The 139,123-nt window shown below is 54.5% G+C and overlaps 3 protein-coding genes across 8 annotated transcripts; 1 reads left to right on the forward strand and 2 right to left on the reverse strand.

Annotated features, from left to right (window-relative positions):
* Positions 1-2,596: 2,596 nt before the first annotated feature.
* On the reverse strand, positions 2,597-45,347 carry ABLIM3 (actin binding LIM protein family member 3). 4 transcript variants are annotated; one of them, XM_088063506.1, is made up of 23 exons: positions 45,048-45,346; positions 20,943-21,080; positions 18,610-18,793; positions 18,354-18,466; positions 16,351-16,477; positions 16,168-16,261; positions 13,218-13,305; positions 12,698-12,756; positions 12,383-12,454; positions 11,860-12,015; positions 10,924-10,953; positions 10,362-10,491; positions 9,421-9,519; positions 7,527-7,577; positions 6,227-6,361; positions 5,919-5,983; positions 5,500-5,647; positions 4,836-4,865; positions 4,399-4,457; positions 3,872-3,932; positions 3,677-3,684; positions 3,113-3,193; positions 2,597-2,767 (listed from the first exon to the last, which is right to left on the reverse strand). In XM_088063506.1, the coding sequence occupies exons 1-23, from the start codon at positions 45,058-45,060 to the stop codon at positions 2,654-2,656; spliced, it is 2,055 nt and encodes a 684-aa protein (XP_087919632.1). In that variant the 5' UTR covers positions 45,061-45,346; the 3' UTR covers positions 2,597-2,653. The 4 variants fall into 4 exon arrangements, with proteins under 4 accessions (XP_087919632.1, XP_087919629.1, XP_087919630.1 ...); XM_088063503.1 differs by lacking the exons at positions 2,597-2,767; positions 3,113-3,193 and having other exon boundaries at positions 3,481-3,684; positions 6,227-6,346; positions 45,048-45,347; XM_088063504.1 differs by lacking the exons at positions 2,597-2,767; positions 3,113-3,193; positions 9,421-9,519 and having other exon boundaries at positions 3,482-3,684; positions 6,227-6,346.
* Positions 45,348-54,015: 8,668 nt separating this feature from the next.
* Positions 54,016-73,804, forward strand: SH3TC2 (SH3 domain and tetratricopeptide repeats 2). Of its 3 annotated transcripts, XM_014253022.2 has the most exons (19): positions 54,016-54,155; positions 55,862-56,245; positions 57,839-57,970; positions 59,370-59,468; positions 59,851-59,978; positions 60,354-60,459; positions 60,729-60,872; positions 60,973-61,174; positions 61,607-61,680; positions 62,409-62,604; positions 63,610-63,746; positions 64,132-64,173; positions 64,438-66,138; positions 66,233-66,413; positions 67,771-67,921; positions 68,379-68,501; positions 68,965-69,115; positions 69,957-70,153; positions 70,373-73,804. In XM_014253022.2, exons 2-19 carry the CDS (start codon positions 56,008-56,010, stop codon positions 70,562-70,564), a joined length of 4,194 nt encoding a protein of 1,397 aa, XP_014108497.2. In that variant the 5' UTR covers positions 54,016-54,155; positions 55,862-56,007; the 3' UTR covers positions 70,565-73,804. The 3 variants fall into 3 exon arrangements, with proteins under 3 accessions (XP_014108497.2, XP_087919828.1, XP_087919829.1); XM_088063703.1 differs by lacking the exons at positions 54,016-54,155; positions 55,862-56,245; positions 57,839-57,970 and adding an exon at positions 57,981-58,051; XM_088063702.1 differs by lacking the exons at positions 54,016-54,155; positions 55,862-56,245; positions 68,379-68,501 and having other exon boundaries at positions 57,670-57,970.
* An 18,282-nt stretch (positions 73,805-92,086) lies between these two features.
* Positions 92,087-116,883, reverse strand: ADRB2 (adrenoceptor beta 2). Its single transcript, XM_005523783.3, has 2 exons — positions 115,557-116,883; positions 92,087-95,125 (listed from the first exon to the last, which is right to left on the reverse strand). The coding sequence occupies exons 1-2, from the start codon at positions 116,728-116,730 to the stop codon at positions 95,091-95,093; spliced, it is 1,209 nt and encodes a 402-aa protein (XP_005523840.1). The 5' UTR covers positions 116,731-116,883; the 3' UTR covers positions 92,087-95,090.
* Between the last annotated feature and the right edge of the window lie 22,240 nt (positions 116,884-139,123).

Here is a 139,123-nt window from a genome sequence, read left to right on the forward strand (position 1 = left end):
CATCCCCCGGCACCCTGCAAACCCCATCCTGCATCCTCCGGCACCCTGCAAACCCCATCCTGCATCCTCCGGCACCCCGCAAACCCCATCCTGCATCCCCCGGCACCCTGCAAACCCCATCCTGCATCCCCCGGCACCCCTGCAACCCCATCCTGAATCCCCACCCCTGCATCCCCCATCCTGCATCCCCTGGCACCCAGAGACCCCCTTGTGACGGGTGAGGGTCTTGAGTGCATCACCTCCACCTGCCTGGGTTGGGCAACTTCGGTTTAGGGAGAAAATCCCGAATTCCCCCACCCAGCAGCAAGGACAGCACCCCCTGACCCCTCTCTCCTTGTTTTCCCCTCCCCAAGATCCCCTCCATGTCGTCTCCCTCCCGGTGTCCCTCCTGTGCCCGGTGTCTCCCTGGTGTTGTCCCTCCTCCAGGGAGACCTGGGCTTGGGACATCTGTGGGACATCTGTGGGACATTTGTGGGACATTTGTGGGACATTTGTGGGACATTTGTGGGACAGTGTCCCAGGTGTGGCAGCAGGGACAGAGGCTCCTGGCACTCCCAGGACAAGGTGGGCTCCAGCTGAGCCCTGTGGGGACAGCAGCTTGGGACAGAAATGTGATGAGGTTTCACGCATACCCAATTATTATCACGTGAAATATCAGATGGGAATTAGCAACTGGCCTGGAGAAATTCCCCCTCTTGGGGCAATTTCAGCCCAGGACCCCCTCATGCCCAGCTCCCGCATGGTTTGGTGTTTGGTTTTTGGTGGTTTTGGCTCTGGATTGAGCCCCAGTTTTCTTCCACAGCTTGGGGTCACCTTTGGGGCTGTGCTTGGGGCAGGAATCTCAGTCCAGGGCTGCCCACACTGCCAGGCTGCTTTGGGAATTGCAGATTCCAGGGCAGGTGGTGATGCCTGGGGTGTCCCTGCAGCCCTCCCCAGGGCAGTGGGACACCAGCAGGGACCCTTGGAGTGTCTGCTGCCTCAGCATGGAGCTGGAGAGGCTGCCCTGGCTCTGAAAAAAAAACAAAAACCAAGCCCTGCCTCAGTTTCCCCACCTTTGCAAGTCCTTGTGGAGAAGAGTTGCTGTCCATAAAATGCTTTGGAAATGATGCTGCTGATGTGTTATTATTAATAACGTCCCCCAGGCTTTATCACTGGAACTGCTGCCGGAGAGAGAAGATTTCTACAGCCACAAACAGTTGAGTTTGATTTAGAGAGCTCCATTTTGTACGAGGAAAGTAATTATAAATCAACTTGGCTCATTTACTGCTGCACTAAAGCAGACGAGCAATTCCCAGGGCGATGTTGCCATCTCCACCTCAATCCCCAGCCCTTTCCTTGCTGGCACAAAGCTCCAGAGCTGCTGCTGGTGGGAGAACTCCTGCCCTGAGCCCCTGGAACTCTGGCAAACCCCTGCAAGGGGAACCTGCTGGTGGATTTTTGGGCAGCAAAGTGAGCAGCTCTGGGTGGCAGGGAGGGCACTGACCCACTCCGTGGGGACAGAGGGACAGGAGGGTTTCAGAGGGGACCAGAATGTGGCCCATGGCACAGTGAAGGTAAAACCTGCTCTGTCCCCTCACAGGAACTCTGCTGACCCAGCTCCTGCTGTACCCCACATTTCCTGGCCTGGTTTTGGGACTGTTCAATCCTGGTTGTGCCTGAAAATCCTGCAGGATGAGCAAATAGGAGAGCAGAGCAGCACAGACACCAGGGAAGATGTTTGTGTGGAAACAACCTTATTTGTTTTATGAAAAAAATAAGCCAAAACCAAGTTATCCCATAGAGTTTGGGATAGAAATACGTAGAGTTTGCAGTGGAGGGAATTGCCTTCATTCCCAGAGGGAATCATCAGGGACTCAGGCAGCTGTGATGGGGAATTCAGGAAAATCCAGGAGACGTCCAGCAGGTCGTGGGACCTGCATTTCCCACCCCTCTCCTCTGGCCTTCCCCCAGCTCCCAGCTGGAATATCCTGGAATACTCAGCCCTGGACAAACCTGAAGAGTGGCAAGAAACTGCACAAGGCAGGAGGTGGCTTTGGCTGTTCCACTTGGGAAGGGCTGGGTTTGGGGATGGAAAGTGGCCATTCTGGCACCTTGGGAGGAGAAACTGGCTCTGGAGCAAGCCAGGCTTTGCAGGGAAAGCCACCAGCCCAGGAGGGACTGGGACTCAGGGGATCAGCTTGGCCCCCTGGGGTCCCCACAGCTCCTATCCCCTGCCCCAAGCTCTGCATCTCAGATCCTGAAGTGCCCCCAGTCCTGGCCGTGTCAAGGCAGGGAAGGATTTAAGGATCCCGGAGTGAGATCCCACTTTCCTGCCCTTGTGCCCAGGGCCTTTTCCACCTCTACTCCACAGCCCAGCTGAGCAGAAGGGGATGGGACACCCCCATCCCAAACCCCTTCTCTCTGCAGCAGGAAAATCCTCCCCTCGTGTCCCTGAGGGGCAGCAGAGTCTGGGAGAAGCCAGGCATGGATACAGAAATCAGGTTGGAAAAGGAAACACAGAGCATCAAACGATCTGCAAGACTCCAATTCACTCTCAGGGGTGCAGAGAGGGCCCCTGTGCCCTGTACAGCCCCGAGAATCATACAGAGCTGCAATATAGAGATCTCTCTATGTATATATTTATATGTATGTATATATTTATAGTGCACTGCATTTAAAACAGCCGGGCCTGCTTCTTCAGCTCGTTCCTCTTCCACAGCGCCAGGCGGTCAAACTCGGCCATGGTCATCCCGAAGATCTGGTAGAATTCCTCCTGGGACAGGTGTCTCTGGGGAGAAATGGGAGGCTGGGCCAGAGCTGGGCACCTTCCATGGCTGAGCAGAGGGGCTGAGGGCATCCCCTGCCCGCTGGGACAATGGGGTGACAGGAGCCCCCTCGGGAAAGGGGAGCACTGCCTCCCTGCTGCCCCTGCCAAAGGCACAGGGGACAGCTCTGCCCGGCCAGGGGGGCAGCAGGAGCACTGGGACAGTGCCCTGACCCTCGTGTGCTCCTGAGCAGATGTGGGGATGCTCCTCACACAGCCACGAGCCCCACACGCTGCATGCCGGGGTCACCCCGTGGCATCGGGTCCCTCTGTGCCCTGATAGTCCTCAGTGAAAAAAGCTCTTCTCACCTCTAACCGAGTCCTGTCCACATCTTTGGGCAGCTGGTTCCTCCCCCTGGTCTTCACCAGGAGCAGCTCGTAGGGGTAGATCTGCACGGGGACAGGGACACGTGGGGCAGCCATGAGACACTCGGGGCACACTTGGGAATGAGGGCAAGGGTTTGGGTGGCACAGCTGACTCTAGGGCTTGGATGGGACAAGGAGAGGTGGGAATTGCTCTCAGGGTGGCTCTGATCCACCCAGAACCTCCACGGTGGCTCTGGAATAACCTGCTCACTCTGCAAAACCAGGAATGACCCAGGCATGAGCATGAGCAGGAAACCAGCAGCACAAACCCCTGCTCTGTCCCTCACCCGGGGACAATTCTGCTCAGCAAGCATTGTCCCAAGCACCTGGGACCTGGCAGGAGGGGAAGGACTCTGCTCTGAGCCCCACAGTCCTGGGATGGGGCTGTCAGGTGGAGGATGGAGGGGAACAAAGTTCTTCCCTCTGGAGAGCCTGGGGACACATGGACACATCCCTGGGACTCCCACCTCTGCCTGGTGGCCGCTCCTTGCAGCAGAAGGGTCTTACCTTGTACTCTGTGGGGAGAGAAAAAAGCCAGCCTGAGCCACCCCGACCCCTCTGCTGTCACCACCCTCCCCCCAGTGCTGCCCATATCCCCCCATTCTCCCTCCAGCCCCCCTGCCTGTCTGCAGGGGGGGTTGGCAGCCCCCCAGCATCTCCCCCAGGGCACCTGCAGGGTCCCCAGCCCCGTGCCCCCCTCACCTCGCATCCCCCAGTTGACGGCGTTGGTGCTGTCGTAGTGGAAAAGCTCCGCGCTGGGAGGCTGCAGGAGGGGTGGACAGAGGGGGCAGTGAGAGGGAGGCTCCCCCAGGCACCCCAGGTGACACCTCTCACGTCCCCAAGGGAGGACACCGAGGTTCCCCACCCAGGATAAGAGTTCACATGGAGACAGGAGCAGAACTCCTGATCCCAAACAATCCTGAGCCCAGGATATAAAGCAAAGCTCTTCTGCTGGAACGCAGCACCAGCATCCCTCTGGAAATCACCCCATGGGAGTTACAGGGCAGGCACTGCCTGGACAGGGCACTTTGGATCCCAACAAGGGTCATTTTGGATTGGCACAGGACAGCAGTGGCAGCAGGGGTGCAGAGAAGGGGAAAAGAGAACATCCCAGAGATGGAAAGGGAGCTCTGGGGGCTTGGAGCAGCCTGGGAGAAATGGGAATGCCTGGGAGAAATGGGAATGCTTGGGAGGATGGGAAATGCCTGGCAGCAGCAGGAGGCACTCACCCTGTGCAGCCCATTCCTCCTGTAGGCAGGAAGGGAGGCCGACTTAGAAATGAGGGGATCTGCAAAGAATCCACCAAGGGGCATCAGGGAAGAAGCAGGAATGAGCCTCACACCCCCCAGGACAGCCCCCACCGGGCCACCCTCTGCCTCTGTGCTCCCAGCTCTGCCTCCTTCCAGCTCCAGCTCATTTCCAGGCTGCCTTCCTCCCGTGCTGATGTTCCTCTCCCCAAAATCCCTTTCCTGTGGCAGCCCAACCACCTCATCCTTCAGAGCAACACATTCTCCTCTCTCAGCTTCCCCGACTTGTCCTCCCTGCCCTGCTTCAGCTCTATCCTAACCCAGGCTTGCCAGGGCTCCCTCTTTGCTTCCCTTGTTCCCTCCCTGGTCCCAGCACCTCCTCCAGCTCGGGCTGGGCAGGGCTCAGGTCAGGCACTCACCGCTGTCGGCCAGGTAGTGGCTTCGGGGAGCTGCAAGGAGAGCAGAGCCGGCTGTCAGGGAGGGCCAAGCACCCCATGCCATGCAGAGCTGCCCATTCCCAGCCCCACAGATCCTCCCTGGGGCTCCCAGGAGCTCCCACGGGGCTGAGGGGCTCCCTGAGCATCCCCAAACAGCTCCGTGAGGGCAGATGTGAGGAAGGAGAGCATGGACTGGACAGGGCCATCTGTGCTGCCAGGCTCTGCAGTGTTCCCCCCTGTGCCCCAAGGGCAGGGCTGGGTGCCCTGGGGGCTCTGTGACAGGAGCAGCACAAACGAGGCAGCCGTGGGGTGCCAGGAACTCCCAGAGGTGCCAGTCCAGGACAGGTCACAGCAACCCTGGCTGTGATCTTGGCTGTGCTGCCACATCCCCAAGGGATCCTTCAGCCGTCCCACGAGGCACTCCCAGGCTGCCCAGACACCACTGGGCAATGCCCCACCCCAGCTGGGGCACAGGGAATGGATGGAGCCTTCCAGAGAGGAAAAGACCCTCCTGAGCCCGGCTCCATGGCCAGCACCTCTCATCATCCCTTTCCTCATCCCTTTCTTCCCTCTCCACCCCTCAGACTTCCCGAGGGGCTGGGACAGAGGGACAGGGGGACAGGGGGACGGGCAGGGACAGCCTTACAGCCATTGAGGGAGCCCTCGTAGCCCGCTGTGTGCAGCGCCTCTCTGCTGCTGGCCGAGCTGCGAGGGGGTGTCCAGGGGTCTGCGTAGGAGTTGGACCGAGCCTTCATCTCCTCCCTCAGGATCAGCCTCCCGATGCCACTCTGGATCTGGCAGCAGGAAAAAGCCACTTTGCACTCTTCCTTTCCCTGCCCAGCCCTCTCTGGCACATCGTGGAAGGGCTCAGCATCCCCTGGAACCTCCTGAGGATGAGGTGCTGGGGCAGGGGTGTCTCGACCCCTCCTTGAGAGCCCATGTGGGGGTGGCCAGGAGGGGACAGATGGCAGGAGCAGGGATGGTGGTGGCACCTCGGGTGGCAGAGCTGGGCTGAGCTGGGGATGGTTTGGTGCTGGCTCTGTGCCCGGCGGGGCTGGCACTCACCTTGTGCATGCCCCGGTCGTACCCGTCCTCCTCACCCCCTGACGAGAACCTCCGGGCCCGGGGAGCTGCAAGGAGACACCAGGGGTCAGGTGGGGACAGAAGTGGGGGCAGGCAGGGAGGAGGATGTCCCCAACCACATGGGGACAGTTGGCTCCCAGAGACTCCTTGGGTTTTGGGGTCACCATGGCAGGTATCTCAGCCCAACCCCACTTTTCTGTCCAGACCCAGCTCAAAACGAGGTTTCCTCCCAGAAAATTTGGAGTCAGGAATGTGTTTCCCTTTCTCCCAGCCCAAGGGGAATTTGTTACCTTTGGGAGAGCCTTGGAAGGACCAGTATTCCGACTCGGAGTGGTAGTAGGGATCGGGGGAGTAGGCAGGGCTGTACTTGGAGGACTGCGCGATGTCCTCGCTGGTTTTGCTTTTCGTGGCTGCAGAGGGGTTGTCTGCAAAAGGAGCGGGCAGAGCCAAGGTGAGGATCTGCAGAGATCCACCCCAAATGAAGGCAAATCCTCTTCCCTCCCCAGGGATTTGTGTCTGGGACAGCACGGAGCAGAGCTGGGAATAATCAGTTTTCCCACTGCTGACACCTCCTCAGGGGTGCTGAGGCAGACGGTGGGGACAGTGACAAGCAGGGGATGTCACTGATGGGGCTGGGAAGGACCCAAATGGCTGAGAGCCCACGGTGCCACAAGTTCTGGCTCCTGCACCGTGCTCATCCCAGTGCCAGCAGTGCCACCGAGCTCCCCGCGCTGCCCTGTCCCCAGGAGGTGAGAGAGGGACGGAGGAAGGCTCAGAGCCAGCAGGGACGGGGCTCTCCGGGTTCTGCCAGGGAAAGGTGGGGGGAGCAGAGGGCTCTGGCAGGGCTTGGTCCTCATGGCAGGGACACACAGAGTGCTCAGGCTGGGGCCAGAGCCTCAACAGCACACGGGGGAGCCCAGGGGGGAGCTCTGCTGCACCAGAGGCCAGGGGAGGCGCAGGGGAAGGAGCAGCAGGGACAGGAGGTGGCAGAGCCATCCCACCACCTCTGGGTACCCAGCAGGTACTTACAGCAGCAGGAGCAGGCAGCAGCAGGCGGTGGGAATTGGGCAGGAGGGAGGGGAGAGCCCGGGGAGAGAGAGGAGACACAGTTACTGCTCAGGGGGAGCTGCTGTCCCTCCGGGAGCAGAAGCAAGAGGGGACAGTGCAAGGCAGTTCCGCTGAGAGCCACCAAACAAACACTGAAAGCCACCAAACAAACACTGACACACCGTCCCCAAGCTGCAACACCCCGAAGTTTCACGCTAGAACCGCCACCCCAGGGTGGGCTGGGATTTTTCTCCAGGGCTGCATGTGAAACTGCAAATTGCTTTTTTCATCCCTTGTCCGAGGCTGCTCTGACTCCCCTGCTCCCGGTTCCACAGCTATCCCTGGTGTCACTGCCAGCCTTTGCTCCTTCTCTCACAACAGGGACAGGGTCCCAAGTCACACTTGTCCCCACTGCACCCACCCTGCTGCCCAGAGCATCCCGCCAAAGCCCAGCACCCAAACCTTGATGCCAGCCCCATCTCCCGGGCAGCCCCTGAACTCCCCGGGGTGACACGGGGACAGGGACACAGCAGCCACACCTACCGTGGCGCTTATAGATGGGAGGCTTCCTGTAGATGTTGCTCTCGCCAGCAGCTGGTGGGAGAAGAGAGAGAGAAAGGGAAGAAGGGGGAAAGGGAGGTCAGTGTGGGCGTGCTGCGAGCGCACAGGACACGGCTCCTGCAGGAGCCCCAGGCCACGTTTCCATCACACAAGCGCCTCCGGGCTCTCGGGTGGCCCGGCAGGGCTCCGGGCCGGCGGCACGGGCACAGGAGCACGGTCCTGGCTGCCCAGGCCGTGACAGGACATGCAGTGAGCGCCCACAGCATGCACGGGGCGACGGGCACAGCCTGCCAGGCGGGCACAGCCTGACCGCCGGGCACAGCCTGACCGCCGGGCACAGCCTGACAGCCTGGCACAGCCTGCCACAGCCGGGCACAGCCTGCCACAGCCGGGCACAGCCTGACCGCCGGGCACAGCCTGACCGCCGGGCACAGCCTGACAGCCTGGCACAGCCTGCCACAGCCGGGCACAGCCTGACAGCCTGGCACAGCCTGCCACAGCCGGGCACAGCCTGACAGCCTGGCACAGCCTGACCGCCGGGCACAGCCTGACCGCCGGGAACAGCCTGACCGCCGGGCACAGCCTGACCGCCGGGCACAGCCTGACAGCCTGGCACAGCCTGCCACAGCCGGGCACAGCCTGCCACAGCCGGGCACAGCCTGACCGCCGGGCACAGCCTGCCACAGCCGGGCACAGCCTGACCGCCGGGCACAGCCTGACAGCCTGGCACAGCCTGACCGCCGGGCACAGCCTGACCGCCGGGCACAGCCTGACCGCCGGGCACAGCCTGACAGCCTGGCACAGCCTGACCGCCGGGAACAGCCTGCCACAGCCGGGCACAGCCTGACCGCCGGGCACAGCCTGACCGCCGGGCACAGCCTGCCACAGCCGGGCACAGCCTGCCACAGCCAGGCACAGCCTGCCACAGCCGGGCACAGCCTGCCAGGCGGGCACCAGGCCCTTCTCGGGCTGCCGGCACCTGCGAGAGCCGCCTGCGAGCTACCTGCGGAGAGCCAAGAGCAGCCAAAGCCTCTTTCCGCAGCAGAGAGAGAAAAGAGCGAGTCGGGAGGGAAAAGCGAGCTGGAGCAGGCGGAGCAGGGAGGGGGCCATCCATAAACCACCGAGCGGCAGCGGGAGGGCAGGGCAGGGCTGGGATGGGATGGGAGAGGAGCTGGGGGAGCCTCCGGGCGTCCTCCGAGCATCAGCGATGCTCCGGGCGAGGGTGCCACGCTTTTGGGGGCACGGGGAGATGCCAAGAGCCGAGTGGACGGTGCGGGGTTGTGACCCCGGCGAGGGGTGATGGGCAGCTCTGCCTGCTTCCCAACCCACTCTCCCGTCCTGCCCGCTCCGTCCCCGTCCCCGTGGGCTCTGCGTGGCCGGGAGCGGGTGGTGGCCCTTACCTGGTGGCCCCTGCAATCCCTGCAGAAGGGGAGCAGGCATCTGGCAAGCCCAGAAGACTCTGGGGGGAGGGAGCGGCGGGCCCTAGGGGGGTATAAAATAGTCATCTGTAGCGGATGGGTGTGGAAACTCCTCTGGCACACCCGCTCCGGCTGCTGATCCTGGGGACAGGCTCTCACCAGGGGACTCATCCTCGTGTGGAGAGTGGAGGGAGGGAAGGGAAGAGGAAGAAGAGGGATGTTGCAAGGATCAAGCAGACTCCGGGCGCCTCTGGGAGCTCCGGGTGGTGACAAGGGGGACAAGGAGGAGGGTTCAAGCCGTAGGTCCTGTTTATGGATGGCCTCTACCAGGGGTAGATCCTGCTGCCAGCTGGCTCTAGGCAGGCGGCGGAGCGAGGCATGCAACACAGCGGGGACGGCACATGCGGGCATGCCACGGACACGGCGCTCCCCGGGCAGCGGGGGGCTCCGGAGCCTACCTGGGATGTGGAAATGCTTGGGCGCTTGGTATGAGGTTGGAGTGGAGGACCTCACATCTAACTGGCTATAGTAGGGGGAGCTGCGCCCGCTCTCGGTGCCTACGCGGGGCCGAGCAGAAGCAGCCGTGAGTGACCGAGAGAGAGAACAAGAGGCAGAAGAAAATGGGTGTTAAATGCAGCGGTGTTAGAACGGCAGGGGCTGTGTGAGGGGCGGGGGGTGACGGGGACGTGCGCAGGGCTGCGCTCCGGGAGAGGCAGTGATGGAGCGGGGGGAGATTTCCAGCATCTCCGGAGCGGCCGGGATGCGGAGGAACCTCCGGGCAGCCCTGCCGGGACAGCCCAGCGTGCTCAGAGCAGGCGGTGATGAGCCCTTGGCGGTGCAGCGGGGCTCTCAGTGAGCTCAGAGCGTTCCAGTCCTTCCTCCACAGCTGCAGAGCACAGGAGACAGCCCAGGCGCTGCTCCCCTGCCATGGCACTGGCCCTGCTCCCCTGCCATGGCACTGGCCCTGCTCCCCTGCCATGGCACTGGCCCTGCTCCCCTGCCATGGCACTGGCCCTGCTCCCCTGCCATGGCACTGGCCCTGCTCCCCTGCCATGCTCCGGGGTGTGCTGCATGCCCGCGTGCGAGGAGCTCCCTGCGCACCCCTGCCACAGCCACCAGCGCAGCTCAGGGGTCTTCACCAGAGCTGGAGGTCACCTGCCTCCCACCCCATCCTCTGGGAGCCTCAGCTCGTGCCTGAGTCCCCCTCGGCCTCTGCTTGCAGCTCGCAAGAGTTTGGAGAGGCAGAGGACGTGCAGAGCTGGGCACTGCGCCCACCGTGGGCCACCCCAGGCCTCCTGCTGCTTGCCAGGTGAGGAACGACAGAAATCCCAGAGATATTTTTGTGATCCTCTCTCCACTTGAGCTCAGCTCAGGCTGGGGTTGCAGCTGAAATCCTCACCTGAGCGGTAGAAATGGTGTGGGGACCTGGGGATGGTGGGGGACATGCCCTGGCGGCTGTAGGTGGGGGAGTCGATGTAGCCAGGGCTGGAGGCTCTTCTCTGCCGCGTGTCAAAGCTCTCGTAGATGTCCTGGGGGCGAGGAAGGCGTGGAGAGAGCGGGGTTAGAGCTGGCAGGAGGTGTCCCTCGGATGGGGGTCCCCTGCCTGGGGCAGCCCGGGAGGTGCTCTGCGTGTGACACTGGCCAGGGGCTGTGTCCCCTGGGGCTGGAGGGGTCCCCGGCCCGCCCTGCCTCCCCCCTGCCAAGGCACAGGTTTGGGACCAGGTGACAGTGTCCGGGCAGAAGTTTTGTGCCTGGAGGTCATCCCCAGTTACTGGTGTCTCCCTCCACGGGGCAGAAGCTGCACCCTGGGGCCATTCCGCTCTCTCTGGGCACTGAAGGACACACATCCCATCTCCCCACACCCTGGGGCAGCCCGGAGGGACCATCAGCAGAGCCCCTGGCAGAGGGACAGCCTGTGGCAGCAGGAGGTGACAGACCCCCAGTGCCCACAGGGACATTACCTGTGAGTATGGGGAGAGGGTCCCCAGGGACTGGAGGCAGCAGGAGGCAAAGTGAGGAGGAAAAAAGAGACAGAGAGAGAGACAGCACAGGGTTAAGAGGAGCAGTGACAGACTGGGGTCCCACAGCAGCTCGTTCTCAGCAGTGAGGGGCACTGGTGGCACAGCCAGAGCTGAACTGGGGCAGGACGCTGGGCAGGAAGCCCCTGGCCAGGAGAGGAACTGGCAGGAGGGATCAGCAGAGCTGTCACCTCTCAGAGACCTCTGTGGAGAGGGGAGGCACAGAGGTCACGCTGCCTGCACCATCCTGGACGGGCTGTGCGACACCAGGCTTGTGCCAAACCCTGGGGATAGGGATGTAAGAGATGCTGCTGCCAAATCCTCTCCCAGCACCGCTTCAGGTGCCCCAGCTGTGTGAGCTGCTCTCCTTCCATGGGCTCCCTGAGCTCAGCCAGCAGCCCCAGCTGGCCAGGCAGGACAGTCCAGTGTCTCAGCATCCCCCCATCACAGCCCTGCAGAAATGCCCTGCCCCAGCCCCTTCCCTGGCTGCAGGGCCAGCACCCAGCAGGGCAGCCCTGCTCCAGAGGTGCTCCAGAGGTGCTCCAGAGGTGCTCCAGAGGTGCTGTGCTGGCTGGGCTGCAGGACTGTCTGCCAGGAGCCAGGCTCAGGGCTGTGAGGGGTGAATTCCCTGCCCATCACTCCTCTCACACAGCGCTGTCTGTCCCTGCACGTGTCCTGGGCTCACTGGTACCTTTCTGACTCTACAGCAGCAGCACTTTACCTCCATCACAGACCTTCCCCACACCTCTGGGAGAGGTCCTGCCCCACTCCTGCCTCCCTGCACTATTCCCACTGGCATGAACAAAGCCCCAGACAGTTCTCCCCCAAACTGGGGCCCACTGCTGCACATCCCAGCAGGGGATTTCTGGATTTCAATACCTCCCCATAGCTATATCTCTCCAGCGTCTCATCCGACGTGTATCTGTGATAGGGCTCGTAGGAAATGAGGTCAGGACGCTGCACTTCATAGATGGCTTTAATCTTGGGAAGAGCTGCCAGGTCTTTGTAATTAAGGATCTCATTATCCACTTTGGCCTAGGGAGAGGGAGAGACAGAGACAGAGAGACGGAAAGGAAGAGGAGGAGAGAAGGGAAGGCAGGCTGGAGCGCACAGTGTGGAGCCAGCACAGGGCAGACGGAGCTCACTGTCACCCCAGCAGCAGGGACAGGTAAGAGGAGAGGCCTGAGAGGCAGCAGAGGGAGGGCAGAGGAGCTGGGAGGGCAGGACTGTGCCCCTCGGAGCGCTCCTGAGCCGTGCCATGGCACTGGTGGCACGGTGCTGCTGGGACAAGGGCACTGGTCCATTCCAGCCCCAAATTCTGGGCTTGTCCCACTGAAGAGCAGCACTGGAAGCTGCTGTCACTGCCCCTGGGGCCCTGGGTGAGGGGCAGGGCTGGACTTACGCAGATGACACGGTTTGGGGAGCCGATGCTGGAGCCAGGGGGGGAGATGGAGGTTTCTGACGTTCTTCTGTGCTGTGGAGGCACAAAGGGGGAGGGCAGGTGAGAGCACGGCAAGGAGGGACCCCTGAGCAGGCAAACTCTTGGTTTGGGGGCTGAATTTCACTTCCACAGCCTCAGCCACGGCCACCCATCATCCTCTGGGCAGCCTCAGGAAGCCACTCCAGGTGTGGGCAGTGCCAAAGCAGTTCAGGGACTCGAGGACAATGGAACGTGGGAGGTGCCACCTCTCAGGACACCCCTCACCCTGCTGCCTACCTTCAGCTTCTTCTCTGCTCTGGCTGCCTGCTTGCAGATGGGATGCCACACTTCAGAGCCTGCAAGGCAGCAAAGGGACAGCATTTCAGCCCCACACACGGGCTGAAACCCCCCTGCCATGTCCCTGCCACCTCCAGCAGTGCCAGGGGAACTGCAGGGCAGTGGGGACTGGGTGACCCTGAGAAGGGATGGAACAGCTCCAGAGCACTGAGGACAGGGGCCAAACCTCAGCTGGGACAGCAAACTCGGGATTTGGGCTGGCCCAACCAGCTCCTGCTGGTTAAACTGGGGTGACACTTGGGGCACCACAACAGCTCCATCCTTTGGGCTGCAGTGAGCAGAGCTTGGCCCAGGTGTGCAGGGAGACAAGAAGTTCCCAGCGGCGTGGCAGGGAAGGTTCCATGGAGACTTTTGCACACAGGACTCGGAGAGCAGCGCAGACAGGGACCTCTGGCACTGCTGCACACACAGAGCCACAAGGACCCAACCCCAAACTCCCCCCAGCTGGTCCCAGCCCTACCTGTCAGGTACATCTCCTCTCCCTCTGTGAACATCTGGTGGCAGCGCACACATCTGGCACAGGTGGGGTGGTAGTGCTTCCCTCCTGCCTGCACGGGCGAGCAGAGAGGAGCCCCTGAGCACGGCAGGACAGGGTCACCTGTCCCCATCCCTGAGGGACCCTGCCAGCCCTCTCTGCTGCAGACAGGTGAACAAACTGACTGGGGTGGCCTTGGGAACCTCCACATCCCATGGAGAAAAGCAGAGAGCGCTTCATCCCTGTTTGCAACCGGCTACGAGTTCTCTCTCCTTCTGCTCTCCTTGAAACGCCCAGCACCAAACAGAGCCAGGAGGTCCCAAAGCCCTGGGAATGGTGTCCCTACAAAGCTGACACTCTGGGAATGGCCAGCACCATCTCCAGGCTCTTTCCCCACAGATTTGAAGAAAAACAGCAAATTTGATGTCACAGCAGGGAAGCAGCAAAGGGAGAAGGACCCCAAAGACCTCCCTGTCCATCACTGCCAGTTCCTCTCCCTAAAGGAACTTTCCTCCTTCTCTGCTCCAATTTCAGTGCTCTGCCCCAGCTGAGAGGAAGCTGGGCTGCTCCTTTGGCTCTTTTGACAGGGCTAACAGCCGAAATTGGGAGCTCCAAGTGTCTGTCAGCAGTTCAGGTGTGGGCTGGGAGCCGGGAGCCAGCTCAGGGCAGGAGGAATCTGAGATGTTACAGCTCAACCCTAAAGAACTTTTTGCTCCTGTAATAAACTGAGAGAAGGAGAATAACTGAAGGTGGCACAGGGAAGATGAGGCTTTTGCTTATGAAGAAGAGGGTTGTGATAGAGGGGGCTGGAAACAGGAGGATAAATGGGAAATTTGCTGCAGGGGTAACAGAACCTGCCCGTGGGCTGCCCGTAAAATCAGCCTGGAACTCAGTGTCTGTGGGGTGCAGATGGCAGTCAGTCCCTCCAGTTTATGCCAAAATGAGTGGAAGGTTTTAGGACAGGCAGGAGGATGAGTTTGGAGGGTTTGGACCATTCTTCCTTTCCTTACAGTGCAGGGAGGGACATCCTGTGCCAACCCAAATTGTTCCATGTGGAGGGAGGCTGGCTGCTCCCCCAGGAATGTCCCAGCCCATTCCCAACTTTCATTTCATCACACACCTTCTCCAAAAGCCACCCAATATCTCAACACCCAGAACTCCTCCAAACCATGCACAAGCCTTGTTCCTTTTATTCTGGTTGTTATTCCAGCTGTTACAAGGCTGGTGGAGCTGGGAGGGAAGGGACCTGCTCCTTATCACTTGGGTCCCTTAAAGACTCATTAATCATCCAAGCCTGGCTGGGCAGCCTGGAGCAGTTGGGAATGCCTGGAGGCTGCCAGGAGAACACCAGGAGGCTCCTGAATGCCTAAAATTATTTAAAGGCGCCCTTTCCATTTCACACTTGGACAGAGAGGACAATTCAAGCCCCTGGATTCACAGATGGTTCAGCACTGGGAGCAGGCACATCCCAGGGAGGGTGAGCAGCTCAGGCTTCCATCCCTGGAGGTGTCCCAGGCCAGGCTGGATGGGGCTTGGAGCAACCTGGGACAGTGGAAGGTGTGGTGGAATGAGATGATCTTTCAGGTTTTTTCCAACCCAACCCATTCCATGATTTCACAGCAGGAATCCCAGGTCCCCTCTGGCTCCTCTCCTGCCCCTCTGACACCGGGTAACAGCACCCTGCCACACCCAGGGGTGCCTGGGGATGTTCTGTCCTGGCACACAGCTCCTGGGGGCTGGCACTGCCCAGGGCAGCAGGGATTTGATGTCAGGGCTTTGTCCTGCTCCGTTCAGATTTGCTGACCCGCTGAGCTCGTGCTGGGCAGCCGGCCTGGGGCAGCTGCTGCAGTGCTGAGCTCATGCTCCCAGCAGGGCTGGGGCTGCTGCTGGAACCTGGAGTCAGCAGAAAGCCTTCCCAGGCACACACAGCCCCCCCAGGCTGGGCAGAGGTGCTGGGAGGCTTCTGGAAATTTGTTCCAGCTTCAGGAGAGGTTCCTTGGGCAGGCTGGAGCTCCCAGGCAGGAACAGGGAGAGTGAGCCCTTCTTGGGGGCTGTGAGTGAAACAGGCTGGAGACATCCTGGGACAACTCTCAGCAGGCTGGAGACTCACACAGCCACTGCCACCCCAGCCCACAGCACCTGCAGAGCCCTGGTACCTCTGGTTTTTCCTGTCACTGCAACCTGGGGCTGGCAGAGGTGTGGGAGCCCTTTCCTCCTGCTCAGCCATGTGGAAAGGGAAATCTCAGGAGTGACAGAGCACAATTCCAGCACTGCTGCCTCTCTGTGCCATCACAGGGTCTAAAAATCACACCAGGCTTCCTTCTCTGTGCCTCCTGAGCCTTTAAATTACCCTTAGACTGGAAAGCATGAGAGGACACATCACTTCCAGATGGGAAGGACCCTTCTGATGGACCCCTCTGTCCTTCCCCAAAGCCATCCCTCCCCAGCTGTGCAGCCCCACCACTGCCCAAAACACGTCCCAAAACCACCTGCATCCGCAGGGGGATCCCTGGGGAATCCCTGCATCCCTCCCTGGCTCTGCCACAGCAGCTCCTGTGCCCAGCAAAGCCTCCCCCAGCGAAGGGGACCCCCTGCTCCGGTGTCAGGGGGTGTTCCAGGGGGAGCAGAGCCCAGGGAAAGCTGCTGCAGCCCCTCGGGATGTGTTTCCAAGGCTACAGGCAGGCTGCCGGCACAGGGATGTGTGTGGGGACACCCAGAGCCCAGCAGCTGCTTGGGGCTGATGTTCCCACACCTCCAGACCGCTGTGACTCTGGTTGGTTCCCGAGCTCCAGTATCCAAGGTCCGGCGGTGTTTCCACCTCTCCCACCCTCTCCAGAAGGCGGTCAGGCTGTGACAGAGCTGCTGCAGGACGAGCCACGGCCCCCAGATTTGGAAGGTGGCACCTCCCCAGGGCACGTCCCTGTCACGGACTCACCTCCAGCACACGGCCACTGATGTAGCGGTCACAGGTCTCGCACTTGATGCCGAACTGGGCGTGGTAGTCGGACTCGCAGTACGGGATGCCATCCCTTGGGAGAGGGACAGAGGGGGTGAGTGGCAGGAGAGCCCCTCGCCACCCGCCCAGCCCCGGGGCCAGCCCGGGAGTGCCGGCACTCACTTGCTGATGTACTCGCCGGTCAGGATGATCCCGCACGTTTGGCACTTGAAGCAGCTGACGTGCCACTGCTTCTCCAGGGCCAGCAGCGACTGGCCCTGCTTGATCTCCTCCTTGCAGCCGGCGCAGTCTGGGGGGACAGGAGGGGACGTGGGGCACGGCAGGGACAGCCACAGCTGCTGTGTCACCCGGCACTCCCCTCACACCCAGAGGAAAACCCTGTCCCGGAGGACTTTTCCAGGGATGATGCTGACACAAACACCCTGCTCCCGAGGCAGCCTCGTGGGGATCGTTTCATGATGGGAATCTGTCACCTCTGCTTGTCCCCAGCACAGGAGGAAAGCTGGGACCCCTGAGGTGGCACCCAGCCGCAGCACAGAGCTGCATCTCCCTTGGGGTGAGCCAGGCCAGTTGGACACCAGGAAAAATTCCTATCTCAAAGAATGATTGGGCACTGGAATCTGCCCAGGGAGGTGGTGGAGTCACCGTCCCTGGATGCGTTTAACGAAGCCTGGACATGGTTTAGTTGACGAGGAGGTGTCGGGTCACGGGTTGGACACGATGATCTCAAAGGTCTTTTCCAGGCTGGTTCATTCCGCGATGCTGTGATGGGCTGTGGGAGGGCCACGCTGCCCTGGCAGGTGCCCAAGGGTGGGAAGTGTCCGGCAGAGGAAGGGCTGTGCTGTCCGGCAGCCGCGTCCGGCCCCGCTGCGCTATTTCCCCTTCCTCCCCTGCTCCCCCGGCTCCAGCACGGCTGCGAGCAGGAAGCACACGGTCCTCGGACCCCTGACCTTGACTCCTCCTTGTCCTCTCCTCCCCTGGGCAGCAGGTCTGCCTGGAGAGGGGCTTCTTTAACCCCCTCCCTGCCGCGGGGGAAGCAGGGGCAGACAGCCCATCCCAAATCCCGCCTAACGGGGGGAGGATTTCTGAGCCCTGCAAAAAAAGCAGGATCCGCTCCCTCCTTCAGGTCCTGCTGGTTTGGGGTTGTTTGCAGGGCTGGGGCTGCAGGGAGAGGCTCGGCATCCTCCTCCTAGGGATGCTTTCCCTATGGAATGCACCAGCAGCGCGCACAGCTCCCCTGTCACCCTGCTGATGGCAGTGCCAGGGCCACCGGGGCGGTGAGGGACGCGTGCGGGTGGGGCAGGCTCATTCTCATTCTCATTCTCATTCTCATTCTCATTCTCATTCTCATTCTCATTCTCATTCTCATTCTCATGCTCATTCTCATTCTGTCTGCAGCTGCCATGAATAAGGCATGGTGTCCTCAGGTAACCCCGCTCCAGGGCCGGAGGAGCGCCGGGAAGGGATGGGGAGGGAGAGGAAGGTGGGAGGGAGGCAGAGCTTGGCTCTGGGCAGCTCCAGGAGCCCATGGAGGAAGATGGGGGAATTCCTGTCCTTGGGCTCAGTCCAACCCTGACACCATTGAGGGCTGAAGGGGGGCTCACAGGGGGTTCATCAGCACCAACCCTGCCACCAGCAGTGTCCCCATGGTGACTGGGTGACAAGGACCATGGCGACACCCAGGACTCTGCGTCAGGCACTGACCTCCATGGCAGGAAGGGAAGGTCCTCCCAACCTGGGCTCAAAAGCAAGGCCAAACCCACCCAAAAGAGCTTGTCCATCGCTCCAGCTGACTTTGAGGGGCTCCCAGGGCACGGGGATTAGCAGAAAACAACCTTTCAGTGCTGTGACTGTCCCAGGAGTATCCCCAGGGCAGCCACTGGACACAAGGCAACTGACTGCGAGCAAAGCCAGCCCCAGAACCTGCCCATGAGCTCAGACAGCACCTGCAAGGGTGGTGGCACCTGCCCAGGTCACAGACAGGCCAGGGGAGTTTCCAGAAGCAGCGGTGAGCTGCAGCCCTGGCTGGAGCCTCAGGACTGCCCCATCCCTCCTCCTAAACCTCCGTGGCTCTGCAGGGCTGCTCAGTGGCCCCAAAGCCTGTCCTGCCACCCTCTCCAAGGTCCCTCTCTTTGTACCCAGCACAGCACGGCGCTCAAACTTACGGCTGGGCCCGTGGATCTTGATGGGCTTGGTGCTGAGGAGGGAGTGGGAGCAGTTTTGGCAGACGCAGTCCTTGCCGCTGAACGTCACCTTGTCTCCGATGGGGAACGGCTTCCTGCGGCCAAGGAGAGGTGGGGAGGGGTCAGCTGCTCATCCCCCTCCACACAGTGCCCTCCTCCTCTCCCGGGGCCAGCAGGGAGCTCCAGGAAAAGGCATCTCCAAGGGGGACACCGACCCTTGGTGACAGCTTCCACTCACCTGCAGGTGCTGCAGACGAAGCACTTGGGGTGGTAGGTCCTGCCCAGGGCAGAGATGACCTCGCCGGTGATGAAGTCCCCACAGCTGTCACAGCGGGTCCCGTAGAGCTGCTGGTAGTCGTGGGTGCAGATGTACTCCTGGTTCTTGAAGAAGAAGCCCGACTGGGCCAGGTCGCAGCCGCACACTGGGGAGAAGGACATGCGGCCATCGCGGCAGGTCCGGGATGCCTGGGCCAGCTCTGCCGCCTCTCCAGCTTCCTGCAGGAATCTCCGAGGGTTTCCCGTGCCAGCCGAGCTCCGGGGCCTCCCCCGGCACCACAAGATGTCAGTGTTGGGCTGTGGGATGGGGCGGCTCCCGCAGGGAATCCCATTGCCGGGAGGGAACCCCTGCACTGCAGCGCTCCTGCAGCACGCACCGACAGCTCGGGCATCCCCTCCTGGAGCTGCTGCACCTGCCCGGGGCTCAGCCCCTCCGCTTGGCACCCCGGTGGTGTCAGGAAGATGGGGACAGGGGTGGCAAAGAGCTGGGAGCGCCCTAGGGACAGCTGGGGTGAGATCTCATCCCTGCCCTGGGACACGGCTGCCTCTGATGGTCTCCACGCCCCGGACACGGAGCCGTGCCCTGACAGGAACAGCTCCCGGGAGCACTGGGCTTGGAGCTCTCCCTGCTTGTTTTTCCAGAGGTGTCCAGCCCAGCCTCGCTCCCTTCCCTGCTGTGGGAAGTGTGGGTGGTGCACAGCCCATCACAGTAATCCAGGCAGACGTGGCCAGCCCTGGCCTCAGCATCATCTCCCTCCCTCCCACGCTTCTCCAGCCAGAGGGACCTGGAGAGCAGCAGATCCCGGCCGTGGATGCTCCTGTGGGATCCCCTGCCCTGCGAGGTGACAGCGTGCAGAGGGGATACAGAGCGACCTGCTGCCACAGCCCACCGTGGTCTCTGCTTTGTCCTTCAGCCCCCTCTGTGCTGTCCCTGCAGCTGTGGGCCAGCCCCAGTGACAGGGGACAGCTGCACCCGCTGCTGCAGGGCCCTTGTGGGCAGAGATGCAGCTCCTGTCCTGTGAGCATCCCTTGGCCGAGCTGGGGGTACCCAGCAGGGGCAATTTGGGTCTCCCAAAAATCCTGTCAGCAACCAGGGCCAGGCCAGCAGCTCGGGGACAGCATCAGGAAGCAAATCCAAGATAAAATGAGTCTGCTGTGTGCCCTGTGCTGTGGGAACAGCACATCCCATGGCTTCACTCCTGTGCCAGCTCCCGGGGACACGTCAGGGACAGGCAGCGGGGCTGGAGCCAGCCAGAGGTGGCAGGAGGTGAGAGCTGCGAGGGAAGGTGAGACAGGAGGATTTCCTCTCATTATTTATTCCCTTTCACTTGGAAATCGGGCAGTGAGCGCTGCCAGGCTCTCCCTGCTGGCTCCCGGGCCCTTTGAAGCTGGCGGCTGTCTGAGCTCTTTGTCTGCACGCTCGGCTCCTGCTGGATCCTCCACGGCTGAGCTGGGAAAGGGCAGGAGGCTCAGCACGGGGCCCTGCAGGTGCAGCTCAGCCCCGAGGGCATCCCGGGACAGATCCCCCTTCCAAAAATCCTGGGGCTGCCCACCCCATAGGGGACAGGGCTGCAGCAGGGTGGGGACAACCCGGGAAGTGTCACCTCCAGCCAAACCCTCTGTTCCCTGGCAAGGAGCAAAGTGTGACCAGGGGCTGGGGATTATGCTTAGCACGGGGAGCTTGGAAGACCAGAGGCCTTTAAAAAGCCCTGGAATGGGGAATTTTACAGCCTGCAGAAGCTGGTTGAGAGCAGCTGCTCCAATAAAGAAGCTGAGGAGCCCTTCAGCAGCAGCTCTGCACCATGAGCTTTACAGCCCTGCAGCCCTCCTCTGGTGCTCCAGGAACATCCAAACAACCTCTCTGCTCCACTCCTGCCAGCCCCGGGGGCCACCAAGTCCCAGCTGCATCCCATGGGCAGGTGGCAGGGATGTGTCACCCAGCCCCAGCTCCAGAAGGAGCTGCTCTGGGCATGTCCCCACCTCTCTGCTCTCAGCCAGGCTGGCAGTGCCTCGTCCTCCTTCTCCTCCCCCTGCTTCGGGAGCAGCTGGAGGGCACAGTGACCCCCCCAGACACAGATGGGCACGTTTGGGACCTGCAGGCTGCTCCAGGGTAGTGACACTGGACACCCCTTCACTGGCTCTGGCATCACTCAGGGGCTCTGCCCTGAGCTCCACCACATCCCCCTGCAGCTGCCACTCCAGCAGTGTGACCACAGCTCACAGGGCCAGCCTTTTGCTTTGCCCCCAGGGCTGTGGGACAGCCAACCATCAGCTTTTTGGGGATCCTTATCCTACCTTGGCAGGTGAAGCAGCGGATGTGGAAGTGGTTGCTCTGCACACGCACGACCTCGCCCTTGCAGGTGTCCCCGCAGCGATAGCACTGGATGGCAGAGGAGCTGCTCCCAGGGGTGTAGGGGTTTTGCTGATAGGGAACTGCTGGCAGAAAGGAGGGAGAGCAAAAGGAGAGAGGGGAAGGGTCTGTTAGGATTTGGTGTCACTGCACCGAGCTCAGTCTGGTGGCTGTGGTGGCCATGGGACATCAGGCCAGCACTAAGGGCAAGGGACAGCACCTGAGGCTCTGAGATGGGAGCCCAGCCCTCTCTGGATCTGGGATTTCCCTGCCCCACAAAAGAGGCTCACGGGTCTGCAGTCCCAAACTCTGCACAGGTCAGCCTGTCCCTGCACGGACAAGCAGGTCACAGCATCATCCCAGAGCTGCCCAGATGCTCTCCTGTCCCAAAAATGGGACACTGCAAGGAGCAGTGCTGTGCTCAGCCCTGGGGGCTGCTCACCCTCTCCCACACAGCCCAGCAAGCTCTGGCTTGGCAGCAGCACGGGAAGGAACTGCTGTTTTTTTGGAGCTTCCACTTGTTTGCTTAGGAGCTTGAGGAAGAAGTCATTTGTCAAGGAGCTTTCAAACATCACAGCAATGGAGCACTCAGCCCTGCTGGGACTGTCACCTCCTCAGCAAGGAGCGGCAGCCCAGTCCCACGGCTCCTTCCGGAGCGTGGAGCCTCTCAAAGGAGCCAGGGGCTGCAGGGGAGGGCAAAAAGAGCTGGATTTCTCCTGCTGGGATTCACCTCCATTCCTCACCCCCTCTGGGAGCATCACCCAGGGTAAAGCCCTCCTGCTCCCTGTGAATCCCTCCACTGTCTCAAGGCAATTCCCAAACACGAGGAGAGAACAGAGCAGCTCCTGCTTTCCCTGGAGCACCTGGGAGTGCCTGGGCTGTGCAGGAGCTCCAGCCAGGCTGACAACACACCACCACTGCAGGATATATTTGCTGTAAGATTTCTGAAAGGGAGTCACAATCTGGGCAGCTCGAGCAGCAAAACGGAGGATTTCAGTGGGCCAGAGCTTTTCTGACCTGGTGCTGAACTGCATTCCCAGGAACAAGAGAAGCAGCTGATTGAAAGGCAGCCTGTGAAGTCCCTCCAGAGCAGGGAAGAAGGGGCACAGGACAGAGGAGATCACTCATCAGAGGCTCCTCGCTCACCGAGGGGCAGATCAAGTGACAGGGAACAGAAACAGCCCATTATCAGCTTCAAAAGCCAAGCAGGAGAAGTCAAAATGACATTGAGACTGTGTCACAGTAAAATCCCATTCCCTGTGCCAAGTGCCCAGAGACACAGAGCTGCTTCCCTCCGGGAAATGGGCTGAACCTCCTGGAGCCGCTGGGAATGGGCTGCGAGGGAAGCTCTGAGTGCAGAGCTCAGACTCCAGCCTTGACTTCCAAGAACTTCCAAGAGCTGCTGGGACTTCCCCTCCCCGCAAGCCAAGAGCTCTCAGAGGTATCTGAGGCACTAAGGGATGCCAAGTGCCAGCAGAGGAGTGACAAAATGGGAGTCAGGCCTGGAGCTAGCCCAGCAGAGACTAATTAGTCTCGACCTAAATTCCTCTGAGGTCCCAAACAAAAGGAAGGGAACCCCCACCCAAGGGACACCTGCCCTGGGAGCAGGAGTCCAGCACCTCCTGTGATGGTTACTGGTGGTGATGGGTGCCCAGGAGCTCTGCAGCTGCCTGAGGGGACCAAGAGGATTTCCTAGGGCTGGAATAAATCAGGGATCTTCTCTGCAGGGGTCTCCAGCAGAGCAAGAGTTACAGAGCTGAAACTTCCTCCCACGCACCCACTGCTCACACCCTGGCCCAGAATGAAGCCAAGCCCTGGGACACAGCCATGGAAATCCACAGAGCTGGGAGAGAAAAGCAGGACAGAGGCAAGGGGGAAAGCCAGGGATTCACCCACACTTAAACATTCACAATAAAGAAAGGGGGAGGATAAAAATAATAATAATCTATGTCGGAACACGCAGGCATCACTTAGTGCGGGCTCCTGGTCTCCAGGGAAAACTTCCTGGTGTCCATAGCAACACATCACCAAGCCCTTGCCTTGGTCTGATGGGAGGAAGGCAGAGGAAAAAGAGCTGATGATGGGAAAGATGCTTTTAGCTGTGCTCCAGCACGGGCAGAGCTGGATCTGAGGCAGTCACTGCTGGCTCAGGGCAGCCTCACCCTCCCTCTGTGTTCAGCGCTACCCAAAGCTCCCTGATTTGTGCTTAACCTCCAGGCCGGGCTGGAATTTTGGCCGGGAACATTGCAGCATTGTGTGCCTGTGTTCCAGGCAGCAGCTGCCCGCCTGGTGGCCCCGTGCAGGAAGTATTACACATCCCACAGCCCCGAGCACAGGGCCAGCTGAGCGGGGCAAAGCTCATTACACCCAAATAATCCACTAATAATGTAAGTAGCATTAGTGGCCTCGCAGGCTGGGCTGCAGCAGGCGTGGAGAGGGGGTGGGAGCTGCCCAAGGAATGCCATAATCTGCCCCCAGCTTGCTCCTGTTTTGCTCAGAGCTGGTTTGGGCCAACAATTCATGCATTTGTGCTCCACTCTCAGTGCAAAACACGCCCAGGGCCAGGCTCCTGTGGGGCTGTGCCCGTGTCCTGGTGGGTCCCTGATGGGCTGTGGGTGCAGGCAGGCAGGGAACTGCCATGGGGCTGCGTGGGCACTCGACAGATTTCCCACTGATCCGGATTAAGGTGGCACCTCCGGTCAGGGATTGCTGCCCCGGGGTCAGGCAGCGGTGGCCGTGCACAGCCAGAGTGTGACCTGGCCAGGGGGACAGTCTCCAAACACCCCCAAACAGCCCCCAGGGCTGTGCAGAGCAGCTCTGTCCCCCAGGAGGGTGCAAGGACCCTGCCCAAGGGCTGCTCCAAGCCCACAATCTGCAATTCCCCCTGTGCATCCCTGGGCAATCCCCCTCCTTCGGTTCGGGAGGGTCAGCGACCTTGTTTGTTTTCCTGTGCTCTTCCTGCACAGCCCTTCACCAGCAGCAGCAGGGTGGGGAAATCCAAACCTCTGGAACACTTTGAGCACTTCAGGAGTGGAAGGATAACAGGGGATGATTTCCATCTGCCTTGGATGGTTTGCTGCTCACCACCAGCACAAATAACAGGCCACAACCCCCACGGGGGCCCAGAACAAGCTCCAGCAGCAGCTTGGCTTCCAGGCAGCCCCAGACCCCACAGCCCCACATACCCGAGCAACAGCAAACCAGGAACAGCTTTCCATAAGCACCCAGAGGCATTTTTAAAGATCCATCCTTCCTTCCTTCCTGGGACCAGAGCAGGTGATGCCCTTTTCCCACCCATTTCCCCCTCCCAGCCCATTGGCCCTCCAGGAAGGTCTGTCAGGGAGAAGCTGCTCCGGGTGGGGTTTGGATCATTATCCACGTTTGTGACACAGCATCTCCACAGGAAGATGGGCATGCCTGGCTTAATTAACTGCCAGTAATTAATATTTACACAATGCTGGGAGAGCCACAGGTGAAGGGGACTGTGGAAAAGCGAAGCCTTCACCCTGAAATGAATAAGGAGAGGCAGTGCCACCGTGGGAAATTGAGTTTGGGGGGTGCCAGGGGTGATGCAGGGACTGACAGCTGGCACCTACAGCAAGGGGGGTGCCAGCATGGGATCCAGCCCCTGGAACATGTAGGGAGATGTGGGTGCCACCATGGGATGGATCCAGCCCCTGGAATGCTGGATGTCAGGTGGATGCTGGGGGAGCAGTGCAGATGATGCTGGCAGGAATCTTCACACCTCCATGGGGCTGAACTCCCCACTGCTTCCCACCACTTCCCACCGCTTCCCACTGCTCCCCACCGCTTCCCACCGCTTCCCACCACTTCCCACCGCTTCCCACTGCTTCCCACCGCTTCCCACCACTTCCCACCGCTTCCCACTGCTCCCCACTGCTTCCCACCACTTCCCACCACTTCCCACTGCTCCCCACTGCTTCCCACCACTTCCCACTGCTTTCCACTGCTCCCCACCGCTTCCCACCACTTCCCACCACTTCCCACCACTTCCCACCGCTTCCCACTGCTTCCCACCGCTTCCCACCACTTCCCACTGCTTCCCACCACTTCCCACCGCTTCCCACTGCTTCCCACCGCTTCCCACCACTTCCCACCACTTCCCACCGCTTCCCACCACTGGCTGGCAGCCAGCAGTTCCCCACCCTATCCCCTGCAGGGTCCCTGAGGCTGGAAATCCTCAGAACCCTGGCTGGGGTGGGATGCAGCTGCAGTGGGGAGGGAGGAGAGCTGGGCATTCCTGGTGGGCATTCCCATTGGGCATTCCTGGTGGGCACGGCTGGCAGAGCCCAGGAAGGGCCGATTCCCAGCTCGGGGGCTCGGGAAGAGGAAGCCCAGGCTTGAGGCTGAAGGCTGAGGCAGTGACTGGCCAGGAAGGAATTCTGCTGGAAGCACTGGAGGCTGAGGGAGAGGCTGGGATGGGATGGGGCCGGGCTGGGGGCACAGAGCGAGGTGAAGGAAACCTCTGCTGGGATATGGGGACAAGGAGGGGGCTCTCCAGGAGCCTGCACCCCAAAGCCCACTGCAGCAGGGATCCAGGGTGACCTGGCTGGCTCCAAGGGGTGGTGAGGGTGAGGGGGAGGATTTCCCCTCCAGGCTGTGTCCCAGGGGTGGCCGGGGAGGAAGGGTGGGAACTCCAGGGCCACGGGATATGGGTTTCTCATCAGCAGCATGGCCAAAGGCTCCTGCCTGCTGTCCTGCAGCGGCCAGGGCTTGGCTGCAGCCGTGAAAACGCCTTGGGAAGGAAGGGGAGGATGGGCTGGGAGCCAGATGATGCTGGTCCTTCAGCAGGCTCTCCTGTGCTCAGCCTGTGGGGCTGCCTTGACCCCGGCATGGGGAATGTGCCTGATCCAGACACGGAGTCAGAACTAACGAGGCTGGAAAAGATCTTGGAGCCCATTGAGCCCACCCCAGGTCCCTGCTGAGGAGGGGACACTGGGGGTGCCAGTGGAGAGGTGGGGATCCACCTAAAGGATCAGCCAAATCACCCCCAAAATAAAGGGCAGGACCAGCAGTTGGGATGCTCAGCTCTGCTGGTGAATCTGGCCCCTGCATGGCCATCTCAGTGCTCAGGCCACTGCTTCCCACGGAGCTCCTGCAGATAAAATCCGTTTCCATCAAGGAGAAAATGCCAGATTTACCTTTGGACAAAAGATTTTCTCTCCTGATCCTTCCCCTCAGTAAAATCCAGAACCATCACGTTGTTCCTTATTTAATATTTACATTTTTAAGCTCGGGCAGGCTGAGGGCTCCTGATGGGCTGGGGACAGGTACCAGGGATCTGCTGTGAGATGTCTGCACTGAATCCATGAGGACTGGGCTGGGGACAGGTACCAGGGATCTGCTGTGAGATGTCTGCACTGAATCCATGAGGACTGGGCTGGGACAGGCACTGGCAGTGTGGGACAGTGGGCACAGTTCACCCAGAGCAGGCACTGGGCTGTTCCCAAAGCTGCCACTCAGCTCAGAGTGTATTCCAGGTGGGATTCTGCACCCCCTCCAGTCCATGCCAGCCTCTCCTGCTTCCCATCTGTGCCTTACAGCTCAAATCCCCCCAGTGCCACAGCTCCTAATCCAGCCCTGGGCATCCCTAATTAGATCAGGACCAATTACTGCCCCCACCTGCCTCACACTGTCCCCTTGCTGCCACTCCCTGCGTGGGACACAGGGCACAGACCAGCCGTGGGTGCCATGGGGATGGCACCAGGGGGCTGCAGTGGCACATGCCACCGTGGCAGAGGGCACGGAGCTGGGGGTGGCACCAGGGAGGGAACACTCTTCAGCAGTGAGTGTGGCTGGATGTCACAGGTGCCCCATGAGGTGCCAAAAGCACCATGAGGGCATGGCAGGACATGGTGCCAGGGTGGCAGCTGGGTCACATAGGGACACACTGCAAAAAGAGAGAGGAGGGAGGTCAAAAACACCCAGAGGAGACAAAGGAGGGAAGGAGATAAGGAGAAAAATCAAGAGGATGGAAGGAAAACAAAACAAAAAAAACCCAAGCCCCAAACCCCCCAAAACAACAACCAAAAAAACAAAAGAAAAATAAGGGAAAAAAAGCCAGAGCCCTGCCTGCACAGCAGAATTTGCTTCTGGCTGCGTTTGTGGAAATTATTCTCCAAAATGAGTGTGGAGGAAGCCGTGATTGTCTTCCCTTGCTGACCTGGCCGGGGGCAGCTGCCCGTGCCTGCCTGCAGGATGTTTACTTCCCACACAGGCAGTGCTGGAATGTGCCAGGGAAACCCAGAAACCCCTCAGGGGCTCAGCAGCTTTCACCCCCAGCCCCATTCCAGCAGCAGCCTTGGGTGTCCTAATGAGGGATCTGGGATCAGCCTGGTTTGCTGGAAACACCGACTGCTGCTGGGATTTTCCCAGGTTCCCAAGAAAAAGAGGAAAAAGTTTTTTCCTAAATCTCTCTGGTGGGAGATCTGATGAGCTGAGTGCAGACAACAGAAAGGCACAACAGAGCTCCTGAGCCTGCCCAGGCTGACAGCTACGCCCTGGGCTGTGCAGAGCCAGGGAACATGCTGTATCCTGAGAATTCCACTGGATCCCACCCTGGCAGCGGCCAGGGAGCACCACAGAACCTCCTGGGCCATCCTCACACACAGGGCTGCAATGGCACCCCCAGGCAAGAGAGGAGGCTGAGCATCCCCTTCAGCATTCCCTGAGCATTCCAAGGCCTGAGCACACTCTCCATGGAGAAATTCCTGCTGTTGTCCAACCTGGAACAGCCTGTCTCATCCTGTCGCTATCTGGGAGAACTGACACCTTCTCTGTCCTGGAAGGACCCTGCCAGGGTGGCTGTGTGGGGACTGGAGGAGGATGAGGAGACAATTCCAGGTGTGGCAATCTGGGGGTCACAGAGCTCGGAAAGGGGCTGGAGCAGGGGAGGAGACCCTGGATCATTGGAAATTCCAGTGCACAATTCCCAAGGGATCTGTGTACCCTGCACAAGCCTTCCTCCCATCCCCAGCTGGATCAGCTTTTTCCTGGTTAACACTTGTACAGCTTGTCATGGCAACAGGATCCCCTGGAACTGCAGCTGCAGCCAGGGCTCCTGCTTTCACACATTTGTCTCTCTGCAGACACCACGGGAGCCCCTCCCAGCAGAGCTCTGGGCTCCACAGCCCCAAACTGGGAGTGACTGGGAACCCCAAACTGGGAGAAACTGAGACCCCAGAAATTGGGAGTGACTGAGACCCCCCAAACTGGGAGTGACTGGGACCCCCGCAAGAGGCTGCTGCCTGTCTGCCCATGCCAGGTCCCTCATCTGGGATAGAACTGGGATTTGGGAAAAAATACTCCTGGCTGCTGCTCAGCTCTGCTCCCGACACCGTGTTTGCACCAGGAACTGCTCTCCACAAGGATTATCCACAGAATTCCAGAGTTATTTCAGTTGGAAAAGCCCTCCCAGCCCATCAAGTCCAGGCTGTGCCCCATCCTCATCCTGACCCCAGCCCAGAGCACTGAGTGCCACCTCCAGCCCTTCCTTGGCCACCTCCCAGGATGGGCACCCCAAACCTCCCTGGGCAGCCCCTTCCAAGGCCTGAGCTCCCTTTCCATGGGGAAATTCCCCCTGCATTCCCAGCAGGCCTGGTATTTCTAGAGTGTGGGGCTGGAGATGCAGAGCCCGACAGGAACAGCGATAAATCTCCAAAAGGCTCCACTCAGATTTCCCAGGAACTGCTAAATTCCCCTCCCTATTATCCCCAACAATATCTTAGCAGTTCTTGGTGTCTTGGGGAGAGGATGAGAAAGGATGGATTGCATTTTAATTAATAATTGCTGAAATGCATGGCTGCCCAGCGCAGGAGCCGTGTTGAGCCTGGAGCAGGAGCTGTGCCCAACAGAGGGGACAGCACAGCTGTCCCCAGGTGCCACAGGGCTGGTGGCAGCTCCTGTGCTAGGGTGGGACCCCAGAAGAGCTCTGAGCAGCCCCCTCTGCCCCTTTCCCAGGCAGGAGCCTGGACCCCGCAGCTCTGCAAACCCCTCTTTTGAAATCTCTGTGAGGACTTGAGCTGAAGCCCTGCTCTGACACAGGTCAGGCTCAGGGAGCGGGGCAGTGATGGTGGAGCTGCCCTGGTGGGGACAGGTGACACCAGGTGTGGCACAAACCCAAGCCTTTCACACACAAAGCGTGGCAGGAGCCACGAATGCCTTCCTGCCCTCACCTCCCGCACGTTCCCTGCCTGCTGCAGTTGTTTGCAGTGGCTCCAGCAGCTCCTGCAGCCCCAGCAGATGTGCAGCACGCCCTGAGATCGGCATTTTGGGCTGCAGGGAGGTTCACTGGAGGCAGCTGAGGAGGGAGCCCCGCTGAGAGGCTGGAGATGGGATTTCCTCCTCACATCTGGTACAGCTTAAAAACCCTGGCCTGAGCTGTTGTGGATGCAGACAGACAGGGCAGGAGTGAGGGGGTGTCAGGGGAATGATGTGCCCAGGCACTAAAGTGCGGTTGGGCTGGGAAGAGGGACACAGCACCCCAGGACAGGGATCTGGGTGAGCACAGATCCCACAGTTACACATGGCTGTGCTTGGTGGCCCTCCGTGGGTCCCAGGGGCAGCAGGACCAGATGAGGCCACAGGCTGGAGGACACCACACCACAGCCAGTGTCTGGCCAAGGATTGGGAGCAGCTTCCCTGTGCCCTGCTGGACCTACCACACACAGGAGACATGGTCCCAGCCCCAAATCTCCTGTGCTGCAGAGCAACAACATCTGAAAGGCATCCCCACATCCCCTCCTGCACTGTGCTCAGCCCACGGCCAGGCTGGGACTTGGAGCAGCCTGGGATAGGGGAAGGTGTCCCTGTGCATGGCAGGGGGTGGAACAAGATGGTTTCTAATGTCCCTTCCTACCCAACCCATTCAGGGATTCTGTGACATCCCTACTGCATCCCACCATAAAAATGTGGGGCCAAACCTGAGCTGCCACTGCCTGCAGGAGCTCTGGGCCACACCAGCCTCCCTCCTGCTGCCCTGGCAGGGTGGGCTCGAGGGGCACAGCCCCCTTGGCAGACAGACACTGGACAAAATCCATCTCCTCCCCTGGATTTGGTTCCCGAGGCCTGACAAGTGTGAGGAGCCCCAGCCAGCTCACCCAGCCAGAGCAGGAGGGGTGGCCTTGAGTGAGGCTTGGAGCCAGCCCCAGCCCACAGGATGCTATTTGCAGCTCCAGCTGGGCTGGACAGGCTTTGGGGGCTCCATGCAAGGGGCTACGCTCGGGTCCTAAAGTTGAGGGACGTGTGGAGTAGAAGAATCTAAACTCGAGGTTCTGGCCAAAAGCTGAAAAGCCTGAGCTCATCATTTTGCTGAGGCCAGATTTCCTGCTGAACAGAGGCTGTGTTTAGTGCTGGGAGACAGTCCTGGCTGTGTGGGAGTGCAGGGAGCCCGGGGGGACTGTCCCCTGCTTGCCAAAACCCACCCACCTGCACCCCCAGCCAGGCTGGGGCAGCCTGGGTGAGCTGGAGCACAAGGGACCCATCCCAGCTGAAAAAACCCCTAAAAACCCCAAAGAAAAAGCAGCAAAGGGGTTCTCTGAGGAAGAGAAAGGGCAAAGGAGCTGTCAGATGGTGGCATCTCCTGCTGGGTGCCGTGGAGGCAGTGCCAGGGTGGCCGGGACAGGAGGTGACACAATGGAAACATTCAGGCTCGCTGCTCACATGAACAGCCGGAGACAGGCAGGACAGAAAGGAGCTTATTCCTGGCTGCTGCAGGAGGGATTTGCTGTTTGCTGCTGCTGTGTTTTGTGTTTGCAGCTTCCCGTATGGAAATGCTTTTTCCCTTTAACCTCCACCCACCAGCCCGGTAGATTTCGGTGCCGTTTCCCAAACATATGGTGCATCCATCAGAGACATAAAGGCTGCTATATTTAAAATATTACAAAAGAAAAGCCAGGAGCTGACATTTTTAAACTAGGGCAGCGTCTGAGAGGGAGAAACGTGGGGATTTAGGATTTTCTCTGCCAGATCAGGGAAGCAGCCCCGTCGGATGAGGCAGAGCCAGGTTGGCACCTCGCCACCTTGCAGCAGACTGTTGCTTCCAGAGTCTGGGAGCGCTTTTAGGAGAGGATCCTCCTGCTCTGTCCCTGCCTGCTTCCAAGGAGCCTGGATCCAGCACATCCCTGCCCTGCTGGCCGGGTTTGGTGTCCAGCTGAGCCTTGGACGAGGCAGAGTGCACTGAGCTCAATTCCTGCCTGCTTTCTCCTGTTGATTCCCTGGGGGGCTGAGAACCTCCTGAATTCCCCCACGAATCACTCTGAGCCTGCAGCATCATTTATCTGGCCACAAGCACTGTGAGGGAGACAAACTCTTGCCTGTTTTATAAACCCTGAGGCTCCTCCACGTCTTTTCTCCAGGCTGGAGCCGCTTTCTCCCATTCTGCAGAGCGCAGAGCACTCCCTTGTTTTATTTTAAACCCTATTCCTGTCGGTATTGTAAGTCCAACCTGGGAGACTGCGTCACAGCCAGGGAATGAGGGGTGTTGGATTTGCTATTTTTAACTCTTTCTACTCCAGGGAGCCAGCTGAAATCGAATCCCCATCCAGAGGCACTGTATGGATATTAATGCAACAAAATGGGAATTTGGGCTGGGGGTGACAGCTGGCAAAGCAAGCCCTGGCGTCACCGAGGGGACAGTGTCCCCAGAAATAGGCTGCAGGGCAGGGATATTTGTTACAGAGCCCTCTCAATGCCACCAGCACGAGAGCAGCAGCCCCCAGCCAGGCCCATTCCAGGGGATGAATTACAGCTCAGGGCTGGGGGCAAAACTCCAGCAGGAACTTCTCTGGCTGGCTCCAAATTCCTCCAAGCGCTCTTACAGCCTGGGAAGGTGCTTTCTGAAACAACTGGGAGCTCTTTCAGATCTGTGGCTGCAGCAAGGAGGGCACTGCCACATCCCCCTGGAGCCCTCCTGAACCCAACTCTCTGCAAATGATAGGGTTGGGAGAGATGAAATCCACTCCTGCAGTCCCCTAACACAGAGCATCCCCCAAAAACGGTGCAAAGCCCTCAGAGGGGAGCTGAGCAGAGCCTCCAGGGGCCCTGCACAGAGGGTGTTTACTGCTTCTTAATCTACTGTGATCCCCTCTCTAATGCTGTTAAAGGCGGCAAATGGAGCCTTTAAGTGGCCCTGAAAAGATTGTTCCCCACGGAGTTCATTTGAGACAGCTGGCCTTGCATGTGGGTGGCAGAGGTGGATGCAGCAGGTGGGGGGACAGGGACATGCCAGGGACAGCCCCATGGCCACACAGTTTGGGTTGGAAAAGATCTCTGAGGCCATCGAGCCCAGCCTGTCCCCAGCCCAGAGCACCGAGTGTCACCTCCAGCCCAGGGCACCGAGTTTCACCTCCAGCCCTTCCTGGGACACCTCCAGGGATGGGCACTCCTCCTGTGGTGTTCCAGGCACCACGAGCAGTGCAGGACAGCACAAGGCCTCAGGACAGGCTCTCTGACCCACAGGATCCTTGGGGTAGTGCTGGAAAACTCCACATTCCCGGCCCTGATTCCATCTTTCTGACCCCATCCTTCATGCTGGGCTAAAACTCCACAGGACAGAGCTCTGGGGAGCCCACACAGCCCCTGGGCACTGCCAGGGCCAGCAGAAGGGGACCGTGGGCAAGGTGGTGCCAGGCTGGTGACAAACAGCACCCAAGGCCTCTCTGAGGCACCGCCTCACCTGGCACAGCTGGAAGCTGGGTTCAGAGGCAGGGAAAGGCAGGGAAAGGCAGGGAAAGGCAGGGAAAGGCAGGGAAAGGCAGGGATTGGCAGGGATTGGCAGGAAATGTGCCAGAGCAGGCTGGAGTGGTCACAGGCCAGCCCTGGGAGCCAGCCTGGGGCTGGTGGCACCTGCCAGGCCTGCCTGTCACCAGCACACACGGCTGGGCCTGGCATCCTCCACAGGCTCCATCCTGCTGCCCCAGCAGAGGCTGATCCACCCCGGGCTGGGCCCTGACAGCTCCTGGTCTCCTCCCAAAGCCACCAATGTCCAGCTGCTGCCTGGTGTGGCTGCAGCTGGCCGGGGACGAAGCTGTCCCCATGAAAAGGCCGCGGTTTTGGCTCTCCCTGCCATCTGTGTTTGTGTATTTCCCACACCAGCAGCAGCAGGCTGGGCTCCAGGCAGGCTCAGGACGAGCTCTCAGACATCTTCCCAGCACTTTGAACAGCTTCATCATTTCTTTTATGGCTCCCCCAGTGCAGTCCCAGCACCCGGATCATCACAGCCCAAACTGACACTCCTGAGACAGCAGGGATGGGGCCTACGTTCCAGAAATATCCAAAAGCTCCCTCACCTGTGGGGTCCAGCAGCCCAGGTGAGGCTAAAACCCCACACCCTGAAAGGCAGCAGGAGGTTTGGCATGGTCCCAGCATGGAATGTGTCCCCAGAGCTCTGCCACAACCACCCAGCTCTCCCTGCCCTCCCTGAGGTGTGCCTGGTGCAAAAACAAGGAGATAAAATAAATCAGTGTGGCCCTAACAGTGAACAGAGCCCAGTTCATGGCTGGAATCCCCTTCCACCTTGTCCTGCTGGTCACCTCCTCCCTGCAGGATGTCCCCACCCTCTGAGCCCTCCGCCTGCACTAAGGCTGCAAAAGTCACCACAGTGGCCCAAGGGTGGCCAGGACTCCACCAAACCCAAGCCAATCTCAGTTTCCACCCCAGGCAAGTGCTGCTGAAAGTCCCCACATGGATTTTGGCAGTTTTGTCTGCCCTGCCTGGGATGCTCCAGGGGCACAGTCTCCTCCTGTGCTCTCACTCCAAGCTGGGCAGAGCCAGGCCCAGGAATGTGGGAGCAGCAGAGGGAAGCTGGGATGTGCTGGGTTCGCCATGTGAGACCCCAGGAGAGGAGCAGAGCTGCTCCTGAGGCTGCCCTGCCTTGGCAAGCTTCTCTCTGAAACACAGACTTGAGCTTGCACATGCCCAGACATCTGCCCCAGGCAGGCAGCAGGACACACATGCACAAGCAAATTTGGCAACTTGATGTGAGTTAAATGTGCATTTAATTGAGATTTATAGGGGAACTTGCAATAGCAATTGATTATCAAAATCAGATTATTTATGGAGGTTTAGCAGCTATACAAGAGATTAATGCTGGTTGCAGAATAAATCCTCAGTAAATGTATGTTTCCCCAGTAATCAGCTAATAACACGTCATCCTAATTATCTCCTGATAGGGGCCCAGCGATTCTGACACACACTGCAAGGAGATCTTGTCATCTGCAAATCGCCACCAGAAGGCCACAAGCAGCTCTGTCTCCACACCCACAGGGACTCCTGGTGCTGCAGCAGCTCCTCAGCTCTCCTCAACCAGTGTTTGCTCATTAAAAAAATATTTATTGAAGGTTCTATTTGCATGTTTCTGGCAGCAATAAAGCCGTGCCATGCATCCAGCTCTGCACCCCAGCCCTATCCTGAGCTGCTGAGGGCTCAGCGCTGTCCCCTCCTCTCCCCAGACGTCAGTATGTGCCACAGGGATGTCCCCACGGAATTCCATCCCTGGGAGGAGGTGGCAGATGCCCCCTGGGAGGGGCAGGAGGGTGCCCTGCCTCTCGCCATGGCCAGGGCAGGCACAGGACCACTGCTGTGGGATGCAGAGATGCTCTGGCAGTCACCATGGCAACCCCAGTACACAGCCAGGAGAACAAAGCTGCCAGGAGAGAAACAGGAGAAGGGAAGAGAAAAGGAAGGTGGGGTGGAAGGAAAAGAAAAAGCAGGAAAGGCAAAGAAAAAAGAGCAAAGGCTGGGGCAGGAGGGAGCCATGGGGAGGGAAAACAGCTGAGGTGGAAGATGGACCTGCCTTGAGGCTGCTCCCCTTGGGATGACCTTCAGCAGAGGCAGCCTCTGAGTACACCACTGAGACATTTTCTGTCTCCTTCCACTGTCCCAGCAGAGGATCCCTCCAGGACATGGCCTGTCCCCCTGCCAGTGTAAATGTCTCACTGTGGTGCAGGAGGGGACACTGCCAGAGACCCCAGAGGAGCCCTGAGGCAGCTCAGACCTCAGAGACCCTCAGGGGATGGATGGATGATGGATGATGGATGGATGGATGGATGGATGGATGGATGGATGGATGGATGGACGGACGGATCCACACCTGGCTGGGGCTGGCACAATGAACTCCCTTGGGCACAGATGGAATTCCTTCCCCTCCTCCTTCCCACACTCGTGCTCTCCTTGGCTCCAGCGTGCAGAATCCAAAGGAGGGGGAGCTCCGGGCAGGCAGACAGGGCTGGCTCCTGCTAAAAGCCTTTGGTGCCTTTCATCAGGGCTGGGGAACAAACAGCCTTGGACTGGCGGGCTGGCAGAGAGTCCTGCTGCTCATGGGCCACAGGGATTGAGTCCTACAGAGGCCTGGAGAGGCTCCTGGAGCAGGGACTGGGCAGGGTTAAAGGAATAAAGCAGGGATTTATTAAAAGCCCTTCCAAGGATGCACCTTGGGCACTGCAAGAGGCTGGCCCTGGCTGCACCCAGGATGGGCCCTGGCTCAGGAGTTTCACTCTTGGATCAGTTCTGGTCCATTTCCACCTTGGGGTGAATTGTGCAATTCCAGCTGCAGGTGATGCAGTCCCATCCTCCCAGGCTGCTCTCCTCAATTCCCTGCTGGTTGCACTTTTTGGGCCTGGAGCTGCAGCGGTGTCCTTGGCTGTGGGGCTGGAGAAGGATTGTTGTGTGTGCCTGAGCTGTGAGGAGACCCTGCTGACACTTTGTGTGGAGTTCAGAGTTCTGCACCAACACAGAGGCTGGAAAATAACACAGCTCAAAGTGAAGGCATCAGCACACCTGGGCAGGGTGGGTTTAGCCCTGTCCATCCCACCTCTCCCTGTGTAAATAAATCCATCAGTGTAGAGGAAAGCACCAGAGGTCCTCTTAACCCTCGGCGCTGCCCTCAGTGCTGCGGGCACAGCAATTGGAGCATTCCTCGTTAACAAACCCATTCATGCAGCTCAGCTCACCCACGCCGAGGTCACGGCTGCCTTCCCCGCTGAGATGTCCCTCCCAAGCCGAAGCGACAGTCTGTCCCCAAGAGCCTCTGGATGCCACTTCGCCCAGCTCCTCATTAGCGACAATTAACAGGCAATCAATGGGCCCCGCGGGGCTGGCACTTTCCAGGGAACAAGTCCCCTTTCAGCGGGGGGAAAAATGAGCATGGCTTTATTGTGCTTTTGGTTAAGTGAGCCAAAACCCGCCTGCCAGGGAACACAACTGTGTCCCAAACTGGACCCTTGCTGCCACCCGGCCAGCCAAGCAGGCAGAGAGGGCTGGGGCTGCTGTGGGTGTCCCCTCCTGGCCAGCCGCAGTGTCCCCTCCTGGCCAGCCGCAGTGTCCCCTCCTGGCCAGCCCTCCCTCTGGACACCCGTGGGATGCTCCCAGCCAAGGGCAGGCAAGGTGGGAGCAGGGACCAGGGGTAGAGTCATGGAATGGTTTGAGTTGGAAGGGGGACCTTAAAACTCATCTCCTTCAACCCCCAGCCATGGCAGGGACAACAATCCCAGGCTGTTCCAAGCCCTGTCCAACCTGGCCTTGGCCATTTTCAGGGATCCAGGGGCATCCACAGCTTCTCTGGGCACCTGTGCCAGGGCCTGCCCACCCTCCCAGGGAACAATTTCATCCTAATATCCCATCTAACCTCACTCTCTGTCAGTGGGAAGCCACTCCTGTCACTCCATCCCCTGTAAATTGTCTCTCTCCACGTTTCTTGCAGGCTCCCTTCAGGCACTGGAAGGCCACAACTGGGTGATCCCAAAGCTTCTCTTCTCCAGGCTGGACAATCCCAAGTCTGCCAGCCATTCCAGTGCTGGGAGCCCAGAGCAGGATGCAGCACTCCAGGTGGGGAGGGGGATGGACTCTCTCCAGCCAGGCTGGTGCTGCTGGCTCAGAACCACCCACAAGGACCAGGCAGGATCTCTCCAGCTTCACTATTCCCTGGAGCTGGGCACTGCTAACCCTCCACAGCCTCTGCTTCCCTGGGTTCCTGTCTAGCTGAGGGAGGGAAAAAAAGCTAAAAAAGACAAGAAAGCAAGAGGGAGATGGTCTGGATGTGACAGGCTGGCAGGTGTGACAGAGGAGCCTTGATAGCAGCATTTTTTTCCTGCAGTTGGAGCAGGGGCAAAGCCAAGCAGCGTTTCCCAGCTGCCTGCACCAAACAGAGCCACCTGCACAGGGCTTTTCCTGCCAGGGGCAGAGCTGGGGTGGGCAGCGGCACTCCAGGGATTTGGGAGGACAGACAGAGCAGAGCTGATGGCTCCTGCCACATTCCCAGGATGGGAAACTCTTGTCATCCCTCCAGCCACCCTTCCTGCTGCACAAGGGGAGCAGCTGACTCCACGCTGTGCCTGCCAGGGGCTGGGGTTGGGGGGCTTCACACCCCAAAGAGAGGTCACAGGGCCTTGTGCCACTGGATATTGGGACCACAGGTCCAGGCCAGCCTGAGGACAAGACAGGACCCGTGGGGATCAGCAGTGGCCACAGCAGACTGCACCAGCTCTCCAGGGGATCCAGAGGAAGGATCTGGCAGATCTCTCAGCTGACGAGGAGCACTTTGTGCCCAGTGGCTGTGCTGCACCAAGGGAAGCCAAAGCAATTAGCATTTCTTGGAGACACTCTGGAAAATTTCCCCTGAGAGATGGGGAGAGCTGCCACAAGCACAGCAAAAGGCCTGGAGCCACCACCCAGGTCCTGTGCTGGCAGTGCCACATGGCAGAGCAGCACTGTCCCCCTGCAGGGCCCTCCAGCCAGGCCCTTCCCGAGCCCCATCCCAGCTCCAGGACCCCCAGATCCGAGCCCTGGCCATTCCAAACCGCCAGGCAGCTCCCAGCGCCTTTCCCAGAGCACAGCCCAGGTGGGAAAGGCCACCTCAGGGAAATCCACCTCGTCCCTCAGCTCCAGCCTGGAGGCAGGGAAGGAGCGGGGATGAGCTGTTTGGGAATCCCGCAGGAGCAGCAGCTGCAGCTGGCCGAGTCACGGATTATTTTTAACAGCTACTTGTAGAATGCAGCGAGCGCCTGCGGGAGACACGGCCAGAGCTGCTGCTCACCCCAGCCCTGTCCCCAGCACGTGCAAGGCACAGATCTCCCAGGCAGGCTTTTTATAGGGTTTCCTGCTCCTGCTGGGCACGCAGCTCAGCGGCTCGGCACGGCCACACCACCTCCTCCCTCAGCAACCACTCACATGCCGCTCACCAAAGTCTTTCCATTCCCCCTCGAGCTGTTTCCTCTTCTCTCCTTATTAGGGATCCACCTACCTATCCATCTTCTCATTCTCTCCCCCTCTGTGGCTATTTTTAAGATGCCATAAAAGCTTTCAACGGGGAGCATCCTCAGGGAGGCAAGGGATTTTATATGTAGCCCATCAGAAGGAGTCATCACCACATAACTCACCACACAGGCAGTGACTTTCCTTTTATTTTTTTTTTTTTTTCAAAAGCAGGGGAGGGGAGAACATCCACACTCAATCCCTCAGCTCTCCTTGGCCAGCTCATCCAGGCTGGGGAGGATCAGATGCAGCCCACTCCTCTCCTGGTGGGGCAGCTGGACCAGATGGTGGGACACCAGTGCAAGTGCTCTCAAGTCACACCTGGAGGTGGATGAAGGGATGGTTTTGCTCCCTGATCAAAGGCTCCAAGCTGGGATCATCCAGCTTCATGCCTCAGCAGCTGCCAGCAGATGAAGGATGGCCTCCTTGCTGAGAGGAGGGCCGTGGTTGTCCCTGTGTGCCCACACACCTCAGAGCTGCTCTGCTTCTTGGTTCATGGTCAAAAGGTGGGGGAAATTCCACCAAAACTGCCTCCAAAGGCACAGCCTGGACAGACAGATGGGACCAGAGTCTTCCTGATCCTCACAGGCACTGCACAACCCCACAAGTCTCTTTTCCCTCCCAGGGTGAGGAACCTCCTTCTTTTGGGGGATGCAGAGCCATGAAGGTGCTCCAGGAGTGGTTTTCACACACAGCTTTCCTCCCTCCTCTTCTCAAGCTTTAAGGGCTTTGGCCAGGGGTGAAGCAAAGCCACCCTGGCCCATCCACCCTGCTGGGACCCTCTGTGCCTGCACTGGGAATCCAGGCTGGAGCAGCTGGGACTGGGAGATCCCCACCACATGTCCCAGCAAGTGACTCTGAGCCACCAGACCCACCCAGTCCCCAAGAGGATTTAAAAATAGCTCCCATTCTCCAGCAAGAGCAATCCCTGGAAGTGTCCAAGGCTAGGTTGGGCAGGGCTTGGAGCACCCTGCCCTGTGGAAGGTGTCCCTGCCCATGGCAGGGGACGATACAAGAACTTCAAGGTCCCTTCCAGCCCTGGCCATCCTGTAATTCCATGAAAATTCCATGATCCCCAGGGCTGGCAGCACAGCTGGGATGTTGGGAAGGACAGGCAGGGCCTTTCACAAGCGAGCTGTTTCTGAGGGGGGCTGTTCCACAAGGCACATGGATTTGGGAGCTCCCACCGAGCCCTGCTCTACATTTGGCTTTTCTGATCTTGCAGCCTGGCTGCATTTCTGGGAAACAGTCACGTAACTCACTGCTCTGAGGACAGGTCAAAGCCTGGAACTCAAACTCAGGCTGCAGCAGGCTCAGGCTGGGTTGAGGAAGGGTTTTTGAGGCTGGCAGTGGCACCAGCAAAGCTTTTCCTGCCCCACAGCTCTCCAGAATGTGCCACTTGTTGCCAAGAACAACCAGAAGCCATCGGGATGGCTTCAAAGCTCAAACACCTGCTCCCCTCTTCCACTGCTGTGCTCCTCAGAGAAACCTTCCCACAAGGACTTTCCCAGTTCTGAGCCGTTTCCAAGACTCAGAAAGAAGCTGATTCAAAATGGAAGTGGAGTAAAATGTCCATGAACAGAAAAACAAATGATCCTCAGGGCTCTGCAGACCTTGCCAGGCCAGCAAGGGTAAGAAGAAAGGAAGGTCAGACAGGCTGGCTGAGGAAACCACATCAGCAGCTCCTTTTTCTTTCTGCTCTCAGCCCCAGGCAGTGGAGAAAGCTCATCAATTCCCAGGCCAGGGCTTATGGCTGATACTGATAAAGCATTCAGAAAACTCCACCTGAGCTGAAAAATGCACACAGAAATGGAGGCCTATCAAATACCTGAGCCACCAGCAAATAAATGGGACCTGTGCAGCCAAGTTTGCTCCTGGGAGAGCTGGCTTTGGGCCTCTAAAACCTCAGTCAGCCTTTCCTGAAAGCCAGGAGTGCCCCTGGGGGCTGTGGGGAAGTGCATTCCAGCTGTTCTGCTCCTCCAGGGATGCACTGAGCCCCCTGGCTCCAGAGGGGCTGGCCACAAGGGGACTTGGCACCACCACCTTCCCTGCTCCAGGCTTCCAGTCCCCCTGCCAGCCTTGCCCACAGCCAAAATCCCTGAGCCTCCCCTCCATTCCTGCATCCTTTTCATCCATCATTCCTCAGCCCAGCTCTTGCCATGACCACTCCACCCCCAGATGCTTTCTGGAGGTGCTGCAGCGCTCACAACTCAGGCACTGATGGATTTAAGAACTAAAAATATTGGATGAGGTGTTCCGAGCGCTTCGTGATGGCCCCATCACGACAGGACCGCAGGGTCTGGGTGGGTTTTTCTTCCCTCCCTGCCAGCAAAGGCAGCAGCACATGGACTCCTGTCATCAGCCTGCTGGCATCCCAAACGCTGTTATCCTGCTAAACCAGTCATCACTTGACGATTAGAAAATGTGCTCTTTATTTCAGAAGAGCACGCTAGGCCCTTGAAAGAATTCAATCACTTCAATTGACCTTACAGAGCTCACTCCAAGGCCTGCAGGGCCACTTGCCGTGGCTCCTGCTCTTCTCCAAGGGCCAGCTGCCAGGAATGAGGGTTTGAAAGAGCATGGATGAAGCCTGGAAAGAGGACAGAGCCCATCCACCAGCCCAGGGACAGAGCTGCTGCCCGGGATTGGAATTTTCTGGCAGCGAAGTGAATGCAATGGGTGATTGTTCCTCTGCTAGGCTGCCCAGGAAAACAGGGAATGATTTGTTGTGTGTCAGTCAGGGTATTGAGAGGACTAAAATGTAGGCAGGGAGTCTGGGAGCTCCCCATGGTGCCCAAATTCTGGAAAACACCCTGCTCCTAACATGGACAGGCTGATTCCTCCGGCTTCCCTGCATTTCTGAAGGCTGGAAAGAACTCCCTGCAGGACCCTCCTAGCTCCTGCTCCACAGGGTGGGGACACCTGGTGAATCACCTGCCTGAGGAGCAGAGCTGGAGCTCCCAGCGATGGGCAGCACCACGGGATTCCTCTTTAATTACACAGGGCCTTAATGGAGTTTGCTGGTAAACACCTTGTAACCACATGTGCCTGGAGATTAGGGGGTAATTACGCTTAGAGGATCACGATCTAAGAGCAAGCATGATTTAGGGAAGACAAAAATAACCAGGCAAACATGTTGCATTCATCAGGATCTGTCAGGAAGCCTCCCTTCCCAAATGCTTCGCTGTCCAGCCTCTCCTCACAGCTCTTACTCAGAGTAGGGGGTGCCTCTCAGCAGGAATTTGAGAGGTGGCAGGGGTAGGGATGAAACTTTCCACTTGGCATACCAAACCTTCTTCGGGAGCTCTCCGTGCTCCAACAGGCTCCCAGCTGCTCCAGGGATGGGGAGAAACGGCTCAGCCCACCCTGAGCTGACTTGCCATCAGATTCTGGCCTCCTTTTTCCCAGGTGTGTGTTGGGGACAGAAGGGAATCTGGGAGATCCCTGGTTTGTGAACCAGCGCCGATCACCCAGTGCCACAGTGATCCAGATCCTGCCAAACCCGGCTGGAGCAGGGAGCTCACCAGCGTTTCACCTCCCCAGGAGCTGGGATGTCCCTTGTGGGACCCAGCACAGCCAGGGGCACCTTGCTCCTGCCAAAAGCGGTGCCTGGGCTGGCAGCAGCCCCTCTCCCACCCCAGAGGAGCTGGGCCAAAAGGGATGATGTGCAAATCCCACGGGGTGACTCAGCCAGCACTCCGTGCACCTGCAGCACCCAGAGCTGCTGGCTCCCTCCGAAGCAGCAGAAGGGATTCTTCCCACTCATTTCAGAGGCTGAAATCCTCGGGGCAGTGACAGCTTTAACCCTTTCAGCACGAGCACAGCGCCAGTCACCTCAAACTCCCCGGCCAGATTCCGAGGGAGATGCTTGGAGGGGATTTTAAGGGTTTGTCCTACGAGCTCCAGCTCCCATGGAAATACCAAGCAGCACCACAGACCTGTTTGCTGAGGTAGAGATTCATTTGTAAGCAATTAGTGAGAGGCAGTGATAGCCTAACGAATGTAAACACCAACACTGTGCCCTCCAAACCCTCACTGCACACCTGGAACCCCTGGAGCAGAGGCCACCTTCCCACCCTTCCACCCTCAGGGCCACCTGAGCTGCTCTGCAGCCTCAGGATAGGAGTTTATGCCCAACGTGGAGTGGTTTTATCTCTTCACCTCAAATACAAAATTTTCATCTGGCTTTGCCTTCATTGCGGGACAGATGAGGACATGGGGTCTTCAAATCCAGAGGGAAAAGCATCCCCCTGTCCCCTCAGCAGTGCTGGTGAGGCTCCAGGGCGCTGTGCACGGAGCATCTCCAGAGATAAACCCAGCAAATCCTGCCCAAAGCTCCTGGAGGCCTCGCAGATTTGCTCAGCAGCGTGGCTTGGGGCCAGCTGTGGCCCACAGCCACAGGTTTCCTGCCTCACATCAACTTCAGGCAGGAGAGGAGCGTTAACAAAACACACAGAGAAATGGGGAGCAGTGGTGGGAATTCACAGATCAGATGGTGGCATTTTATCCTCAGCTGTGCATCTCCTTGCTTTGCCAGCCCCAAAATTTTAGCCCTGCAGGCACAAGCACACCTGGACATCATAATTTTGTGCACAATCTGGCTTCTTCAGCCCTTGTCCTGGGGGGAAAAGCAGCCAAAAAAATCAAATCAACAGATCTGCCCATGCTGGGAGGCCTCTGACAAGTGGCACCAAACTCCACCGAGCCGCTGGCCATCGTTAAGGGGTAAAAAAGCCACGCTAGGTCAGTGCCAGGCGGCATCACAGGGGGTGAAACAGAGATGGCACTGACACAAGGCTCCCAGGATTTGGGGTTTTGTGCCTTGTGGGCAGCTGGAATTGAGGCTGGGGAGGGATGCCCAGAACCTTTGGCAGCGTTCACACCAGTCCCAGAACGTGCTGACGGCAGAGATGGCCCCGCAGCCCGGCCTGGCTCACACAGCCATTGCTGGGAACACAAGTGAAGCTGCATTTGGGCATCCAAGCCCTGCTCGGAGCGCTCCAGCTGCTGGGAAAACAACTGGGAGCCCAACAGGGCAGAGCCAGCACCCAGCAGGGTTTGCACATCCAAAGGGACCCGGAGTGACCCATAAATCACCGACCCCCAGCACCGTGAGTGACCGGGAAATGTCACAGAGCTGCCAAGCCTTGAGTAAAACACGGGGCTACTTAAAATGGAGTAATGGCAATTTAAGCAAAGACTGCAAAGCCCCCCAGAGGGCCCAACAAGAGCCCTGGCAGCTGCTAAGTGATGTGACCAGGGCCACCAAGGCAGAAGGAGGAGCAGCTCCCAGGGGAGCCCTGGCTGTGCCCAGCAGACTCCCCACGAGGCAGGGCACAGGCAGCACAGCTTGGCTCCCTGGCACCTCGCCGTGCTGAAGGAGTTTTGCAGCACAATCAGATCTTTGGAACACACCAGGGCCACGAACAGCCCTTATCTCCAGCAGCAGCCAAGCCGGCTATTAAGAGCTGGGAAGGAATCCCAAAAGGAACCAACAGGCATTTGGCAAAATTGGCTTAGAGGAAGCTTAGCAGTCCCACCTGACCACAGTGGCCACTGATCCCAGCAGTTCTCTGCATCAGCCCTGAGCTGCTCCCCCAGAGGAGCAGAGGGAGGACCCTTTGTTATCAGGCATCCTGCAGGCTCGGAAAGAATCAGTCCCTATTGTTTCCCACCTAGGCAGAGCCAGCCCTGTTCCCCCGGGACGGGGCCCTGATCCTGTCCCAGGTGTGGCTTGGGCACAGGGCACCTGGAAAGTTTCCTCGCCTCTGACACAGCCCAACAGAGCTGGAATCACCTGTTCTGTTGCCTCGCAGCGTGCCAAGGCATTTTTCACGGTGTTTTGCTCGGGAACCACCCCAAGCCCTCGGATTGAGAAACCTCAGCACGCCAATGCAATGGAGAAGTTGCTGCTCTGCTGTTTTGTGCCTGGGGGAGGGCTCCGCTCCTCACACAGCTCCAGGACCCACAGGAGGGGCAGGGGGCCTTCCCTGGAGAGGTTATCCCAGGAGGAAGCCCCTCAGGTGGCCATCAGCATCAACTCCTTTGCCAGGGACTTGCTGCTTTTACAGGAAGGGATCAAAGCCGTGCCAGCAAGGTGGGCACAGCTGTCACACGGCACGTCAAGTAGGAAAAATAAATTGATTGTGGCTTCCTCAACCCCGATCAATCTTCCCAGACTTTCCAGCAAGGGCACAGAATCCAAAGTGAGCAGCCTGGTGCCAGTTCTCATCTTAGGCAGCACATTTCCGAGCTCTGCTTCTTTAGAAATTCATCCTCAGCGCATGAGTGCCTCCGTCCCTGTCTCACACGCACAATAGGAACACCCACATCCCCAGCTGCAGAAGGTTTGGGGTTTTTTTTCAGGATTGCACCTGTGCTTTGCTCAGCTTTCTGGGTCTCTCCTCACCCTTCTCCTCCATTTCTTCCCAGGCAGAGGCAGCAGCAAGTGAGGCTGTGCCTGTCAGAGCGCTCCTGGCTGCCTCTCACCATGTTGCGTATCGACATTTCAGTCGATGCTCTGCCCTCCAAAACCCCAGAAATCCAAGCCAAGAAAAGTACTCCGTGGAGATAAGCACCACGGCTCAGCCCACATCACACACAGCCGAGCCAGAGCCTGTCAGAAAGCAGGCAGGCAAAAGGCAGGCAGGAAAATAACCCAAAATTCCATCCCACCAGGCTTGTCAGCGCTGTTATGACATTTTCTTTCCAATTCCTCCCAGCCAGCTCCGTGCGGTATCAGCCCCATTCCCACAGCCCAGGCGAGAGGACGCCGTACTCACTGCTAGTGCTCATCCTGCCGCTCCTTCCCCGTCCTTCTCATCCAACAAAGGGGCAAAGATGCTCTTTAAATCCGCTTTTCCTGCCGCGGGAGGAGGCTGCCGCTGTCCTTCTGCCGGGAGGAATATTCCCGTGCGATCCGCCGCCTAACGCATCCCACGGCGGCTGTCCCCAGGGCCGGCGGATGCCAAGGTCACGGCTGGCAGGGAGGGGGCGCGGGGGGCGGCCGGGACCGGCCCGGGGGAGGGTCCCGGCCCGGGGGAGGGTCCCGGCGGAGCGGCGGGGGCCGGTCTGGGTTCGGCCATGCACTGCGGAGCGCGGCCGCGGCCGCCCGCTTATAGCGGCTGGGAGCGGCGGCGGGGCCGCGCAGCACCGGCACCGCCCCGGCACCGGCACCGCCCCGGCACTGCCCCGGTACCGCCCCGGCCCCGCCCCGGCACTGTCCCGGGACCGCCCCGGTACCGCCCCGGCACTGTCCCGGCACTGTCCCGGTACCGGTACCGCCCTGACACCGCCCCGGCACCGGCACCGCCCCGGCACTGCCCCGGCACCGGCACCGCCCCGGCACTGCCCCGGCACCGGCACCGCCCCGACACCGCCCCGGCACCGGCACTGTCCCGACACTGGCACCGGCACCGGCACCGGTACCATCTGCGGGCAGCGAGCGGCCCGGGAGACACGGGCGGGGCCGGGCGGGGCCGGGCGGGGCCGCACGGATCTGGATCCCTGCACGGATCCGAAGGATGCTCAGCCTTGGCGGTGCCCTGCCCTGCCCTGCCCACTGTCCAGTCCTGCCCGCTGCCCTGCCCTGCCCTTCCAGCTGTCCTCTTCTCAGCCCCCTGCCCTGCTCCCTGCCCTGCCTGCAGCCCCTGAGCCCCCTGGCTGCTCCCTCCTTGCCGCAGGGCTCCTGTCCAGCTCTGGGTGCCTGCCCCACACTGTTTGCCCCCCCAGCCTGGCCCCGCCGTGGCTGAACATCCCAGAAATGCTGTCCCGGGACAGAGGGATGTGTTTATGCAGGAAACTGCATTTCCTCCAGTGCCAAGATTCCCTCCCGCAGCTGTCCAGGCTGGCACCCCCAGCTCTCCCGGCAGCCTGGGCGTGGAGGGATCAGGAGGGGAGCTGAGGGTGCCTGCACGGCTGCAGGACGGAGAGGGGCTCTTCCCTCGGGATCAGAGCAGCCTTCCCTGCTGGCAGCACCTCAGGATCCCTGGAAGGGCTGCAGAGCCCTGAGCTCCTTGTTCTGTGGGTGGACAGAGCCGTGCCCAGGTGCCCACAGAGCCGGGGCTGTGCCCGCCTGCCTGCGGAGGCTGTGCTGGGATTCCGAGCTGCGATTCTTGCTGCGATTCCAGGAGCTGTGCTCCAGCCCTGCCGCTAATGAAAGAGGTTTTTCATGCAGCGTGACAGGCGCCGCGTCTCTGCCGCTGCCGGGGCTGGAGAGCTGCTCAGAGAGGCCCTTTGGCTTCGCCTTTCTCTCGCTGTTTGATTTGCAGCAGATGTCGGTGGTGACGTGACAAGACAGGTAGCAGGTCGCGTGAGCTGTGCCGGTGCTGCCAGCTCTCTGCAAGCCCTGCTGCCTGTCCCCTCTGGCTGTCCCCTCCCCTGAGGCATCAGGGGAGAGCAGGACGAGCAGTGGGAGTGGGAGCCTGGAGGTTCCTGCGGGGCTGGGGGGAACAGAGCTGCTGATACGAGAAAGATTGAGAGATGCTGTTTACAAGAGCATGTAGTGACAGGACGAGAGGGAGTGGCTCTAGAGGAGGTTTAGATTAGATATTGGGAAGAAATTCCTCCCTGTGAGGGTGGGGAGGCCCTGGCACAGGGTACCCAGAGCAGCTGTGGTTGCCCCATCCCTGGAAGTGGCCAAGGCCAGGCTGGATGGAGCTCTGAGGCAATGGAAGGTGTCCCTGCCCATGGGGTTGGATCTGGATGATCTTTAAGATCCCTTCCGACCCAGGCCATTCTGTGGTGATTCCATGACACAGCACGGTGGGATGGCTCAGGCTGCACTGGGTTTGGCCTTTTGTAAAGTTTCCTGTGCCTGATGAGTGTCCAGGTGTCCCCTCCTCAGGGAAGGTCCCTGTCCCAGCCAGGCTGACGTGTGTGGTGTCAATGACATCCCTCTGAGGAGTCAATAAAGCAGCCACGACATGAGCTGGTCCCCACGGTTCAGCAGCTAATTGAGCTTCTTCCGCTGACCTGGTTTCCAAATCTTGTTAACTTGCTGCCTTTAGAACAACTTGAAATTTCCAGCACGGGCAGGCTGGGGTTGCAGAGCGCTGCACAGGAGGATGGGGTGCTCTGGTGGAGCTCGGGGGGCACCAGTGCAGAACCTCTGCCCTTCCATGCCCTGCCCAGCTGGATGGTCCCAGAGGTGCTCAGTGGGGAAGGGGGTGGGCAGGGTGCCGGGTGCTCCCTGCAGTGGCATCTGTGAGTTTTGGTGCTGGGGAGGTGGCACAAGGAGCTCTGACCCTCGGCACCTCCCCAGCTCTGCCGGCAGCTCATGGGCGCTGCTCAGAGCCCCTCGCCATCAGCGCCGTCCCAGGGTGTTTTGGAAATCCCATTTCCTTCCCTTTGTCTGAGGGAACTGCCTGCAAAAGCTGCCCTAAGAGGATGTTCGGGATGCCTGAGACAAGAAGTGAGAAAGGAGGAAATGTCAGGATGTTAAGGCAGCCTCCTTTCATCCCTTTGTGTCTGTGCGCTGCAACACGAATTTTCACAGCAATTACTGGATATGTTTTTCCCACAAGGCTCCTGCTCCACTCAGCACCTGCAGGTCCCACAGAGCTCAGGCTGTGCAGAGGAAGGGGAGCAGGAGTGATGGAGATAAGAGGACAGAGGTGAAAAAGGTGCTGATTTCATTTCATTTTCTTTCCCTGGACACTTGTAAGGGTTCCCCTGCCCTTTTAAGATGCTGAGAGTCACCTGAACCGAACTTCTCCCAGCTCCCGAATCCCTGTGTTCCTTCTCTCCCTGACGCCTGATACCAGCGGGAGAGCTGGAAGCTGCTGTTTGCACATGGAATCACCGGGAGCTGGGCTCAAACACCTCTTGTGCCACACCTGCACAGGAATTCTGAGGAATCAGGCTCAGCGCCTCTCCATGTGTCTCTGCCGTGTGTTTTCATGCCGGGCTGTGCTCAGCTGCTGTCCCTGGGAGGGGATTTGGTCCCCAGGGCTGGAGGAGCAGCTCCATCCTGCTCCCACAGCCCGCAGGGAAGGGGATCCCTCCTGGCTCCCGTGGGACAGATGAGGAACGGTGAGGCTGCAAGGGGAACATCGATAGCAGGTCCCAGAGCTGGGCCAGGCAGAGTTAGGAGAGTTAAAATAGCACATAAACACCCTTGTCCTCGAGGCACAGCGGGCAGGGTCCACCAGCAGCCTCAGCTCTGGCATTTCGGGTTGATTTGGAGCCGGAGCATCCCTTCCATCACACCTGGCCGCCGCACACAGAGCCGCGTGTGCAGGACCGGCTTCCAGCGCTCTCCCTGCGCTTTCCCACCCCCTTCCCTCCCACTGGGAGTCATTTGGGTGCACAGCCTTTGCTGCCGGGCTCTGAGGATCCCCGGAGGGCTGGAAATGCCTGGGCCGGGGATGGCAGCTGCGGTCCCTGCCCGTGGCTGCTGCGGCACGGCCGTGTCCGTCTGTCCCCGAGGCTCCAGCTGGCCAAACGCGGCGCTGGCAGCCCCAGCCCCCGGCTCAGCTCCTGCCCCTGAGCTGCCAGCAAAGGCTCTCCTCTCTCGGCAGCGAGATCTGAGCTCAAAGAGCAGCGGGGAGATGCCCGTGGGGACAGCCCCACGCCAGGCTGTGGGCAGGCTGCACAGAGGCACGACTGACTCATCACAAGCTGGTGACATTTTCCAAAAAAAGCCTCTAAGTCCGGGGCTGTGATGTTCCCAAAAGGCAGCAGAGGAGCCTAAGGGGGCTGCAGACCCCATTCTACCACGGCACATGGGCTGTGTCATGGGGTGGAGGAAATCCTGCCTCGCTGGGCAGCTCCCATTCGTTTTTCTCTTGTCCCTGGCTCCCCTGGGAGGTGGGACCTGGCAGGGGTGAGGACAGTGGTGGTCAGCTGCTGCTGCCCCCTGCCCCAGCACGAAGCCAGGAGCTCCTAGTGATGACAGAATTATTCTCCATGCGATGGAGACGAACATTTTAATTTGTGAGTCCCTGGACCACAGAGCACCTGAGACCAGAGGCACTGAACTGGGGCCCTGGTGCCTCATCCAGCAAAGGTCCCCTCTCATCCTCCTCCTCCTCACAGCCACCACCAAGGCATTTGCCAGTGGTTTGGCTTCCTTCCAGTTTCCCCAGCAATTTTCCCAGCAATTCCCCACATCAGCAGGAGGAGACACAGCCTGGCAGAGGCAGATGTTCCCTGGGCTGCCTGCATTAAAGTGATAATCAAATGATAGATTATTTTCAAGCAAACTCTCATTTGCAGGCATTAATTTTAGTGCTGTGCAGAGAGAGGCAGTGAAAAAAGCACCCAGGCAGTGGAGGATGGGTGGGATCTGGATGTGCTCCAGGGAAAGCTGATGCACCACAGCCCATCTGTACCTGTAGCCATCCTGCAAAGCCACGAAGGGATGGCTCCATCCTTTGGCTCCTGCATCCTCCTCCCTTCTTATCCTCACCAAGGCTGTCTCTGGGTCAACAAAATGCAGCAAATATTCCCAAACCAACAGCAGTTGAGTCAAAACAAGTCCTGCAGAAGCTCTGCACATCAGGAATGTTCACATTCCCTCCTGAAAGACCCAGACACCAGGAGAGGAGAGGTGCTGCATGACCCGGACTGATGGAGGAGTGATGGCAAAGGTTTAAGGGCATTGAAAGTCAGGTTTTTTTCCCTAAAACCTGCAAATCATTCATCCTGGACCCCTCTGGAAAAGTCCAGCCGAGCTCAGGGCTGCTTCATTTCTGGCTCACACCCTGCAGGTGACAGAGGGACCCTTTTTGGGGACAGCCATCCTGCCGAGCCCAGCTGGCAGCTCCTGCCTGGCACAGCGAGCTCAGTTCCAGCCTGAGGTTCCTTCCTGCTTTCCCACTGGGTTCACCCCAATGAAGGGCAGGGGAGGTCAAGGTTAATTTTAATTTTCTCTTGGAAGTTGCCCTGGAGCAGCGAGGACTGCTGGAAGAAGGAATTCCTCCCCTTGGGTTGGGACCATGAGATGCTCATGGCCAGCCTTGCCCAGCATGAAGCACCTGTGGGAATCCCAGCTCTGGGATCTCTGCACTCCTGGAATTTGCCTGGAGTTCCTCCTGCCTTCCCAGAGCTCCTCAGGGAGCACCCCCTGCTCAGAAGGAGTGATTCACCTTAGGAAACGCTGCTGCTTTCTTATTGCTGCAGTTTATTATTATTATTATCACAATCATTCGGTTTTCCTTTCCTTCCTCGAATTATTCCATGGGAAAGCTGGGAATTAGGGTGATTCTGAGGGAATTTAGGGCACCTCCAGGGGCTGGAGCTCAGGCCAGGTCTCCAGATCCTCAGGAGGAGGTCAAATGCTGTAATTAATGAGAGCTAATTTCTTTTTCCACTGCTAAGCTGCAGAATGGCTCGCCCCAGGTAAGCAGCAGGTTATCTCTTTTCTAGGAAATCTCACTCTTTTTTTTTTTGTTCCTCAGTCTAAAAATGGAATGCAGACCCTGAAAATAAATTCCCAGAGAACACCACTGTGCAAACATCCCAGGCTTTGATTCAAAGTGTTTGGATTAATTAGCTTAAACTGAAAGCTTTCATTCTGATTTCAGCCTTGGCTTTATGGACAAAAAAATTAAAGCAGAAAAGCTTTGGAAGTTGAAAAATCAAAATGTTCCACCCTGGAAATATCAAAACAAGATGCTGAGCCTCGCTGAGCTGCTTTGTTGCTTTCTAAAAGGAAATGGCATCAAGACCAACACCTTTACAAGAAGCTTGGATCATTAAGCACTTCAAAAAAACCACAAAAAACCCTAGTTCAGCATAAGCAATTAATTTCTTAATTAGATTTTCTCTTTTTCTTCCAGAGGGAAGTCTAAAAATATTGATTTTTTTTTCCATTTTATCCAAAGATTTCTTTAAATATGATCCCCTCACTGGATGCTTAAGCTGGAGCTTGAGCTGTGGGAATTATATGGGGTGGTTCATATAAATTCACTTTGTCATCTTTCCTTCTCCTTGTCCTGTTTATTTCTGTTCCAGTGGCAAAACAGGACCAGGGTAAAAGCAGAGGATAATACAGAAAATGAGAGACTGGAAGGGAAATTGAACATGAAATATTTTGGAAGTCTCATTTTCTAGAGGTGAAGCTCATTTCCTTCAGAAACCTCTCACAGCAGAACAACTTGGATGCTTGGAGCAGTTTTTCCTCCCAATTTTCAGTCAGCTCCATCCAAACAGCACCTGGATGAACCTGAGCTGGACATTCCCATCAGGATTTGATGGGATCTGGGCTGTCTTTAACTCAGGAATGGTAAAATCCCTGCTGGAATTGTGTGTGGCCTCGCTGACCGCTCACTACTGAGTCACACCCGGCTGTGAGCTCCCAAAACCCCTCGGGGAAGGGCTCCAGAGGGTTCTTGTCTTTCCAGAGGGTTATTTCCAGAGGGTTCTTTTCTCTGGAGATGCCCTCCAGACCTGGCTCTTGTGTCCCTGTTGCTGCTCGGGATGCTGATCCCCTATTTTGGAGCTTTGCCTCTTTTTTCCTGGCGATCCCAATTCTGCAGCCCCACGGGGTTTGGGGTTTTTTGGCAGCCTGTGGAGCTGCTGGTGCTCGGGGACAGCAGGGCTGGCCACAGCAGGGCTGCAATCCCGTTTTTTCCGAAGTCGGGATGCTGTGGAGCGGTTCCTGCTGCCATCTAATGGCTCTGACAATTAATATCCTGCAGGGAGGGCCCGGCTGCAGCCAGCAGAGCCCAGGAGCTCTCCCGAGGGTGCAGGAGGCCACACCGAGCCCAAAAACCACGACGCGATGTCCCTGAGGTGACACTGGGCACAAGGGAAGGGAATGTCTGCACATTCCTATTGCAAAGTTTAGGACAAACTCCTTAGGGATGATGCTGCTGGTGCCAGCAAGCTCTGCCCTTCCTGGGGCAGGGTGAATGAACCTCACAGCCTGAAATGCATGGATAAGGGAATATCCTGAGCTGGAAGGACCTGTAGGATCATCAGTGCAGCTCCTCACCCCAAAACCTCAGCTTGGACATCCCTGGAGCGCTGTCCAGGCTCTCCTGGAGCTCTTGGATCCTCAGGGCTGGGACCATTCCCTGGGGAGCCTGGGCAGTGCCAGCACCCTGCTTCTGGTCCTCCCTTCCTCCTTCCCACGCCTCATCCATGGCCTCACTTCCCTGGCTCTGTCTCGGGGCAGTCTGGAGGCTGTCCCTGGAGCTATGGTGACAGGAGCAGCGAGGATTCCTGGGATTCCCACCCCAGTGCCAGGGAGGAGAGCTCAAATCGCAGCTCCTGGTGTGGCAAAGGCTGGTGCCAGCCTCCAAATCCACGTGGATCCATCCAAAACACACACAGAGACACACACAGACACACAGACACACACACAGCCAGTTTTCCAGTTGTTTTCCAGTTGTTTTCCCTTTGTTTTCCAGTTTTCCAAGAGGGTTCATTTCCCCCTCTGGCTGAAAACAATGCAAGAGGAGCAGGACTCAGCAGTTCTGAACACGAAGCGCTGAGTTCAGCTCAGTTCAGCCCCAGAGCCCTCTTAACCCTTCAGCTGTGGGATGGAGCAGAATTCCCAGTGCAGCAGCAGCAGATTTGGGTTGCCTTGTGTTGAGAAAAGCTGGGAAAGGCTTGGAGATGGAAGAAAATTCCTGAGTGAGGAGGAAAATTCCATCAATGAGGAGAAAGATGTTAAAGCCAGGCCAGTGTGGCTGCATTCAGGGACTGGCCACACCAGTTTGGTGTGAAAGCCTCGAGATTTCCATGTGTCCTCAGCCGTGCATGAACCCCCCTTCCCCAGTGCCCCAGCTGCCAAAATAAACCTGGGGAAATGCTGTCCCCAGCCAGTCCTGGGGATGGAGGTACCCGAGGCAGGTTCCTGCAGCCCCAGGGGTCCTGGATTCCTGGAGGGTGGAAAACCTGGAGGGGGCAGGTGCTTATCGCTGCTCTGTGCCCGTGTGCTCGGGGTGACAGCGAAAGCAGAGCTCTGGAATGAGGAAATGTCCCCGAGGAAATGTCCCCTGCGCTCCTGCCACATCCCAGCCCGCCCCCACAGGGATTTCAGAGGGAGGGGAGGAAAGCTCTGCTCCATCTCACACCAAAGTGGGTGCCCCCCACCCATAGCAGAGGATCAAACCGTGAACCAAGAGTTTCTTTGGCCTCAAACGAAAGTTTTCATCTTTTTTGTTTGCTTTTTCCTCCAGCGAAGCCGGGTCTGGGCTGACTTCCTTTGCTTTCAGGTTCACTTTGAAATAACAAGCTGAAAAGCCGTGAGGCTTCGTTTTTGAGCCTGCCAGGGAATGGCAGACTTCAGAAGGAAACAGAAATATCGGGAAAGCTTGATGTTAACTGTTTCATTGTTTCCAAGAGGAAAAAAAAGCCCCTGTAATTCCCTCTGCGGCGGACTTTAGCCGGGATGCACAAATACTGCTGGGTCCACAGATCTCTTGTTCTGTGCCTGTATTTGCGTTTCGGCAGGGAGGAAGGGAGGCTCGGAGCTGGAATTCCCGGAGGGAATGCCTCCCCCGGGATTTTGCTGTCGCACGGTGAGGACGGAAGGTCCCCAGCCCCGAGGAGCAGGACACAGGTGAGGCCGGGAGAGGCTGCTCCTGCCTGGAATGGGAGAGCTTTGAGGCGCACGGTGCCCATGGAGAGCCTCCCTGGAATTAATTGTTCCCTGCGAAGGAGGCGCCTGGGAATTCCGGGAGCCGGCGGTCTCCTGTTGATAGCACAGCCCCGGGTAACTCATTGACCTCTGCTGGGAAGCGGAGGTTCCCAGGATGATAAGGAGCTCCTGGAAGGAATTCCTCCCCTGGTGTGAGGGAGTGGCAGCGCTGGGCACGCTCGCAAACACGTCCGCAGCCCCGAGAGCTCCATCCCGGCAGCGCAGCGCTCCCTCGGGGCTTGGAGAGGCTGGAATTTCATCCAGGAGTTCTCCGGGAGGGAAGCGGAGCTGGGAGCAGGTCAGTAGAGCCGCTGTCTGTCCCCGGGGCTGTCCCTCTGTCCCAGCTGAGCCTCCCAGCGCTGGTGGCTGGAGAGATCCAGCGCCTCTGGAATTGCAGCTGGGCTGCGGAGCTGGGGCTTTGGAGCTGGCTGGGTTTGAGGATCCGCGATGAGCACGGCCGGGAGGGACACGCTGCGTTTGGCTCCTTTGGGAACTGGCAGGAGGAACGGGAGCTGCGTTTGGGAAAGGGGGTTTGGTGGCAGGGCTGGGTGGCAGCTCTGTCCCCCAGGGTGCCCGGCCGGCTGCTCCCATCCCGCTCCGTGCCCAGGGCAGGGAAGCGTGGCCGGCTGGCACTGGAGCTGCAAAGCGAGCAGAGCCCCTGGAGGGCTGGCACAGGCAGAGAACCCCCTCTGGAACAGGCTGAGACCCCAGGAAATATTCCAAACTTACCAAAACAGGGCTTTTCCAGGGAGGCCAGGCTGCAGCAGCAGCAATGGGGGCTCTCCTGGGGAGATCCAGGATTTGTTGGGAAGCAGAAAGGAAGGAATTGGAGTGAGAGGTTTTCAGCTTGCTGGTCAAAAGGCAAATTCCAGTTCAGGTCAAACAGGAGGTGACACCTTTGCTTGTACAGGGATGGGTTTGGTTGCTAAGTTGTCAAGGTAGGCTTAAAAACAAAAAGACATTTCACAACCACAAAGGAAGATATTTGTGTTTAAAACATTTTTAAAACCCATTTTTTTATTTAAAAAGAATATTTCCCTGTGTAGAAGGAATTGATGCTAATTGGTGAGCAGGAACTGCTAAAACCAAGAATCTTCTGAAGACAGCAAAAAATTTTGTTTAAAAACTGACAACTTGGACAGCATGGGACCAAAGCAGCAACACCTCCTGTGTAAAGACGTGCCTGAATCCATCACAAAATTCCATCTGTGTGCCCAGAGCACATGCAGGCTGCATTCCCCCTCTGATTCCTGCACCTTCAGAGCACCCCTAGGTCAGCCGGGGGCGTTTTTTAAATGTGGAGTTTCCCAGGGTTGGTGAGTGATGGCTGCAATGGGAGCAGCGCTGCTCTGTCCTCCCTTTCCTGCAGCCCCACAGCTCTGAGTGCAAACCCCAGCCTGGAGAGAGCCCAGGGCTCTGTGGGAGGATGGAGAGGATGCTCCCTTCTCCAGGCAATCCCAGCATTTGGAGATCTGGATTAGGAACCCCCGCTCCTCCAGTCTGCAACCCTCCCTGCAGAGGCTTTTGGTTTGGCTTCATTTTTGTGTGGAAATTCCCAGGCAGGTTCCATCCTGCTCTTCCCACAGCCTCACACTCCTCACGCTTTGCTTCAGGGGCATTGCACTTGTGCCAGGCGTGGGAATCCCTCTGGTGAGGAATTCCCTCTCTGGGTCATGGAATCATAGAGACCACTGAGTCTGGGTTAAAAAGCACCTTAAAATTTACCTCTGTTGGTGGGCAGGACTGCCTTCCACTGCACCAGTGTGCTCAGAGCCTCACCCAGCCTGGCCTAGATCACTGTCTGGATTTATGATTCCCTACTCTGGAGAAGTTCAAGGCACTGCCATGGCTTGGGATGCAGCCTGGGAGAGGCATCAATGCCCCTGGAGCACCCCAGCACAGAAATCCCTGCAGAGGTGGCACTGGCTGGAGTAAAAATCCATCCCTCAAACCCCTCCCAACCTGAAAGTTCTCTCCCTAAACCTTTTGGGTTTTATTTTGCAGGGGCTGCGTTGCTGTTGCCCAAAGATGCTCTGCAGACCACGCACAGCGCAGTGAGCCCGCCCAGCCATCCCAAATCCTCACCCTGAGGGCTGGGGATGGTCTGAGGATGTGAGTGAGGAGGGAATGGGGCTCATCCTCATCCTGGGATGCCCAAGGGATCCCACACAGCGGCCAAAACAGTCCCTGCTGGTGTTGGGGTTTGGCCAGCGCTGAGCCCGGGGGTGCCCGCAGTGCCAGGGCTGCAGGAGCTCGCCTGGATGCAGCTGGCAGAGATGCCCGTGGTGCTGCCAGCTGCCCCCGCGGGGACACGGGAAAAGCACGGGGCAGGAAGGAGGCTCAGGAGCAGAGCCAGCCCCGGATGGAGGATGCTGGACACCCCCAGAGGTGAGGGAGGTGCTTGCAGCGGTGTCAGGAACAGCCCTGCCTTTGGAACTGGGGGAGATCGGCTTGGAGGGAGCAGCTGGGAGCTGGGGCAGGCTGGGCAGAGCGAGGCAGTCCCGAGGAGGAATGGCAGGAATGTGCCATGTGGGATGGGCACTGCCCTCCTGGAGGCAGAGTGGGGCAAAGGAGGCTCAGGGGGCCCTTGTGGCTCTGCACAAGTCCCTGACAGGAGGGGACAGCCGGGGGATTGGGCTCTGATCCCAGGAAAAAAGGCACAGGATGAGAGGAAATGGTCCCCAGTTGCACCAGGGAGGGTTTGGGTTGGATATCAGAAAAAATTTCTCCATGTAAAGGCTTGCCAAGCACTGGCACAGCCCATCCAGGACGTGGTGGAGCCCCCATCTCCAGGGGCATTTATAAGACATATATATGGCACTTAGGGACACGATTCACTGGTGGCTTTGGCAGTAATAGGTCTGTGGTCTTGATGACCTTAAAGGCCTTTCCAAACCCAACTGATGCTGTGAGTCCAACCCAAACCCTTCCCTGAGCCCGTGGCCGCCACCCCCGCCGTGCCAGTGCCCGCTCAAAGGGGACATTGTGCATTGTGGCCGTGGCCAGGCGCGGTGCCGGGCGGGCAGCGAGCAGCCCTGCCCCTGCCAGCCCTCTGCCAGCCCACTGCTGCTGTCACTGCACGCATGGGCTGCTGCCTGGGGACCCCCTGGCACCAGGAGCTGGCACTGGGATGCACAGGTAAGGGGTCTGTGGGGCTCTGCTGTGGCACTGGGGCTGTGGGAGCTGTGTCCCTCCATGGGATTGGACCCCTGGGGATGCTCTGGTGCTGAGCACTGGCCCCTCTGGCTACTTGGCGTTTCTGGGATGGCTCCTGCTGCTCTCTCCTCTTGGATCAGGGTGTGTGGGGAGTGAGGCAGGGCATTTGGCCAGGAAAAGGACAGGATGACTCAGGGCTTGTTTTATTCCCATGCTGTTGGCTTTTCCCCTCTCCACCCTCCCTGCCCAGGAGCCCTCCAAGCAGAGCCCGTGGGGTGCTGGCATCCCCCAAGGCACCATCCCTGTTCCAGCGTGTCCCAGTGAGCTGGAGAAGGGCCATGGCTCAGGGCCAGCCGCTGTGGCCACGTGTTCCCCGGCAGAGCCAGGGCCAGAAGGTGCCCTGAACACCCAGCCCTGGAGCCAGGAGGGCAGCCCTGAGTGCAGGGACCTGCGCCTGGCTCGGGGCTGGAGCTGTTTCCTGCCCACTGTTACAAAATATTTTGGCACTGAGGAGGTCAGTGAGTCACTGGCACGACTGGGAACAACTCCCCAGCTGCAGTTTCAATTGGTGCCTTGAAAAAAAAAAGCTCCCAGTTCCCTTTCTGAAATGAAAATAAACACTGAACCCGTGAGAGCAGCCAGAGCGAGCCCTGACCCCTTCCAGGCTCTGGGGACCCATGGACAGGCTCGGTCCTGCTGCAGGCACAGGTGGCACGGGCAGTGTCCCACCTGGCACCTCCTGTGGCACATCCCACGGGCACCTCTCCGGCAGGGGGAATCCTGCCGGGGATCCGGACGCCTCTGCCCACCCTCCGTGTTCCCCAGGTGAGGAGTGTGAGTCCTGCTGGCCCCGCTCCCCCGAGCTCCTGCCCCGCTGGGACCGCCTGCACCGCCGGGGACAATGGTGGTGGGACACGACCACGGCACCAGGGACCCATCCCCAGGGAATGGCAGCAGGTACCCAACCCCAGGGAATGGCAGCAGGGACACAACCCCAGGGAATGGCAGCAGGGACACAACCCCAGGGAATGGCAGCAGGTACCCATCCCCAGGGAATGGCAGCAGGGACACAACCCCAAACCCAGGGAATGGCACCCAATACCTACCCCCATCCCCAGGGAATGACACCCAGTCCCCAGGGAATGACACCCAGTCCCCATCCCCAGGGAATGACACCCAGTCCCCAGGGAATGACACCCAGTCCCCATCCCCAGGGAATGACACCCAGTCCCCATCCCCAGGGAATGACACCCAGTCCCCATCCCCAGCCCCTACCAGGGTCTGCTGGGGCACAGAGGGGAGGAGGACAGTGAGGAGTGGAGCAATGGCAGGAGCCAGCTCACATTTAGTTCTGCCTCTGTCTCCTTTCACTTCCCCTTCTCCATTTCCCTCACTGAGGGAAGGGACTGAGCTGCCACACAAAATGTTAAGACTTTGTTAAATGCAGACCCTTTTCTTTCAAAGAAAAACTTATTCATGACCTGTCCAGGCTTGGCTATTCTTTTCTACTTGCTAGCTCTACGTAAGAATTCTATTTCTCTAAATAAGAATTCTATTTCTGCATGAAAATACCAGTTTATTTGAGTGACTTAGCAAATGCCTATTTATTTGAGTGACTGGCAGAGCTGGCTCAATAAAAAGAACTGTAAAGCAGGGTTCTGGTCAAAGAAATGACTTTAAAAAGCTGCTGCACATTCCAGCTCCACATCTCCAGGTACATGTTTATCTTAGAAATCCAGTCTGATTACTGACAAAAATTGGGGTTTAATCTGGTTATCCTTCCACTGCCAATGCAGGGCTGGAGTTTTGTGTGCCTCAGCTTTCATTAACATAATTAGCAGCTCAAGTTGCAGACCCTGAATCCTTTATGGCAATTGTTGATGATGTGTGGAGCAGGGAGAATGCTGCTTGGATTTTGGATACCCACCAGAGCAGGCAGGGGACAAAATCTCATTTTGATTTTCAGATGTGTGAAGGGAGTTTTGCAAGGCCTTGGCTCTCCTGTGCTGGGGAGTTGAGGCCTCATCCAAAAAAAAAATCTCTGTTGGGGATTCACCCTTTTAACAGATCTGCTCATTTGAGGGTCTGGCCAGGAGACAGGAGGGAAAATCCCCTCACTCCAGAGCCACTCCAGCACTGGAAAACAAGCCCAAAATCAAGGGAATGATGGAGTTAGACCCCACCAATCCCATGGATCTCTCTGGCCTTGAGCACAGCTTTCGGGTGGTTCCAGACCCACACAATCCCCAGGCAGATCTGCAGGGCTGTGCTCCCGGGGGCTCTCAGCTGAGGCAGGACACCCACGAGCTCTTCCACAGCATTTTCCAGCAGCTCTGCTGTGTCTCCTCCTCTCCAGGGAAGGCTGGGGTGACAGAGCAGAGCAGCCCTGAGGCAGGACACGGCTCCCCGGACCCCTCTGTGGTGCTGCTGCCTCTCAGGCACAGCTTTCTGCCAGGTGAGGCTCTGCCTGTGCAATCTCATGGATTTCCTGGGGTTCCCTGCAGTGCCTCAGGTCTTGTCTGGAGGATGAGGATGGGCTGGGGTTGTGTTGTTTGAGCATCACAGCCGGGCTGGAGGCTCTGCTGGGCCTGGCAGGGTGGCAGGGGTGGCTCTGGGTGTCTCCATGTGGCTCTGGGTGGCTCTGGGTGACTCTGGGTGGCTCTGGGTGGCTCTGGGTGACTCTGGGTGGCAGAGGTGGCTCTGGGTGGCTCCGTGCGGCTCTGGGTTGCTCTGGGTGGCAGAGGTGACTCTGGGTGGCTCTGGGTGGCTCTGGGTGGCAGGGGTGTCTCTCCCTCCTCTTCCTCCTCCCCTTTAATCTCCTCCTCTTCCCTTCCAAGAGCTCTCACTCTCCTTCTCCGTGGAGAGCCGCTCCTCCCGGTGCCGCAATTCCCAGCTCCAGGAAGCTGCCAGGAAGAAGCTGTGGGCTCTGGAGAGCGATGACAGGGACGTCTGTGCCCTGTTCAAGGTAGAGACCCCATGGCAGCATGCTGGGATGTGTCTGGAATGGTGAGAGGTGTGCTGGGGTACCAGCTGAGTTCCCCCAAGGCCACTGCAGGGGACTCTGGAGGGGACTGGAGTGATGGGGAAGATGAACTGAGGGCAAGTGAGAGGCAGAGCTGAGCCTGGTGTTGTTTTGGGGGATCTGAGCTTAAACAGCCAGGAATTCACAGGGCTGGCATCACCAAATCCATGTCTCTGCTGGAGGTGACAGCTCTGGACAGGCACAGAGTTGTTTTATATAAACAAATCCCAGCTCCAGAGAGGATGCCTGGACTGAGCTCTCCTTCCCTGCTGGATTTCAAGGAGTGTCCCTTGATGCTGCTTTGTCTCCCACGTGCAGGAGCTGTCAGCCAGGCTGGTCTGCATGCAGGCACACGAGGATCGCTTCCTCCTCACCTTCAAAACCCTGGAGGAAGTCTGGAAGTTTTCCACTTATCTGACTTTAGGTAACGTTTCCAAGGTCTAAACAGACAGTGTGAGAAGGGTTTTTGGAGAAGGCATTTCCTGACACTACAGAACTGTAATGTTCAGGGTGGACAGTGAGAATATGAATTAGGAAACTTTGCATAAACGTTGTTTATGAAATCTCTGTTTGCATCAGTGAGAATTGGGAAGAATTTGGAGACAAAATTTTCAGACATTTGGAAATCTCCAAGACCCTTTCTGCTGCCCAGGGAAGGAGATGCTGATCCTGATCCCCCTCTTGGCTTCTCAGGGTACGTGGGCACCTGCCTGGAGCAGCTGCTCTTTGCTCAGGAGTTCTGGCTGGACTGTGCCCTGGTGGAGGACACAGAGCTCAGGGTCAGCGTGGATGAAGAGCACCTGGCCACCATCTACATGGATCTGCTCCTCCAGGAAGGTGTGAGAGGAATGCACAGTGGGGGATTCCTGAAAATCCCCCCTGAAAATCCAGCAGCCATGGATGCACTGATCCAATCTCTGACTCCTTCTCTCTGCAGGGAACTTTTTCTGCAGGGCAGTGCCTGGAGCCTGGAAGTCAGAGCAGGAGGGAGAGGAGAGCCTGCAGCTCTGCAGGAATGAGCTGATCCATGTGAAGAGTGTTGGACAGGATTCCAAGTGGGAAGGGATGTCCCTGCTGACAGGACAGCGAGGCGTGGTGCCCGTGACAGCTCTGGAGCCAATACCTCACCCCTTTTACCAGTAAGTGGTGAATTAAAGGGCTCAAACCAGGAATCTTTCCTGATTTGATTTCCTGTGAGGCAAGAGCCTCACAATTCCAGGAGGATTTTTCCAGGAGGATCCACATTAGGCATAAAACTGGAATCAATGCAGGTGCTGTCAATGGGACACAGCAAGGACATGCTCCTACTTCAGTTGTGCTTTTTGTAAGATATTGATTTAGGTCAGACATGAGGTTATCTCTGATTAACAGATGAAGAAGTAGCAGAAAGAATTAAGGCAATGCCAGCCAAGGTGGGGCTTCACATTGGTCACCTGAGCCTTTTACCTGGAGAAATCTCCTTTAAAGATGGCACATTTATCCTGCTCATCCCCAGTGGTGTGACACCATCCCTGGGGCTGGCCTGAGCTCAGGAGTGCTCACCGAGGACCAGGGTCCCTTTTGCCTTGCAGGTGGTTCCTGAAGAATTATGCTGTGAGTTTTGGCCTCTCCCAGGAGATCAGTGGGACGAGCTCTCAGGCCATTGGTGAGTGACACCTGTGCAAGGCACTGTCCCAGGGCTGGGCACAGCTCAAAGCCTGGGCTTGGCCAGAAATGACCACAAATCCATTTGCTGCTCTGGGCCTGACCCCACTAGAGAGGCTCTAAGGGAATGCTGCATCTCTGCACTCTCTGGGATGCAGATCAGAACTTGCAAACCCCGTTCTGAGGATCACAGAGAGCTGCTGGTGACACCTTCCTACAGCTGGGGTTTTCCTGAACTACTTCAATTTTATGTTTCTTTTAGTTCTTTCAGGAGGGAGGTTTCAAATCATGAGGTTCCCACCTTGTGTTCCCATGAAACCTGTGCCCACCATCCAGCCCTTAACCCAACCCAGTCCAGCTCAGAGCAAGCTGGACACAGGAGGTCCCTGCAGGTGTGACTTTGTCATGTAGGGATGGACATTTGCACTGCCTGAGATTTCATTCCTGGCAGAGTTGAGATAGGGCAGAGTCTGTGAAAATCCGTATTTCCATTCACCTTCCAGGCTGCTTGCAGGGGTGTGGAGCTTATCCCTCTCTTATTTTGTATTCTCATCCACTTCTCAAGGAGAAATGGCAGAGAGCTGGATCCAAGCTCACAATAAATCTTAGGGGAGGGAGAGGCAGTCCTCTCCAGCTGGAATCACGGCCTCTCCTTGCCCAGGTTCTTTCCAGTGAGGAGTTTTTAGCAGGGATCCCACTGAGATTCCCTTTTTTGCCTTGGTTTCTCAGTCAAAGGCAGGTGCATCGCCACCGAGGACCACAGAGGAGCAGCGTGGGATGAGCTGAGCTTCTCCAAAGGAGACCCCATAGAAATCATCGGTTTCTTCATCCCTGGGCTGCCCTGGTTTGTGGGCAAATCCCTCAGCACCAGGAGCATTGGCTTCGTTCCCACCCGACACGTAAATCCTGAGCCTTGCCAACCTCTGTGAGTTTATTTAGATTAAATTCTGGAGGAAAGGGAGGGGAGGCTCCAAATCCCACCTCAAGGCTGTGTGAGAGCCTAGGGCAGGTGGTTTCCTTTGCAGGACCTTCCCAGAGGGTGGGTTTGAGGCGTGAGCAGAAGCCTTGGCCAGGCTCTGCTGCAGCTCAGACACAGAAATTGTATTTCACCTGCCTCAGGTGATTCTTGGAGAGGAACAGATCCAGCCCTGGGCTAATCTGGTTTCCTGCAAGCTGGCTTCCCACTTTGTCCTAGAAATGTCTTCAGTTTGTACCTCTGAGGGGCTGGGGGCCTGGCAGGGGTGGGGAGAGCATTCCCTGCCAAGGAAACCAAATCCTGCTTTCCTTCCTCCTGCCCCTGGATGTGGAGGCAGAATGGCCACTGGCACAGAGCAGAATTCCACACCCTCCCAAGGACACAGCAGGAGCTGTCCAGGGAGGGAGGGTGATAAATCCCACCCTGACTCAGGCAGTTGTCTCTGTTGGTGGCTTCCACTTGATGCCCATCCCAAAAGTCTTCTCCAAGAGTGTGTGTAGGAGGACAAGGCTTTAACCAAGGTCTGCTGAACTTTCCTCTCTCAGAGTCACCCAAGGTGAGTTGTAGCACTTTTCTCTGACGCTCCAGAAGGGACAGAGCAGATCAAGTGGTATCTTGTGGCTTCTGGATTCCAAAAAAGACCAATAGATCCTTTTCTCTGGTACCTTTCTCTTCCTTCACGGAGAACTTGGATGGGGAAGGTGTCCAAAATCCTGTGTTCATCTGCAGCAGAACCTCTGTGGTGGGAGGAAGAGAAGGGATGAGAAAACCCATCCCATCCCATCCCATCCCATCCCATCCATCCCATCCCATCCCATCCCATCCCATCCCATCCCATCCCATCCCATCCCATCCCATCCCATCCCATCCCACCCCACCCCACCCCACCCCACAGGCCAGCTGCAGTGTCAGGGGCTGGGGACACACTGATTCTTTTCTCCTGCCCCACCCCAGGGGAAAGGGCTTTGTGTTTCTGAGTGAAGAGGAGAAGTCCCCAGTGCTGCACATCCCCTGCAATGGTGACGAGCAGCACTTTGCCACCCTCCTGGGGGACCTGGCACACACTGACATCACCTCTGTCTACAGGTTGGGTGAGTGTCCCCTCTCCTTTTGTCCCACTCCCTGGATCCCCACGGAGAGCTGGGCAGTGCCTGGGGAGCCCCAGGATCATGGGAGTGCAGTGGAGGAAACTTCTGGGGTGGAGACAGCACCAAACTGTGCTCAGGCTGGTGATGGGGGCTGGAGGTGCCCTCAGGAGGTGACCCCAGGGGTTTGTAGGGACCTTCTCTGCTCCCAGGGCAGCTCCTGAGCTGCTCACCCTGGCAGATGCTGCTCTCCACTGAGCCTGGCCTGCAGGACCCGGGTCAGGGTTTCTGGGGGTTCTCAGTTTCTCTGTTCTGGATTTGGGACTGATCTCTGTGCATTGACACTGACCAAGGATTTGGGGTTCTGTTTTCTGTTTGTCTCTCTGTACAGCTGGTTTTGAACCCACAGCTGTGTTCCCACAAGTGCCACCGGGTGAGTACGAGGAGGGGACGGAGGGTGAGGCTTGGGTGATGGCTTCTGAGGGTGAATTTGGACATGAGGAAACATCAGAGAATGGTTTGGGCTGGGAGGAACCTTAAAGCTCATCCAGTGCCGCCCACTGCCATGGACAGGGACACCTTCCACTAGCCCAGGTTTCTCCAAGCCCCGTCCAATCTGGCCTTGGACTCTTCCAGGGATCCAGGGGCAGCCACAGGGAAGAATTTCTCTGTGATCCCACTATGGTTTCCCTTCCAGAGGCTGCTCTCCACGGCAGTAAAGAAATCCAAGTGCTCCAGTCTTGGGAGGAAATCAATGACTGGGCTACCAGCAGCACCTCAGAGCTGTCCAGCCCAGGCAGTGAAACAGCCCCTGCCACACTGGAAGATGTTCTCCTGGAGAAGCTGGATGACTTGGATTACCCCAAATTCTTCATCGACCTCAACACTGGACACATGGAGGATGCTGATGTCTTTGATCCCATATTGACCTTCCTCAACCAAGACAGTTTCGTGCCCAGTTTCCAAAGCTTTTATGATCTCAGCTTTTCCTTTCTTCAGTCCACTTTTTATGGCTTCTCTGATGAGGATGAACTAGTTCTGTACCTGGAGACTTCCCGGAACTGGGCTAAGAGGACTCGTTCGGTTTGGGCTCACACCAGGCTCTGTTTCCTCCTGGGCAAGCTCTGCATCAAAAAGCTCAAGTTGTCCCAGGCTCGGGTGTACTTTGAGGAGGCCATGAGTGTCCTGGACAGGGGCTTTGGGGACCTGCCCCTGCTGGCAGCGCTGCACGTGAGCCTCGCCTCCGTCTACCTGAAGCAGAACATGAAGCACAAGTTCTCCTCCCTGCTGGGGAAGACGCTGACCTTGCTCGTGTGCCTGCCTGGCCGCTCCTTCAGCTCGGAGAGCGAGCTGGAGCTCCTGACGTACATCCTGAGGGAATCCATCGCTGTGGGCAACGCTCCGCTGGAGGCCCGCGTCTGCTTCCTCATTGTCAAGCTCTTCCTGCAGCTGGGCAGAACCGAGGAGGTGCTGCCCTTTTTGGAGCATCTCCAGTGTCTCAGCACCACCTGGCTCAGCCCAGGCTCCCGTGGGCCACTGGATGCCGCTGCCACCTTGGGCTACCTCTATGACAAGAAGTGCCTGCCAAACCTCGCGCTGGCCTCTGTCAGGTCCTTTGCTCCCAGCAGCACCAAGGGGACACCGACCCCCGTCTGGAGAGCTGGCTTCATCCTCCAAAACGCTCCCAAAGTCCTGGGGAAGCAGCTGGACAGGAGCAGCATCCCGGCGCTGGCTTGTCTGTACCTCAAGCAAGCGCTGCAGTTCTGCTGCGAGAGCAGGGCCGTGCCCATGCAGAGGACGCTCTGCGCCGTGCTGTGCAGGACGTACCTGCAGCACGGGCTGCTGGACGGGGCTGTTTGCTATTCAGCCAGAGCTGCAGCCCTGGGCAGGCTGCTGGGGGAGGAGGAGGCTTTTGAGTCCTCGCTGTCCTTGGGGTGGATGCACCTCCTGCAGCAGCGGCCGGGTCCGGCTGGGGACATCCTGCGGCAGCTGCTGCGCTCCCTGCGCGGCACCGCCAGCGAGACCCAGCCTGGGGCCGTGCACAACCTCCTGGCCATGGCCCTCGGGGCCCAGGGACACGTTCAGGAGGCTGCAGAGAACTTCCTGAGGGCCCTGCACAAGGCCAAGGAGACGGGGAACAGGAGGAACCAGGCCGTGGCCCTGGCTAACCTGGGCCAGCTGAGCCTCTCGTGTGGGGCCGCCCAGCTGGCCGAGCTCTACCTGCTGTGGTCGGTCCGGCTCTACGCCGAGCTCCAGGGACACCAAGAGCCGGACCTGGAGCTGGCACAGGTGCTGCTGTGGCTGGCACAGGCCATGGTAGACAGGCAGAGGATGGAAGATGCCAAACTCTGCTATGAACTGGCACTGGGGTTTGCCCTGAAGTGGCAGAACCTGAGGAGTGAGTACAGGGGGGAGCAGGGCAGCGTTCGGCCCTGCCAGCTCCCCAGCACCGTCCCCTGACCTGTCCTTCTCCCTTTCCCCGTGCCACGCAGGTCAGCTGCACGTCACGGAGCGTCTGTGCCATTTCTGCAGCAGAGTGTGCCCCGACCTGCAGGCCTGCATCGCCTACCACGAGCACTGGGCGTCCCTGGCACGGCAGCTGCAGGACAGGGAGCTGGAGGGCAATGCCAGGCAGGCCCTCAGCCTGCTCTACCAGGCTTTGGGCACACCTGAGTGAGTGGCTGGGGCTGCTGGATGCTGCCAGAGTGCAGTGGCTTTCCTGGGGTGTCCCTTGAGCAGGGTGGGAAGGGGTGCGGTGTCTCCATCTGCCCCACAGTTCTGGTTCTGAGATTTAGGAGCTCTCACTGTGCTCTGAGAGGGAACAGCTCAGTGTCAGCCAGAGCTGGGCAAACGTTGTCCCAGACAGAACTGGAGTCTGGCCAAGCACCATTTTCCAGGACACATCCAGCCTTCAGCAGAGCGGACCCAGTGACAGGGGATTCATTGCTTCCTTTGGAAGCTTATCCCAATGATTAATCACCACTCCCCAGGAAGAACAGGCTCCTTATCTGCTCTTTGAGTAAGTCTGGTTTCAGCTTCCAGCTGCCAAAGCTGCTCTTCCTATATGTGCTGTGATATTGTCCCCAGGGAGGGACTCGAGGTGCTTAAAACCCAGCTCACCTTTAATCTCCAGCCTGACACCTGCGTGGGACTGATCAGATTGGGCAGGAGAGGGGAGAAGGAGTCTGGGGCAGGCCACAGACCTCCAAGGCAATCAGACCAAAGAGTGGAGAGCCAGTTCCTGTGTCCCCAGGGCTGTCCCCAGCTGGGATGTTCACCTCCTCAGCCAGGTCACAGCGAGTGCAGGGACAAGGTATTTAGGGAGAAGATACCTGTCATGTGAACAGAGTGTTTGGATCACAGAGCACCCCATTCCCTGCGCTCCCAGGTCAGCTGGGGCCTGGCTGCCAGCACGAGAGACACCAAGCAAACAAACTTTGTCCTTTTGTCTTTGGACACTGCTGGCTCCCCCTTCCCCACAGCTGGACCCGTGTCCAACCCTCTGGCTCATCCCACTGCCTGTCCCTGTGTGCTCCAGTGACCAGGACTGGACAAGGGGCTTGTTCAGAGACCCAGAGATCTCTCCATGACTGCACAAGGGACAAGCACCAGGCAAAGGTGTGGGTTTGGGTGCCAGGTGCTGTCTGGGAGATGGAAGTACAGGCATTCCCTGCATGTGCTCCATGCAGAGCTGGGACTGACTTTGGGACTCGGTTTAGGGAGGCAGATTGGGTTTGGAGGTGACCTGGACAAGCCCCTCTTTATCACACAGGGGTGAGGAGCAGCTTGAGTGGCACCACTGGTGTCCTGAATTGTCCTGAGGTGGCCAAATGACCATTAAAGCCTGAGCATTAAAGCATGGAGACTTCCAGGACACATTGCTCAGAGCTGGGAATGTCCTTTTGTCCCCAGTCTTTGATAACAACAGGAGGAGAGGGAAGGGGGTCAGTGCCGTGGGGAGGTGGCATGGGGACAGCTGAGAATGTCCTGGGACTCCTCTGAAGTAACTTTTTGCCTGTTGCCATCACAGGGCTTTGAGACAATCCCTGGACTGCACCAAGCAGAGCCTGAGGATCTTCATCGACCTCGAGGAGGCTGTGAAGGCGGCAGAGGCCTGGCTGCAGGCAGGAAAACTCTATTATCTTCTACAGGAGGATGAGCTGGTGGAAATGTACTTCCAGGTATGGAGGAGGTGGCTGGAGCTGTCCCACACATTCCCATCACAGCCTTCTGGGGCTGGAAAACCTGGAAGGGAAAGTTCTGAGCTCTGTAAACAGCCTGGAAGGAGGAGCTCTTGCCTTACCCTCAGGCACTGAATTTCCTCTCTTTCTTTCCATCCACTGAGTTTAGAGGATTTGGGGGTGAAAATAAGTGAATTAAATGAGTCAGAAAGTGATGTAGGAGTGCCAAAGGAAGCTGGAGGTGCAAAGTGACCAGTTCCCATTGAAATATCCATAAATAAGGGATAAGTGCCAGGGAAGTCCTTGGAGTTGAAGACTTCTGGCATTTCTCCATGTCCAGCATTATTTTATCAGCTGAGCTGCAAAGTGGAAGAGCAGCTCCTAAAATATGGGGTTTATTTAATCACACCAATGTCTGTGCCTTTCCAAGTGTCACTCCAGCCCCTTTTCCTTCCAGGCAGCCATCCAGACTGCTCTGAAAGGGGACAACTTCTCCTTGGCCATGGATCTTTATGAGAAAGCAGGTGACACCTTCTTTAATGGCAGCTGGAACAGGGCCCGAGCAGTGGAGTTTTACAGGGTATGGAGCCCCTCAGAGCATTTCTGTCCCTGTGTCCCCACACAGGCTGGGAGGGCTTTGCCCCAGGGCAGACCAGAAGGATGGAGGGTGGAGAGGGATGGGGTGATCCTGAGGGTGCCAGAGTGGGAGGCCCAGAACACAGGTGTGTGAAAAAACCCCAGAGATAATTTAGGATTGGGAATGGGATCTTTCCACTACAAATCCTGGTGGTGTTGAGTGTGAGCTGGTCACTCCTGGGTACACCCAGTCAGAATTCCAGGCACCCAAAGAAGGGCAGAGATGTGAGGCTCAGGCTTCGAGAGCCGCGGGGTTTAAAACTCATTTTCAATGGAAAGAAGGGACTAAAACCTAAACCTGCAGTGCCCATCCCCTGCCTTGGTTCTTGTCCTGCTGCTCTGTCACCCCCCTCAGGCAGTGCTGATCCCTCCAGGAACATCCTGAACTCTCCATTCTCTCTCCTTAGGGAGGTGCTGTGCCCTTGGCCAGGAAACTCAAGGCCACCCAGACAGAGCTGCGGCTGTTCAATAAACTGGCAGAGCTGCAGATCAGCCTGCAGGGCTACGAGAAGGCTCTGGAGTTTGCCACGCTGGCAGCCAGGCTCAGCCTCAGGGTCGGTGAGTGATTCACAGCCCAAAGTTACTGGGAGTTACTGGTCAGTGGGTCATTTTCACCCACAGGGCATTGGGAGCCACTGAATCTTGTGGATGAGAACAATATCCATGTGAAAAGGGGATCTCCTGCTTTCCTAACACTGCTGGACCTATTACCCAAATTCATGGCATCTTTCTAAGGCCACTTCCCTTTTTTCAGCTATTTGACAGCAGAGACTTTTTGTTACCCCAGAGCACAGGAAATCTGGTGAAAGCACAGGACTGAGCAGTTCCTCTCTGCCCTGCTGAAAACCTCACCTCTTCCCATTACAGAAATAGTTTGGATGGGCAAAATGCCAGCTTAAATGTCTGGGATTGGACCAGTCTTGTAACAGCCCCTTCCAGCACCCAAAAAATCCCCTGGCTGAATGATACTGCTGGGCCAGACTGTCCAGCTGTGGCATCAACAACCCTGCCCATGGCTCTGTTTTCTCCTGGAGGTATCTGTGCTCCCCAGGCTGCTGAGGAGATGCATCCAACGTGGCTCAGCAGGGCTGGGCATGGATTAAGCTGGATCAGCAACGTTTCCAGGAGATCCATGGCAGGAGATGGTTGATTCTGCCCACCATTTTTCCAGGACATCCATGGCATGAGCTGGTTGATTCCACCCCTCTCTTTTCCAGGAGAATCCATTATAGGAGCTGGTTGATTCCACCTCTCTCTTTTCTAGAAGGTCATCTGCTGGAGCTGGTTGATTCCACCCTTCTCTTTTCCAGGAGATCAGCTGCAGGAACTGGATGATTCTGCCCACCTATTTTCCAGATCCATGGCAGGAAGTGGTTGATTCCACCCCTCTCTTTTCCAGGGGATCAGCTGCAGGAGCTGGTTGCCTTCCACCGCCTGGCCACAGCCTATGACTTGCTGCACATGTACGAGATGGCCGAGGATTGCTACCTGAAGACCCTGGCCATGCATCCCCCCGTGCTGCAGAGCTCAGCAGAAGCTCTGTACTACTGCAAGGTCTACTGGCACCTGGGAAACCTGGCTCTGCACAAGCTGCAGGTAAGAGAGGAGCCTTCCCATGGGGCTGTGGCTTGGATGGAGAGCTGAGGCTGGAGGTCACATCTGCTTTTGAAGTGGGGGAGGTAATTTGGGAAGAAGTGCTGGCACTTAGCACCATTCCAGTGAAAGCAGGTATCCCCAGCTCTGCTCCAGCTCCCTCCTGCCCCATGACCTCCAGTGAAGCCCCTTCCTGACACCTGCCCCATGCTTTCTGCTCAGGATGAACAGGACGCAGCCTCCTACTTCCTGCTGGCCCTCGCCGCAGCCGCCGAGCTGGGAGACTTGGAGCTGCAATCCCTGCTCCGTGCCAAGCTGGGTGCCATCCCCAGAGCCCCAGGGGGACCTGAGGGCACGCCAGGCTGTGCCACAGAGAGGCCCCGGTGGCTGAGCGAAGGTGGCCACGTGGTGTGACCCATCTGCCACCCTGGGGACACCAGTGGGAGCCATCAGCAGCAGCGTGCAAGGTCCATGTGCTCTCCAGAACCGGCCCAGGAGAGGTCCTTCACTGCATCCTGAAGAGCTGGAAGGGTTTGGGCTCCTCATCCCAAACACTTGGGATTCTGCCCTCGTTTTTCAGGAGCAGGGCCGTGCCCTGCAGAGGAGGTGGCACAGCCAGGGCAGGATGAGGGCCCAGCAGCGGTGCTGGAGCTGGTGGTGCAGCAGGGCTGAGCTCCTGGGAGGTTTCACAAGCAGGATGGGGACTGGGGAGTGCTGCCATGTGCCTGCCTGTCCCCACACCTTGGAGCAGCTCAGCCCAACCCAAACGTGTTTGAGACAGCAGCTCCTTTATTTATGCCTGGTTTTTATCCTCGCCTGCCCCGCAAAGTCTGTGATGGAATCTGTCTCCTGTAAAAAGCACCACCAAAGCTTTTGGCAGTGAGTCTCAGAATTGGGGAAGTGAGGAGGAATAAAGGGGCTGCTCCAGCCTCATCTGGGGGCAAAAAAACCCCCAGCAGAGCCCACCCTCACCCAGCCCTGCCCTCAAGCTCCGGGTCCAGAGCAGGAGCACAGGAGCAGAGCGCCGGAACGGGGAGCTGCTGGAGTCCCCATCCCTGTCATGTGGCATTTGGGGACACGGTTTAGCGGCGGGGAATGGTCGGGCTCGATGATCTCAGAGGGATTTTCCAGCCCGATGTTCTCCCGGGCACACGGCAGGAATGTGCAGCTCTGCCACCAGAGAGCAATAAATGCCCATTTTTACAGCGAGAGCGGCTTCCCTGCGAGCCCCGGGCTCGGCTCTCACTCCGGGCTGGAGGACAGGGAAGAAGGAGAGGTTTTCCCGGCTGATCTCTTTGCTTTGACAACCTGTGGCCATCTGGGGCTTCACAGGCAGAGCCTGCTCCCAGTTCCTCCACCTCCCTGCCCGTGCTGCCCTGCCTGGGATTGTTAAATGCAGAATATTTATTTCCTCCCTGCTCTCTGCAAACGCCGGCTTCGGCTTCCTCTTCCAATCCCTCCGAGGGCGTTTGTCACCGGGGCAATGATTATTTACCTCTTGTTTACCGAGTTCCTGCCGGGCAGCCTCAGAGCCCAGTCCAGAGGAGGGAAATCTTCATCCTGGGTGAAACCCAGCGAGCTCAGGGCTCCCCAAAACCTCCCTGCCCACCCCACCGCGCTGCCTGAGCTCGCTGCAGGTGCTTGCTGCTCACCACACCAGGGCAGGGTATTTTCTGCAGCTTTTCAGTCAGTTCCCATTTTTCTTTTGGTCTAGATGGTTTTTAAGGACCATTCCAACCCCTTACAATCCTCTGGGTCTTTTCACACACCATCCCACATCTTTGTGCCAGGAGGAAGATGGACAGCTGGAAATCAGGCTGTGGAGAGGAGCTGGGATGGATCTGGAAGCCCTGAGGGCTTTGTTCAAACACCCAGGCTCACCCTGACCTAACTCAGCCGAGCTCCAGGAGTCCATCAGAGATGTTCTGATTTGCAGGGACTCTGGAACTGCTTTGAAACCAGATGTGTCCTCCTTAAATCACAGCCAAACAAATTTGTGGTGCTGGCAGGGGGAAAAGATCTTCTTCCTTGGGAGCATCCTATAAAATATCATTTTCCCTCTCCCTCATCTGCCTGCTCAGGGTGGCCAGGATGAGCTCAGGGTGGCCAGGGCTAATTAAAATTCACAATACAGTGAATTTTAAAGCTGTTGTTTGTGTCTGCCAAGTCCTGGGTCGGTGCTCAAGGAAAGATGAGGATATTCCATCCCTCCAGCCACCAGTTTTGTGGGCAGAGAAATTTGGGGACTTTGTGCCAGAGGAGGTCACCAGGTGGTGGCTCAGCTCCTGGAGCTCCTGTCATCCTCCCCCTGCCCAGGATGGGGATGTTGTCCCTCACTCCTGGGGCATTTTTTGGGACACAGCAGGAGGGGCACAGGCTGTGCTGCTGCTCCAGGAGAAGGCTCCAGGGAGAGAAGGAATGTGGGAACACAGGAATTATCCTGGAGAAGCTGAATAATTATCCTGGAGGAATTATCCTGGAGAAGGCTGCAGGAAGAGAAGGAAGGGAACACAAGAATTATCCTGGAGAAGGCATCGATCACCAGTGTCCTCCTTTGTCACAACCAGAGGCAGAACTGGGGGAAAGGGAAGGCATGGATCAGACATGGATGATATCTCCTCTGACACCGGCTGTGCTGTGGCTCGTGACTCCTTCCTGAACCACTTGTGATGCCCAGGCCAGGAGTTTTCCTTCCTCCCTGCAGCCTGCCAGGCTGGAAATGGAGCTGCTGTGCAGCAGCTCAGAGCAGCACCTTCCTTCCCAGCGCTCCCAGAGAGTGCCAGGAGCTGCAGGAACATCCCTGCTTTGGCTTTGGTGCTCCAGTCCTTCCCCAGTTTGACCTGGCAGTCCCCCAGTCCCAGTGGGCCCCTGTTTGTTTAATGCCTCAGGGAGCACTTTAAGGCCTGGGATAACCAGGGGCTGGGTTTCTCTCACATATGTTCATTCTTGGACAGTGGAAATGCCACGACAGGAATAATTCTTGCATCATCTGAGCTCCGCTGTGAGCCTCCCGTGGAATCAGGAGAAGGGAAATGCTGATGAATGGAAATACAGATAGCTGGGTTTATTAGGATTTTCATCCAAATAATGACTCTTTTCTGCAGAAATACAGCACCCAACAATAACACTTGTTATCAGCAGACATTTTTTCATCATTCCTTCGTGGCACAGTGGTGCAAGCTGGGCTGGATGAGAGACCTGATGTGGAGGATGAGGCAGGGAAAAGCTGGAGCTCAGCCTATCTCAGAGGTGGCTGCTCCTCTCTGGGCAGCGTCTCCTGGTGTTGCCTGGATCGATAATGAGGAGCTGGTAAACACCAGCTGTTCTGCTAAGCAGAGCTGGGGGGAGTGTGTAAACTGGGTAATTTAGATTAAAAATCATTTATTTGCACAGCAACCTGCTTGTTCAGTGATAATTTGGCTCATAAATATGTATGGAGGAGGAAGAGGAGCAGGGGCCGAGGCTGAGCCAGAGCCAGGAGTCACCAACCGTGGCTGCAGGGCCTTAAATAAATTCTCCATCTCTGCACTGGGGTGTGTTGGGATGGAAACATCTGGAACAGGCCTGGAATTCCTGCAGTGCTGCTGGCCCTGCCCCGAGAGCTCACCTTGTCCCTGCGGGAAGGGAGAAGCAGCAGGGAAGTGACTCTGGATGGGGAATAGTGAGGCCAAATGTAAAAAAAAAATTAAAAAGTTTTTTTTAAAAAAATATATATTAAATTTATCTCTATATATAATTTTTATATTATTATATTTAATATATATTAATATATTAATAGATTAATATCTATAAATTAGTATATATCTATATAAACTTATATATTTAATTTATTATATTATTATATTTAATATATAAAATATATAGTTATATATTTATAAAGTTGTATAGGAATATATAAATATATACATTTTAATTTATTATTTATATTTAATATATCTTTAAATTTAATATATTTTTATATATTATATTTTATATTTTTATATATAAAATATAAATAAATATATAAATATTTATATATGAATGTAAAAATAATTCCCAGTAGGGATTTGAAACTTCTTGTGCTGAGGTGGGAATGAGGCAGGGGACAGTCCTGGAGCTGTCACCTCTGCTGGCACTGCCCACAGTCACCTGAGTGTCACCTGGGATGGGAGCCCGGACTGTGCTGGGCATTTCCATGGAAAACATCTCCATGGAGAGAGCAGGGAGAGTGAAGTGGTGAAGATGGGGCACAAAACACAACCCCTGGCGAGCATCCAGAGGGTGAAAGCCCAGGTGCCAGTGCCAGGGACACCGCTGGGTGCCAGGGGATGGGTGACAGATCCCTGTTCCTGTCCTGGGTTAGGGGGTGCCAGCGTGGCCTGGGGGTCCCAGTGAAGCTGCTCAGAGCTCCCGTGGGCTCTTCCCTCCTCACAGAGGGAAATGGGCAGGAAAAGGCAGGAAACCTGGTAGGAAACAGTCAGGAAAAGTGGTAGGAAACTTGGAGGAAACTGGAAGAAAAAGTGGCATAAGAGTTCACAGCACTGGGGACAAGTGTAGGAGGCAGCACGAGTGCCAGCAATTCCTGTCACACTGCAGGAGAGGGGAGGGAAATTAAAAAGACTCCACATTTGGCCGTGGAGACTCTTGGAATGCAGGCCAGGAATCAGGATGAATACACAGAAATGAGCTCCTGAGCAGCAGATGGGTTTTTAGGAAGAAAGAATGAATCCTTACATAACCAAACTCCCTCTGTGCTCTGGTTATGGGGTGGTTGTTTTCTTTTGCTGTTTTGTTTGGGTTTTTTTTCTTTCTTTTGCACCTGCTCTGACTGTGGCACTGGAGCCACACAAAAGCATAAACCCACATTGGTTATAAATATTACATCTGCAGGATTTATGGGCTGATTGTTGGGTTTCATCCTCCCTGGGACAGCTGATTATTTAATGGCAGCACAATTTTTTCTTACCCCATCTGAGATTTAAGCCAGGCTTGATCCCAAAGTATTCCTACAATATTAATCAGGTTAAAAACTCCCTTCCTCCAGCACTTTGGGAAGGATTTCATTAATTCCTATATGACTCTAGAGCATCAGGAGTCTCTCCCAGATTTCCCTGACCCACTTTTTGATCCCATGATGTGGCAGAGGGATGAGCTGTGTGCTCTGGTGTGCTGGGGCAGGGATGCATCCAAACCTGGCACCTTCAGAGCCATCTCTGTCTTCTGTGCCTGCACCACTCCTGTTTTGGGAGTTCTTTGGTACCCCAGAAGATTTGGGGATTACAGGACCTGCTTTGTCCCTGTCCTGCCTTCTCTCAGTCCTTTCTTTCTGCGTCAGCTGAACTCCTCCTTAAAGATCCTTTGCTGGGCTTGGCAGATTTTCTTCTGAAACCTTCTTGCTGCTGTTTGGATAAACTCCAAGGCACGAGCTGCTTTGTTCTCATATTCTTTCCAAATCTGCCCTAAAAACTGGCACAAACTGCTTTTGTGATGTGTCCCTCTTCTCTCTCTGAATTCATCTCCAACTGGAAATCCCTTGATCTTCTTCTATTTCCACCTGGAAAGACACAACAGCCTAAGGGACACTTAGGAGAGTCTCTGTTGGACACTCAGCAGATCCTACTGGACCTCTGGTGATTTATTTTTTGGCAGGAAGGCTCTTGCCTGTGGAATTCAGGAGGTGATGCCACAGCAGCTAAAAATTCCAAATTTTGTCCTGCTCACACTTTGTTTTTGGGGGGGTGGCCGAGATGCTGCCAACACCCTCTGTTCAACCTGTGCGAGTGTGCAGGGTGTGGGTGTGAGAGAAACTCTGGGTTGATTAACAGCTCGTTAATATTTCTTGCTCTCCGGGGTAAAGGTGGGCACCATGAGCAGCCTCGCAGCCACCGCTGGGCTCTCGCAGGCATTCCCAGCCCATGCCTGCCAAACCGCAGCTGCCATTCCTGTGGGATTTAGGGAAACGAGCCCTTTCCTTTTCCTTGTCCTCAAAACCGGGGCTGATATTAAAAATAAACACGAGCCACGGTGGGAAAAAGGGGTGTCCCCGGGCCAGCTGCTGCTGTGGGAGTGCCTGTCCTCCCCTCCCCAGAAGCTCCTGAAAATCCTCTTCATCCCTGGCAGACTGGGATTCCTCCCAACATCTGGATTTCTGCCTTGGTTTGGGTTCACTTCCCAAAATCTGACACGGGAGAGGGAAGCAGCAGCAAAGGGGGGCTGGAGTCATTCCTGGAGTCTGTGGGGATGTGAAATTGCTCTGGAATCTGCTAATCCAGCCCTTCCTGAGCATCCCAGAGCAAAGCCAAAACCGGGCTGCTCAGCTCCCTGGGATCCCATTTCCCTCCTGCTCCTGCTCTTCCCATCTCGCCCTGAAGCAGCAGGAAAGGAGGAGGGGATGGCACCTGGGATCAAACACGAGCAGGATGGAAAAATCCCTTGGAAAACCAGTCCCCAGTGATGCTTTTGTGGGGAAAAGCTGCAGCAGCAGGAGCTGGGAGCTGCCCTTGGTGTCAGCCTGGGATGTTGGTGGCTCTGGGACAGAGCTGGGGGTGAGCACTCATCACCCTGAGCTTCTCTGGGGAGATGAGTCTGGTCTGAGCCCCCCAGGGCCGGGATGATCCAAGACTCATTTCCCTTGGGAATGGGCTCCAAGGAGCGTTCATTAAGCTGGGTTTACTCAGCTCAAGACAAAGCCTGCCCTGGGTGCCCTGGCACAGTCAGACTCCAGTGATTGATAACCACTATCAGCTCTGACACTGAGGTTGTGCAAACACCCCAATCACCCTCCTGCACCTCCCAAAGCTCCTCCAGCGAGGCTCAGGGGGCTCCTCTGCTCCCACCCAGCCCAGACTTTGTGTTCTCACTCCTGCAGAGTTCAGCCCCCGCTCAGGAGCAGGGAGGAGCAGCCTTGATGGGTGCTGGGATCTGTGCTGGGATTTCTGCACATTTGTGGGCCAATATCCCCGAATCCCAGACTGGTTTGGGTTGGAAGGACCTTAAAATCATCCCACTCCACCCCTGCCATGGCAGGGACACTTCAACTGTCCCAGGCTGCTCCAAGCCCCATCCAGCCCGGCCTTGGGCACTTCCAGGGATCCAGGGGCAGCCACAGCTTCTCTGGGCACCTGTGCCAGGCCCTCAATTTCTTCCTTAAATATTTAATTTAATTCATTCCGTTCCACCAACTCAGTGCCAAAAGCTTCACTCTGAAAAGGCAATGCTGCATTTTCTCCACGTTCTCCAGGTACAGGCAGCATTTTTTGGGAAGGTTGGGGCTGCACTCCATGGGCTGGCCTGGGGGATGAATTTTTGAGGGACAGCATCTCAAACTCAGAGCCTGCCTGAGAAAAACACAGCCAGGGCTGGCAGGTGGGAAGGGGTTACCATGGCAAGGAGCTGGTCCCAATCCCTGGATCTCATCCAGCCCAAGCTGGATCCTGTAGAAATCACCCCCAGCAGCCAGAGCTGCTTCACATCCAGGCACACATCAGCTGAACCTGTTAATTCAGCTTTAGTTAGTTTTTTATATAAAAAACACGGATTTAAAATAAAATTATTGCTATTCAGTGACTGCCCAGGAGACAGGGATTGATTTCCTGCTCATTAGACAATCTATTATTATTATTATTATTATTCTGCATCATTGGATTGAGTTTCACAAATAAAAAGTGATGAAACACAAAGGGATGAACATGAGATACCTCTAACTTAATTTATGTGGAAGAGCTTTATTAGCTCCAAGCCTGGAACATTCCAGGAGAGTTTTAGCCACATCCCCCCACAAAAAAATGTTTGAAAAAGACTGTGTCTCATTGCCTTGAGGAGGGACAGACTCCCAGAAAATCAGGATCTTCTCCCACCCCTCCTTCCAGCAGTGCCTTCCACTCGGGAATGCAGGAGAATCCACAGGGTTAAAGAATTTTGGGCGTTTCTGAGCAGTTCTCGCTTTCCAAGTGCTCCCATTTCAGAGTTTATCACCACATCCCCTCGGAAATCCTGTCAGGGAAATGCCACACTCGGTGGCCCTGCCTCTCCTTGTGCCTCATCACGTCTCATTAGTTAATTAGAGGACAGAGGAGCGCTGCAAGCAGCCCCACGAAGGTGTGAAGATGCTGGGGGAGAGGGGCTGCCCTGGGTAAGAGCCAGGCCTGGGACAGCTTGTCCCTGTCACTGAGGATCAGCTGGGACCAGGGGTGGCTGCTGGTGACATTCTGGGACAGCTCTGCTGGGAAAAGCCACTTAGGAGAGCACCTCAGAGCAATGGGAAAACGAGCTGGTATTAATTAAACTAAAATAAAGGAGAGAGTATCTCCAGGGAAGGAGAGAAAAGAGGAAAAATTTACATTTTTACTTCCAGCAGGTGGAAGGGAACATCCCCAGAGCCCCCCTGTGCCACACCCCGCCTGTCCAGGGCAGCATTCCCGGCTGATTCCCAGCAGGACATGGCTTTTCCAGCCCTGGGTGATGCTCCCCGAGGTGCCAGGGATTCCTGCAGGGGTGGCTGCTGCCTGCTCTGCTCCCGTTCTGCCCAGGGCTCGAGCTCTTCCTTTCATTTATTTGCCAAAAACCCAGCATTTCCCAATCTCTGTGGGAAACCATAACCAGAGAGGCGAGCCCCAGCTCTTGGCCCCACCAGCACTGGAGGAGGACACGAGGAAATCTGAATTTTTCTGTGCCCAAAACAACTGGAAAAGTGGAAGATTTGAAATTTCCAGCAGCGTTCTCCTCCTGCAGCCCCCACCACAAGAAAGGCAGGAGCGACTCCTCCACGGCAAAACTCTCAGGGCTTCCCAGAATTTGCTTTTCCGTGTTGATTTTTAAAACCCTTCTGCTGGTTATTTACTGCTGAGCTCTACATTTTAGGGAGTATATTGTACCTGACTCATTTTATGGCCTGCCTTGCCTTTTATCTTGCCTCGCTATTAATTTAACCCAGCAAATCTCTGTGTTTGTCAGCTCTGATTCCTGGGGTAGCGCAGGACTTCGTTTGGAAATTGATTTGTGCTTCCTGATGCTCCAATAAAGCCATTTGGAATAAACACAGCTCTTCATTTCCCTGGCAGTACGTGGGGAGCAGGCAGGAGCTGAGCACAAAAATAGACATTTATTTCACAAGTGGAGCAAGGGGAGGGCAACAGGGATGGGGTTGCCTCTAAATAAGGTGAAGATTGCAGGGCAAATGAACCTGGTTTTATCCAGCAGGACCTGTTGGATGAAATATTCTGATTTTTTTGGTGTCTAAGGAAGGAGTTCTGGGCTCTGCTGAGCTCCCCCAGCCTGGCACTGCCTTGTCCTGGTGCTTCCCAGCCCTGGGTGTGCAACACATTGGGGAGGAGGAGAGGGAGGGTCAGGATCAGGAATCCAGGGAAAACAAGACAAAACTGGGAATGGGATTGATCCCTCACCTTTGGAGAGGTCACAGACTCCCTGCTGCTCCTCCCCACTGCACGAATCCAAATTTTCCATCCTTTCCCTTCTCACACCTGATTTCTCACCCATCAGGAGCCCTCGGTGCGAAAGGAGAGGACAGGAGGGGTTAATTTGAATTATTTTTGTTTTGGCCAGCAGCTTTTCCTCTGTGTTCCCCTGCAGGATGGCAAGGCTGCAGCTTGGAGAGCTCCTCATTCCCACCCTGCCCTCATTTTCCAGGGAGATGGGCAGCAGGCTGAGGTTTGGCCAGGCTGGAAGGGACCTTAACCATCCTCAACTTCCACCACCCTTCAAATGAGACGGGGAAATTTTATTGTGAAGCCAAAGAGAACTGAACAGAGAAAGGAGCTCAAGTGGCTGCTTTACCAAAATGCTCCATTTTTCTCTGAAATTAATGAGCTGAACCCTGACAAAACCCGTTATTAAAAGAGCACCCTTGTCTTTTTAATCATCTGAGCTGGTTATAAAGCGCTCCCGGAGGCTGGAAATCAAACCCTCTCCTCTGGCTCTTTTGTTCATCTCTGTCTGGGGGAAATTCATTAAAAAATTACTGGCACCCCCGAGCCAACGGCAACAGGCAACTCAAAAAGTGCTGTAATGAACAAGCGCTGTCAAATGGCCAAATGAAAGGGAAAATAGGGCAGCAAACAACAACTTGGGCAGTCGGCTGCCAAGCGGGGGCTGCAATTAGGAGCTGAGTGATTCACACCCCAGCACTCGCCCACCACTGCTCTTTACAGGATGATTCAAGGATTGCATCACTCCAATTCCCTGGGACTTTCCTTCTGGCGGTGGGAAAAAAATCAAAGGATGAAGGCAGTTCTAAGGGTTGCTCTAAACCTGTAAACGCAACTGAGAATGTAAAAGTGAAGTTGTCTTGTCACAGGTGCAGGGCAGGTCAGAGTGTGCCTGGAGTTCTCTCCCTGCCACTGTGGGGTGGGCAGAGTCCAGGGGAGGACTGAGAGCCTGACCCTGGGAATGGAGAGTGCAGAGGGATGGGGAGAGCATCCTTTGATGCATGAGGAGGCACCAGGGGGTCAGAGGGATGGAGCAGCTCTGCTGGGAGGAAAGGCTGGCAGGGCTGGGATTGTTCAGCCTGGAGAGGAGAAGCTTTGAGGTGACACAATTGTGGCCTCACAGGGCCTGAAGGAGCTGCAGGAAGGGTGGAGAGAGAGGATTGACAAGGGATGGAGGGACAGGACACCGGGAATGGCCTCCTACTGCCAGAGGGCAGGGATAGATGGGATATTAGGAAGAATTCCTCCCTGTGAGGGTGGGGAGGGATTGGAACAGAATTCCCAGAGAAGCTGTGGCTGCTTCATCCCTGGAAGTGTCCAAGGATGGGGCTTGGAGCCACCTGGGCTAGCGGGAGGTGTCCCTGCCCGTGGCAGGGGTGACACTGGATGATTTTAAGGTCCCTCCCAGCCCATCCCACTGGTGTTGTGGTTTCTGTTATCAGCACCCTGGAAAACCTGTGGGTTGTGCTCTTTGCCACCACAGGGCTCCACAGCTGCCCCAGAACAGCCTCCTTCTTATTTCCAGGGCATTTCCCCACAGCTGCCATGCCATGGGGATCCTTCCCTGGTGGCCCATGTGCTGTGCCACCCCCGTGTGGGGAGAGTGGCAGGAGTGGCCACCACAGCATCCTTCTGCACCAATATTCATCTCTCTGCAAACACAAACTGCTGCTGGGAGTCACTTCAGATGATTCTCATCGATCCTGCACCACAAATGACTCAATCCAATGTTCTCCAAACCTGTGCTTAACAGGAAAGCTTGATTGGATTTGCTGTTGGAGATTGGGTTGGTTTCAGTTGTGTTGCTGGGGATTTTTAAAATTTTTTTATTATACCCTGTGGAACACGGTGTGGTTTTACAAATGAGGAATTCCCCTGTGGCCTTTGAATGGAGCCCTACAGCTCTGAAGGATTCACAACCTGTGTGATCACACAGCTGATGCTGACATGGTGTCACCTCCAGGGTCCCCACAGCCACCACGGGCAGAGCAGCTCCTGCATCTCCTGCACCGCCTGCATCTCCTGCAGCTCCTGCAGCTCCTGCTTCTCCTGCAGCTTCTGCACCGCCTGCAGCTCCTGCAGCTCCTGCAGCCAAAGTTGGCCCTGTCCAGGAATCCCAGGCTGGAGGAGAGGGGACAGGACAGGTCCAGTGAAGGCAGAGGATCACAGAATCCCTCTCTGCCTGTGGATGGCATCCCTAAGGACAGTAACAATTGGACAGCCTGGATTTTGTCCTGGAGAGAGCTTCCTGACTTTACAGAAGAATTCAGAAGACAAAATGCAGGAGGTGATGGAGTTGATGTTTCAAAATTCCTCTTGGCATTGCTGGGAACAAATCCCAAAAACCCCAGCGCAATGCAGGGCTTTAACTTCCAGATTCCCATTGGGAATCCATCCATCCAAACACTGCCCATCCCTCTGGACCTCACATTTACTGTTAAATAAAAATCTCTGCTACTGACTTTGGCGTTGTTTGCCCTTTAATTAGGGCAGAGAAATCTCTCTAATAATTTTAATGATCAGATTTGAACAGTGGGGACCCAGAGCTTGCCCCAGCCCCGAGCTCTGTGCCTGGGCAGGCAGGTGGGAGCTGTGGACATGGAGATGTTCCTGCCCTCCAATCCCTGTGCCTGACAGAAGTTGGACAAATAAAAGTGACCTGGAGCTCCAGGGTTACATCTGGTTGGGCTCAAAGAGATGAAATCCATTTTGGGATCTCTCTCGGTCATGTCACTCTGCTGCCAGGATTTTAAGGGCACCTGTCAGGGATATTCTGGGAAACAGAGGCCCCTGTGCACAGAATTCCATGTCAAATGAGGTCTGCTGGAGCAGGGCTCAGGGGAAGTTGTGGTTCTGAGCCCCTGTCACACCCAGGGCCGGCCTGGTCTCTGTGGGTTGGGGTTTGGCCTCTTCTCTGCAACTTCCCCCTGCAGATTTTGGCTCTGGTGGGGTCATCTCGAGCTCTGCCTGCTCCCAGGGACAGGGAGAGGCCTTTTCCCAGGGATCTGCCAGGGTGGGAAGGGAATTGAGTTCAACATCTGCACATGGAGCTTCCCCTCACGCACTGGAGCAGCTCCTGGGATCCTGAGGGGTTTGAGGGCTGGGCCCAGCAGGACATTCCCAGAAATGACCTGACCTGACCTGACCTGATCTGACCTGACCTGATCTGACCTGACCTTTGCAGGTGTGGGTTTTGATGTCAAACCCAAAGAGAGTTTGAAGAGTTTGAAGGCCCTAAACCTGCAAGGCCTGTGAGGGCCTGGCTCTGCCCCACTACTCCAGGACAATCTGCCCACCCACAGGAGCTGGTTTTGGAATGATCTCATTATTTATCTCCTTAATTAATGTCACAATTCCCCTGATTTTTCAGTGGCAGGCCCTAAACTGACCACAGGCCCCTTTCCATGGGCAGCTGAGCTTTGGCTCCACACAGAGCAGATTTGCCTGGATCGTGCTCTGCTTGATCCAGGAAAACACAAGAAAAAAAAGCACCTAACAGAGGGACAGAGAAACAGAGTTTTTGTTTTAAACCAGAAACTGCAGCAGAAAATGCAGAGACAGGAGGAATCCTCGCAGCTGAAAAAGGAACCTGCTGTGATTTACGTGTGGAATGAACTCCTGGGGAAGGGATGTGGGTGTGCAGTTGCTCATGGAACGAGCAAATCTGGAAGCCAGGAGCACATTTGCAAGATTATGTTGCAATTAATGTGATTTAATGCCAGAGCCTCTTTATTGTTCTTATCCCACTCTCTCCCTACAAGACTTAATCAGACTAAAACTTTCACTTTAGGGATTATGGGATGGTTTGGGTTGGAAGGGACTTTAAAAATCATCTCATTCCATGGCCAGGGACACTTTTGACAATCCCAGGTTGTTCCAAGTCTTGTCCAACCCGGCCTTGGGCACTCAGGGATTCCCTGGCATGGGGGAGGGAATGACCACTGACATTAATTTAATTTATTTGCAGGAGGAAGTAACTCCATCAAAAACTTGAAAGAACTGTTATTCAGTCCCAAATGCATGAAATGATTCTCTTGCTTCTAAATTCTCTGCACCAGCAGAAGTATTTGATGTTGCTGAAGGCTGCATTAATCACTAAAAGACAGGAATCCATCTCCCAGTGGGATTTATCCCTGTGCCTGGGCAGGGAATGCAGACACAGCTCTCTGGAAGGACACTTCCCATGCAGAACTCCTGGTGATTTTCCATGTTTGTTTTGGTTCAAAACCACCGAGGATGGAGAGAAATGTGGGAAAACAGGGATGTCTGTGTGGGTGAAACTGCCAGAGGGACCAGAAGGTCACGGGCCAGGTGTGAGGGACACTTCTGCCATCACAGAGACACCTGCCCAGGGCAGGACGGAGTCAGGGCACTGCCCTGGGGGGATTAATCCTCAAAAGCAGATGGAAAATCAACCCTGCCACGAGTCTGGAGGGAATTCCAGCCACAGGTTCAGGGCACGAGGAGTCTGGCTCTTTTTTCTGCCCTCTAATAATCCCCTGAGAAGGGAAGCTGTGAGGTCTTGGGAGAGGTTCCCAGGAAAAAGCAGAGCTTTAGGATCTCTGGATCTCTGGCTGTGTGTGAGTCCTGCAGGGGCTGGAGCGAATTTACAACAATTTAAATGAGATTCAGTTTGGATTCAAGAAACACCCCCCCAAAAAACAGGCAGAAGGGACATTTTCCAGGCACAGAAATCCCCACCTCAGAGTCTTTCTACTCCAGGAGAAAAGCCAGGCAATAAATACGAGGAAAAGCCATGAAGGATAAATGGCTGCAGCAAAAAGAAATCCCTCCTGCCTGGCAGGAGCTTTATTTATCTCCCAAAGCCTTCAGTCCCTCCCAGGGGAACATGACCGGAGCTCCCATGACAAACAAACCACAGGCCAAGAGGAAAGACAAGTCTGCAGCTCCCAGATCCCCCTGGGGACAGGAGGGGACACTTCACGCTGGAAATGGCACCCAGGGGACAGTGTGGCAGTGGCCTGAGAGCTCTGCAGGGTGACAGTGACGATGCCATGAGTTTGTCACCCCCCTCCTTGTCCTGGCAAGAGGGCAGGAGTTGGCAGCCAGGCTCCCGAGGCTTCAGGTGAGCTCTGCATCCACAGGATCTGGGTCTGTGCCTCTCCCTGCTGAGAGGAATGATGGGTTTGTCTTTACAAATGAGCTGCTGGTAAATAAAATCAGCACTGAGAGAAAAGAAATAATGGGAAGGATTCCACTGACTGATGAATGGAAGAAAATATATTTGCCTTTCCAAACAAACTGCAGGTTTGCTGGTAAATGAAATTGGATATTGAAAGATGAAAGTGACAATAGGGAAACACCATAAATTCCATAAGAATTAAAAATTAAGAGGGAGGGTTCTACATTAGAGGGGAATCTTAGGTGTCAGGCATTCTGGGGAGCCTGTGCCTCTCAAGTACCTCAGGCAGTGGGGAAAGAGAGAGGGACACGGCCGGGAAATTGGGATAAAAAGGAGATAAAAATTGGAGAGACCCCAGGGGAATGGTCCATGGCCTCTCCCTTTATTGGAATAAAGTTACAGGACTCCTCTGTCTCCTTTTTGGACATAAACCCCTGGTGTTTGTGGATTCATTTTCCTGATACTGGGGACATCCACCCCATGGAGTCACCTTGGATGGAGCAGCAGCTGTCACTTGTGCCATCAGGTGCTGCTCCCTGGCACTGCTGGAACGTCCTCCTGGGCAGGGCTCCAGCAGGGCAAGTCACTCAGAAATCCAGAATTCATGCCTCAGGTATCGACACAGAGAGTGAGAAGGACTCTGCAGTCACTCAGGCTCTTCAAGGGAATTGCTCCCCCTTTGCTTCTCCCCAAAAAGCCGAATATTCCAAAGGTCACGAGGATGGCTCAGCCAGGGGACGCTGATCTGAGATCCAAGGGGGTGTCAATCCAATCCAGGCTTGATTCCTGCAGCAGCAGGTATTTTATGGGTAAAATTCACCCCTTCCATGTTTCATCCTCAGGAAGTCTTTCTCCTCCAGCCTTTTCCCAGTGGCCCACACATCCCTCATCTGGCAGAGATGTCCTGGAAGGAAAAGTGGAAGTTTTCTCTTTTCTCTCCCTCCCAAGAGATCCTCTCTGAGTTTTTGGGTTTGTTTTGGTTTGATTTGGGTTTTTTTTTTGTATCTTTTATGGGTTTTTTTGTTTGTTTTGTTTTGGGTTTTTTGTTTGTTTTGTTTTTTAAATTAAAACAACCTCATTTTCTCACTGCAGCTCCTGCCCAGCTCAGGGGGAGGAATCTCCACATGCCAGGCAGGAGGAGAGATCCAGATCCTGGGATTTACACCATGCACAGGGAATGAGCTGAGCAGCCAGGGGGGAACCTCCCTTCCTCTGCCTGGGGAGGAGGGAGAGCAGAGTTTGGCCTCCCTGCCCTGTTGGATGGCAGAAGGGGACACGGAATATCCTGGAAGAGGTGTCCATGGACAAATGGAGATTCTGGTTCTTCCCCCCAGCTGTGCACAAGGATCAGTGCTGAGCTGAAAGGTTCCTCCTGCAAAGAGATAAAGGTGAGGGAGGCTTTGAGGAAATTTATCCCCCACTGGAAGGAGAAAATCAAGGGGGAAAAAAAATCTCAGAAAAGGAGGGAGCCCTCAGGGAACTGCTTCATCAGGCAGCTGATGCTGAGTGCTGAGCTAAGCAAAGAAAAATCCCAGTTTTTAAAAACAAAAACCTTCCTTCCTTCAAAGTTACCCAGCCAGGGGTCCCCTCTGAAGAGCAGCCCTGGAGATGCTGCTGCTGACACAGCTCCACAATTCCCAGCTGTGCCGTGGGGTCCAGTGATGCCTGGAGAAGGCTGACCCAGAACAGAGGCTGGGCAGAGCTCAGAATAAAGTAGGGATTTATTGAAAGGATAATAAATTAAAAAATAAAAGAAATAAAATATAATAAAAATTAGAATATATAATTATTTATATAATTATAATGTATAGTAAAATAAAAGCAATTAAAAAAAAATTGGATTTATTTAAAGGACACACCTTGGGCAGTGCAAGAGCCTGGCCAGGGCTACACCCAAGATGTAAAATGGTCACAAAATGTATGAGTGCTCATGAGGTCTCACATTTTTATAAGTTTTGGTCCATCTGCATATCAGGGTTCATTGTCCAGTCCCAGTTTCAGGTTATGAAGTTCCACCCTTCTTGTTTTCTCTCTCCAGCCCAGCGTTGTTTCTGCTTTTGGGCCTGAAACTTGTGACAACTGCCCTCAGTACCAAGCAGGAAAAGGAATTTTGTCTGCCTGCTCTGTGCAGAGAGCTCACTGACACTGGACATGAAGCTCAAAACTCCACACCTGGGCAGTGCAGAATATGAAAAATATGAAAGCTAAAACTTGAGGCATCACCAGCACATCCTGGAATTGCCAATCAGCTCTTCCCAGTGCAGCCATGCCGGGAATCGATGCCTGGAGAAACACAGGGGAGTCTCAGCTCATGATCTGGGAGCTCATTTCTGTTCTGGCCTTGTTCCCTTCTCCCTGGGAAATCCTGGATGGCTGGAGCTGGAGCACTTGTGACTCCCCAGCTCTGGATCCTCTGGAATCTTCACGGCTGAACCTGGCTGTGTCCATAGCCCAGCACTGCCCTGGGCCAGGGTTTGGGATATGGGGAATGCTGGTCCCTGGGTTGGGATTTTGGGGGTGTTCCCATGGCACAAGGGTGTTTAATGGATGAGTGACAAAGAGGAAGGAAATGGGGATAGGACCATGGGCTTCTCCTGAAGTTTTCAGGGAATTTTCCTCTGGAGAGCTGCTCTGATTCCAGGCTCCCTGTGCTGCTGTGTCCCCTCTGCCTGACCCCACTCACCTTCCTCTTTTATTCCTCCCTTTTTGAGGAATCCTCTACACAGAATCCCAGGGTCAGACAGGTTGGAAAAGACCTCCAAGATTTGAGTTCAGCCTGTGACCAATCCTCCCCTCGTCACCCAGCACCACACCACGTCCTTGGACACCTCCAGGGATGTCCCTCCTGGGCAGGAGAAGTGGTGGAGTCACCACCTCTTTTTAAAACTGCTTTAACTGGGAGAAACCCCCTCAGCTGCTGGGATGGAAAGGAGCCCTGAGGAAGCTTCAGGACTTGGCAAGAGGATCCTGTGGGCTAAAGGTCCCCTGTCCCTGCAGCACCCAGAGGAGAGGGGGAGCTTCAGGCAGAGGCAGGGCAGGAGAAGGGCCAGGTTTGTCTGCAGGAGGATGAAAACAACTCCTCTGAAAGCTTTCCAGGGACTTGCCCTCCTGTGTATCTTTATTGGGGACGTCAGCTCTGGAATTCCTCTGGCACCCATGGGTGCCACCACATGCCCTGGCTCCTCTCAGCAACAAAATCCTGCCCGGTGAAGCCCCTCTGTGGCTTTTTCTGCTCTTTGCATTGCCTGGCTCTTGTCATTATTGTCCCCAGTGCTGGCAGCATCTTGCTCTGGACCTGCTCCATCCCATCCAACCTGGCCTGGGACACTTCCAGGGATCCAGGAGCAGCCACAGCTTCTCTGTGCACCCAGAGGATTTCTTCCCTAATATTTAAGCTAAATTTCCTAAGGATTCCAGCTTGACCCTTGTCCTGGTTTAGGGCAAATTTGGGAGAAAATTCATTTCCCCAGCTGGGGCGGAGTTTGTGGCTGAGCAAATCCGAGCATTCTCCTGTGCATTTGGGGCTCGTTAATCCTCCCTGCCCTCAAGGAGCTCCCAAAATAGCTCTGAGCTCCCCCCAAGGGCAGCCTCAACAACAGGTGATGCCCTGGATGAGGCTGCTTGGAGCCCACTGGAATTTCTCCTGCTATTATCCCAGCAGGAGCACCTGGGATGCATCAGAGCTTGGGGTGGAGGTGGCAGGATGGAGGACCAAGGAGGAATTCCCCCTCTCCCACCTGTCCTGACAAAATCCTGACAAAATCCTGACAAAATGTGCCCTGTTCCCAGTTTTCCATGAGATGTGGGATGGCTGTGGCTCGATGCTAACTGGGATTCTCCAACTGCAGCCACAGGATGGACAGCTGGAAGTGCCACTCCACCCTGCTTTGCCACAATTTGGGGGTCAAAGAGTCCAATTCCATCAATTCCAATTTTTTTTCTCCAAAAAAAAATAAAAATAAAACAAAAATTCTGATTACACTTTCTTAAGGGAGGCTTCTGAAACACAGAAAATTTAATTTTGGATTGACGCATTCGTTTCGCTTTGGTTTGGATGATAAAAGAAAAGTGGAAAATTTAATTTCCTCTTTGTTTGCTCTGTCCTGGAATGCACTTGTCGAGATGATGCCGAGGGTGTTCTCATTTCTCCTCCACCCCCCTCCTTTGCTGTTTTAAACCCATCAAAATCACAGAACTCCTCCAGCTGAAGGAGGGTGGAAGGAAGTGGAACAATCCCTGGGTCAGTGCACTCCCCTCACCTCTGGAAAGGGGAACAAAGCAACCATGGACTTGTGACTTCTTTGTTTTCTAGAATGAAACATCTGAAACGATTTTTTCAAAGCTGACAAACAAAACACAGAACCTTCCCCCTGCTTGGTGTGGAATTCCTTTCTGGCTCTACAGTTTTCCTGATGTTTCATGCAAGGCTCCCAGCCCCAATGTCCAGCCTGGCCTTGGGCACTTCCAGGGATCCAGGGGCAGCCACAGCTTCTCTGGGCACCTGTGCCAGGGAAGAATTCCTTCCCAATATCCCAATATCCAGCCTAATTTCCCCTCTTTCTTGAACCCATCCCTCTTTGTCCTTGGTGAAGAATCATCCTTTCCTTTGGTCCTCATTTCCTGATGTTTCCCTGACCTCTGCTGAAACAGGGATCCCTTTGGATGCTGTTGCTGCCTCTGGGATGACCCCTCTGCCTGGTTTTATTCTCCTGCTTAGACTTTCTTGACCATTTAGATTTGAGCTTCCATGGCCAGCCTCTTTCCCATGTGGCTTCTGTGACACCTGGAGCCACCTGGAGCTCCCTGCTCGGTTGCCTGGTTGCCACTGCAAACACAGCTCTTTGTCACCTGCATCCCTGGACACTCATCCAGCCTTTCCATTGGCTTGGGTAGCCTTGGAAGGAAGATTAACTCCTAAAAACAGCGGCTCTGCCTGCAGGCTGCAGCCAGAACCTGCAGTAAGTAGTTAATGGTTAACAGCACTGGATAATTCCCTGCTTTCCCAGTTTCCAGCCACAACAAGCTGTGGATGCAGCATGGATGAACCAGCTGGGTGTTTATAATGTCCAGATTTAATTTGATGGGATTTTTTTGTGCTTTAATGACCATAATTTCCATTTCTGTAACGCCCCTTCTTCCTGTTTTTTGTTTCCTGCTGTCAGGTGACAGCCTGGGCTGGGCACATTCCTATTTTCATTAGGAATTTCACTGACACAAAATGCAAAACAGAGCAGCCCCCATCACATCCTCAAATGAGGAGACAAAACCTCAGCCTCAGGACTGTGCAATCCACAGGTTCCCACCAATCTCCATGGAGACCAATCCAGAGCATCTGGGAATTCAACATTCTCCTATAGCAATGAGAATGATGGTAAATCACCAGCTTGGAATGGTTTAATCCAACATTTGCTGGGATTTGTGACTTTTGAATTGAAATAAATGTGGCTGTGAGACCCAGAATTCAGCTTGTGGCCTAGGAAGGAAAATCTCAGGAATGATATTGGGGTCAAGGCAGCAGGGAAAAGGATAAAATGTTTAAAAGGGAAATAAGGAAAGCAGGGAAGGCACAACTTCCAGAAGGGAAATTAGGAAGGCAAGGAAAGTACCTGCTGCTAATTTTAAAGCAGGATTTAGAAAGGATGCTGAGAGATGAAGCATCATCCCAAAGGGATGTGGCTGTGCCTGAGGTGACCACGGCTCTTGGAGGGCACAGCCCCTCAATCCTCCTCCATCCTCCAGCAAAATCCATGCCCAGAAGCCACATCCCACAGGGATTGCTTGGGGCTGGCAGCCCTGCTGGCAAAATGACCTAAAAAATTGCAGCAGTCACAAGAGAATCCCCTGATTTCTCTGCAGCCTCTGCTGTTTGCCAGGCAGCCCCAAACCCAGCCAGATGTGGGGGTTTTAGGAACCTGTAAACATCTGGAAGTGATGGGGTGAGGTGACTGGCATCACAGCCTCGGGGGACAAACAGGACAGAAAACAAGGAGCAAGGAGTGGATTTGTGGGTGGAAAAGTGGTCCTTGGATTCCTGGAAGGATTAAAGTGCCTCGTAAAACAGCCTCATTCAGCCAGCAAGTGCTGACATCTCGGCTTAACAATGCTCTTTACCAGCCGTTTAAGAAAGCTGTTCTCAGGAGGTTTAAAGTTGTCATAATTCATGTTCATACCTCAGACCATGAAAGGATGAAGAAAGGGTTTATTGCAGCGATGTGCTGCAATCATCTCCTCACAGCCCTTTGCTCTCAAGCTTTAGGAACTCCAGGAAGATGTTTGGACACTTCCAGGACTGTCTGGAGTTGTGTGGGCTCTTGGCAAACAAGGCTCACCCAGTCCTGAAACCTAGGGCTGACCCCAGAGCTCTGTAAATCCAGATACAAAGGCTGGGAGCTGGAGAAAATCCATCCTGGAGGAAAATTCATCCTGGAGGAAAATCCATCCTGGAGGAAAATCCATCCTGCAAAGGTTGGACAAGGCTCTGATGTGGGTGGGTGGCACAGAAGGTGATTTTGGGAATGTCCCACAGGTTTGGGATCAGCTGCTGACTTTGGGGGCTCTCAGTGGCACTGAAAAGGGACCTGTGAAGTTTTTCAGGCTGTCCTGTGATAAAATTCCCAAATCCTCCTGGCAGTGCTGCCTGCAGCTCCTGCCAGAGGAGTGAAACCCCAGGGTACTGCTGCCTGGAGCATCTTTATGGATTAGGGCTCTCCAGGATCTCCACTGCTTTTAATTGGGATGATAAACTGTCTCGTCATTAATTCAGCTGGAAATGTGTCATTTTGATTCTTTCCTTGCTTGGGGACCGATTTTTTCCCCTGTCAAACGCTCCTGAGGAGCTGCAGCGCTGTCACTGCCACCCTGTGCTGGCTCACCCAGGAGAAGAGCGGGGATGGGGAGGAGCAATTAAGGAGCTGATGTGAGATTTGGGTGAAGAACCAGCCCAGTGCCACACAGCAGAGCCCAGATTCCTCTGCTGTCATCCTGTGGAACCCTTGGGATGCTCAGCACCTTCTTCACCCTCTTTTTTCCTCCTCCTTGGTTTGTTTGACGCCTCCTCCTCCCGCAGCCCCACACCACTGCCCTGCTGTTGCCCAGCTCCACTCCGGCCTTCTCCCACAGCCCATTCCCACCTGGATTTATTGCCCATCACCCAGCAGCACCAGGAATCCCTGGGGAGGCTCTGCCACCGGTGTTTGTTCAGATCCCCCAGGTTATCCCGACTGCATCCAACTCCTCCCTCTGGCAGCCACCGCCCCTCCCAAACCGCCCTGGTGTTTTTGTGTTCCCCCCCAGCCATCCCCTCCCTCTGGTGCCACCCGGGGAAAAGAAGAGTGGGAAGAGCAGGACTTTCCATTCTTTATTTGTCAGAACAGTTTGTTCGGTGAGGAGAACAGAGCCGTGACCCTCCCCGTGGTGCTGCAGCTGCACCCCGAGCTCCCCACGCCTGCTCCCAGCTCCCTGCAGCTCTCCTCCCGTGCAGAGCTGCAGCTCCAGCCCATGGATGAGGCTTCCAGGCAGGACAGACCACGGTTCCCCATTCCCCACAGCTTCCACAGGGAATACCGGAGCATCCCCACTGCTGGAGCTCAGGCTGGGCTTTGGCCATGCACTTGTTCCTGCCAGGGATTTCTCCCTGCGGGATCACAGAATCACATAATGGTTTGGCTTGGCAGGGACATTAAAGATGATTTAATTCCCACCCCTGCCATGGGCAGGGACACCTTGCACTAGCCCAGGTGGCTCCAAGCCCCATCCAACCTGGTCTTGGACACTTCCAGGGATGGGACAGCCACAGCTTTTCTGGGAAATCCATTCCAGAACCTCAGCACCCTCACAGGGAAGGATTTCTTCCTGGTATTTTGGGATATGAGCACTCAGTGCCAACACTGATCCATTTTGGCTCTGTTTGCCCCTTCCCTGCACCCCAGATGAGGGAGGGAGCAGCTGCTGGGCACTGCCAGAGGCTGCTCCAGGGATGGGTTTGGATCCCTGACAGACTCATTAATGACCAGGCTCATCCTGTGCTGACCCACGGGAAGGACAGGGAGCAGCAGCAGCCAGGGGGCCAGGGAGGTTCTTGGGAGGGGAAGAGGAGCACTGGTCAAGTGGCAGGACAACATGAACAGCAGGTGCTTGAGGAGCAGCACAAGGAAATATGGAATGAAGTTTCCAGGAGAAAATGCAGGTGGAAAAACTCCCAGCAGCTCCTGGTGTGGAGCACGGAGCCACCTCCCAGGGGACAGCACAATAACCCCGGGGTCAGGGCGCTTAAAAATAGATCCACATTGAATGGAATCCATGGAACAAGGCTGAAGGGTTGCAGGCAGATGGGTTTGGACAGCTCTGCAGGCAGGTCCCTGCTTTTGGGCTGGCAAATGATTGGAGCAAATTCATCCCTTCCTGTCCCTGTACCTGCTCTTGCACATCAGGGGCTGGGGAGAAGGAGAACTGCCACAACCCCATGCACATCCCAAACCTGCAAACGATCCCAAGGACAGTGTTTCCAGTACAGAATAAGGGACTGGAGCCAGCCAGGAATCTTCTGAGGAACAGGTTTTTGTTGGGAATCTCCCTTCAGCAGGTTTGGACAAAGCCTTGGCAGGGCTCTTCAGAGGGAAGGGAGAAATCAGGTTCTTCTAGGGAAGCTGGAGCTGTGCCAAGGGATTTTGGGGTGTTCTGAAAGCTGTGGGAGAGCAGCAGGGTACCTGAGAGCCCTCCAGGCGAGGCTCTCATAGCCCTGCACAAAGAAAATCAGGATACAGGGGCACTGCTGAGCTCCTGCAGCCTCTGTCCTTCCCAATAAAGCTCTGCTCTTAGTCCTTGAATGATCCACATTGCATCCTCACCCCAGGGACAGCAGTTCTGGTCTCAGCTTTTCCCTCGTGTGCCCACTCCCTGTCCATAGAATCCTAGAATGGAAGGACCTTAAAGCTCATCCTGTTCCACCCCCTGCCATGGGCAGGGACACTTTCCACCAGCTCCGGTTGCTCAGAGCTCCATCCAACCATCCTTGGACACTCCCAGGGATGGGAATGGTCCCTCTCAGATCTTACAGAACCACAATATGGTTTTGGTTGGAAGGAACCTTAAAGACCACCGAGATCACCAATGCCCCCACCAGAGCAGGACCCCTTCTCCAGGAGCACACTCCTGGTGTTCTGGGAGCTGTCCCTGTGTCCTGCCCCTCTCTCAGTGCCCTCACACACACGTGGCTGTTGTGGGGAGGGGGCTCCTTTAGCAGCTTCACATCAAGCAGCGAGACAATAAATAAATAAATAGGATTGCACTTGAGGGGAAGGTTCTGCAGCTGGAAGCCCGAGAGGGAAGGTCTGAGATGGGGCTCCCACAGTTCAGTACCAGCATGTCCTGCCCAGGTCTGGGAGCAGCTCAGTGACCACAGAGCAGCAGCTGGGCCACCACCACCACCTGCCAGTCCAAGGTGCACATTTTTTATGGTTTTCAGTCAGGTTTTCCTGCTGTTTTCTGCCTGACACCCTAAGTCCCTCCATCTCTTTCTCCACTTAATGAGTTTTCATCAATCCAAAATCAGGAGCTCAGCATGCTCCTTGCCACAGCTGCAGGAGAGGGATGGATGTTCTGTCATGTTTTGAGCCTCAGGTGGGAAATCTTGGCTCCCAAGGGTGGCTGGCCCTGCTAAAATGTGACTTCCTGCAAGGAAAAGGATTGCCAGGTCCCAGCCTTTCCAATGGCTCTGGTCCAGGCAGGACAGTTGGAGATTTTTTGGAGTAAGGAGCGAACAAAGGCCACATTCCTGCCCAGTGCCAATCCTTCTGCTGTGACAGTCAGGGCCCCCCGTGCTCTCTAGAGAAGAAGAGGTAGACAGAGAAGACACCAGAAGGAGAAACAAGCACAGAATAAATCAAAGGATTCTTCCATGCTCCTCTCTCTTGGTCTTGGACAGATTCCTGTTCCACCTGGATCCCCACCCAGCCCATGGACAGGCTGCCATGAGCACATCCTGCTGGGCTCCTGAGCTGGCTGTGAGATCTGCCTCTTCCAAACCAGCTGGAGACCATACGTGGGCCTGGTGCTCCCTCTTGGAAAGGGTTTCCCAAGAGGAAAAAAAAAAACCCTCGGCACCTTTTGTCATGGTTTGGACTGAATTCCTTCAGTTCCTGCAGCTTCTCTCCCGGTGTCCTCCAAGGCTCTCAGAGCCTCTCCTGGTCCCTTGGTTGTCCTTCCCCAGCTTCTCCTGGAGGTGCTGCACGATGGGTGATGGGTTGGGATGAGGACCTTTGCCAAGGCAATCACTTCCCACAGCATCCCCTGGCTCGGGGAAGCGAGGCCATGCTCCCACTCCATCTCTCCAGAGCCCTCGTGAGCTCAGGGTGGTGAGGAACAGAGGTTGGATCATTCAGCTCTCCACCATTCCTGGACATCCAGGGATCTCTGTGGGGAAAAAAGAGGAAGGAAAACAGAATTAATTTAGCACAGAGATGTTGGGATAGAGGAGGGATTCAGTTGCCAAAACCAGGAGAGGGATTAAACCTCTTTCCTTGATTGTGGAGATAGCAAATGACTGACAAGTCAGATGAAAAAAAGGGAAATTAATTCAGAGATAGAGAAAGGAACAAGTACAGAATATGACAGTGTTTTTATTTTCTGGAAGTGATATTTTTTAATAAGGACATGTAGAAGATTATCATCTGTGCGTGTAGGAGAAGAAAACAGCTTTAAAGCCAAAATGGATCTGCAGAGAGGAAAAAAAACCCCATATCTGTTCTTTGGGAACACAATGCCTCTCTCAGAAGAATTCTGGGTATCCAAACTGGAGTGGTATTTCTTGTGCAAATCAAGGATGTAGTTCCAACGTGATAGGGATGATTTGCACCACTGTCCCTTGCCAGCATCTCTTTAAAAAGACGATTTGCACTCCATCTGCCCTGTAAAGCGTGTTTATCCCTTCTTCCTTCCTTCCTTGCTCCCGTCTTCCCTTCCTGCTTCCCTCCCCAACCTGTGCCAGGGCCTCCCCATCCTTTCAGGGAAGAATTTCTTCCCAATATCCCACCTCTCTCTCTATTTGAAGCCATTCCCCCTTGTCCTGGCCCTACAATTCTTGAGGAAAACTGGAAACCTTGCAGATTATGAGCTCTTAAGAAAATCCCTGTGTGAAACAATCCCTGCTCTGCAATTCCAGCAATTTCCACAGGTGACATTCCCCTGTTTATCCCGGGTGGACAATGCACCCAGACACGAAGGATGGATGATGAAAGCTGTGACTTTGTGCACTGTGGAATGCTGAGCACGCTGGAGTTTTTCCAGGGCAAATCTGGAAACTCAGAGTGAAGCTCCTCTGCCCTTTTTCATCATCTGGGAGCCCGAGGCCTCTTCTGCAGCAATCCTATAGATGGTGCTTGTCAGCTTCCAAGGAAACCTGAACCTTTCCCAGAGCTCCCAGGGCAAAGCCACTTGCAGAGTTCAAGTGGGAAGAAAAGGGGATATTCCAAAATAATTCAATTTCTGTGTTCAGGAAATGGAGCCACAGAGCTCTGCAAGGTTATGCTTCCAGCTCTGCATCCCTCAGCACTGGGGTTTAATTGCTGCTGTTGTAATTAGAGAGCTTTGCTCGTTATAGTGGTGCTGCTCATCACCCCCATCCCTCTTGGGTCAGGGGCTGAGATCCTGGTTTGGCTTTTCCCAGGAAAACAAAGGAAGTGGATGTTTCTGGATAATGACTGTGTGGTGTTCCAAGCCACTCAGCCTGACAGGAGACAGAAGTCCAAATCCCTCTTCCCGCTGCCCCACGGGATGAGTTTCCCACCCAATCTCCAATTTCCATGGCAATAACCCCGGTTTGGTTTCCCTCCTGGCAAACCATGAGCAGAGTCATGCAGTGAGGACAAAAAGGGTGGGAAAACTGGGACAATGTTCTGTTACCTCTCACTGCACCTCCATAGGCACCTTCCAGCCCAGGGAGGCACCTCCAGGTCACTCTCAGTAGGTCCCAGGTCCAGCCTGAGCTGCTGACCCCATGTCCTGCTCGGTGGCACCTCCAGGGCTTCTCCTGGACCTTGAAAGCAGCCATGCCACACCAGCAGAGGGGTATAAATCACCCTGGGTCCTGTGGTATTTATGGGGCAAGGCCCTGAAGTGACCACTGGGCTCTCCAGCTTCCCTAAAAGCAGCCACCAGAATTCCAGGCACTCCTTTGGAAAGTCTCTTTAGAGTTGTTGGGGAAGCCCTACAGCTTCAAGAGGAAATATCCACTTCATAACCATAATTATTAATATTCATTTTTAAGAGGAAACATCCCCCAGACTGCTTAAACCCACAGGCTGCAGGCTGGATCCACAGCAGAGAGGGGACAGCACCTCTTTTACATTCTCCTGCTTCCAATCCTTTTAAAAAAAAGAGGGAAAACCTAGAGGAGCAAGTGAGTAAGGATTAACACCCTGATCACTGCCTTCAACAACTTCTTGGGTCCTCTTGGAGGAGAAAAGTGCAGCCAAGAGCAACATTCCCACCCCTCCAGACCAGCTCTTGGCACCACTGCCAGGGGAAGTTCCTCCACCTGCTGGGACCAGCTGGGATTTCCATGGGATATCTGCCTGGTGCCCACCAAGGCACGAGGGCACCGCTGCCCTGCTCTCCATCATCATCCCAACACAGGCCACAGGGTGGGATCCACCCCTGTGGGGCTCTCCTGGAATAGTGTCAGGCAATGGGAATAATCACTTCACACAGGATTAATAGGATTAATCCTTTCATTCATTAATGACCTGGAGCTCTTTGAGGCCCAAACTGTGCCCAAGCTACAGCTCATTTCCATCAACTTAATTCCAGCAGAATCCATGGAATTGCCCTGCTGTCAGCACTGCATCCCAGAGCAAACCCCACCTTGCTCTTCAGTCCCAGGGCAAGCTGAGCCCAAGCTCTTTTGGAATAAATCAGCTGCACCGCTCTGAAATCAAGGAATCAAACTCCCCTTCTCAATTCCATCACGGCGCCGACGTCAGCGCGGCCATCTCGGATTTATCCTCGTGTCACTGGGAGAGGATTTAGCCCTCACTGATTTATTCCCCTGTAAAACTGAGGTGCAGGGGGAGCGGGGTTTGCAGCTTGTCCAGGCCCTGATGGAAGACAGGGCTGCCCAAACGGCGGCATAATCCCAAGAATCTTTATTTATGGGCTCCGGGTGCGAGCGCACATAGAGGGAGGAGCTGGGAGATGGCAGCTCGAATAAACAGCACATCCCTTCTCCCAAACATCTGCCTCGTAAAAAGCACAAAATCAGATGTTGTCCTGGAATGCTGCTGGCTGCTCCCAGTGACACAGACAGAGCACAGCTCGCCTGACCCCTTCCAACATTTCCTCTGCCCTGGGAGCTGAATTCCTCAAGGTTCACAAGGCATGGCTTAATATTTAAAACAGAAGTTGGCCCAGGAAACCTTGCAGCCTCTGGTCCTGGCCAGTGCCTGTTCACCTGTGGGAATCTTGGATTCAGCAGGATGAATCAGCCACATCCCACAAAGCAAGGGATGCACAGCCTTGCTAACAACTTCCCAGCTGGAATTCACTCCTTTAATTCCCTTCTTCTGGTTCAGGACAGGCCTAGGAGAGCTGGAAGCCTGATGATGAAGTTTTTGGTCATTAGTCCTAATTAATCCCAGGCTCAAGGACAGCCATTCCACAGGGTGATGAGCTGATCAGAAAGTCAAATTTCCCTTTCCAGTCAATGAGAATGGATTGCTGCACACAGAGTCGCTGCACGGCTCCCATGGGACATTCCCCAAGGGGTCAAGGAGAGGATCAAGAGGGAAAAAAAATTCCCTGTGGGTTGTCTCAGTGCTTTGCACTACCAGGTTTTGCAAATCAGCAGGAACAGCAGTGACAGGACACAGGGAATGGCTTCAAACTGACAGGGAGCAGGGTTAGGTGGGATATTGGAAGAACTCCTTCCCTGGGAGGGTGGGGAGGCACAGGGTGCCCAGAGAAGCTGTGGCTGCCCCCGGGTCCCTGGAAGTGTCCAAGGCCAGGATGAGACTTGGAGCAACCTGGGACAGTGGAAGGTGTCCCTGCCCATGGCACGGGATGGCACTGGATGACCTTTAAGGTTCCTTCCAACCCAGACTGTGCTGGGATTCTGTGATTCTGTAAATTTCGTATTTGCTTCACTCCATTTGAACCCAGTACCCTGTGTAAATCTCCGGGGGAGCTGGATGTCCATGGAAATGGAGCTCTCTGCAGCTTCTCCCCAAACAATCCAAGGATTCAAGGTAGAATGAGGGCAGAGCAAGACGGAATTTCCTGCTCCAGCCCTCCAGGAACCAGGAAAATCTGCCAGCCTTGCCCTGCACAGTCTGCACCTCCACGGGGTTCTCACAATCCAGTCAAGCCTGGCACAGCTCATCTCCAGACTGTCCCCCCTTTCCTTTCCTGCCTCTCCAACCTCTCCTTGGAAACTCCTGCTATTTTATCCTGTTTTTGCAACCTGTCATCCCCCATTTGCCAACAGTTCCTCCCGGAACATTTAAACAGCATCTGCTCCGAGTGCGGGGTGTGAGAGGAACCCCGGGGCACAGCAACAGGAGAGGAACCATCAGGTGCTCCTGCACAGCTCAAGGGAAAAGAAAAACCTGTGAATGCCTGATAAGAAGCCAAGGTGCAGTGTTAAAAAAACCCACCCAGACTGTCCCCATCCCAGATTTAGTCTTGTTTATGATCATTTTTATCTAGGAAAGGAAAAATTCCATTTTATCCCTTCTAGTTTGCTATGCCAAGCCAGGGCTTTTGATCCAGCAGCCAGTGCCACAAAGCCAAACTGGGACACAAATTTCCAGTTAGTTCTTAGCACATGTCCAGCTTTCCCCACGAGCCAGGCACCAAAAGAACTCCACATCTCCCCTTGCTGGCTGTGGGATCAAATTGGGGTATCACTCAAATCTACCTGAGTGAAGGTCTCCGGTTCCTGCATTGCTGCAGTTCCATTCCTTCAACCCCAAACCTGGATTTTCATTTCCTTTGCTGAGGAATAATGTGCCCATCAAATGATGGGTTAGAAGAACTTTTTTTCCAGGCAGAGGATCATCCAAGTACCTCTGGAAAGCAGCCACGACAGGGATAGCTGCAAAGCAACAGGCTTTTAAAAGCTCTGTTATCCCATTTCCCTCTCCTCCCCTTCTCCCAGCTTTTCTAAGGGGTTTTATCTTTTGTTCCACTTTGGGGAAGCGGAAGGACACTGTTTGTTTTGGGTTTTTTAATCATTAAACAGATTGAGTGTTGCTCCCAACAGAGGGAGCAGGGACCAGGGATAGAATCATGGAATGACAGGAGCTGGAAGGGACCTTAAAATCCTCCAGTTCCACCCCTGCCGTGGCAGGGACACATTCCATTATCCCAGGTTGCTCCAAACCCTGTCCAACCTGGCCTTGGGAACTTCCAGGGATGGGGCAGCCCTCAGAGGGAAGGATTTAATCCTGATATCCCATCTAAACCTATGCAGGCAACGCTTTCCCCTTGGTTTGTGGCACTGTAATTTCCTTTTCTTGGTGTGATGCCAGCAGAGCGTAGACTTGTCCCTAAGCCTGGCTTACACCCAATTTCCTCTGCAGATATTCCAGCTAACACAGACTTAAAGCCAAGCCAAACAAGTTAACAATGAGCAGAACAAACTTCCCCCTGTAGGAACTACGGATTCTCTCCTCCACCTGCCTTTGGGCTCCTCACAAGGGAAGATGTGGGATGGAATTCTGAATTCTCCACCTGCCTTTGGGCTCCACACAAAGCTCTGAGCTGGAATTTCAGCTCCCTCCTTCCACAATCCAAGCACAAAGCTCTGAGCAAGCTGCTCTCCCTGACCCTGCTGCGAGCAGGGGGTTCTGGTGGGATGTTGGGATGATCTCCAGAGTTCCCTCCTGGTTCCTGCAACCCTGGGAAAGGCAGAGGTGGGAGCACTGCTGTGTGCCAAGCTCAGGAGTTTGTGGAACGTGAAAAACATGGAGACACCACCAAATCCTCACAGGAAAATAGCAAAGAATTTCCCTAGATGGGAAAGTGCCAGGGATCTGACAGAAGTGGGATTATCAGCACGTGCCTGGGAACGCCTGGAGGGGATCCACACCAAAAACATCCCACATTTTAAGAGAGTAGCATTTGTGGACATTTGGATTCCAGCAGTGAAAATTCTTCCCCAAACTTGGCTTCATTACTTGTGGAGTTCAGCTCTGAACTCTGATTCCCTCCGATTGCTCCGAAGATTTCTTGGAAGACTTGTAAATGGAGTTGGGGTGGTCAGTTTGTTTTATGCAAAATATCTCAGTGTCAGGGGAAAATGCAGGAGGATTTTTATTTTAGGAAGTCCAACAGTGCCTGGCAAATGAGTGCTCAGCCAGGGGTTTGCTTTCTACCACAAAAACCAGGGATATCCTCTCCATCTGCTCACACTGCTGTCTCCCACCTGAGGACAAGAAGAAAATCTTCTTTTGAGGACTGAGCAGTGTGTTCTGCCCCTCAGAAATTCTCTGCCCAGTGTGGAGCATTTATCAGCTCCCCATCCCCTCCTCCCAGAACCTCATGGATTAAAACTGACCCTGTTTCTCACTTCCCACAGAAGTAACCCCATAGCAAACACATTTATTTCAGCCTGGAGGAGCAGAAGTGGCAATTCCTGCACTTGTGGTTAAATCACGGCATTTTGGAGCATGCTGCTCCTGAGGAGTCTTACAGATCTTCCATCCCATTAAATCAGTGACAGCCAGATCAGAAATGCACAATTACAGGGGGCAGGGAGAGGGACAGAGCCCCAGCTGGCCTCTTGTGCAACACATCCCCACTAACTGTTTCCAAAGCCAGAGCTTATGTCTCATTCCCAAAATCGCCTCGGGCAATTGCTCACTCAGCAGTAGCTGCTACTCCTTGAGAGTAAATCCCGGTTTTATTTTTTCCCCTGATCCTCACCCACATCAAAGGGTGGAGCACAGGAGTTGTGCCAAGGCCTGGTAAACACTCCCAGGGCTAAAGCTGTGCGGAAAAGGCTCCAGCACGGTTGGGTTCACACCAAGCTTCGCATCCCTCATCAAAGCGGAGCGGGGCTGGCAGCGGGGTGCTGATGCTATCACGGGCAGACACAACACGGCCCTGCAGCTCAGACAGCAGCCAGGCAGGGCCAGGTACCCATGGGTGCAGCAGGCATCACACCTGGGTAAACACCAGCCGTGTTCCCAGCTCCCAGCGGTGCGGGCACCGCGGTTCAGGGCGCTCGCTGCGCTCCCTGGCAAGCCCCTTCTGCAGGGAGCCAGCAAACGCCAGGCACCTGCCAGGGAGATATAAAAAGATTTCCCTGCGGGGTGGAACTCGGCCTGCTGGTGATCTCATGGTTTCAGTCACGGTGACCTGCTGCACTCGATGGATGCAGCCCTTGCCCCGTGCCCCTGTCAGCAGCAGCACTTCTGGAGGCTGGTGTTGCCTTAGCCACCCTTTCCAGGGCAAATCCCAATGCAACAATCCCAATCCGAGCCCAGCCTGTCCTCCTGACTCCCAGAGACGGGGCTGGAAACTGGACAGACACTCCTGGCAGAAGGAAAAGTCCAGAAGTGGCAGGGGCAGGATGCTAAGAGGACACAAGGTTTTCATTTTGGTCACTAATTTACTGTCATCTCCCTCCTGCTGAAGACTGAGGAGCCCAGCTGTGACCTGAAACCTCATTTGAAAACGAGTGATCCCAAAACTTGTGCAGGAATGAGAGGAGTGTTCAAGAAACACATCTACAGCCCTCTGAGGATCTGATATGGAAGAATTTCAGGTGTATTTTATTTTAGATAAGCTTCATAGTTATGACAGCACTGGAATCTGAAGGATCCCAGCTTCTTACAGAGCTGGGCATCGTTGTCTGGTTCCTCCACATGTGGCCCTGTGATTCCAGAGCTCTCTGCAAGGGCAGGAGGACAGAGCAGGGCTCTGTGGCCAATAAAAACCTGTGCTGTGCAGTGGAAGAGTGGTTTCTGTGCGGAAATCCGTAAGAAGGGAATGGTAACTGAGCTTTCCATAAATTACTGAAAGCCAAACTTGAACGAATTCCATGTAAGGAAGATGAAAGGAGGAGCGGATGGGATTTATTCAGCTCCACACATTTATTCAGCTCCATTATTCTCACCTCCAAAACCAGTCCAGCAGCTCTTTAATCCCTCAGCAGCTCATCTCGAAATTGTCTCTATTGTTAACAACAAAGTGCTCGTTATTCCCATCCCCATCCTTTGAAGGAGCCGTGGACAGGGGTGAGGATTCCTGTGGAGAGAAGCAGGGCAGGGCAGGGACAGGAGACACAGATTTAGGAGGTGATGTCCCTCTGGCTTGTCCCAGACTTTTATCCAGGGAAGAAGTGCAAAGCCACAGCCTGAAAAACTTCCAGGCAACTTCTGAGCAGGATAAACCATCCCTGTGTCTGCACTAGAACAGAGAAACCCTTCAGAAATGCACCGAGTTTCTCTTATTAATTGTAACAAAAATCTGGAATTCCTGGCTAAGCCCAGGGCAGATTTCCTCGTGCCCCAGCACGGACCTGTCTGTTCCTCTCAGCAGAATTTGTACAGAAATTGCCATTATCAGCCTTCGACTCCTCGGGCCTCATTTGCATTGGTGTCATCGCCTTCTCCACTCACCCGAGAAATGAGGCATCCTCGAGAAACAAGAATCGAGGCACCCTTGGAATGAATCACACTGAGGGGAGGGGGAAGGATGAAAGCTCATTGCAAACACGACCTGCTTCATCAGTGGCTGAGAAAAAAGAATTTACCAGGTACTTAAGGTTCATGGAACAAGCTTGCAGGGGCTGCAGTCTCGCTTTTTGGTTAGGATTACTCAAGATTAAAAGAAAAATACACCATAAAATGACTTTCTACAGCTGCCAGGCAAGGATTGCACGTTTGGAGTGAAGGATTGTGTCTTATCCTTTGCGGGTCCAGCTCTGAGTCTCACCCTCGGTGTGATCTGAAAGATCTCGTGGTGGTTTTCAAAAGCGTTTCATCCTTAGGTGCAGCTGCACCGGGCTGGGGCTCAGATTGCTGCTGAGGAAGCTGAGGGTGGACAGTGTGTGGTGATGGGAAGCATCTTCTCCCCCAGCTGCTGGGCACGGGGAGCAGGGACAGTGCCCGTGCAGGCAGCAGGGTCCTGGCAGGCGGCAGTGGCAGGTCCTGGCAGTGGCAGCTGGGTCAGGCTGTGAGTCACCAGGACACACACTCGTTTCTAATCTGGGCCCTGCTGTTTGTCACCACAGAGCAGGGTGACACCTTCACGCCGCCTTTCTGTCTTCCTGCCACTCAACAAGCCCTCGAACCCAAGCCTCAGACAGCGCTGAGGTCTTTAGGAATTACACACAAAGCCTGGGGGAACATTTTGGCCTTTCCAAGTCCTGTGTGTGTCAGTGACAGCACAAGCTCAGCTGCTTTTCAGGGGTGGATAGGGACACTGGACAGACATCTCCATGCTCCAAGGGCTCCTTGCACAGCAGCTCCTGTCCCCATTTGGACCATGAGTTACATCCCTGATACAGACACGCTCCTGCCCAGCTCCCCATCCCATGGATTGCCACCTTCCCATGGGAAGTCTGGAATTCCCTGGGGCACAGTGAGCTGTGGGTCCCTCCACTCATTCTCTGGGGCTGCCCATGGATCAACCACCTCAGCAAAGTGACAATGACAATGGTGCTCATGGGCACTGGAAATAGGATGGCCACAGTCCTGCTCACCACGGGGAAAACGGCATGGGGGACACACCAGCAGAGTGACAACCCTGACCTGCCCCTTCCAAACAAACCACAGTTCCTGGCTGCCATTGGGACGACCTCAGGATGACAAATAAAGAGCAAATTAAGATCAGCAAAACCTCTGGGAGCAACGCAAAGCCCAGCAGCATCCCAGGTACCCAACCCGTTCCCACAGCCCTTCAACAGGGAAAACCCCAATTCCCCTTCAACTCTTCTGGCTGGCAAAGTGGTCAAAGGTTGAGCTCGATTCTCTGAGAGGTCTTTCGCAGCCTCAGTGGTTCTGTGATTCCCCATTCCCACCTCCTTATCACCGAGGCCATCCCCAGGGGCAGGCAGGGGACAGGACGGCTGTCCTGGTTTGTCTCCATACCTGTCACACACTCACCCCAAAGGCATCCCTGGCTCCAGAATGACAGGAACGCCTGCTCCACGCCCTCCCAGCCATGCCTTGGCAGGCAGCAGAGCAGCTCCGAGAAGGAAGCAAAGCTACTGCTCATTCCAGAGGCAACCATCATCTCCACAAAGCTCCGGGAGCAGACAGGGGAATGGGCAACGTGGGAGGGCAGAGGCACCAGCCAGGCTGCCTGCCCTGGAACACAGATCCTGCCCTGGAACACAGATCCTGCCCTGGAACACAGATCCTGCCCTGGAACACAGATCCTGCCCTGGAACACAGATCCTGCACAATCACAGATCCTGCACTGAAACAGATCCTGCACAATCACAGATCCTGCACTGAAACAGAGATCCTGCCCTGGAATACAGATCCTGCACAAACATAGATCCTGCACAATCACAGATCCTGCACTGAAACAGAGATCCTGCACAAACACAGATCCTGCACTGAAACAGAGATCCTGCCCTGGAATACAGATCCTGCACAAACACAGATCCTGCAGTGAAATGCAGATGTTGCTTTCACTGCATTTCCCAGCCCTGCTTCCTCTTCTGCAATCCATTCCTTCCTTCTCCCTCCCTTTCCAGGAGAACCAGCCTCTTGAGTTTCCTGCTGGTCCTTGAGTAATTTTCCCTCCTAAGACTGATTTCTCATCTTTAATTGTTTCTCCATTTCTTACACTCTCCTAGGGCTATATTTAGCTTTGCCTCTCTTATTTGGTTGCCTCCATCTTTCCATTTAACAATTTTCCATAGATCCTTTCTCTTTCCATCACCAGTCTGTGCTAGATTTATGACTTTCATGGCAGAGCTGATGGGAGCCTCCTTAGACATCTTCACTTGTCCAAACCTGTCCTAAAAAAGTTGTCCACTTTTATAATTATCTTTCCCCTCCAAAGATCTGAGTGCTAAAGGGAATTCTTGGGCAGTGAAAGAAAACATCCCTGAATAATCCACTCTGAGTTTATTGATTTGTAAATCATATAGCAAGGAAAATTCCCAAAGCTGGGCCATGTAACTGTGGCAACCTGAAATCCCACCCTGCACAGCTTTGGAAACCAGAGGGTTGGAGCCAGCCCAGTCTGAGACCAAACCTGAGCAGCTGCAATGCCAGCACCCCGTCCTGGGTCCCTCTGAGGTCCAGGGGGGCATTCCAGGTCCTGGAATTCCATCCTGCACTCCTGCAGAGCCCCGTGCTTCCCTTCAAGCCAACAATCCTTTCCCTCCATCCTCAATTAATTCTGTCTCTCCTGGCCACAATTTCTGTCTCTCCTGGCCAACATCCGCAAGTCCTGCTTCGAAATCCCTGTCCTGGCTCTGTCCTGGAGGCTCCTCACCCCCAGCTCTGCATGGTGACTTTTCATTTTGGGTACAGCTCCCACCATGGGAGGGGCTGGAGCAGCCTGTCCCTGTCCCTGTCCCTGTCCCTGTCCCTGTCCCTGTCCCTGTCCCTGTCCCTGTCCCTGTCCCTGCTTCCTCCAGGCTGTGCCATCACCTCCTGTGCCACCACGTCCTGTATCACCACTTGTGGCACCAGGGAGACTCTGCTGTCCCTCCCAGGCTGGCAAACGTCAGCAGGAGGGGCTGGGGCTGCAGGGGAACAGCCTGTCCATCCATGCCCCTGCTCCCAGGGATGTTCATTCAGGGCTGGGTGACTCTCCTGGAGCGCTTTCCCCGCTATAAATAGGAATCCCGAGGATCCCCTTTTAAGCAGGGAGGGACAGGGAGGCAGAGTCAGCTCTAAATGAGCCGTGCAAGTGTCACTGAGGAATGGCCTCCTTGTTGTGAGTCACAAACCTTCTCTCAGTGGCTGTGCTTTCCCTCTGCCCTGCCCTCTGCAGCTCCCCTTTGCCTCGCTGCTGTGCCAAAGGGATTTTTTGTCTGTGGAGCTGTTGGTGCATCTCTGAACCCAGCTCATGAGAGGCTTGGCTCTCTAAAGGAGGCCACGAGCCCCTCTCACATCAAGGCAGAGCCTCAGAGCAGGATTTGGGTTGTGCTGAGGCCTCAGAGCAGGATTTGGGTTGTGCTGAGGCCTCAGAGCAGGATTTGGGTTGTGCTGAGGCCTCAGAGCAGGATTTGGGTTGTGCTGAGGCCTCAGCACCGGGCCAGGCTGACACAGCTTTATCTCAGCATCACTCTCTCACACAAGGCTGGCCATGGTGCTGACACTTCTCCTCCCAAAAACCACCACCAGCAACGACTTCTGATTCTCATGAGGCAGAGCTGGAGAGGGCTGGGGCAGAGGCGTGCCAGCCTGATCCCAGCCTTTCCCAGGCAGGGGAGAGGGATGGAGAGGGAGGAAACCTCTGAGCAGTGAGAACAGATTCCCCAGTGCCCTGACCCACTTCCCCCACCCTGCTCCCCTACAGATATTTTGGGGCTGCCAGCAGCTCTGCTGGGTACAGACACACTTCCTCTCACTACCAGCTATCGGAAAATACACACAGCTCCCACAGAGACACTCGACTTCGAGGCCAGACAGCAAGAAACTTATTTAGGGCTCCAGTTTTTCTCAGAAAAATAAATGCCACACATTTCCACTCACGTGTTCGGTGTAACAGGGTGGGACTTTCATGCTCTGGAGCCCTGTAACCCCAGGGATATTTTGCACTGCTTCTCAAGTCTGCTTCAAGGCTGCCTCACAATTTTCTGTCCCATGGGACCTCCATCCCACAGCCACTGCCAGTCCTGACAGGCACCATTTAATCTGATTCCAGCATGGCTTTGGGGGCGATAAGGAAAGATTTCAGCAGTGTGGCTCTTGCTTCAGCTGCAAAATATCAAGATGAAGCTGCTCCCACCCAGGGATGAACAAGCATTTCCTTCAGCCAGGGAGGAAAAAAAAGAAAAGATTAAGGAGAGGTTTTTCACACTCGCATACACTTAAGAGGAAAAAATATTTACATGAGGGAAAAAGGACTTGGCAGGGCCTCCCCAGGGGCCATTTGCTGTTTACGCATTTCTCAGGCCTGGGCTGAGGCTGCAGAGCCTGAACCTCCCTGAACCACCCAGGGATTGTTTTTAGGGCTGGGACATCCCCGTGCTGAGGCTTCTGTGCTGTGGAATTGTGTCCCTGAGCCCTCAGGCTCTGCCAGAGCCCACTGGGATCCTCTGGCTCTGAGCAGCTCTTTAGAGCAACCACCTTTGCAGGGAAAATATTCCCTGTTAGGAATGTCCTGTTTTACAGGGATAGGGAAAGGTGGGAGCTGCTGCTCCCCCACAGATGCTGAAGGTCTGACTGATTTTTTTCTTCCTGCATTCAGCGATGGTTGGGGCTCTCTATCCCTTGAGGCACAAATTAAAATGATTTATATATATATTATATAGATTATTATAATTTTATAAATATAATATAAATTATAATATTATATATATGCTATTTATAATATATAAATATTATATATTATATATATTATATGTATATTATATGTATTATATACAATATATTATATATTTTAAATATCTAAAATTATACATTATATAGAATCATATATAACAATCATATAGAATTATAATTTATAATGATATAATAATAGATAATGTGTAATATATAATGTGTAATATATAATGTATAATATATAATATATAACATATAATATAAAATATATAATATATAATGATTATATACTATATGCTATATGCTATATAATAATTATCTTTTATATATTATATTGTTTCTATAATATAATACGTAATACCTAATATATATTTTATATATATATATATATATTTGCATCTGATGTGTTTTGGAGGTGCCTGGTGCAATCTCTCCCTGTCCAAGCTCCACAACAATTCCCAGCTGTTGTTTCTGGAAAGGAGAAGCCAGGCCCTGCATCCTGTGCTGCCAAGGCTCCTTGGTGGGCTGAAGTGGCACCAAGGACACAAAATCCTTGCCATTGGCACCTGCTGGGCTGGCACCCTGCTCTGCAGCACTCGTGTTCTCTCCTCAGCCCCACCTGAAGTGAGAGGGACAGCAGGACACCAGCACAGGCCAGGAGGTCGGACACCTCTCCAAAGAAACATCTCCATGAGCTTTTCCAGGAGGAAACACCCTGGGGAGGGCAGGAGTGTCCCACACCGTGCTGCTGCCACCCCGATCCTGCAGGACCTCATCACCTTCCATCCCAAACTCCAAAGCCCCAGGGCTGGGGAGGCTGCAGCTCCCTCCCAGCCCCAGGGGAAGCTGGCACTGCTGAGCACCAACAGAAGATTAAACCCTCCCAGCTGCTGGAAGCCAGGGCAGCACAGGAGCCATCCACTGTTGCCAGTCCAAACAGAGAAGCAGGTGGGTTTTCAATCCCCTGCAGATCCTGATGGGAGAGGGGAAAACCCATCTCACACCTCTCTGCCCACTGCCAGGGCTCAAAGCACTGAAAAATGAAGGAAATTTTTGTCCACATTATGTTTCCTCTCTGCTCCTTGAGGTGTTGGTTTTCTTTAATGAGGCCTGAAGGATTCACTGGGAAAATGTTGGGAAATAAGTTTAAGCAAGGACACTTGACTACAGCATAAATACCATAAATCCTCTTTATTTAAAACACGTCAGTCAATAGGACCTGCAATAAATACTCTGAGATTTGAACATACAGATCTTCATCTCTGGATTTATTTGGCACAGCAAACCTTTTACATTTCCTTGTTTATGTACAGCTCCACGTATTGCTATATATAGATAATGGATATACACACACATATATCTGTATATGCACTTGTGCAAAAACAACTTTACCAAGGACAGGAAAGAAGTGAATATTTCCCAATCTACTCTCCCTGGCACTGCCAATATTGCACAGAAATTCAGCTGTGGATTCTCCTGCCACAGGGAAAATGGGAAAACTGAAATTACATGCATGAAGAAGCAGCAAATCCACTTATTTTTTCAGGATGGAGAAAGTTTAAAAAAATCTCTCTTAAATACTGTGCACCTTTACACACAGCAATTCCAACTGCCAGATCCAAGGGGATGGGGGTTGTGTCCTGCTCTTACAACACTCCAGGAAAGAGAATTTCCTTCCAAGCTGTGGAAACTCCAGTTTCCAGCTCTGTCTGGAGCTGGGCTGCGTCCTAAAACCCCAGCGGAGCTGGCTGGGCTTTGTTTGTGCCAGGCAAACACGAGAGGAGAACAGGGAGAGGTTGTTCCACTGTAGGAACAGCATCTCCCAGGAGCCAGTGCTGGTGGGATATTCCTGCTCTGGAATATGACAAAAAGCACCTCCAGGTTGCTGTGGGTGCAGCTGGTGCCCCACAGAAATATTTTGGTGAGGGGGTGTAGCCAAGCATCAGCATCCTCAAAGCCCAGGCTCATTGCAAAATGCTCTCTCTGCCCCCAGCAAGAGACATCAGTGCTGGAGTTTGCTTTCAGCAGAGCTCCAATAAATTCAGAACAAGGGGGAGAAATGCTGGGGCTGCTGGGTTGAAGTCTCAGAGAGAGCCAAGCTTTCACACTGGAAGAGGTTTTTGGGAGGGAGGAGATGCCGAGGTGGCCACGGAGCAGAGAAACCAAGCAAAGTGTTGAAACAGCGAGGAAAGGAACCCTCATCTTGCAAAACACCAATCTCAGGGAGCCTGGAGTGGCTCTGCCTGTCTGCTGAGAAAACAGGACAGCTTTTCACAAGAGCCTGCCCTGAACCTGCAGAACCGCTCTGGCTCCTGTTCCCATTGCAGACTCCGGGAATCACCAAACAGTGGGGTCAGGCAGGGGCTGGCACCTCTGCACAGGCAGCTGGGGAGGGGAACACGGGGGCAGCGCTGTGACAAGAGCAGCAGCACCTTCCCCAAATCCCCCTTCCATCCCCAGAGCCCAGGGACAGCGCCAGGCACAGCAAGCTCAGTTTTCCTGCTGCTTTTAGGGTGGCACTTTGACAGAGAGCAGGGAAGGGAACAGGGGAGGCAGCCCCTCCTCCCTCCTGCCACAGGAATGAACTTGCTCATAAAACCCATCTCCTTGGGAAATGGATTCATCACCCAGGGAAAATAAACACCGAGAGGCAGAGGGCTGGCAAAGGGAGGGACAAAACCCTTGCCTCGGTCTGTGGGGTTTGAGACTCCTGGCAGCAGGAGATGGAATTAAAGGTGCAGGAGCAGCCTGTGCCCATGTGCTGGATGAGCCAGCAGGGCAGAAAACAAGGCTGGAAAGACAGAGAGTTTTGTCTGGAATTCAGGGAAAAAGGAGAGTCTAGGACCCTTGGAAAAGGGGCAGGAAATTTAGGATAAAGTTGCAGGGAGATGCAGGGAGAAAAGTTAGAGGGAACAAATCCCAGCTGTAATTTAATCTGTCTTCTGCCAGAAAAGAGAATTAAAAATGCTCCTAGAAATACATCAGCAAGAGAAGGATGGCTGAGGAGAACCTTCATCCTTTACAGGGGAAACACAAAGGGAGAGACTGAAGTACTCAATGCCTTCTTGGTCTCAACCTTTAACAGTAAAACCAGTTGTACCCCCTGAACTGGAAAACAGGACCTGATCTCCTGTGACAGGTTGACCACTCCATGGATGAGGAAAAGGCTGTGAAGGATGCCTACCTGGACTTTAATTAAGATTTGACACCTTTTCCCACAACATTCTCCTGGAGAAACTGAATTCCTTTAACTTGGATGGGTCCATTCTTCACTGGGATAAACCTGACAGGGTTAAAAGCCCAGAGAGTGGGGATGGAATAAATCCCAGGGCTCACTTTTGGGCCCAGTCTCATTTAATATCTTTATCAATGATCTGGATGAGGAGGTTGAGTACATCCTCACTAAATTCCTAGACCACATTAAACTGGAGGGGAATGATGACTTGCTGGAGGGCAGGATAGCTCTGCAGAGGGATCTGCATCAATGGGAATGCTGGGTTCAAGTTGAACTCGACCTCCAAGGCCCTTACCAGCCTAAAAGGGTCTGTGATTCTACACCAGAAAGATGCTGGGAGGTTAAGTGGGGGCACAAACACACCCTTATAGTAAATAAACCCTGAAATAAGCTCTGCAAAGCCCAGCAGCTGTGAGGGGGCAGAGCTCACACATCCGCTCCCTCTGTGGGCTCTCCTTCCCACACTCCTAATCCCTGACCCTTTTCAAACATTGCGGGGCATTTAGGGACTGAAATCTCTGCTGTGCTGGGGCCTCACCTTCACCTGAACCCCATGGTGGGGTTCCAGGGCTAAGCCCTGACACCCCAGGACAGTGCAAGATGCACCTGTGGGCAGTGCTGGGCTGCAGGAATTGCTGATCAGTTTGGGGTATCAGGCACTTTGGGAACAGCCAGGCCTAAAAAGGCATTTGAGCCACACTTCCAGGTGTGATCTGCACCCAGAGCCTTTTCCCTCTGCTCATTTCCACATCTCCCAGTGCCACAGCGAGCAGCATTTCCAGCCCTGGCTACCCAGATGTGCTCCCAAGAGGAAAAGGATTGGAGTAACCCAGGAGCTTTCTGTTCTGGGGATGAAGCAAAGACAGCCCTGATGTGGAAAGTGTAGCTGCCCCAGCCCCAGGCAGTAGCCACAGCCAGGGCAGTATTTTGTAACAACACCCAAGCTGTGTTTGTGATGTTCACTCCGCCAAGACTTTAAAAACAAAAACAATCTGCTTGGCTAAAGTGGATAAAAGCAGTGGATGTAGGGCCGAGCTCCAGCTGGCTGCACACCAACCCCTGGGGGCTGTGTCCCCTCTGTGTCCCCACCTCTGTGGCAGGGGCATGAGGTACAAGCCAGCAGCACAGCATTTGCTTTAGCCTGCTCTGTTTGCAGGGAGAATTTAATATTTGTCACTGATTTCCCTCAAATGAAGTCACCACTGTGTATTTTATCACTGTGGCTTTAACCTGAGCCGACTCTGCCTGTGTAAAATCCTAAAATCCAATTTAAACAGTGACTCCTGACTTCAAGGCTCCATTTTTAAATGCTTCTATAAAACTATCTTTTTAATATAAAATATTTTAACAGGACAAAGCTTTTTCTTTCCAGCCATGGAAAGGTTTGGCTTTGGTGGTGCCATAATATTTTTTCCTCCAATATTTCTCTCTTTTGATTCCAGCTGCCCCCAGAACTGCACAGTTAATATTTCACCAGTTTTACTAATGTTGCCTTAGAGGAAAGAAATCAGTTCTTCAACACCCAGACTCCACTGCGAGCTTGAGGTTTCCTCACACTGCAGCTGAACTTTGCAGTACCGAGGTCATTTGTCCAGTGCAAACAACCCAAAATTCCCTTTCCCTTTCACACCCACATGCTCTGGATGCTGGAGTGGGTTCTGCAAATAATCACTTGCTCATCTCTCAGCTTTGGCTTCCCACAGCCACAATATCTGAAGTAAGAAGAGGAAACCAAAAGAAGAGAACAATTATTTGGACAACAAACCCCTCTCCACAAGTGCTACCGAAATGCAAATAATTCATCATAGTGAAAATACAAACCACAACAGGGATGTGGGCGTGGGAATTCTCTGTGCCAGAGGGTCCTGCCTCAAACTGGTGAGGATTTGAACCTGCTGGGGGCTGTCCTGACCCCCCATCACTGCGGGAAACCTCGTCCCTGTGTGCCCTGAGCATTGCAGAATAGAAAGTGATTGCCAAGAGTCAGAATGCAGGAGGATGGAAAACAGCAGATATGGATCTCTGCAATCGAGAGGTTAATTCTCATTTCCCCTGAATGCTATTTGAGAATGCCAGCCTGTGCTGAGCTCAATTGCACCTGCAGCCCTGGAGTGAGTACCTACATGGAGTGAGTACCTACAAGGAGTGTGCTCCTACACCGAGTGTGCCCCTACACCGAGGATGCTCCTGCCCCAGCTCCACACCTCTCTCACCTCTCGGTGCTTGTGCAACACGAAGCAAACAGCACCAGCTGCCAGCCCTGCGTGTCCCCTGCCCAGCAGCCTGGAGCTGTTTATGTGGCAGTGTCACCATGTCACCTCTGGCATCCCTGCCAAGGCAGCAGGTGAGGGCACAGGCAGGCAGAGGGTGAGGGAAGGGCTCTCAGCCACATTCTCTGTCCCTGCTGCAGGGCTGAGCTGCAAAGGTGACGAGAGGAGCCGAGCCAGTAGCAGGATTAGAGGAGGAGAGAGGTCTTAGAGCTGCTCCTCCTTCCCAGCGCCCTTCTAAAGCAGGATCAGGACCACTTTGGGAAAGAAAAAAAGGAGCAGAAGGAGTTCCCAGAGTCTTGGTTTTACCCTGAGGGGTGTGAGAGCTCCAGGAGTTTGTCCCCACACCTTGCAGCAGCAGTGACACCCTCTGTGCTCCCTGCCCATCCGGGGGGATTCCCTCCAGCCCTGGCGGCATCAGCGCTCGGGGAGGGTCCCGAGAGCGGCCAAAGCCACACGGAGCCTGCCGGGGGGTGTCGGTATCCAGAAACCCCCTCCACCCCATCCCAGCTCCGGCTCCTCCTGCCCCAAAGCCCCTCTGCCTCCTCCTGCCGTGGGGGACTCAGCCCCGGGCTGCTCACTCGCCACCCACCCAGGTCTCCCGGGGCACAGCGACCCCCACACCCCCAAACTGACCCGACAATGCCACCAACACCCCCGTGGTGCGGGGCAAGCGCCTGGAAATGCGGGGGCTCCGCACGGCTCAGCACCCCCGAGCACCCCCCCGAGCATCCCCCGAGCATCCCCCGGGACTCCACGGTCCTTGGAGCGCCGAGACGTCCCGGGAGAAGCTTTTCCTGCACTTTTCCTGAGTATTCCTGGAAGGACCCGGCACTTGCACACACTCCAGCTTGTCTCTCCGGCCCCAAATCGCTGCTCCCCTCCAGCCAGGGACTGTCCTGTCCTGTCCTGCCCTGTCCGGGGACACCTGGCAGAGCCAGGACAAAACCCCCTCCGCACCCAGCCCAAGTGACCTGCAGCCGTTCTGCGGTCGGAGCGGCGCTTCCAAGGTGCCATGGAAAATCAAAATCCTCCTCCCCTCCCACCTCGCTGTCATCCGAGCCTTGTAGTTCAACAAACCGGGCGCTTTACAAGCTTTTGGTTGGACGCAAAGCGCTGGGCTGTGATTGTAGCCGCGTGTCACCCGACTTCCCAGTGCCACATTCCTGAGTCCCACAGTCACAGCCTCACATTCCAGGCAAACGCTACGCTTATTTCTAGTATTTATTTTTTGGTTTTTTTCCCCCTGCAGAAAGTCCTGGCAAAGCCAAAGCCCAGAGAGCACTGGCAGTTTCTGGGCTGTGATCAAACTGTCCCGGCAGCGCCGAGCCGCGCTCGGCCCCGCTCCCTGCATCCCTTCCCCGCCGGCTTGTCGCAGATCAGATCCGGGGGTTTTGCCATCTCCGCACACTGCCGGGGCTGGACAATCCTGCCCCCCTAGCCCCTGGTGCCCTCCTGGCCCGGAGGGCTCCCACAGCCACCAGTGGGGTTGTGAGAAGGGGACCGGGAGCGGTCCCAGCGGTGCAGGGGGGTCCAGCCCCGCTCCCAGCAAGGTCATGAGGTAGTTCAGTCCCAGGCCAGTTCAGTCCCGGCCACGGCCAGAAAGTCCCGTCTGGGACGAGCATTCTGCAGAGCCTCGCATCCCCCACCCCCTAAGGGACCCCCGGCTGGCCCCCCAAACCGGGGGGGCGCTGCCCGCAGCCCCTCCGCCCTGCCAGGGGCCAGCCCCGCTTTGCACACTTTGAGTTTGGGCTTCCCGTTCGGTTTTAGGCGCTCTCTATTAAAGAATCACTGCTGTTATTTATCAAAGGAGGTTGATTTTCCTCGGAAAGGCTCCTCTGTGCGACCCCCAGAGCTCCCAGCACCCTCCCCGCCGGGCACAGTACCTTTGCCGTGCAAAAAGTCCTCGGGGCGAGGGAAGGAGCCCTCCTGGCAGAGCAAGTGGCAGGTTTTATCCGTGGCCAGGGGGTAGCCGTTCTCCTCCTCGTTGTAGTCGCTCCTGCCGTTGCTGTTGGAGTAGCCGTTCGCGTACATCTTCAGGGCGGACCTGCGCAGGCACAGCAGCTCCTGGAAGGCGTACCTGAAGTCGGGGCTCCGGCAGTAGATCAGGGGGTTGAAGGCAGAGTTGATGTAGCCCAGCCAGTTCAAGAGGATGTACACGTACTTGGGAATGATGTTGTCCTGGATGACGTGCACGATGTTGACGATGAAGAAGGGCAGCCAGCACAGCGTGAAGGTGCCCATGATGATGCCCAGGGTTTTGAGGGCCTTGTGCTCCTTCAAGAAGAACTTGGAGGAGCGGCGGTTCCCGGCTCCCCCTTTCTGCTCCTGCTCCTTGTTCTGGGTGTGAAACCTCCCCTCGCTCCTGTCTATCTTCTGCAGCTGCTTCTTGGCCACCTGGAAGACCCTGGCATACACGAAGACCATGATGACGAGGGGTACGTAGAAGGAGATGATGGAGGAGGCGATGGCGTAGGCTTGGTTGGTGAAGAAGTCGCAGCACATCTCGTTCTCGTAGCAGCGGATGGCGTCCTCGTGCTCCGCCCGGTACCAGTGCATCTGGATGGGCAGGAAGGAGGTCAGGCCCGACACCACCCACACCACCAGGATGACCACGCGCGCCTTGCCCTTGGTCAGCAGGCTCTGGTACTTGAACGGGGAGGTGATGGCGAAGTACCGGTCCACGGCGATGACGCACAGGGTCTCGATGCTGGCCGTGACGCACAGCACGTCCAAAGAGGTCCAGAACTCGCACCAGAAGTTCCCAAACTTCCACATCTCCATGATGATGTGGCAGGCGCCGAAGGGCACCACGGCCAGCCCCATGACCAGGTCGGCGCAGGCCAGCGAGGTGATGAAGTAGTTGGTGACGGTCTGCAGGCGCTGGAAGCGGGCGATGGCCGTGATCACCAGCACGTTGCCGAAGACGATGGCCAGCACGATCACCGACATCAGGATTCCCATGCCCACCATCCACACGTCCCGGGACACCGTGGGGTCGGCGGCGCTCTGGTTGGCGCTGGCGTTGCCGCCGGGCAGCTCCGTCCCCGCCGCGGCCATGGCCCGGCCCCCGCCCCGGCCGGGGCTCGGCTCAGCTCAAGGCTCGGCAGCCGCGGCGCCGCTCCGGGAGCCGCGCATACGGGACAGGTGCGGGGCGGGTGCGGGGCCGCTCCGCTGGGGCAGCTGGCACCGCTCCGCTCCCGTCCCGTCCCGTCCCGGCAGTGTCCCGGCAGTGCCCCAGCCCGTGTCCCAGCCCGTGTCCCAGCCCGTGTCCCAGCCCGTGTCCCAGCCCGTTAGGCGCCGCGGAGCTTTTAAGTGACAGCAGCCCGTGACATCAGCCGGCCGCAGCCAATGGCAGCCGGCCCCGCACCCGGAGCCCCCCCGCACCCCGCGGCCACCCCCGCCTGCCCCAGGCGCGTCCCCGCCCCGTGCGCTGCATCCCTGCACCGTGTCCTGCATCCCCGCTGTGTTCCCGCACCGTGCGCTGCATCCCTGCACCGTGTCCTGCATCCCCGTCGTGTTCCCGCACCGTGCGCTGCATCCCTGCACCGTGTCCTGCATCCCCGCCGTGTTCCCGCACCGTGCGCTGCATCCCTGCGCCGTGTCCTGCATCCCCGTCGTGTTCCCGCACCGTGTGCTGCATCCCTGCACCGTGTCCTGCATCCCCGCCGTGTGCTGCATCCCTGCACCGTGTCCTGCATCCCCGCCGTGTGCTGCATCCCTGCGCCGTGTCCTGCATCCCCGCCGTGTGCTGCATCCCTGCACCGTGTCCTGCATCCCCGCCGTGTGCTGCATCCCTGCACCGTGTCCTGCATCCCCGCCGTGTGCTGCATCCCTGCACCGTGTCCTGCATCCCCGCCGTGTGCTGCATCCCTGCACCGTGTCCTGCATCCCCGCCGTGTGCTGCATCCCTGCGCCGTGTCCTGCATCCTCGCCGTGTGCTGCATCCCTGCACCGTGTCCTGCATCCCCTCCGTGTGCTGCATCCCTGCACCGTGTCCTGCATCCCCGCCGTGTGCTGCATCCCTGCGCCGTGTCCTGCATCCCCGCCGTGTGCTGCATCCCTGCACCGTGTCTCGCATCCCCGCCGTGTGCTGCATCCCTGCGCCGTGTCCTGCATCCCCGCCGTGTGCTGCATCCCTGCACCGTGTCCTGCATCCCCCTACTCGCGGTGTTCTCTTGTCCCACGCCCCACTTGTCCCTGCGCCTCCTGCCCGCGGTGCCACACGTGCTCTCCTTGTGCCATCAATGTCCCTGCCCGGAGGTGTCCCCACCCCACCCATGCCCCCGCCGTGTGCTCCCTGCGTGTCATCAGAGCCAGGAAAATCCCGAGGGCTCTGGGGCTCCTGGTGGTGGAGAACCCCTGGCACCCCGTGGTCGTTGGTGACACCTCGTGACAGGATGTCATCCAGCTCCCTCGGTCCCCAGCTCAGTTTTGTGGGGTGAATCCAAGGGAAGCAGCCACAGAAATCCCAGAGCTGGTCAAGGGGAGACACCCCTTAAGTGTCCTGGGAGCACTGACCAGGCAGGGAGTGACCACTGGACACTGTGGCTGGCCACGCTGCAGGCAGGCATGTGGTCAGAGCCAGACACTGTCACGAGCATTTCCCTCCAAAACAAACAAATTCGCTAAGTAAGGGCTAAGGAATCCCGAAAACTTCCTTTTAGCCTGACAGGAGATAACGCTGCCTCTGGAGTTTCATTTCTGCCATCCCTCTGAATCAACGCTGCTCTCCAAGAGACACATCTCACTCTGCTGGCCCTGGGTGCTTTCAGAGCTGAAAGCTGTGGTTCTTAAACTGCCCTGTAGCACAGAAAAGGAGAAAAGAAAGAATTGTTTTGGCCAAATTACCCCAATGGCACCAGCAGCAGCTGCAGGTCAGTCCCTGGATGATGGATCCCTGATGGATGCAGCTCTGTGGTCCTCCCATGGCACAGGCAGTGCCAGACTCTGCCTTTTTCAGCAATTAAACACTTAGCAAATCTTATTTGTAACTCATCAGCTCTTGGGCTCTGATGAGTTTTCATGATTCTGCCTCATTTTTCCAGCAGTACTGGGGTGCCAGGACAGGCTCCCCACTGTCCCCTCTGTCCCCACACCACAGCTGGCTGTCCATGTCATGCCTCGGCTGTGCTGGGGGTATTTATAGAGAAGGGAGGAAGTTCTGTGGTTTAAACCAGAGGGGCAGATGAGGTACTGGAATCAGGAAATGAGATTAAAGGCAGTTTCAGGGCTATGAAGTGTCCATCTCAGCAGGGACCCCCCTGCTCGCTCTTCCCACACTTCAGAGTTTGGAAAAGTGAACAGACAAGGAACAGGAGCTCCAGAAGTCACCCCACTGCAGACATCTGGGAATGCAGGGGCGCTGGGAGGAGCTAATGACCTCAGCTAATGACCTGGAGCTTCCCCTGCCCCTAAGATAAAGAAGATAAACGGGGCCATCACTCCCTCCACACACACCCGGGCAGAGCTGGGACCTGCAGGGTTCGGTTTGTGCCACCGAGGCTCTCACAGACCTCAGCCTGGCAGGGCTGTGGCTCACCGGGGCTCAGGGAACACAGGCTGGGTGCAATATCCATTCCCACCCTCTGCCCCAGGCCAGCAGCGCTCACCTGGCAGGGAAAACACAGCCAAAACCCCCTGGAAAAGCAGGGATGCAGGGGAGATGCAGCACTGAGAGTGAGGAGCACAAGCAGAAGGAAAAGCAGAAATCTGGGGAGCTACACCTCATCCTCAGCTCCCCGTTCCCCCTTTTTTTGTAAGAGCTGATGTGACTGGGAAGCACTCGAGGTGTCAGGCAGTGACCAGGTGAGTTTGCTGGGCTGTTTCTGAGTATTCTGACACCAAACCAAACAAATTTAGTCCCCTATCCTAATAAATATATGGATATTGATCCTCCAGATGTTCAGCCCTGCAGGCAGCACGGGGCCCTGGCGGGAGCAGAAGCAGAAGCAGATTTGGGGATGTGAGAGAGACAAAAGCCAGTTCTCTGCTTTGCAACAAGTGTTTTATCCAAGGCATCCCTGTCTCTGGCAACCCCTCTCCAGAGGACTCTGTAAATCTGTGGCTCAGGGTGCAGGGATCAGCCAGCCCAGTTTTTACAGCTCGATATTTTGCCTTTGTTGTCCTCTGTTCAAAGAAATCTCAGCCTGGGCTTTGGTTACGAGGCTGAGCCGGAGGAAGCAGGGCAAGGCTGATTTTTGTTCCTTGATTTTCTCCCTCGATTTCCTCTTTGGCAATCTTTGCTCATATTTTAGGTGTGGCAGGGTGGGCCCAGGGCTTGAGATGATTTTTGTCTTTGACTACACAGCCGTGGCCCTCAGTGAGTTGGACAAGTGACCACAGGTTCAAAAATAACAGGCAGGAATTTGCCTCACATAAAAATAAATTCCATTACCCCAAGTCTCACTGGCTTTTGAGATCTGCACGACTTTACCTGTGCTTTTGAGTAATTATTAGATTTCCATCAGGTTTGAGGCTTCATATTGGAGCAAATACAACATCAAACCTCTGAGATGTTATGAACACAGTTCAGTTTGAATTTTTTTGGAGGGGGGAGAGCCCCAAAATGGCTCTTTCTGGGCTCCTTGGACTTGCAGGGTATCAAAACCAGACAGATCTCATTTGTTTCATGGCCCTGGTGCTTTGTCATCACGCTGATCTTTTCCCTTTTCATAATTGGATGTGTGCTCCCTCCTCACTGAGTGACATTTGAAGAGCAGACTGTGGGATCAATGAGAAAGCAGGGCTGGGAGAGAGAAATAATCACTTTTATCAGCCCAGCTGACATAATTGGAATAAACAGCCGGGCTTTTGGGCATGGAAGACTTTCCTGAGGACTGTGAGGAGCGGGATGCTGGCCTGCCCAGATGTTTATCACACTCTGGAATTAGGCAGCCTGGCCAGATCAGGCTCTTGGTGAGAGCTTGGAAGTGACAATCCTCAACAAAAACAGCGTTTGGAGGCAGAGGAATTTGTGCAATTGCTCTGAATGTGGGGAAGCTGCAGGGAGGGTGTGAGGAGACAGCAGCAGGATGCAGAGAGCAGGGAGGGATCGCTCCTTGCAGGCTGGGAGGCTGCAGAAGGGGAATTTGTCACACATGGCAGGATTTTGAGTGGCTTCTGCCCCATCACCCCCACCCAGCAGCTCGGAGGGGACACAGCCAGGTGCAGTGGGGTCACCTTAACGCAGCCACAAATTCCCAGGAGCCTGGGCTGGAGCTGAACACTCATGGTGCGAGGCCAAGGCTGATTCCAAAACAAATGCACCAAATCTTGCCTGAATTTTAGGTTCCTTCTTGTTTAAAACCTTTTCCCTGCCTTTCTCCCAGGATCTCGAGCTGCTCAGACAATTCTTAGTATCATTAAGCAGGAGGTAAATTATGTGGCACCTGCACTGGTGTAAAGCTCTGGCTCCCATAAATAGCGGCCATGGATACAGAAGATATTCCATGGGAACAACACAGGGAGCTCTGCCCTCTCCACCTCTCCCTCCAGGAGGGTCTGCTGTGCCCCCAGGGTGAGTCCTGGAGCCGAGGACACACGTCCCAGTGTGCAGGGAGGACAGACCTCCACCTCACTCCTAATTTTAGAAGGCTCCTCCATGAGCTGATAGGAAAAGGAACTCCGGGTGCTGGAATATGTGCGGAGTCCAAGAGGAAATTTGGTTTTTCCTGAGAGCTTTCTTATCAAATCTGCCTTTGTATCAAACCCAAAATAGCTGAGTGGCTGCTGAGCTTAGCCTCAGCTCCAGGGGGGTGGATTGAGGAGGAATTGCTGTAGGGATATTCTTCATCTGGGACAAACCCAAGAGGGTTTAATTTGGTTTAATCACTTTTTCCTCCTGGATCCCATGGACCTTTGCAGTCATTGTGCCCACGATTTTCTGTTTTCCCTCAATGAAACACAATCAACAATTCCTTATTTCTCCAGGCATACTAAGAGGATGTTCACTGGTGTCTGTCTGTTCTTTTGGAGCAACTTCACAAGATAAAAACTTTGGGTTTCTCTGTGGCTGCAGGATAAAGGGTCCCTAAAAACCTTGCTGGAAAAAGAAAATAACTGTTCCAAAGTGGCTTAGGTTAATTGCTGGAATTCTTTGTAAAGCCCCAGCCTGGCTGTACCGTGGGTTTTACACAGACACTGGACAGTTCCAGTGGGAATCATCCCGGGAATTTTGCTCTGAGTGTGGAAGTGAATGGATGCCCTAAAAAAAAGTCACCAGCTGAGTTCTGCAAGATTTGGGGACCAGAGGATCCTTAAAAAGTGACTGAGTTTGAGAAAAACCATCAGACTGAGAATCCTGGACACAGCCACCCCCAGACCATGCAAAGACAGTTGTTTAATTGGCTGCCATCAACTAATTTGCTTAACTGGGGGCTGAGTCTGGTGACAAGAAGGGTGGGAAGCACAAATTCCCTCTTCTCTTTCCCACCTCAGCCTGGCCCTGATCCTTGCTCTGGGGGAATTCTCCAGCCCATTCCCACTTTTTATGTGTTTTATATGTTTTTTATATGTTTTTTATATGTTTTTATATGTTTTTATATGTTTTTTATATGTTTTTATATGTTTTTTATATGTTTTTATATGTTTTTTATATTTTTTATTTGTTTTTATTTGTTTTATATATGTTTTATGTATGTTTTATATATGTTTTATATATGTTTTATATATGTTTTATATATGTTTTATATATGTTTTATATATGTTTTATATATGTTTTATATACGTTTTATGTGTTTCTGTAGGATCTCGGTCTCCTCAGGGCTCAGCCCCTCTGGGACGCCCCTTCAAAGGGGAGTTTCCTTTATCTCAATTTTATTTCAGGAAGGATATTCTAAAAGGTTCATTAGCTTTTTGTTTCTCGTGTTTATTAATATATAATTATAAGACTTGGCAGGTCTTCCCCAGACTTTCTGCACAAGTTCACCCACCACAGCTTTGGCTCAAGTTGGCTTGAATAGCACAAAATGGCCCTGAACTACGCAGTCTCTTTATCTTTATACTTATTTTCACTATTAACAATAGACACATAAATTATTTTTCTTAGTGACCTAATGACCCATCACTTGTGTGCTGCACTGCGGCATTTTCTGTCTAATTACCTGCTATTACTCGAAAAGCTCTAGAAGAAGAAGATGAAGAAGAAAAAGAGACAACAGTCTTAATCTTCCATCATGTCTTCTGCTCTCTAAACTAGTTTAAACTCCAAACTAACTTTTTCACCCAGTGCCTTAAGAAAACTCTAATCTACACACACTTTCAGCTTTTCTATTTAAGAGTTATTTTCAAGGTGTTTTCTTGGATGTCAGAGCTTGGTATCAGAGATAAGGGCACACTCAGACTCTAACATTATGTTCCAATCTCATTTTCTCAGTCATGAACTCACTCTGAAGGCAGAGCAGCCCCTGGAAGCCAAAGGCACCACTCGGGCTCTTTCCCCACCTCAGCCTCTTTGGAATGTCAGGCAAACCCTGCTTAATTCCTTCAACAAACCCTGCTTAACTCCTCCAACAAACCCTGCTTAACTCCTCCAACAAACCCTGCTTAACTCCTCCAACAAACCCTGCTTAACTCCTCCAACAAACCCTGCTTAACTCCTCCAACAAACCCTGCTTAACTCCTCCAACAAACCCTGCTTAACTCCTCCAACAAACCCTGCTTAACTCCTCCAACAAACCCTGCTTAACTCCTCCAACAAACCCTGTTTAACTCCTCCAACAAACCCTGCTTAACTCCTCCAACAAACCCTCTTTAACTCTTTAAACAAACCAAATTTAACTCCTTAAACAATACCAGTAATTGCTTTTGGGCTGTTGGGTGCAGCACCCACCTCGGAGATGGTATCTGGGACCGGGGCTTTGTGTGGTACCGGGATTTAATTGCACGCTCAGATTACATCTCTGACGAGTGTTTTTATTTGCTGCACGATGGTAATCGGGTGATTTTAATCAAGGGTTGATTTTATTTTCATTTTTTCTGGATGTTGCCAGCCCTGAGGGAAATGGTGTAAAGCTGTCTCGTGCTAAAATTAGCCCTGGCAAGCTCAAATTCGCCCCTTCCGCCAGCTCCCGGCACAATATTTGGGATGAGAAATTGCTCCAAGTCTGACCTGAGAACCTGCAATTCCTACCTCTCCTGCTCCCACTATTAACCTTTTCCATGGAGACACAGATTTTTAGAACCTTGTATCCTCCAGAATTCCTCCCTAATCCCCAAAGAACAGGAATTTTCTCCCTCAGTTCACCAGAAAGTATCAAAGGCTCAGTTTTTGCCTTAAAAAAATCTATCTTTGTGCCTGTCTGAGGGCTTTCTGATTGCATGCCTGGAGATGCTGCTGCAGAAGAGAAATTCTCCAGGAACCAACCCTTGTGCCTGCAGCTTTCTCTCAGAGTCACCTGTGTCCATCCCTGAAATCCCTGAGAGAAGTTTTCTCCACTTATATGTCCAGTGCTAGGGATATTTCTCCCCCCCAAAAAAATCTCTTGGCTTTCCTCCTGCAGCTGAGCTGCTCCCCAGGGCAGGACAGAAGGCCAGGCCAGGTAAAACAGGATAATAATGAAGATTTGAATGCTTGAGGTGAGCACAACACCGTGCTGGCTCCCTGCTTTCTCCCCAGAATGAAAGAAATCCTGCTGTGCCCGTAAATATTCCTGCAGGGAATCCAGCCCTGCCAGGCCATTGATTCCCCACTTCAAAGGTCAAAGCCTTTTGGTTTCATAATCGCTTGTGTAACCCTCTGGTAGAACTGGAAGTTGGGAAAGGTGTCCTAGAGGAGCAGTTGGAGCAAGGAGGGAGATGCTGCATTGCCCAAATGCAGGGCTGGATGTAAATGTGGACCTGGGGTGGGATTTTAGGAGGGGAAAAGGCAGAAATGAACTCAAACGGGGTGGAATTCCTCCCTCCAGGCCGCTGAGGATTCATCTGTGGGGTTTCTGGCTTCTCTCCTGAGATTCCCATTATCCTGGAAATGGCTCTGAGCTCTCTCCCCACCCACCACTGCCAGGTCCCTCGGGGCCAGGGCCTCTCAAAAGCTCACCCCTGTGCCTGGCAGCCCTGCAGCCCAGCCAGAGAGCAGCAGACATGAATTTCATGGAATTGCACAGTATTTGGGGGGATTTTACAAATGCAGGTGCAAACAAAGTGACTTCATGCTTCAAATCTCCCAGCCCTGGGCAGGGGCCTGTGTGATTTTTGCAGTGAGAGCAGAGCTGCTGTGCTGGGCTGGCCTTGTCCCACCTCCTTTGCTGCATCTGCTTCCCAGCAGGAGCACTTTTATCCCAGTTTTTAACCTCCTGAGCTTCCCTCTGTGCCTGTTTTTGGTGAATTCTGGGTCACCCCAGTCCCATTTGGGATGGGTGAGCTCTGTGGGTGCAGCACTCCCGGCAGGGCTGTGTGCATCCCTGCGCATCCCAGCCGCTCCATTCCTGCAGGATTAGCCAGGAGAACGTGGCAACAGGAGCCTGGGGACTTCCCAGGGCACTCAGGGCAGGTTTGTGTCTCTTTAGCAGCTGCTGCTTTGGTTCTCAAGGCTCAGGTGTGGTCCAGCAGCAGCACCTCCACCCCAGAGCTGCCAACACAGGGACAGGAGATGGGAATTTTTGCCTGTCACCCCTCATTTCTCACCAGATATTTGCACAGATCCCTGGTTTTGTCTCCTAAGCTGCTCTTGAGCTGCTGAAAGAAAGAGACCGAGGAGGTCACAGCAACACCGTGTCCCCTCTGGGGTTGGGGACACGTCTTGTGGTGGCTTGGACATTGAGCTTGGCCCAGGGCAGGAGCTGTCACCACCAAGAACTGATGGGAGCACCAGGCTTTGTCCCACAAAAACAAGAGGTGAAGGTGGAAAATGAACTCCTGTCCCTGTCATTTGAGAGCAACTCACTCCTTGAATTTCCACAACATCTTAAATATCTTCCTGAGGGCCTGGCTGAGGTGAAAAGGCCGGGATTTTATGGGCACGGGGAGGAGTGGGACAGATCCAGTGTCTGATGTCAGGCAGTGCATCCCAGACTTTTCAGCTGGAAAAGATCCTTGTCCCTGTCCAGCTGGAGAGTTCCAGGGAGGCTGTAGCTGATGGATACTGGTAAGAAACATTTCTTAGGAAGGTTTGCATTCCCTTTCCCTGGAAATCTCAGCTCATTCCTATTGCATGAGTTAAGGCAGCTGCAGAGTTCAAGTGGGTGCAGTTTTAAAAGGGAAAATCCTGCTCAAAGCCCAAAATAAATAATTATGGATACAGCCATATGAAAAATAATTATAAGGCTTCAAATAAGCTAAACTAAAATAAACAGCAGCCCTCTCCTTCACCTGCTGGCAGCTGGAGTCCAGCATTCCCAGCCATGGATGTGGAAGGGTTCCTGGAGCAGGTGAAGGAGCTCGGAGTGGCTGCACCTCTCTGGAATCTGGTGCCAAGAGTAACAACCTCCTCCTTCAGAGCAGCACTGGGGACAGGAGGTCGTGGGTCTGGCCCCAGCGCTGTCACCACCAGCCAAGTCACCCGTGCTCTCCTTTCCCCCAAAGATTTAAAGCTCATTAATTATCCAATCCTCACAGTCTGGGTTATCGTTGCCATTATAAATGAAGTCAGCAGCTTTGTGGGAGATGTGGGAGACCCCAGTTCACAGGGATTTCACTGTGGGGGGAGGAATTCCAGCGTCTGGCCCAGCCTTGACAGACCCAGCCCTGACAGACCCAGCCCTCAGCTCTTTGGTGTTTCTCTGGAGATAAAATCTTTCCAAATTTGTGCAGGTCCTGGAGCTGGGGGATTCCAATCCTGTCACAGGGGAGGGCAAGATACAAAATATTCCTGCCTGAAGCCCTCTGTGGGACACCATCAAAATGGGGCAGGAACTCGGTTCTGAGCCCTCCAACAAGTGCAGGGAGCAGCTCTGGAGTGCAGGAGGGATCTGGGATCCATGCTGTGTGTACCTGGGTGTCCCTTTCACAGGAAATGTTCCTTTAATCCCCGGATTCCTGCTCCTGAGCCACCTGCAGTGACATCAGAGATGTTATGGATGCACAGCCAGGGATCTGGGAGAGCCACAGGGCAGGGAAAAGCCTGGAAGGCACCGCTACCATTCTGCAGCAGAGGAACAGGAAAATCCTGGGGCTGTCTCCTCTAGGCAGGGGATTCCCTGAATGCTCTGGACTTTCCTGGTTCATTCATCCACTTTGGCACATTTTAATTCCTCAATGTCAGCAAATCTGTGCCTGCCTGCACCCAAATTCACAAACCACACCTCTGCAGCCGGTCCCTGCAGCTGTCTTTGCTCCAGGCTCAGAACAGTTGGGAGATATTGATTAAAACCCCTTTTGTTCCTGTAGTTCAGGAGAGTGGAGGATAAAAGGGCAGCTTAAAGGGCCTTTCCTGGAAGAAGACACAAAATTGAAGAAATTCAGGGATCTACCTAAGGGTGAACATTTGTTTTATTATTGTAGGGCTGCAGGGACTGGATTGAAGGGACAAATGGGATGATTGAGGGTGTTGAGCAGCACAGGCTGGAGGAGCTGCTGTGGTGCTAATGAACCTCCTTCTGTTCCCCAGGGAAAACCTCTGTGCCTGGACATGACTCAGAAATGCTGGTGGGAAGGAAAATTTGAATGCAATATAGAAGATTTTTTTATATCCCTGCAGTGCTTCAGGAGAGAAGAGAAAATTTGCCTTAGAATGGACCAGAGACTGCACTGAGTCCCTGTCAGGGCTTTGCTGACAACAGCCTTTGGAATATTGTAATTAACTTTAACCCATGTTAATGAAGTAGAAAAAACAAAGGGGAAAGAAATGAAATGTTTTCACCTGCTTCCAAGAGAGGAGCAGCTCTTTCCTTATTGTTTTGGAAGGAATTTCTCCCTCTCTGATTAAAGGTTCATTTTCCAGCACACCGGGATGGGATGTGTGAGCTCACAGAGAGGGAATTGTGAGGATAACTGTTCCCATGGATGCAGGCAGAGGAAAAGGTGGAATGAGAGGGAAGAAGCATTGTGCAATTAGAGGGAATTTTTGCAATATTGACAAGCCAGGGCTGTCTAATAATTAATTTGTCTGTGCCCAGGCAGCACCTAGAACTACAGGACATTCAAACTGCTGTTTGCCTGCTCCAGAGCTGCTGTTCTTGGTATTCCATGGGGATGAACCTCGTGTTCCCCTGCCTGGGAAAGGTGATTCCTCTCAGCTCCTGTTCCAGCTTCCTGTCAGGCAGCAGCAGTCTCCAGGGGATCCCCAAAATCCCAAATCCCAGAGGGGCTGGGCTTGGCTCTGTGCTCAGGACAATTCCGAGGGGTAGAAAAACAACTCATCCTCCTGGATTTCCATCCTGCACTCCATCCTCAAGGCATGGAATAATTCCCTGAGGAATGATTGGGCCATCAGCTGGCAGGGCTCCGAGCAGGGAGTTGTCTTCATATCTGACCATGTAGGGAGTGAAGGTTGAGAGTCCTAAAATGTTTTAATAGGAAAACAACTCAAAATCCATATCCTGCATCCAGGGAAGGGAAATCCTCATCCTGCATCCAGGGAAAGTTTGCATTTGTGAGCACTGGGAAGAGTTCAGGGCTGCTCAGTGCACTGAGAAACTGCTCCTTATATTTTAAATCCTACAACATTTCGGAGTTATAGCTCAGAGAACTCCTGGAAACCCTAACTGGGATCTGAACTTGCAGGTAATGAGGAAAACCATGCATTAAAAAATGTATGGAAAGGACCTTTGGGATGTGTCTCTGCTTTTCCTAAGGAGACAAAGCGCTTAATGGAAAAGAAAAACAAAACTCAGTTATGATAGGGGTGATATCTCCTCCTGTTTGCCAAAAGAAAAGCAAAATCAATGGGTCTGAAAGGGCCAGGAGGAATATTTCATCATCTGAAAGGGAAATCCATAAAAAATGGGGAATTCTGACTTTACACACAACATTTACACTGTAACACTAAGATAAATCTATATGGAAAGAAGAGCTTTGTTTTCTATAGTAAAGCAAGATTTAGAAGGCATTTGCTGATTCCTGGTTATGGTAAGACAAATACATAAACACATAATACAAATACATAGATTTTTAGTGCTGATCTCCTCTGTCCAAAACTTAATTTAAAGGAGATGGAAACTCTGTGGGGAAAAAAAAAAAAACACACACAGAAAAAAGGACTTTTCCTCCTGTTCCAGGTGTGCAGAACAACCTGGGGAAAGTTTCCATACTGTCCATGGAGGTAAAAGTTTGGTCAGCCATATAAAATCCTCCCTGACATCTTTCTTTATGCCCCTTCTTTCTGCTGGGAGATGTTTTCTGGAATTCTCCTTTTTCTTTTCAACTGAAAGCTGATCAGAAGAAGAGAAGACAAGACTTAGAAACGTTTCAGATGACAAAAAAAATGAAATTAAAATGTCAGTCCAGTGTCAAGGACTTTTACACATCATATTCCTGCTTTTCCAGACCAAGGAAGGTGGGAATGGCGATCAGGGTTATTAGAGCTGAAACCACAAGGAGCTCCTGGAAGTTTTCTGCTCTCTCATTTGGTGGTGCCACCTGGGAATATGAATGGAATTAGGAACTCCTCGTGCAGGATGGATGTTCCACTGATGTTACAGGACATCATCCATGGTTTGTTCCCTTTTTCCACGTCTCCTCCATCCTGAACATCTTAAATTCATCTGGAGACGCTTGGAACGTGCGGGAAACTCCGGGATTTGTACAGCACATTTGGCCGAGACCCTGGACAGCATCAGCCTCATCCCAGGATTTTTTGAGCTTCCCAGCCTGGTGCAGAAAGGCTGAAGATTCTTTCTGACGTAAACAGGGCCTCTCACCACTTCTTGGTTTGGAAAGAAAACCAAAGGGAATTTCTGGCACAATCCAGAGTGAGACATAATTTTGTGATGACCTCTCCCAGCTCCATCCCTTTGCTTGGCACCAGGTTCAGTATCTGACACAGGAATTTAAATTTCTATCCATCTACAGGACTTGGAAGACCAAAAAACTCTCCAGGTCCTGGTCCTCGCTGCTCCCTGCAGAAGCAGAGGAACAGAATCAATAAAATTTTTTTAATCCAGGAGAAGAGGAAATATGGGAAGATTATGCCCAGGGACACACAGGAAATCAGCAGCAATTCCCATTTCCCAGATTCTCTCTGTGTGCTCTGAAAGGTTTTCTCCCACAGGAGCTGGAGCAGTGAGGAAGTTCCATCCCACTCCAGCCTCTTCCAGCTGCAGCTCTGCCCTGTTGGTTCACTTGGTTTCCCAGGAAATAAAACTCTGGAACTGAGCAGCAGCCTGGCAGCAATTGCCCTTTAATGACAAGCAGAGCTCCCTCAGCAGCACACGAGAGCTTTGCTGGGGTTTCCATTTATTTTCTCCAACTTCATCCAGAGGGAAGCCAAGTGGATGGGGCAGGAAGGATCTCCTGGCACCTTGGAGTCCTCTGGAAGGAAGCAGCAGAAGGAGAGTCATGGGGAACAGTTGCTGCAAACAGATTCAGGGAATTTGTCTCCCCTAAAGAATCCTGGTGTCAGAGGGAGGATTGGGAAAACCTCGGCAAAGAGGGGTTTGTTTGTCATGGAAGGACCTCAGGGAATCACAGGGGAAGTTGGAAGTGAGTGGTGGAGATGACCCCATCCAGCTTTTTGCGTGATCCCTGTGGAAGCTGTCACTCCTCCAGAGTTTCCCCAGATCTCTCTGGACAAACCCTGACATGCAAAGGCCTGGCTGCACCCCTGTTCCATTAATCAGAGAACCCAAAGTGTTTCCTGCTGAAAAACAATGGAATTCCACCAAAGCCAGGGCACAGCCAGGTACAGGGATGCAACTCTAATGTTTATCTGTGTGTTTTGTACACTCACTTTGACTTGTTCAGACAGGGACAACTAAATTGTCCTAGAAAGTCCTTTAAGTGCTCCCAAACCTTCAGAGGGTCAGAAATGTGCATCAGAGCTGGCCTGGAATTAGGAAACATCACAGAGGGACTTGAGAAAATTTGCAGAACTTTGGGATATGGGGTTTGGAACATCCTAACCTTCATCCACAGTGTGAAATCTGTTCTTCAAGGGGTTCCCATTGGCTTGACCTTTCCGAGGGAGCTTTTCCTGCCAGGAGCCATCCCAGTTATACCCAGGAGAGCCCAAATCCAGCCCTGGAATGTCCCCGGAGGGCTCTGCAGCTCCAGGCAGGCACAGAGAGGCTCTGACACCTCCCTGAGCCTCAGCCCAGCCTCATCAGCCTCTTCACCCAGATGACTCAAAGGAAATACCAGCAGCCTTGGAAGCGCTGCCAGCTCGGCACGGCTCCAATCCTGGCAGGAAAAGAGCAGGAGCACAGCTCCGTGCCCAGGGTAAAGCTTTTCCAGGCATTATCCCGGGAATTTGGGTTTGTTTGATGCTCTCAGAGCAGGCCAGCAGGATCTGGCCGTGTTTTCTGGGATTCCAGGTTTTTCCACAGCCTGCTGACGTCAGGAATCCGTCATGGCATGGTCTGATCCTGCAGGGAAACCTCCACCAATCCATCATCCCGGCCTCCTGCCTTCTCAACACCCCGTCCAGGTGGGAAAACTGGATCGGGGGAATGGCTGGGAGTGGATTGTTTAAGAGTGGGGTCACTGCTGGAACGGCACCAGAGCACTTCACTGCCACGTTCCCACTTGTGCTCCTCTGGATAAAGTGCTTTGGACAAGTCAGGGAGAAATTCCTTCACCTCTTTAAAGCAGAAACTTCTGTAGATCCTGGAGACCAAGCAATGTGGCGGTGAAGCAGATTTTTTGTCATGTTTTTTGATTTCAGATGGGTTTGGGCAAAATCCAGTGGGTTTTGGCATTAAAAGGAGGATGAACAGAAAGTCCATGCAAATAAAATTCATCCTGGCAGAGTTTTTTGGATTAGATCTGAGTTAGAACTGTTTAATTCGAATTGGAATATGACATTTGTGCGTGTTGGCATGAAATGATGCCAAGGCCATGTCACCATGTGTGCGCTGCCAGCCGCAGGTGACACACTCGAGCTGATATTTGTGACCAGACCTGGACACCCACACCACAAACATCTGGATTCACAGCCCACACCTGCAAATTCCCATCATTTCCTGGGTGTTTTCCAACTATCCACAAGCTCAGCATCACCAGCACTGCAGCCTCCCTGGAGCTGGGGGCCCGGAATGGTCCCACTGCTCTCTTCCCCCCTCCTGAGCCTTCGGCTTCTCTCTCCATCCCCAACTCAATCCGTATTTCCTGCAGCTCCTTCAGGCCCTGGAAGCCACAATTGTGTCACCCCAAAGCTTCTCCTGTCCTGGCTGAACAATCCCAGCTCTGCCAGCCTTTCCTCCCAGCAGAGCTGCTCCATCCCTCTGAGCATCCTCAACTTGCTCCAGTCCTGGAAGCCACGGCAGAGGATTTCATCAGGCCATGAGCAGCTCACAAGTGATGTTTTCACCATCAGCTGTGATGTTCTGGGCAGACAATATTTAATTAATATAAATTAATATAAATTAATATATTATGAATTAATATAAATGAATATAATATGCTATAACATAATATAACACATATAATATAATATAATATAATATAATATAATATAATATAATATAATATAATATAATATAATATAATATAATATAATATAATATAATATAACATAACATAACATAACATAATATAACATAACATAACATAATATAATATAATATAATATAAAATAATATAATATAATATAATATAAAAATTAATATTATATTATATAAATTAATATTATAATATTATATAGAATTATAATATATAAGAACTAGACCTCTCTCAACCCAGAGAATAAAATAGAATATAATAAAATAAAATAAAATAAAATAAAATAAAATAAAATAAAATAAGAATAAATGGTGTTGCCAACACTGAACCAAGATAGAAATTGCAGAGATTTTATTATTGCTGTGCCCTGAGTGTGAGTGCAGACAATAAATCCACATTTCCTCACTCTCCACTGACATCCATCCCTTGCTGAGTGTTCCATGAGGTATTTACCAAGCCCACCGGTACTGAAGTTCATCTCCAAGCAAAACCTCCACCCCTAAAGGATCGGGAACCTCCTGGAGCTGCAGTGTGGAGGGTGTGAACAACTCCATGGCAGCAGCACCCCCTTGTTTGCAGCTCCTCAGGGCTGAATGAGCTGGGAAAAAACCTCTCACGAGGCTCTTTGTTCCCAGGGCAGACTCTTGTTTTTATTAGAACATCTTGGACAGAATCTCCTCTTGCTTGCATTGATAAAAATCTGGTTCTGCTACCCCAGACAGCTGAAGGATTTCAGGCACATCCTGGTGTGGCCCAGCAGAGACTGTCCCTGTGCTCCAGGGGACTCCTGGGGAAGAGGATAAACAGCAGCTGGAATCCTCAGTTTGGATAAAATATTGTGGGCAGACATCACATGTCAGGCCATTCCCATCAGCAGATGATGACAAGATTAGGCAGAGCTGTTCCACTTCGTGTTTGTGTTTCTCTTGCTCCCAAAGCTCTGTTTTGGACAGAAAAGGAGAGGGGATTCCAAGCCCAAAATAACTGAGCAGCCACATCTTCAGGTTCTGGCCAGAACTGGTAAAGTAGGTTCACCACTGTGGCTTCAATTCATTTTCAGAGAAGGGACGGAGGTTATCCCAAATTCCTTCTTCCCTCCTTTCTCCCCCTTTACTCCTTCCTGGTGTTGGAGCAGTGCTGGAAGCTCTGTTCCTGGAAAGGCCTGGCTGGAGCCATGGAGGGGCTGATTCCCAGCTCTCCTGTGGGCACTCTGTGTCCAGCTGCTCTGCTCCCATCATGGTGTGGATCTGTGCCCCACCTGCTGCCACTCTGTCCTGAGAAGAAAAATGATCTCAGTGTTGGGAAAGCTCTCCAGGATCATCCAGTCCAATCTGTGACCTTGTCACCAGCCCAGAGTGCCACCTCCAGTTTTCCTTGGACACAAAGGTGTGTGACACAGCGAGGAAAGCAAGGAGAACCAGGATGGGATGAATTTGCAGGGAATTTTCCTGCCAGTGTGGTCTGAGACAGTGGGAACTCTCAGCAAACTTCAGGAACCAGCCCAGATTTGCAGAGCAGCCCTGTGTTCATCAGGGATGGAAGCAAAGATCTGGAAGTGCTGCTTATCTCTTGATATCAAACTCCAGATCAACACAAACTCCCTGTGCTGGGAGTTTATGACCAATTCTGTGATTCCCAGAATTCCAAATTTGTTGGGACTTCACCTCTTTTCCTTTTCCAGTGGGACTGGGGAATTTGAGAAAGGAATGGCAAGTGGAAATCAGCTCCATCCAAGCTGGAAAACACCAGAGCACCCATCCCAGGCAGGCAGCAGCTTTCTAGACAGCCAGTTCCAGGGATCAAGCTGGCATTGGCCACAGGAGTAAATGAATTGGAAAATGACTGCACCTTCCAGGGTGGACAATAAAGATAAAATCAGGATTTGAGGTTGTTTGGCTTTTTGTGAACTTCAGGAGAAGGAAGGGTTCGAGGCAAACTCGCTCAATCAGTGTTGGAGATCTTTCCATGGCTGTTTTATGGAATCAAAGGTCTGTGCCTGATCAGGAGTTTCAAGGAATGAAGGATTCTTGTGGTGAAGGCTGAGTGGAAATTTAGCTGTGTTTTATGGACTTTAACATCATTTTTGTTTTAAAAACAACTCTGACAAGAGCAGAAGCTCAGATGGAAGTGGCTCAGGCCTGGGCTCTTGCCAGGTCAGTGGTGGATCCTGAGTGTTTGACTCAGGGTTGAACAGCTCAGGAAATCTCATTTCCAGCTTGTTCCACAGCCCTGAGCTGCTCCCACTTAGGAATTATTTCCTGACATTCAGCTGACACTTTCCTTCAATTAGTCATTCCATTTCTCTTAACAATCCCCCTAATTGCTTTCCTTTCTTTGTTGGTGTGTGACCCTCCTTCTGTTTGCAGTGTCCTATTAGTCACTGCCTAATTTGTGCCACTTCCATTTCCCTTCATGTGTCAGCAGCTTGAGCCTTCCCATTTATTTCCATTTACTTCCAATTATTCTGTTTCTGTGGCCTTCTTCTCACTGGTGTCTCTAAAGCCTTGCAGAAGCTTCCAGTGCCTGCTCTGCCTCTTATCCCACTGTCAGCACAGGCTCAGTGACACCCAAAAGTGGCAATTCCCAGAATTCTGGAATCATTTAGGTTGTGAGGAGATCCAAGAACATCAAGTCCAAGCTGTGCCCCATCCCCAGCCCAGAGCTCTGAGTGCCACCTCCAGGGATGGGGATCCAACCTTCCCTGGGCAGTTCCAGTGCCTGAGCTCCCTTTCCATGGGGAAATTCCTGCTGCTGTCCACCCTGAGCCTCCCCTGGCCCAGCCTGAGGCCGTTCCCTCTCCTCCTGTCCCTGTTCCCAGGGTTATGCAGAGCCAGAATCCTGATCCCCCTTTTCTCCAGGCTGTTGTCCTCTCCCACAGCCTTGGATAAAGAGATGGCAGGTGCTCCCAAGACCTTTCCCGTGCTCTATTTTGGGTAAAAAATGAGAGCTGTTGTTCTGGTTGATGCCAGCCAGGGATGTTCCAGGTGCCTGGGACAGTTTTGCTGTCAGCCTTTAGCAGAGCATTGCAGGGAACTGAAGTGTGATGGTTTCCAAAGGGATCCTGCCTGCCTGAGCCACTCCCAGCTGGTTCTCACAGGTCCCAGCCACAGAATCAGCTCCTGCTGCCCTGGAGTCACTCACTGGAGCTGATCTCAGCTAATCCCCAAACCCAGCTCCACCCAGATACCAATGCACAGCCATTTCCTCTGTGCTCACACCAGGACTGGTTTCTGCCAGGCTGGATTTAGCTTGGAGTGTCCTTGCTCTTGCTCTTGATGTTGCACAGGTGAGGACTTCAGAACACAGGGATTTCACCCTGGCAGCTGCTGGAGATGTGATTTGTCGCTGCTGGGGGGATTTGCATAAATACAAATCCAGTGCCAGCCTGGGCACCAGACACACCCAAACCTCTCTGGGGGACATCAGGATCCCAAACTCCCTTTTGGAGCTGGTTTTTAACCAGGCTGAGGCAGTGTTTTTCCAGGGACATCCTTTTCCAGGCTCTCTCCACCACCCCCCTCCTGTTTTGCTGTGTTCTCCCTCAATCCCATAATAATTTCCCTCTAAAGTCCAGTTCCATTTACAGACACGTCCAGGAATATTTAGCTAAGATCTCTACAACCTTTTCCTTTGAGCAAATTCAGAAACATTCTCCTGCTTTTCTTTATCCTTGCCACTTCCCCCCGAGCTCTGCCTTCCTCCCTCACTGAGCAAAGTCTGCAAGTGCAGCCACCCCATGTGAAAAACCATAAATTCCCATGAAGAAAAGTAACTTTATTCCCTCCACTCCACCCAGATCTGCACCACGGGCAAAGCTGCAGGAGAACAGAGGTGTGAGAGAGAGGTAGGAAGCACATGGGCAAATAAATTCTTTGGCTGTTGCTCATATTCTGCTCCTTTAGATTTTATTTTTTTTTAAAAAAATCACCTCCGAAGCGTGTGAAAGAGGGAGTGTTCCCATCAGAGGAGCTGTGCTGCAGAGTGTTCTCACATTTACTCACACCTCTGAGTCACAAGCAATCCAAGCATGAGCTGGGCTGATTTCAGGGCTGATTCCAGGGCTGCTTTCAGGGGTTGCCAGCTCCCCTGGAGAAGCTCAGACTGGCAGGACCCAGGGTCAGAGCCCCGACCCCAATTCCTCCTCCTGCTGCTGCGGGGGATAAATTGGCCAGGGGTGGGCAGAGGAGGCTGCACTCGAGGCTGGCCTTTCACCACCTGCACAGCCCTTTTCTTGGACAGAAATACCTTGAAAACATTTATTTTGTGATGCCCAAAGCTGCACAGAGCAGGGGGCAGAGCCAGCCCCACCCTGCCCACGCTGTCACAGCCCTTGGGGTGACACAACCCCGGCTGCAGGTGACGAATTACAGCACAAGAAGAGGCTCCATCAACCTCACAGCCCCACAAACCACACAAAGGTGGGCATGGAGCTGGGAACAGCCACATCTTCCACTGCTCCCACAGCCCAAAGTGATGATTTTGGAGCCCCAGGGCATAAGGACAAGTCACAGCATCCCAACAAGTCGCTGCTCATCAGTTGGGTGTTGATATCCCACGTGTGGTAAACTTCAGGGCCATGGCTTCATCTCTGCTTGCCTCCTCTGCTGCCTGGAGTCCCAGAATCCTGGGATGCTCTGGCTTGGAAGGGTCCCTAAAAATCAGCTCCTTCCAGCCCCCCATCACAGGAATCTTCCACTGGAAGAGCTTGCTCCAAGCCCTGCCTGAAAACCCCGCAGCAGTTCCTGAGCACACATTTTAATAAAATTAATAATTGATGCCACCATTTATAAACTCTTCATAGCAGTTTTCCATGTGAATCCCCTTGAGACTCCTGGGAATAATGTCAGCAGTTTAATTTTACTCATTTGTGAGCATGAGTCAGACTTTTATTATGAATATTTTTTAATATTTACCAAACTCTGGACTCCCAATTTCTCTATCAACAAACTCCTTCTTCAATAGCAGCTTTCCAACTCGATTCTTCCCTAAGTTCAGCTCCAGCCACGCCACAGGTTGCTGTGAGGTGGGGTTTTCTGGGATGCAAACTCTTTCTTGGATAGAGGGAATACAGCTTGTACCAGGATACAAGAAACTGAGAGATTTAAAGAGCTACTCTTTAAAAAGTGATTTAATTTAAAAAGAGCTACATGAACTGCTCTGGTTCTGGTAGAGAAGGGAATTTCAGTCCATGAGCTTGGAATTCTCATGAGTCTGGGTGCTAAATGCTGACACGAAGGTGATGTAGAGGACAAATGTCACCTGGGTCAGCTTTTAACGTGGTCTGATGTCCCTAAGGTGTATCTGGAGACGGAGCTCTGAGTCTTTCCCCTCTGTCCCCGTCTCTCAGGTGCCCAGTTCACAGGGCTGACCCAGGTTTGGAGCAGAACAAGATAAAGCAGCTTTTCCCCTCTTCATTCCAGCCCTGGCTCCCAGCCCGAGCAGCAACAACCGGCCCGGGCGTGGCGCGGAGCTTTGAAGTCCCGTCCCAATCCCGATGCCTTTGTTTTCTTTCCTTTCTGCTCTCGGTGGGTTGCCTGGCGTCTTCCTGGAGCGAGAGCAGTGCCCTTCACCCCGCGGGGCTGGAGAGCTGCCCGCATTCCCTGGGAATGGGATGGATCCCTGGGAATGGGATGGATCCCTGGGAATGGGATGGATCCCTGGGAATGGGATGGATCCCTGGGATGCTCTCCGGCCAGCTCCCTGCACTCTGCTGCATTCACAGCCTGGGGATGCTGCCCTTCCCAAATCCCTGCTGCTGTGTCCAAGGGGGTTCAGGGTCAGGTGCCTCATTTCTCCCTCTGTTTCTCCATTCTTATCTTCCACTGAGCACCTTGTTCATCTGATCCTGGTTTTGCTCTTTCTTTCCTACAGTTCCTTATAGTCCTTTTCCTGGATAATTCTCCTTCCTCCAATCCTTCCAATCTTCCTTTCCAATCCTTCCCCAGCAGCTTCCCTTGTGGATTGTCCTCCCACCAGCCACTGCCAATTTGTGTGGTCTGGAAAAACCTCTCACAAATCCAAACTGGGAATTCCTCTGCATTGTTGGGAGGATTTCTGGAGCCCTCCTTTCCCTCCGTCCAAAGGGATCCGGCCTCTCCCAGGAGGTGGGATGCTCAACTGGGGTCATCTGTTCTGGTGCCAGGAGCCAAAATTCTCCTCTTTGCCTCTCCTGATTATTTGATAGCCAGGCAGCTGGATATCCTCTGGGATACTGGGCTCCAGGGAGAGGTTTGTGTCACCCCAAGGCACTTCACAAATTATCAGGATATATTTATCCTGCTTCACCTCCCTGCATTTTTTTGGGGATATTTGTGGGATAGAGGCCTTAAAAAGAAGCTTTCCTCCTTGGTAGCCTCTGGAATCTGAAGGAAGCAGAGTCTCCCAAATATTTTTGCTTGTCCCTGCCTATTTTCCTTTAAAACAAGCCCTCTCCTTTCCCTGGGCATGGGCTATAAATATCCCTGAATTCCTGGAGGAATGTCCACATCCCAGGGAAGGTGTCCACAGCTCCTGCTCTCCACTTGACCTCTGGAATGAGTTCAGCCACGAGAAGACACAAAAGAGCAGGAGTTCTGTGCTGCTTCTTCCTGGGGAAATGGGAATGTTTCATAAGCTCTCTAACACGGCTGGAAGTGATGCTCTGACATCAGCAAGTGGCAAAGGACTGAATCATAATTCCAAGGGCACAAACCAGGCACGCACAGCCCTTTTCCAGTGTCTCCAGTGTTGTTATTCCATGCGGCCCTGGCACTGGACCTGCAGCTCTTCATGGGGAGCCACCGACACTACCCGGTTCCAAATCCAGCCTGGCATGAAAAGACCTTGACTTTTCCCTTGCACAGCTAATGAATTTCATCCAAATGAAGCAGCAGGGCTAATTGGGAAGACATCTCCCGCCTGTTTTCCAGAATTTCTCCCC

This window comes from Pseudopodoces humilis, chromosome 17, assembly GCF_049639895.1.
Source record: "Pseudopodoces humilis isolate 2021_Gansu_Grassland_sample_001 chromosome 17, ASM4963989v1, whole genome shotgun sequence".
Taxonomy (NCBI): domain Eukaryota; kingdom Metazoa; phylum Chordata; class Aves; order Passeriformes; family Paridae; genus Pseudopodoces; species Pseudopodoces humilis.

Bases quoted from the DNA above. Each gene is read 5' to 3' on its own strand.
- ABLIM3 (XM_088063506.1), bottom strand. The intron at 4,866-5,499 runs GTAAGGCTGTCC...CTCTCCTTGCAG, and splicing joins CGAGGGCTCCCTCAATGGCT to CTCCCCGAAGCCACTACCTG. The intron at 3,933-4,398 runs GTGAGTGCCTCC...CCCCTCCTGCAG, and splicing joins GGAGGAATGGGCTGCACAGG to CCTCCCAGCGCGGAGCTTTT.
- SH3TC2 (XM_014253022.2), top strand. From the start codon at position 56,008: ATGCCCAAGGGATCCCACACAGCGGCCAAAACAGTCCCTGCTGGTGTT. The intron at 62,605-63,609 runs GTGAGTTTATTT...GCCCCACCCCAG, and splicing joins CCTGAGCCTTGCCAACCTCT to GGGAAAGGGCTTTGTGTTTC. The intron at 63,747-64,131 runs GTGAGTGTCCCC...CTCTCTGTACAG, and splicing joins CACCTCTGTCTACAGGTTGG to CTGGTTTTGAACCCACAGCT.
- ADRB2 (XM_005523783.3), bottom strand. From the start codon at position 116,730: ATGGCCGCGGCGGGGACGGAGCTGCCCGGCGGCAACGCCAGCGCCAAC. The intron at 95,126-115,556 runs GTACTGTGCCCG...TTTTCCCCACAG, and splicing joins GGACTTTTTGCACGGCAAAG to AGATCCCTGGATGTCCAGGA.